Genomic DNA, 144,179 nt, shown 5'->3' with positions numbered 1-144,179 from the left:
TGCAGGCCCTGAACATGCTGCCACAGTCTCTAAGAGTTTGTGTGTGTGTGTGTGTGTGTGTGTGTGTGTGTGTGTGTGAAGGGGGGAGAGAGTGAGTCATGCTGCTTTCTTGTTGTCATCTCTGGCTCTTACAATCTTTTTGCCTCCTTTTCCCCCAGCTCCCTGAGCCCCCAAGAGAAGAGGTTTTATGAAGATACCCTATCATCTAGGACTGAGTGTTCCAAAAATCTCTCTCTCTTCACATAGTCCAGTTGGGAGTATGTGTGTTAGTTCCCCTCTACTGCAGGAGCAAGCGTCTCTGACACTCGCTGAGTGGAGCACTGACCTATGGCATAGCAGAGTGTCCTTAGCAGTTATTTCGTTGTTACATTTCTTCAGCAGAATCATAGCATTTGGTTTCCACTAGACCCATGGCCTAGCTGGCCTCGGGTTCTTGGCCACCTGAGCAGCGTCAGCTATGAGTTCCATCTCTCAGAGTGGGTTTTAAATCCAATCAGAGTGGTTGGTTACTCCCACGTTTGTGTCACTATTGCACCAGCATATCATGCAGGCAGGTCACCATGGTAAAAGCACAGGGTTTGTAGCTGGTTGATCGGTACTTTTCTCCTCTGGCAGCAGCAGAGTACCTTCCAGAACCAGGAACACTAGTTGTAGGAGTGAAAGCTCTGGTTAGGCACCAATTTGATGTCTCTGTGTTCAGTGAGGAATGTTAACACTGTCTTCAGCAATAGGGCCTTTCCATCAGTTTGTGTGGAGCAACTAACAGCCTCAGCAACAGCCTGAGATGTTTGGGGGTTCCAATGGAGCCTCTTTGGCCAATGACTCAACTAGATGTAGCCCATCCCTGACACTGGAGGTTTCACTTGGTGGCAAAAGACATTCAGTTGAGGCATTGTCAACCCAGTTTCTGGTGACTTCATTTAGATTTCTTTCATATATGTATACATTTTTTAAATGAATGCATAGAATCCCATACATAAGTAGAATTTTTGAAAAGATCTATTTCTTTATTTATGCAGTGTTCTGCCTGCACACAGAAAAGGGCACCAGATCTCATTATAGATAGTTGTGAGCCACTATGCCGTTGCTGGACATTGAACTCAGGACCCCTGGAAGAGCAGCCAGTGTTCTTAACCTCTGAGCCCCAAATTTCTGTTTTTATATATCTGTTGAAATAAATTAAAAAATTTAAAAAACATGTGTAAAAGTCCTTTAGCATGCATATTTCAAAATGCACACAACAAATGGACAACTGCAAAACTAAAACAAAAAAATCATTCGTTTCTAATGAAAACTACTGTTGATACTATCAGTCTGTACCATTAAAAAAAACTATTGTTGCTTTTTTTTCTATGGGTGATCTTACAGAAACCTATATAGACACACGTAGATGTATTTTTATATAGTTAAATGTTCATATAAGCCAGTTTTAACATAAAGTGGGGTGATACTATAAAACAGAAAACACATGATACAATGAGAACAAACATATTTGCGATGTATACAGTTGACGAAAGATTGGTATAAATAATATATGTGTCAAGTTTTAAATATGGGATGAAGAACTATGAATGAAAAAACAGTATTTATAAAAGTTCAACCTTATCAGTAATTAGGGAATGCATATTAAAATAATGTGATAGTTACTTATTTTTGGTAGGTTATCAAAAAGAACGTGAGAGTAATAGAGACTGGTGCAACCATTTTGGAAATATTGCAGAACTGTCTTGTGAAAGTGAGCACCTCCCAGCCCGGGCAATAGTTCATAAATCTGACCCCTGAGTTTGACGTGCAGAAGGCATTTTAAAAACTGTGTATAGCACTCATCGGTAATCCTAGGATTCCTACAGCGAGATGGAGACATTGAGACGCAGGAGACCTGCCTAGCTCACTGGCCAGCTAGCCCAGACCGCCCAGTGTGGCAGAAACAGGAGACACCGCCTCCCCAAGGTGGAGAAGCTGTCCTCTGACCTCCATCTACAAGTAACAAATACAATTTTAAAAATTAAAAATTGAAAGTCGAACACCTCTAAATCCTCCAACCCTACAATGTACCTCGAAGGGCAAATGGGCTTCTCTGTTGGAGGTAAACAACAGTATTTTGGGGCGCCTTGTTTATGATTTCCAGGACAAAGCTTGGCTTTGTGGGGCAAGAAGAGTTTATATGATTGGAGAAGGAGGAAGCTTTTAAAGACAAAGACACAAGCTGGCAACAGTGGCACAAGGCAGTAAGCCTAGCACTTGGAAGGTGTAGGCAGGAAGATCATGTCTGACGTCAGACATGAGATTCTGTCTTAAAAGACCAAAGTAAGGGGAAAAAATGAAATTATGAACAAACATTAACTTCAAAAGTGATTATTTGTAATGGGAAAAGGCAAATTACAAGTCACCTAACTCAAGTAAGAGTTACTGTAAGTTTGTAACCCTCAAACGCAGAAAAACACATACATTTAGTGTGTTCTTATAGACAAAGGATGTAAAGTGTTTTCATATTCACATCTGCTATGGAACAGAATACATTCCTGACAGGAATGATATCCCATTTGTCTGGTCAGTAAAGTGAATTGTTACTAGCACACTAGCAACTTCAGCGAATCATAGAAAAAAGTTAATAAAAGCAAATATTGAAAGGCTATATACATATATATGGTATATATTATTTTTAGATATCTCTAAATGGAAACAAAACATTGTCAGCCAAAATATATCTAAAGAAAAAGGCAAGCTGAATACACACACATACAAACACACAAACACACAAAATCAGGCCAAAGCAAGCAGCAGATTCCCAGAGATACAGAAACAAATGCTTTAGCATTTAATTTACTAATGGCAATGTAAAGTAGGATTTTTGTTTTGTTAGTATGTTCACACTTAACTGCTAAATTTAGTTTCTGTATGCATCAAATATTAGATCAAAATATATTCTTAAAAACAAAGAAGACCTGACTTGACACCCATTACCTCAATTTCCCTGCTTCCCTCTCCTATTTCCTCCCCACCCCAACAGAAGCGCAAGCGTCCTGGGACTTGTCCGGCTGTTCCAGAAGTTGGCAGCGTTGGCAGCGCAAAGGCCACCACCCGCTGGAACTAGGAACAGACTTTGAGGGTTTTTATTTTTTTTCTTCCTTTTTGGTTTAGTTTTGCACAGGGCGGGGCGGAGTGCTGTGGCGGTGAATATTTGGCATATCAACTACGCCATATCACGTTGCTCGGATTCTGGAGTTATTTTCAGCCGCTGGCGGGAGAAGAGGGTTTTTCTGGCCCACTCAAACTTCCCACTTTCTGAGCGTGGCGGCCCCCGCCCTTCCTGGCAGTTCTGCTTTCCCACCAGCCTACTCCCCGGCGGCGTTCACTCTTCCAAAAGGATTCCCCCGCCCTCCCCTCCGCCCGCCAGCAGTCGCATCACCGCGAGGGCGTGGCCCTCCGAAGCCCCGCCTCCTACCGCGCGCACGCGTCGGGCCCTTAGACCCCCCCCCTTCCCCGGCCGGGGACGCGGAGCTGCGGGGGCCAGTCCGCCGGAAGTTCGGTTCAGCGCCTGGAAAAAAGCGGCCCGAGCGAGAACGGACGCGGCCCGGTCCGCGCGGGTGAGCGTGCGCCGCCCTGGCAGCTCGGGCCTCCGGCTCCCGCTTCTGTGTTCCTTAACCCCGGCGCGAGGCGGCAGCCGGCAGAACCGCGCCGCCCGCCGGGGTTCTCGTACGTGCGCGTGCCCGGAGCGCGGGCCCACGGGCAGATGGGGAGGGCGGGAACGCGCCGGGTGCGGGCGTTGTCGAGAGCGGGAGGAGGGGGTTGCCGGCTCTGGGCGGCCCCACCCCTTCCTGATGGCCCTGGCGGAGTCTCTAGTCTAAGCGGCTTGGGTGCCATGTTTTTTGTTTTTTAATAGAAAATGGGATCTAGCGATATCTTAAGGTTTTTTATTTTGAGAAAATTATCAGCATATTTCTTAGTCCCAAAATAAGGCTAAACATTTTTTCCCCACTGAATAATTTGTAAAAACATTTTTAATGTTCTCCAGAGTAAGAATACTTGGTTTCTAACACTTAGAAATCTTTTTTTTTTTTAATATAAATATACTTAATCCTTAGGTGCCTGAGAATCTTCACGTGTGTGTGTGTGTGTGTGTGTGAATATTAGTGTTTTCTTTGGAATGTGAAGCTCAGGCCCTCGTGTGCTAGCAGAGCTCCCTACCACTAAAGCACATCTCCAATCATATATGTGTGTGTATACATGTATTTGTTATGCTGATATATGTAATATAAAACATTACATGTATGTATATATATGTGTGTATGAATTTAAGGTTGCATTAGCTTACTTTCTCTGGTTGTGAAGATTAGAAAAAGCAGCAATACACAGAATGAGCACTCTGTCACTTAGATAAACATAATACACAGAATGAGCACTCTGTTACTTAGATAAACATAATAGCCTTTTTTCCTGTTTGGTCCTTAATTTTGATTTTTAAGATTCTAATCTAATTTAAGATTCTAATTTTCTTTTGCGAAAATGCTGTTGAAGGGATTGGTTGTAGAATGTCTATGATGTCCCACAATTCTTGAAAGCACAATTGATCAGTAAACAGAAATAGGTGTTCTGCACAGCAGGGTCGTGTGTGTGTGTGGGGTGGGGGGGGGGGGGGGAGAAGGACTATATCCCCGACCCCAGAGGAAATTGGTAAGTGGAAGAAAAGTCTGGCATAAGTAGTGACATGATATCTTCACTATTGCTTTGAGTAAAACTCGCCAACACATCACGAGGTACTAACTAACATGTGAACACTTAACTGAGGGTAAAATATATCTCTTTGTGCAATTTCCTCAACAGACTATTGAAGAATGTTTGTTCCAAGATCGTTGAAAATCAAGAGGAATTCTAATGATGATCTCAAAGGCTGTGTAGGTAAAAAAAGTAAGCCAGAAGCGGAAGACCTTCAGCTGGACAGCGCCGGAGCCATTCCAGTTCACGCTTCAGTTACCAAAGAAGCTGTCGCTGCCGACAAGCCCGGCAGTGCCTCAAGCTCCTCACCAAGGCCCTCTGGCCAGTTGGCCGAGGCTTGTCTGGTAGGACCTGAACAGGGTGCGAAGGACAGCGTTCCTTCCGAAGAGCCTGTGAAGTCATTTTCCAAAAGCCAGCGCTGGCCGGAGCCTGGGGAGCCGGTGTGCGTTGTCTGTGGTCGCTACGGGGAGTACATCTGCGATAAGACTGACGAGGATGTGTGCAGCTTGGAGTGCAAAGCGAAACATCTGCTGCAGGTTAAGGGAGAGGAGCAGTCGCCAAAGGCCAGCAGCCCGCAGAGAGCTGCCTCCGAGCCTGAGTCCCCACTGGGTGCCTTTTATGTCTATAGAGAGCACCCATTTATTGGGACCCTGAGAGAGGACCAGATTGAAACACTCAAACAGCAGCTAGGAATCTCGGTTCAAGGACAAGAAGTTGCCAGACCCATTATTGACTTTGAGCACTGTGGCTTCCCTGAGACCTTAAATCAGAACTTGAAAAAGTCGGGCTACGAGGTGCCAACTCCCATCCAGATGCAGATGATCCCTATGGGGCTTCTAGGTAGAGACATTCTGGCCAGCGCAGACACCGGCTCAGGAAAAACAGCTGCTTTCCTCCTTCCTGTTATCATCCGAACTTTGTTCGAGGTAATGTACAGACCTGACATGTATTCTCACAAACAGACGTGGTGTTTACCAAGTTTCTTCATAATTAATAAATTTGCAAGCTGCATCTCAGTCTCTATATAAGTCACTGACGTGCCTGGTGGTTTTGCTTCTGTTTCACACGTGAGGCATAATTTCAAAGAATATTCTTTTTATTGTGTTGAACCAAAACTCTCTTCCTGGAAGGCCTAAAAGTTAATTTCCTTACAAAACATTTTTATTTTTAGCAGGTTTTCTATAAAAGAACAAAGTTCTGATCTGGAGGAAAAACCCTGCTTACCAGATGGATGAGCTGCGGTTTATGGCAGCTAAGCCGCTTGGGTTAGAGAAACTGGCATGGCCTGTTAAAGTTATAGTGCTGGTGCACTCTTAGTTGTGACCGTGGTTCATCTTTAACTGCTGGGCCTGGTGGCACAAGCCTGTATGCTAGCGCTGAGGCAGGAGAACTGGGTTCCTGACAGCCTAGGCTTTGTAGTAAGACCATGTCTCAAGCGAAACAGAACAAGAAATACTAGCTTCTCTGGTAGTTTGTAGTGCATAAAGCGTTCTCACGCACAGTTTCACCAGCTCCGCAGATTTGTTTTCCTCGTCCTTGCCAAGCGTCATCTGAAATGGTTTGGAACCAGCTTTAGAATATTTGCGTAGACTTTACTAGTTGAGCATCCCTAGTTCAGAAATTCAAAATACAAAGTGCTCCAGAATCTGAAACATTTTTAAAAAAATTATAATTTTATTTAAGTGTCTGGGTGTTTTCCCCTCTGTGTCAGTGGACCACGTCTGGGCCCTTGCCAGAAGAGGACGTTGGTGCTGCCGTAACTGGAGCTGCCCTGGGAGTGCTGGGCACCAAGCCTGGGTCCTCTGCCGTGTCAGCCAGTGCTCTTAACCACTGAGCCATCCCCACCGCTCCCAGGATCTGAAACTTTGGGCCGTGTCGATGCTCCAAAGTCTTGGTATTTAAAGTGCGTTTTGGTTTTAGACTTTTGGGCTGAGGATGCTCAGCCTGTCCTGGGGGCTTGTGGGCTGTGCATGGGACAAAAAGAGCGAGAAGGGTAGGCGGAGAGGAAAGAGAAGAAAGAAGTAGAGGATGGCGTGAGGCCTAAAGTGCAGCTCAGACATGGCTGATGAAGAGAGCTAAGGGAGAGGAGAGGATGTGGATGCCCCTCACGCGCCCAGATATAGACTCAAGGTCTTTGGCAAAGGAAAGGAAAAGAAAAAAGATGTAAGGATGTAAATGCACGAGAGTGGAGAATCAAAATACAGTGCCAAGTTTGGGTGGGTCTTCATGTGACCGTGGGATTCCTCCTCGAAAGAGAAGACCTTTCCTGCCTTGCCCACTTTTGAGCTTTGGTTGTTTATCTCAGTCATGTAAGAAATGGGTTTAATTTCTGATCAATTTTGGAGGAAAACTGCATGGCGTGAGCAGAAGGCTCATATCCAGGGCTGGTGGTGTCACTGTGAAGGGCATAGTTCACATCAGCAGGGATTCTCGTCGGGCTTTCCAAGTTGTTTTTCTCCTCTTTCAGGACAAAACTCCATCGGCACTCATTCTTACACCAACGAGAGAACTGGCCATCCAGATAGAGAGGCAAGCCAAGGAGCTGATGAGTGGTCTGCCACACATGAAGACAGTGCTTCTCGTGGGGGGCTTGCCTTTACCCCCACAGCTCCATCGCTTGCGCCAGCAGGTGAAGGTAAGCACCTGCTTGTAAGCAATCGAGGAACGTGTGTGTGTGTGTGTGTGTGTGTGTGTGTCTGTGCGTGCGCGTAGGTGTGTGCGCATGATTCTCCTTGAGGATGTGATTTTAGGTAGCTTTTAGGTTTTTGCCAACTAGGTCATTTTTCCCTCAAGTTAATTTTATAGCCAGCTGTAGTGATTAATCTGTAATACCTGCCCTGGAGGTTGAAGCAGGTGTATTGCTGAGAGTTTGTAGTCAGCCTGAGCAACATAGTGAGTTCTAGGCCAGCACACAGCTGCACAGTGAGGCTTTATATCAAAAAAAAATTTAAATAAAAAGGTTCGTTTCATGTAGGAAGAAAATGAACCGCAGCTTCCCGAGTGCTCGCATACTAAGCTCTGTTGTGTATATACTTCATCTCGTGTAACCACATTTGCTCTGAAGATAAGTCTGTTTATCCCATCTTACATGATTGGGAAGGCAGATCTCAGAAGTTGGGATTTAATTAAATATTCCTAGCTAATAAATAATAATTTCCCAAACTGGAACCTTAGTTTAGCTGACTCTGCTACCCTCTTCACCGTGCTGCTGTGTGGGGGCTGTTTTCTGATACGGGAAGTAATGTGATCTAGCAGGTGGGAACTTGCTGACGGTGTCACAGAGAGCTGGCTTTGGTGAGCTCTGGTTTCCTTAAGTTAGAATGGCTGTACATCCTTGTTGATTCAGCTTAAGGCAAGGTTGGCAAAGAGTGGACTGTAGCCTAGGTGCAGACATTGTTCCGGGGTCGCCTATTCTTCTGGACATTCCAAGGGAGAAACAGTTGTCAGAGAGCCCTGTGTGGAGAAGGGACAATGGGTACTTACCAACAGGTATAAAAATACTGCAATATTAAAAAACCTCTGTATTAATACCTGTCATGCTTTTCAGACATCTCATCAGATATGTCTGAGAGATTTAATGCATGTCAAATACACCTGTAAGACGTTTTTGATTGGCAGTTAGTGGGGAATTGGATCATAATTTTCTTCGTAAACCTCCACTATATATACAGAGAAAGGTGATATTTTGCTAGTGAAAAATCATAAGTTCAGCAGCAGTATTTGTTTATAAGGCAAACCATTACCATATGAACACTGCATTGGGTTAGTAGAACTTGCTAGAGTCTCATATAAGCATCCAATCTATTTTATTGCACAGCTTTGAAACATTATGATGCATATAAACGTGTGCAATTTGAGACACACACATAATATATACATACATATACATACACACATACATATATATATGTGTGTGTGTGTCTATAGCTTTGGAGCCTGTCCTGGAACTCGCTCTGTAGACCAGGCTAGCCTCGAACTTGCTGAGATCCGCCTGCCTCTGTCTCTTGAGTGCTGGGACTAAAGGCATGCACCATCACCACCTGGCCTTCTTTTGGCTTTCCAAGACAAGTTGTTGTATGCTTGCTGGCCTCCAGCTTAAGTTCATCCACCCCAGCCTTCTGAGTGTTGAGCTTGCTCTATCATGCTGCCTGCAGTTCATTCTCAGAAAGAAAAATAGTTAATATATTGGGGGTAAACTACGGTTCACAATATTCAGTCATTTAGATGACTGGATGCAGTGTTTTCACACATTTTTTATTTATTTTTTTTTTTTTGTTTTTGTTTTTGTTTTTGTTTTTCGAGACAGGGTTTTTCACACATTTTTTAAAAAACCAACTTGAACAAAAGAAACCAGTACAATATAAGAAAGTTCTTTCTCCCAGGATTCTTGGAAGTACATTTCTGACTTGGTGTTCTGTCAGTTTTATATATTTCAGAATGTGATTCTTCTAACCAAGGACATTACTCTGCATATCCATAATGCAATTACAGATTCAGGAAGTTAACAATGACATATTAGAATAGATCAGAAATTAACATGTCATCTACACTTTGGAGCCCACTCACATTTTTAGAATTCTGCCACCTACGCACACACACACACACACACACACACACACACATATGTGCACATACACACATGTGTGCACGCGTGCTCACACACACACACACACACACACACACACACACACAGACATTCACACCATACCCTATACCTGGTCCCCTAGCATAAGAATCCAGCTCAAGCTGATGTAATGGCAGCACCTCTAATTTTAGCACCATGGCTTTGGAGGCAAGAAGATTGAACGTTCAAGGCTAGCCTGGGCTACAGAATAAAAGCCTGTCTCAAAAAATAAGCATTAAAAAATAATAGGTACAGGATCATATGATATATTTGGATGGTGTGTATCATGGTTAATGTTGTCAACTTGACAGGATCTTGGGTCACCTGAGAGATGGGTGTTTGGGCATGCCCCTGGGGGACTATGTCGATTACAGTGACCAGTGTGGGAAGACCCATTTTAATTGTAGTTCAGCATTTCCTGGTAGGGGCTCCTGGACTGTGTAAGACTGAAAAGTGAAGCTGAGCACTAGCATGCAGTTATTGTTCTCTGTTCTCTGATTGTGAGTGTCCTTACCACAAGTGGATTGCACCTTTGCACTGTGACCCAGAACAAACCCTCTACCCTTAAGCTGCTTTGTTAGAGTATTTTATTATAGCAATGGGAAAGAAACTAAGCATATATCAGTCCTCTTGAGTTTGCTGTGGTCTTAACATTTTTTTTTTAATGATTTTGACACTTCTAAGATTTACAAGTCACTTCTTTTTGTTTTTGTTGCTCTGAATTTTAGTTTTTTATGTATATGCATGTTTTACCTCCTTGTATGTATATGCACCATGTGAGTACCTAGTGTAGAGGAGCTGGAGTCACAGATGGTTGTGAGCCACCAGGTGGGTGCTGGGAACAGCTAGTGCTTCTAGCCATTGAGCCATCCTTTCAGTTTGTTCTTTTTACATTTTTCTTTATGTATGGTGTGTATTGTGATGTATGTGCATGCGTGCGTGTGTGTGTGCGTGCGTGTGTGTGTGCGTGCGTGTGTGTGTGTGTGTGCAGGTATGTACGCCTGTGCACTTGTAGGGGCCAGAGGAGGACACTGGTTGTTGTGCTTTTTCACTTCCTGAGTCATTCCCTTGAGATAGGCTCTCTCACTGAAGCTGAAATTCCGCAGTGCTGGGCTCACAGGCACACGCGCAACCTGTCCAACTCTGTGGGTGCTGAGGCCTTGCACTCAGGTCCTCGTGCTGTACAGCAGGTGCTCTTGCCTGCTGAGCCAGCCCCGCCCCCATCTGTCTCCTGGTCTCAGACTTACAGCAGTCCTCCTGCATCTGAAGGGCTGAGGTTACAGGTGTGCTCCACCATGCCCAGCTGACAAACCACTTCAGAGAGAAATATATGTTGTTCTTTTCATTGCGCCTTTTTGGGCAGCTTTTACTTTCTTTTTTCTTCCTTGAGGAACTGGGGTGGAACTCCAGGTCTCATGCATGGCAGCTCTTATGTAAGGAAAGCCTTTAATGGGGTGGCTTGCATTTTCAGACATTCAGTCCATTATCATCAAGGTGGGACATGGCAGCATGCAGGCAGACATGGTTCTGGAGAAGGAGCTGAGAGTCCTACAACTTGCAGGCAACAGGAAGTAAACTGAGACACTGGACGATATCTCAAGCATATATGAGACCTCAAACCCTGCCTCCACAGTGACACACTTTCACCAACGAGACCATACCTGAGCCAACAAGGCCTTGCCATTTTCTTTCAGATCACCTCACCAGGGAAACACTCCACGTGCTACTACCTTGCAGATTAACTTGTCTATAAACTGTAAAGTTTGTTTTTTCCTTTTGTATTTAGTAAATATTTTGGGAGAAGTGCTTTGAGATGCATGATGTCTAGTATTCATTGATATAGTATCAGGATTCCTGTTTTGTCTAAAGGTGTAATCTCATATTGTGATTTGGTTTGGCCCTAATTTGAATGGTAGAAGTACCTGGAGCTGGTTTTGTGGCTTTAGGTCATCTCTCCATTATCTCTGAGTACTGCTGTCTACTTAAGGAGGTCCCTGGCTGCCTTATTTTTTTCCCTGGCCAGTGCTGGAATCTTGCCTTTCTCCAAGAAGCCCTTTGTAGACACCCACTTCAGGAACTACATAGGTGTACTTTGGTTGTTGTTTTTGAAGTACTCACCTTCCTCCCATTGGTCCTTTAGACTCATCTTCATGTTTTATGACCTGGACAGACTTCTCCGTTTATTGTCTATGTATCACAATAGCATTTTTATTTGTTTCTTCCTGTAGATGACTATTTTCTGAGAGCAGAAACAGTGTATGACTTATTCATTGTGGTACTTTACACGGTGTCTTGTATATACTAGCTACCCAGTAAAAAATAGAATGAAAGGCCAGGTGTGGTAGTGTGTACCTGTAAGCCCCACTACTCAGAAGGTGGAGGCAAGCCGGGAGTACATAGTGAGACCCTAGCCCAAAAGAAAGCAACAAAGATTGAGTGAATGAATGAATATTATCTAATTTTAAATTTGCCTTTGCTCTTTTATTCAGGTTATCATAGCAACCCCCGGACGACTTCTGGATATAATAAAACAGAACTCCGTATCACTTGGTGCCATAAAAATTGTGGTAGTAGATGAAGTAAGTAGTAATGTTTAAAACCTATTGATGAGGTTGGAGCAATGGCTCCGTGGTTAGTGTGTGCTGTGTCAGCGTGAGGACCTAGTTCAAGTCCTCAGCACTCACGTGAAGTCTGGGCATGGAGATGCTTCTGTGAAACAGCAGCGTGGGAAGAGCAGACAGGTCCTGGAGCTCACTGGCCAGCTAGTCTAGCCAGTCCTGACCTCGGGCTCAGTGAGGGACTGTCTCCAAGACTAAGGTGAGGGTCTGGGAAGATGGCCCCGGGGGTAAGGGCATTTGCCAGTCAAGCCTGATGACATGAGTTCAGATCTCTAGAAGCCCTTTAAGAGCCGTGTGCACAAGCAGTAATAAATAGTAAGAGAGACCTTGGCTCAAGCAAGGTGGAAGGTGAGGACCTAGCACCAAGGCTGTTCTCTGACCTCCAGACATGCACTTTGTCACATAATCATGCAAATACACATACATAGAAAAATAAATTGTGTGTGTGTGTGTGTGTGTGTGTGTGTGTGTGTGTGTAAGATGAGGTGGAAAGTGATTGAGAAAGACAGTGACTGTTGATCTCTAAACCTTCACATGCATATATGGACATGCCTGTGTGTGCACCTGCAAGCATACATACACTACACATACATGTTTAAAAACAATCATTTGATTTCATATAATTTATTTTAAAAGTATATTGTAGCTATGTAATGTCATTGTATATTTAGAGCATTCTCTGAATGAAAAAAAAGTTAGGTACTTGTAAAAATTTATTCCACTGGGTCTTATGCTGACTCTTAGGTACACTGCAACTAAACTAAGGCATGACTCGGTTAAAACCAAAGCTACCTTTTCCTAGTGTTGGACACTCAAACTCAGTGGGTACTATAATCTCCATGATAAGGTTTTGGGCTTTCTTGTATTTTGTTTTATTTTGCTATACTGGAAATTGACCCTAGAACCTTCTGCATGCTTTGCAACTACTCAGCCACTCAACCACTGAATTACCTGTCCAGTCTCACAATGACAGGTTTTTAAAATCATTTTATGCTTCCTGACATTTAAAAAAAATCATGGACAATAATTATTTACAAGAACTGTAGAAGTAGCTGATAGTGGCTATTTTATGGTATTTGAATAGTGGTTCTTTTTCTATATTGGCATTGGTATAGTGATGTTGTTAGCATACCATTTTATACTTCTAAAGTATAAAATGAAGTAGGGGCATTATTATATATATATGTGTGTGTGTATAGTGTGTATGTGTACTTATGTGTATGTGTATATATATATATATGTTGCATATACATATCCTCATGTTTGTGTATATATATTGTGTATATAAGTACTTGTATGTGTATATATATTGTGTATATGTACTCGTGTGTGTATATATGTATTGTGTATATGTACTCATGTGTGTATATAATTGTGTATTTATACTCGTGCGTGTATATAATTGTGTATATGTACTCGTGTGTGCATATATAGTGTATATGTACTCATGTGTGTGTATATATGTTGTGTATATGTACTCGTGTGTGTATATATAGTGTATATGTACTCATGTGTGTATATATATGTTGTGTATATGTACTCGTGTGTGTGTATAATTGTGTATATGTACCCATGTGTGTATGTAGTGTGTATATATGTTGTGTATATGTACTCATGTGTGTATATGTACTCATGCACTTGCCATAATGTGAGTGTGAAGATTAGAGACAACTTGTGAAAGTTGTTCTCTCTTCCACCTATGGGTGCCAAAGATTAAATCAGGCTTAGAGGGTTTACAGCAAGCACCTTTGCCACTGAGTCATCTTGTCAGCCCTATATTTTTGTATTTAATTGTATTTATTATTATTATATTATTATTATTGTGTGTGTGCATGACTATGCTCATAGGAGCATGCATGTCTTGACACCTGTGTGGAAGTCAGGGGACAGCTTTTGGAAGTTGGTTCCTTCCTTCCATTATGAGTTTTTAGGGGTTGAACTTAGGTCATCACTTGTGGTACAAGTGCCTTTGCCCACTGAATCATCCTGCCATACCTCTATTATTATTATTACCATTATCATTCCAATGATTAGATCATGTAACACCATGCAGACAAGCATGAGAACTGGGCATATGCCATCCCTGCATCCAGGACACGTTTTTCATGGTCTCCCTCCGCAGTGACAGCAGAGGGTGGGTCTTATGCAGCAGTGATAAAGTGCAGTGCCAGCCTCTGACCGTGAACACATCCTGGTGCGCCCTTGTCCCTCAGGCGTGTAAAGATGATGTAGCCAAGACCCTCAAGACCAGAGTTTGAACTTTTTTTTTACCACTTCCTATGAGAACTTGGGTAGTCGTAGTCGTAGAGTAGCAGTGAAGACGAGCAATGCTGTAATGTCTCATAGACTAAGATGTCTAAAAGAAATGAAAAACATGTAGTTGGATCCTTTGAAAGGTCTGCTAAGTCAGCGTTTTCCTGGGCGGCCTTTGGGTGGAGTTAGGTGGTGCTTGTTCTCTTATTTTTCTTGGTCTTAACATAGTGAAGGGAACCCTGATGGCTCTTTGACCTGGAGAGGGAGGGAGTCGGGGTATGGGTAGAAGGGAGGGGAGGGAAGGGGAAGGACGAGGGGAGGAGATGGAAATCTTTAATTAAAAAAAATGAGAAAAAAAAAAAGAAATCATGGCACATCATGGTGCAGAAAAAGTGTCCACTTAGCAATCATGTATGGAGTGTCTGTAATGTGAGGCTCCTGCCCACGTGCCCTAGCATTGAAGAGGTGTGGTTTCTTTGTAGCTCAGAAGGAAAATGAGATGGTAAACCATACAGGTTGTTTTGGCAGAAGTCAGTACAGAAGTACTGTGTAGGTACAACTCTGGATATGTACATGGGATTGCAGAAACATTTTCACTATGTTTCAAACCTACATGATACTGAAATTTTGAGAAAAAAGACATTCACTTGAAATAAAGGTCAAAACATTATCCTGTCTGTTGCGATAAAGAAATACTCAAATAGGGGCTGGCAAGATGGCTCAGCAGGTGGAGGTGCTTACTGCCAAGCCAGGCAATCTGAATTCAGTTCCAGAACCTACATGACAGAAGGAGAGAACAAACTCCAGCAAGTTGTTCTGTAACCTACAGACAAAGCATACCCACATATACATGCATACACACACACACACACACACACACACACACCCCAAATAACATTTTTACTTTTAAAAAAGTATGTAAACAGTATAGGCCAATGATTGGCAAATACTTTCTTTAAAATAGTAGGTGGAGAGATGGTTCAGTGGTTAAGACCACTGACCATTATCCTAGAGGACCCAAGTTTAATTCCCAGTACCCACGTGGCTGTTCACAACAGTCTGTAATTCCAGTTCCAAGGGATATGATGACCTCTTCTGGCCTCTGTGGGTATCAGACATTCACATGATACACAGACATACTTGCAGGCAAAACATTCATACACATAAAGTAAAAAGTTTTAAGTTTAAATAAAGTAGATGGTCACCATTGTAGGCTTTGGGGTCCAATCTGATCTTTTGAAACTAACCTGTACAACCATAGCAACATGAAAATAACCAGCATGGTATGCTGGCACACACCTATAATCCACTACTGTAGTGCCAAAGGCAGGAGGATCATAAAACGAAGGCCAATCTAGGCTACATAGCTAGACTGTGCTTCAAGAAAACCAAAACAATCAAGCAGAAATAAACAGAAACCCAGATGTGGAGCTAAGGAGATTTTCAGTCAGTGAGGACCTGAGTTTGCTACTCTAGAACCCACATAAATAAAAGCTGAGTGTGGCGGTACACTCATGTGTAGGCGCCAGTTTGTAGGAGGAGGGCCCGTTTGTTTGTCCCGCCCTCCCAGAACTGGCTTTCTTTGCTTTATATTTAAAAACCACCTATGAGTGAGTACATATGATAATTGTCTTTCTGTGTCTGGGTTACCTCACTCATCCATTTTCCTGCAAAATTCAAGCTGTCATTTTTTTTTTCTGCTGTGTAGTACTCCATTGTGTAAATGTACCACATTTTTTCTTATCCATTCTTCAGTCAAGGGGCATAGGTTGTGTCCAGGTTCTGGCTATGAAAAACAAAGCTGCTATGAACATAGTTGAGCACATGTCCTTGTGGCATGATTGAGCATCCTTTGGATATATACCCAAAAGTGGTATTGCTGGGTCTCGAGGAAGGTTGTTTCCTAATTTTCTGAGAAATCGCCACACTGACATCCAAAGGGGTTGTAACAGCTTGCATTCTCACCAGCAATGCAGAAGTGTTCCCTTTTCTCCACAACCTCTCAGCATAAGTTGTCATCAGTGTTTTTGATCTTGGCCATTCTTACAGGTGTAGGATGGAATCTCAGAGTTGTTTTAATTTGCATTTCTCTGATGACTAAAGATGTTGAGCATTTCCTTAAGTGTCTTTCAGCCATTTTAGATTCCTCTGTTGAGAGTTCTCTGTTTAGACCTGTACTCCATTTTTTTAATTGGATTATATGATCTTTTGGTTCTTTGAGTTCTTTGTATATTTTGGAGATCTTACCTCTGTCTGAAGTGGGGTTCATGAAGATCTTTTCCCATTCTGTAGGCTTTCATTTTGTCTTGTTGACCGTGTCCTTTGCTTTACAGAAGCTTTTCAGTTTCAGGAGGTCCCATTTATTAATTGTTTCTCTCAGTGTCTGTGCTGCTGGGGTTCTATTTAGGAAGTGGTTCCCTGTGCCAATGCGTTCAAGTGTACTTCCCACTTTTTCTTCTATAAGGTTCAGTGTGGCTGGCTTTATGTTGAGGTCTTTGATCCATTTGGACTTGAGTTTTGTGCATGGTGATAGAAATGGGTCTATTTTAATTCTTCTACATGTTGATATCCAGTTATGCCAGCAACGCTTGTTAAATATGCTTTCTTTTTTCCATTTGATATGTTTTGCTTCTTTATCAAAGATCAGGTGTTCGAAGGTGCGTGGTTTGATATCTGGGTTTTCTATTTGGTTCCATTGGTCCTTCTGTTTGTTCTTATGCCAATACCAGGCTGTTTTCAGTATTGTAGTAGAGTTTGAGGTCAGGGATTATGATGCCTCCAAAAGTTCTTTTATTGTACAGGATTGTTTTGGCTATCCTGAGTTTTTTGCTTTTTCAAATGAAGTTGAGTACCATTCTTTCGAGGTCTTTGAAGAATTTTGCTGGGCATTGCATTGAATCTGTAGATTTTGGTAAGATTGCCATTTTTACTATGTTAATTCTGCCTACCCAAGAGCATGGGAGATCCTTCTACTTTCTGGTGTCTTCTTCAATTTCTTTCTTCAAAGATTTAAAGTTCTTGTCATACAGGTCTTCTACTTGTTTAGTTACTCTGAGATATTTTATGCTATTTGTGGCTATTGTGAAGGGTGTTGTTTCTCTGATTTCTTCCCCAGCCCTTTTGTCATCTGTGGACAGGAGGGCTACTGATTTTTTTTTTTTTTTGAGTTAATCTTGTATCCTCCAAAGCAACACATAGACAGAAGGACCTCCTACGCCACTCATGCAATCCTAGAACTGGGGAGGTGGAGACAGGCAGAGCCCTGTCTCAGGGGCCAGCCACTCTACCCTGCTTGACAAGCTTCAGGCCACTGGGAGACCCTGGCTCAACAAACAAGGTGAAGGGCACCTAAAGAATGGCAGCAAGGTTAACCCCTGGCCTTCATGCAGGCACGAGTGTCTGTACATATACAGGTACACCTACATGAACACCACACACACATACACAAATGAAAAAAGAAAAAAGGAAAGAAAGAAAAGGAATAAAAAAGTCACGCAGGCATAGGAGCACATGCCTGTTAACACAGCACTCACCTAGAGAAGGAGAGACAGGAGGATCTCAAATATAAGACTAGCCTGAGTTATCTAGAGATACTCCAATCCAAAGCACCAAGGACTGGGGAAGGATCTATGGCCCCATGATTAAGAGGACCAGCTGCTCTTATGAGGATTTGGATTTGATTCCCAGCACCTACACCATAGCTCTCAGCTGTCTGTAACTGTGTTCCATGGGACCTGACACTTTCTAGTTTTTGTGAGCACCAGGCCCAAGCATGTACATATTCATACATACACAATACACATAAACTAAAAATCTTTAAAAAAAAAAAAAAGGACTGTAAGTATAATTGAATTGTAAAGTACTTGCCTAGCATTTGCAAGGTATTGGATTCTATCTGTTCCACCATTGAAAAAAAATGTATTATAAGAAGAAAATGATTGGATATGATGGGTTTCCACAGAACAGGTAAAGGTTAGAATTTGTCTTGAATACCATGAACTAGTGGGGAAAACTACAATAAAATAAATACTGTATTATGTAAATGATGTGCTAATTGTCTAGGGCAATAAGGTCAGGAGTAGAATTAAGAGAGTAAATGCTTTGGCACTATTAATAGTAATAGAGCCAGGTGGTGGGTGTGCACACCTTTAATCCCAGCACTCAGAAGGCAGAGGCAGGCGGATCTCTGTGAGTTCAAGACCAGCCTGGTCTACAAAATGAGTTCCAGGACAGGCTCTAAAGCTACAGAGAAATTCTGCCTCAAAAATCTAATGTGTGTGTGTGTGTGTGTGTGCGCGCGCACACACACACACACTCACACATGCATACACACACACTCACATATTAATGGTCTGCCTTCTCTGAGGAGTGGAAGGGGGTGGGGTGGGGAGAAGGTGGAGGGAATGGGTGGATGGAAGGGAGAGGGAACTGGGATTGGTATGTAAAATAAAAAAAAGGTTGTTTAAAAAAAATTTTAAAAAATAGTAATGAGATTTGACTGCTCCTCAGAAGATTTAAAAACCAGAGGACAGATCAGATATTCCCATGAAGAGATAAGCAGCACCGTCAGAAAGCCCAAGTGTCTTGTGGAGGGAGGAAGGAGACCAACCAGCTTGAAGAACCCTTCCTGAGAAATAATAGGAAATGGAGTGGGGCAGCTCGGGTGGAGTCAAATTATAGAGGGCCCTGAAAGGGAGGCAGAAGCTTCTGGATTTGATGTGGGAGACAATGAGGCTCTCTAAATTACGAGTTGGGTGTAGCTTGGTAAAAGTGGTGGTTTAGGGAAGCCATTCCCCTGCTCAGTACAAGAGAAGTTAAAGAAGAAGGACTCAGAGACCAAGCTGTCAACAAACAAGCCAAAGAGCGAAGGGGTCAAGGGCAGGGTGGAGGCCCTGGGACTGAAGGGTTAAGTCTGAGAGTCGCGTAAAGTCATCATTTATGAGCCTTCTGAAGACTGCATGTGGGGAAGGAAGAAGGCAGCTGGAGAGGTGACTCCATAAATTATAGTGTGCTTTTAATTTTAGCAAAGGGTAAGCGAGTAAATGCTGGGTCCTGGCTACGCTGTCTGAATTCGCCCTTCCTCTGAACAGCAGACGAAGGGAAACATTTCTCTCCACGCAGGAAGCGTGCATTGGAGTCTGTGTGCTGTCTGGTTACTCCAAGAGAAGGCTGGAGGGAAGTAGTGAGCAGAGAGAATGGAGGGCCTGGCATTGGCGTTGGCAGCTGAGTCAGCACAGTAGCTTGGGACAGGAGCTGAGAGCAAGCAATGGCTCTCAAGGAGGGAGGGCCAGGGCTCAGGCCATTTCCTGCAGTCTGAAACTTCTGCTCAGTGTCAACATCTTGTCTCTTGTCAGATCTTCCCTTTGGCCTAGAATTCTCCCCCACCCCCATCCTGCTCCTTCCTCACTACTTCAGAATGAGAGACTCTGAAACTGTCCTGTCCCTCATGAGGAGGGTTGAGGCCTTCTTCCTTCGCTCTGTCGGACTATGCACAGACTGTACTGTCTCACTTACATGGTGTTGCAGTGGATAAGCATTGGTCTGTCCAACTTGGCCTAGTGATCAAAATCACCTGAGGTCCAGATAGTATGTGCTGTCCTGTGACCCCAGCACTTAGTAAGCAGACGCTAGAGGGTGGGTTCAAAGCCAGTCTGAGGGCACTGGACAGATGGCTCAGTAATTAAGAGCACTTAATTACTCTTACAGAGTAACTGGAGTTCAGTTCCCAGAACTCACCTGGTGGCTCTAGTCCTAGTTCCAGGGGATCCAACACCCTTTTCTGACCTCTGCAAGTACCAGGCACATGCATGGAGAACAGACTGGCCTGCCAGAAAAATGCTCAAACACATAAAATTAGTGAATCCAAAGCCAGCCTGGGCTACCAGGAAGCCAGGGGTTAACCTTGCTGCCATTCTTTAGGTGCCCTTCACCTTGTTTGTTGAGCCAGGGTCTCCCAGTGGCCTGAAGCTTGTCAAGCAGGGTAGAATGGCTGGCCCCTGAGACAGGGCTCTGCCTGTCTCCACCTCCCCAGTTCTAGGATAAAAGGAAGTGACAAACATTCAAAAACAGAACTGCCTGGTGTGCCAGTGACTGCAGTCTAGACTGGCTTTCTCACCGGACAGTGATTCAGCAGCCCAGAGATCCTGAAAAACTCACCCCAGGTAATTTCTGGATTTTAAGAGGTTTGGGACACTGACATGTGGCCTTTTACAAAATTAGGTCTTATTTAGTACTTAGAATTAAGGATGTCCCTATATCTACTAAAGGTATTCTTTGGGGGCTTTCATTGTGCCAGATACTGTTGGTTAGTGGATGTATGGAAAGGAATGCTGATCAGCTGTGCCTGTGGAGCTGTGGCTAGTGTACCTGTCCATGGCAACATGGCAGGGACATATTTTCTTAGATTGGTAACCAGAGGCTTTCTGGGAAGGTGATGTATAATATATACTGAGATTTGATGGAGACACTTCTGGAGGGAAGACAGAAGACAGCCAGTGCACATCAGTGGACAGCCAGTGCACATCAGTGGACAGCCAGTGCACTTCAGTGCACATCAGTGGACAGCCAGTGCACATCAGTGGACAGCCAGTGCACTTCAGTGGACGGCCAGTGCACTTCAGTGGACAGCCAGTGCACATCAGTGGACAGCCAGTGCACATCAGTGGATAGCCAGTGCACATCAGTGGACAGCCAGTGCACTTCAGTGGACAGCCAGTGCACATCCGTGGACAACCAGTGGTAGGGGAGGCTTCAGTGTGTATTGGGGAGAAATACTAACATTAGGACCATAGTCAACATTTAAGCCATAGCTATCTCAACATTAATTTTCTTAATAAAATAATTTTATTTATAGGACATATCCATGGCTAGAAGGATATAAAATTTTGAAAAGCAAAAAGTGAACCCTGATAGGCATGGTGGCTCATGCTTATAAACCCAACACTTGGGAAGCTATCTCAGAAAGATCATGAATTCAGAGCCAGCCCAGCCTACCTACCAAGACTCCGTTTCCAAAGTCCAAGGCTGACAGATGCACTTCAGTAGTGGGACACTAGCACGCACAGACCTGAGTTAGATTCTCACCACAGGAAGACAAAGTGCAGTGAGCAGCCCCTCCCTTTACACACAGCAGCTCTCTTGGCTTCTCCACGGTAGCAGTTTAGTTTTCAGGGTTTTGCTCTGTAGTTCAGTCTGACCTTGAACTCAGTCCTGAGTGGTTGGATTACAGTGTAAACCATTCCCCCAGCCTAATTAATTTCTTGACTATATATACTTCCATTCTGTTCTGTGATATAAACAGTATTGTGTTATACAGTGTTCATGTCTTTTCTCCATGCAATCGTTCATTACCCAGTAAAGAGCTTTCTGTTTGTTTTTCATGATGACACAGTGTTATATGTTACCATAATTTAACAAGTGCCTTATGGATAAGTATACAGAATGTCTCTTTTGTAGCTATTAATAATAATAACCATATCGTTAAGTTATATAGTTTATAATTTTGCATAAACATTTCCCTGTTGGCCTTTTGACACTGTGCTTTTGTATTTTTCTGTGTTTTTTATTTTTTTCTGTTCTTAATTATTCAGTCTTATCCTGAGTGGTTCTGGGTTGTGGTGCTGACAAGCCTGAGCTTAGAATGTCTTCCTTTTAGGCCGATACCATGTTAAAGATGGGCTTTCAACAGCAAGTGCTTGACGTTTTGGAAACCACTCCTGCTGAGTGTCAGACCATCTTGGTTTCTGCTACGATCCCAGGCAGCATAGAGCAGCTTGCGGAGCAGCTTCTGCACAACCCTGTGAGGATTATCACTGGGGACAAGAACCTGCCCTGCCCCAGCGTGCGGCAGATCATCCTATGGGTAGAAGACCCAGGCAAAAAGAAGAAGTTATTTGAAATCTTAAATGTGAGTATTTAAGCAGGCAGCCATGTTTGTGGCCTGTGTTTGTATTTCCTCAGCTCCACAGTGATATTTAAGGGTAGCTTTGGAGGAATTTTGGTGCATATATTTAATAGTAAATCCTTTTATGTGCATCAGAATTCTGTAAGGATCAAATTGAATTTTGTTTCTGATGTTTGTTTGAGGCAGACTTTTTCTATGTTTCCCTGACTTGACTGATACCATGTAGCGCAGGCTCACAACACTCCCACCGCCCTCTCCTTAGTATTGGGGTTAAAGGCATTTGCTGCCATGCCCAATTCAAAGTTTTGATTCTGGAAATATGTAGTGTAGATGCCTAGTTGCCGCTTTGTTAGGTACACATTTTATTTTGTTTTTGAGGTTTCACTTTATAGGCCAAGCTGGCTTGGAACTTATAATCCTCCTTCACACGTGGAGTTTGTAGTTTGCAGTGTTTGTGCCCTCCCTTTTGACTCAGAATCTGTTTTCTTTTCCTTATTATAAAAAGTATTTTATTTTGAAGATTATTCCTCACGAGTTGGGCATAGTGATTCATGCCTATAATCTCAGTATTTGGAAGGACCAAGGCAGAATAGCCTTGTATTTGAAACTAGCTAGTGTAACAGGAGGAGCCGGCTGCTTGTCGTTCCAGCCACCCGGCTAGCTTACACCCGAAATAATCACACAGAAACTGTATTCATTTAAACACCGCTTGGCCCATTAGCTCTAACTTCTTATTGGCTAATTCTTAGATCTTAATTTAACCCACTTTTGTTAATCTGTGTATTGCCACGTGACTGTGGCTTACCAGCATGATTCTAACCAGCGTCTGTCTCAGGCAGGAGATCCATGGCATCTGCCCCTCTGCCCTTCTTCCCAGCATTCAGTTCTGTCTACTCCACCTACCTAAGTTCTGTCCTATCAAACTAGGCCAAGGCAGTTTCTTTGTTCATTACCCAATGAAAGCAACACACAAACAGAAGGAACTCCTACACCAAACTAGGGCTACAAATTGAGCTCCAGTGAGCCTAGACTACAGAATATGATCCTTTCTCAAATATACATATGTGCGCGCGTGCGCGCGCGCACACACACACACACACACACACACACACTTCTTCAATATTTTAACTTTCAAAGTGTTAAATATTTAACTTTCAAAGTGAAAAATATATATTTTTCCAAGTGTTTCTTGTCTATTCTGTCCTTGAGAATCTTTGAACTAATTTAAGCAGACTTGGTAGAGTGGCTGATATATGAAAGAAATACAACTATGGTATTAAGTTAAAAACAACTTGCATTGACTAGTGAGCAGGATTTAGAACTATGTAATGGGCCTTAAATTTTTAAAATATATTTGTAATATTAATGTTGAAAAAGTGAAATGATGAGTTTGTGCATCCTTAAATGAGAACATTAGTTTTAGAAGATATGCTTTTATTTTATATTATAAAATAATAATTTCTTTTTAGCACTATTTGTAAACCTTTCAATAGCTCAATGCTAATGATTTCAGAGTTTTCCACATAAATTATGCTCTATGAAGAATTTAATTTCTTGTCTTGTTTCCTCAGGATAAGAAGCTCTTTAAACCTCCAGTGTTAGTATTTGTGGACTGCAAACTAGGTGCAGATCTGTTGAGTGAAGCAGTTCAGAAAATCACAGGTCTAAACAGCACGTCCATGCACTCAGAGAAGTCTCAGATGGAAAGGAGAGACATACTGAAGGTTGGCCCATAGCGCTCTGTATTCTCTGTCTTCAGAATCTATTTTGCTGCATTTTCAAGAGATGACCTACTGCCAACTGGTATAAGGCAGACCTGCTCGGTGACAGGAGCATGAGGAAGCAGTGACTGAAGTTCACTGTTCCTCTTGCTCAGGCCTCTGCGTGTGGGGAGCAATAAGCCAGCTCTCTGGAGGGTGTGTGCTAAATGGATAGCTAATTCACAATCCACTCTTTCAGAAATCAGGTCAGTTTGGTCTGGGACAGAGCAGAAGCTCACCTTAGGAAGAGATTTGCTTGAGTAAATTAGTAAAATAAATTCCACAGAGGCTAGGGAGAGTTTAAGGTAAATCAGTTTTCAAGTGTAAGACTTCTATTTATTGAAAAGCTGTTACAGCAAAATACTGAGGTGAGCATTTAAAAACGTCAGAATTACACAAAGCAATATAAAATAAGTTCTAGATAATGATTTATTTGTTTACTGTTTATTTTTTTTTGCACAGGATTTTATTATGTACCACTAGCTGGCCTAGAACTCTATCTAGACCATGCTGGCCTTGAACTCAGAGATCTACTGACCTCTGTCTCCTGAGGGCTGAAATTATAGATATGCCTTACCACTCCTGGCCTGAATAATGAACTTTTTTGGTTTATTGGAAAGGGATTACTGGACGGAGACTATGAGGTGGTGGTGAGCACAGGAGTCCTGGGCCGAGGACTGGACTTGGTCAACGTCAAGCTGGTTGTGAATTTTGATATGCCTTCAAGCATGGATGAGTATGTTCATCAGGTAAGGGGCTTCCTGTCCTGCTAGTTTGTTGATGAGTTTGATTGGATAAGGCATTGTCAGATCGAGCAAACACTTTTTAAAAAGCAGGACATGAAACTTTGCATAATTTTAGTCTTCAAAAAATATATATACTTAGGACTGGAGAGTTAACTCTCGGCCAGTTCTCAGAGCCTACATGGTGGCCAACAGCCATCTGTAACTGTGGTCCCAGGGGAGCTGACACCCTCTTCTGACCTCCTTGGGTACCATGCACATAGTGCACATACGTACATACAGACAAAACGTTCATTCATACACATAAAATTATTTTAAAATTTTTTTAAATTAAAAAAATGTTTGTGTATGTGTGTGTGTGTGTGCATGTGCACATACATGTGTGAGTATGTGCACTTACAAACAAAATTTTGGTTCTAAAAACTTTATACCTAAACTATGTTAAAAACTAGAAGTGAGAAACCTAAAATTCTGTTTATTTGTTTTAATGTTAAGGGTAGGAGAGATAGCTCAGTGGCTAAGGGTACTTGTGGCTCTTGCAGGAGACCTGGTTCACTTCCCAGCACCCCCAGAGCAGCTCACAAGCATCTGTAGCTCCAGTTCTGGGGTCCAGGCACCCTCTTCCGGCTCTGTTGGCACTGGGTCTGCACATGATACACAGCCATAAGAGGCAAAACACACACATGCATAAATTAAATCTTTAGAAAACATTTTAGGCACCAAATTATTGCTTCATTTTTAATGCTTTTTTTCCATTCATCAAGTCCACTGGTAGATTTTATATTGAAAAGAAATCTGTTTAAAAGATTGCTTTAAGTTGCTGTGCTGGCCAGAGTAAACGTGATCCTCTAAAATGCTTGTTTTAGGAATCTTGTCTTCTCTTCATATCCTTACTTGTCCTAGTCTTTCGCCTGTTAAAGTTTAATTTGTTTCCTTTGCTGCCAGAAGTAACAATGGCCCCTCTTTCTGGCAGAAACAGAGCCTTCGCTTAGTGCTGTTATCTCGCTGACTGCCCTGTCTTCCTTCTGCGGCATCACTTACAGTCCCTCCAGCGCAGCCTCCCCATGGCCTCCCCATGGCCGCACTGACGCTGCAGTGTCTGCGCTGCAGCGCAGCTTGAGTTTTACTTTGGCTTCATCGGGAATCAAATATCCTCCAGGAGGTAGTGTCAGAACAAATGAATGTTTCCTTCCAAATATTTCATAATTTTAGATAGAAACATTTCTAAAATGTTACAATATTGAGATCTTCTTTGCCTTTTAGAATATGCTAATTATAGTCATTTAACCTTCAGGACATCCCAAGGCTGACTCTGGCCGTCCGTATCCCCCACTACAATACAGTGGTGGCCTCTGGGCTTGGTGAATATGTGAGCTTTCTTGACTCTGTTTAGATGACTCTAGAGCTGGCTGCTTTTCCAGCTCTGTCTGTGTCTTAGATCATCTCAATTCTTACAGCATATATTCATGGTAACAAGTACCACACATAACAAAAGGCATACAATAAGAAGACAGGATCTCTACATAGCCCTGCCTGCCGCAGACCTCACAGAGATCTGCCTGCTGCTGCCTCCTGAACGCTGGTATTAAAAGTGTGCACCATCACACCTGGCAACAGGTCTTCTTTACCATTTCCTTCTATCTTTGAGTTTTGGCAGGTAATAGTTTAAAAATTATAAACATACATACATATAAGGTACACATATTTATTACATACATGTGAATGGGACCACATCATAACTATTGTTCCATGCCTTGCTTTATTAAATATATCTCAGATGTCTTTTCTCATCAGCATACATAATAGGTACCATTTAGATGTTAATAGGTATATCCAGGCTCTTTAAATGTTTTCACTAACTTACTTGGCTTGTCCCATTTTGACTGCTACAGATGATACACTGTGTGAATGTACTATGAGTTAACAAACCCTTTATTGATTGCTATGCTTTAAAGAATGCTGCAGTAGCACTCAGGTACTTGTCTTTTTATGAGAGCTAGTATACAGCGAGTTCCTCTGGCCATGGGCACGGTAGTCAAACCAGTATTGGCAGCTATGGGAGAGGCTGGATCAGAAGGGTTGTTTGAGCCCAGAAGTTTGTAGATAACCTGAGCAGTATAGCAAGACCCTATCTAGATTTAAAAAAAAAAAAAAAAAAAAAATTTTTTTTTTTTTTTTTTGAGTAGAACTGCTAAGCCGAAGATAAGTATAATAAGAATTCCCATGTGTCTGGTTTTTATTTTTAATGGTAGAAAGTTTCTGAGAAAAGTAATTTGATATTAGATAGCATCAGCTACCTTAGAGTTTAGAAAGTATTGGAGGTTGTTTTTGTTTTATGTGGGTTTTAGACCCAGGGCTACGTGCATGCTGGGCAAACACTCAACTATTAAGCCACATTCCCCATCCCCGCCCTGTCCCCTTTTAATTTTGAGATTGTGTTTTTCCAAGTTGATCAAACTAACTTCAAACTTAGGGTTCTCTTGCCTCAGCTTCCCAAGTAGCTGGGATTACAGGGGTATGCTCCCACTTCCTGCTACACTCAGTATCTCATTGTAATCATCAGTAGATACAGTTCGAAACTGTACAACCCACTCATTTAAAAAGAATCCAAACAGTTAAGTGTATAAATGTATGTGTACAGTTGTACAAACATAACTGCAGTCAGGTCTAGAAAATGTTTACCACCTTAGAACAGATGCCCCCACACCTGAGCAACCACTCACCTGAGCAACCACTCACCCTCCTCTTCTGCCTCTGTAGATTTGACTCTTGTGATCATTTCCTGTAAAAGGAATCATGTCATGTGTGGTCTTCTCTAACTTTTTTTCTTACTGTCTTCAACATTTACCCATTTTATAGCATGTATATTTAAATTTTGTTTTATCTTTTATTGCCAGAAATATTCCATTTATGCTACACCACCTTTCTGAGCCCATTCGCTAATTGTACTTTATATTTTTGGCTACTGTTAATATCAACTTCCCTGCTGTGAATACTCATATACAGGTTTTTCTGTCCACGCATTTTTATTCCTCTTGGCTAGAACCTAGGATCAGAGTTGTCCAATGCAATGGTGAATTTGTGTTTAACATTTTCAGGATCTACCAGACTGTTTTCCAAAGTAACTTTTACATATTCTTCAACAACATGTGAGTTCCAGTTTCTCTACATCTGCCAAGTCTTGTTATTCCTTGATTGATGATTGGGTGAGTGAGTGAGTGATTTTAAAGTCAAGGTTTCATGAATTCTCATATTCCATGCTGACCTTAAATCTCAAAGTAACTGAGGATAACCTTTTGCTAGAATTACAGACACACATTAGTGCACCCTGTTTATGCCCTGCTGGGGATCTAACCCAAGGCTCCTCCTTGCCAGGCGAGCACTCTGTCAGCTGAGCTACATTCTAACCCGCTTTCTTGATTATAGCCACCCTTAGCAAGGATGAAATGGTGTTTTGTTATGGCTCTGGGTTGCATTTCCTCAATGGTGAATGTAGCTGTAGGAATATCTTTCAATACTTGTATTTTCAATACAAATATATTTGTATATCTTCTTTGGTAAGGTTCACATCCTTTGTTCAGTCTTTAAATTAGGTTATCATTATTATTAAGCCTTAAATATTTTTTGCATATTCTAGAAAACTTGAATCAAATACATGATTGTTAATATTTTCTCCTCTTTTGTGGGTTGTAGCTATTTCTACATCAGTTTGTATTTTATTTGAACAACCCATATAAAAAAAGCAATCCAATATAATTCATCAGATCAGCTAAAGCGGGAAGCTGACACACACCTCGGCGTCTGCTTCCTCACTTTGCCAGTCTCCTTCCCTAGAGGCCGTCAGCCCTTTTCACTTTTTCAGAGCTTTTTTGTCTTTAGTAACTTTAAAACTACCTTACATAGGAACCATCAGTTCTCTTCAATATTTGTTTTTTAGTTTTTTATGACAGGGTGTCTCTATCCCTGGCTGTCCTAGAACTGCTCTATAGACCAGGCTGGCCTCAAGCTCACAGAGATATGCCTGCCTCTGCCTCTTGAGTGCTGGGATCCAAAGCATGTGCCACCACACCTGGCTCACTTAAATATTTTTTTTTAAAGATTTGTTTATTTATTATGTATACAGTGTTCTGCCTGCACATCTGAGGAGGGCACCAGATCTCATTATAGATGGTTGTGAGCCACCATGTGGTTGCTGGGAATTGAACTCAGGACCTTTGGAAGAGCAGTCAGTGCTCTTAACCTCTAAGCCATCTCTCCAGCCCTCACTTAAATATTTTTAAGTATAGACTTTAGATTTTACATTTCAGTTGATGAACAGAAGTTGACAATGACTTTGTTTCCCCTCTTCTGAAAACTTTCTCAGGATATTTTCATTTTGTATTTAGAAACAAGTAGATTTTGTGCTAGCTATAGATTTCAGTATTTGAATCACAAACTTGTGTCCATTCTGTCAAACTGAGAACTCTGTAAAAATGAAATAGCTTAAATCTAACATTTCAAGGCACAAAAACTAGACCAAACAGTCTTGTGCTGTTTCATTAAAATTAAAATAGCAAAAAAAAATACGTATGTTGCCATCAACCATCTATCTTGATTTCATAAATACATTAAGACGTACAGTCCAGAGAACACCATTAGGATTGTAGCTCAGGGGTACTGCTCAATGCTTGACCCACCTGAGGCTGGGTTCAGTACCCAGCATACACTTGTGCACACATGTGTGCACGCACACACACACACACACACACACGTATGCATGCACTCCCACAGAAGAAAACATGCATCTGAATGAATGGTAAGCTGTGTAAACACCTTTAATGATAGTCTTCATTTCTCTGGAAATAAAAGCGACGCCTGAAAGTGTCTTTTTGCTTTGTTTCAGGTCGGCAGGGTGGGGAGACTCGGTCAAGATGGAACCGCGATTACTTTCATCAATAACAACTCTAAACGGCTCTTCTGGGATGTTGCCAAAAGAGTGAAGCCCACGGGATCCATTCTCCCCCCACAACTGCTAAATTCCCCTTACCTTCATGAGCAGAAGAGAAAGGAGCAACAGAAAGACAAACAGACACAGAGCAACCTGGTCACGGGGGCTAACCTCATGGACATTATCAGGAAACATGAAAGGAGCAGTTCACAAAAATGACCTGGTATGCCACTCCCAGCAGGTTTTGCAGTTATCATCAGTAAAATTTCTAATAGCTGCTATGTGATTGAGTAAATAAAAATGTACAAGGAACACGCCGGCTGGTAGTGGCGCAAGCCTTCAATCGCAGCACTTGGGAGGCAGAGGCAGGCGGATCTCTGAGTTCGAGGCCAACCTGGTCTACAAGAGCTAGTTCCAGGACAGGCTCCAAAGCTACAGTGAAACCCTGTCTTGAAAAACAACAACAACAACAAAAAAAAATGTACAAGGAACTGGGCAGTGGTCGCACACGACTTTAATCCTAATACTCAGAGGTGGAGGCAAGCAGATTTCTATGATTTCAAGGCCATCCTGGTCTATTGCGTGAGTTCCAGGACAGCCAGGATTGTTAGTTTTTCTTGGGGATAAAAGGTTTAAAAAATAAAAAAAACTACAAGGAACAGAAGAATCTTTAAGATCTTTTTTTAAATTTAATAAAATTTGTACAGCAATAGTGTATTTATTTCAATTCACAACTTTGTTATTAAAAATAAAATCAGAAGATAAATTTCTAAAAAACAATGCAGTTTGTGTCCCCTGACCAGCGTTCTCTGTTGTTGAAATAGGTCGTTCCCAGAGCTGTTGCTGTCAGGGCAGGACCCTCCCTCCCCAGCTCGGGCTTCTGCCCTTGCCTCAGCAGCACCAGAAGCGCACTGAGGCTTGAGTCCTTGTTGGAAGGTTAGGAAGAAAGTGATGATTACAATGTGAAACTCCGAAGTGCTTTGAAAAGAAGTACAAATGTCTAGTTTTGTTCCCAGTTGCTTTCCCTTTAGCTTGGTTAGCAACTTTTAAAACTTCCTCCCCAAATGGTTCTACCAACGGAAGATCAAGCAGTTGACTGTATGAACCGCTGGGGCCATTGGCTTTCTTTTCACTAAAAGCCAGTAGCATTTGTTGGGGAAATTTAGGAGCAGTCATACAGGTGTTGAGGTGGAACTTCTGAGCTAAAGCATCTTCCTTGAGCTGTCACAAACGAGTGCCTGATCAGTGTGCATCCCTTGGACTTCGTGTCTGTATGCATATGTATATACGCATGACTTCAAGGGAGCCAGGGAAGCCAGGATTCAGAGTCCCAAGTGCTACCTACAGCAAGGATGCTGCAAGAGTGAGCTAAGTGTCGATAATTCCTGGGTAGCAGGACAGCTGAGTCGTGTTTGCTTGCTTGTTTGTTTGTTTGTTTTAAACTAGATTCAAAGTTGTTTTAAGGAAAATTGGGGTAGCCAAAAACCCTTCTGGGAGAGTCAGGTGTAGTAAATAGCTCATTCATGCCTGTCGTCCTGGGAATTAGCAGTCTGAGGCAGGAGGATCACTGCCAGTTTAAGGCCAGCTTGGCCTACAAAGTGAGACCCTCTTTTAAAAATCAGACAAAGCAACAGCAAATGATGAAAATATATTTGAACAAACGATACCACAAGTAGTAACGTGACTTCCCTGGTAATTTGAACTCAGTTTCTTCTGTCCCACTGCTGTGTTCCAGCAGCCTTTCAGCTGGCTGTTGCTCTCCTTAGGACCCCGCTGTAAGCTTAATACTTTGTTGTGTGGAGGTAGCTGAGAGGTGCAGTGGAGGAGGAAAAGAGCTCACATCCCAGATGAGAACTGAATTCAGGGCCTGAGTTCCTGGAGGGGGAGTCCATTGTTGGTGCATGCCTGTCCTGAGTCCCTGCGGGGGGGGGGGCCCACTGTTGGTGCATCCCTGTCCTGAGTCCCCGAAGGGGGGAGCCCACTGTTGTGCAGTTCCCCTGCTGGTCCTTCTCACAGTGAGACTTTGAAGCTCTTCCTGCTCCAAATCTCAAATCTTGGCTTCTGCTTTCCATTTTTCCATAGCTTCTACTCCGTTTTTACTCCTTTGTCTTTAGGCGCAGCAGTGCTGTGGTTCTTTTTATATATACCAGAACATTAAACTTTAAAAAGGAAGCTGGTCAGCACATTGCTGGTGTTTATTTTAGTTAGGTTGTTCTGTGACAGCGTCCCACATCCACACATACAGTGCTTTCTGGTTACTCTTACCTTCACTCCCCTCCCCACCCGTCTCCTTTCCACAGTCTCAACTTTAGGTTCGTTTTGTGGCCCACTGAGTTTACCCAGGCCATCTGTGGGGTTGTGGGTTTGCAACTACCCGTCGGAGCTTGGTGAGCTCAGCATTGGGACACAGCTGAAGGCGATGACACCCCCTTCCAGAATCCATCAGTAGCCAGGGCAGGGTAGGGCAGGTATTTTTAGCTACCATCTACTGTCATTATTCCGTGCAAGAAAGAACATGCTAAGCAAAACAAGAAGGAAGAGGAGTGTACAGGGACGGATCTTGCTCAGAAATGGCAAGAAGGAACTACACTATAAATATTCCAATAGTTTTGTAAAAATTATTGTACGGTTCAAAATATGAATTAGCTGAAATAACTAACATGTATGCAGCAATTTCTTTTCCAGTAATTATGCAACAAAGGTGCAGAACCCATTCCTTGGTTGTTTTATTGCAGAGTTGAAGCAAACAGTTTTTCCATTGTAAACAGCATAGCTGTTTTAGACTGAATTACTCGGGAGCCACTTTATCAGATGCTGTAGATCATTCTTCTACTGTTCCTGAAGCCAAGCGCACTCCCCAAATCAGAAAGATGAAGGGCCTTTCTAAGGTGTGGCTTCAGAACACCTTATAGAAAACATCGCCACATCTTTCACCTACAGCCCACACTATCCACGGAATGTAATAAACTAAGCTAAACTTACTAACTTCCAAAGTGTTGCAAAGAGGCCTCACTGTTTCTGGTAGGGGGCAAACACTGCCTGGGGCCTCTGCTCTGGGTTTCTATTAGTACATTTTATCCCTCCACTTTCTGTTTTCCACAGACTACACGAAATTTCCTCCTTTAGCATAGGTGTGGTGCCAGAGGTGACAAGTCACACGAGGTGACTTTCCTGGCAACCTGAAGTAAACCGACTCCACACAGATAGCCCTCTTTTGTTGTCTCCCGGCCCTACTTACAGTGACCCCAGAGGCCCAAGGTCACAGTGTGAAAACCAGCCAATGATAATTAAGTAAACACACTTCTCTAATTCAGTTGTTGGTGCCAGGAGGTATTTTATAAAATGCAGTATTTGTGGTACTTTTGGACCAGATCACAAATACGATGCGAGACAAGAAGCAGCCTTTAAGATGAATTTGAGTTTCTGACGATTTCACCCTGCCTTTATTTTTCTCTTTCCACCTTAGAGAAAGAAACTTAGTAAAACTGCTTGTGAATAATTAGCTTCCAATTATAGAACTTCACCAATTTTTTTCAACTAGCATAAATTAATTACTATCCCAATTCTTAGCTTTCCTCGCCTGGAAAATGAGGTTTGCTTTATGATTCTCAGAAGTCTTTTCAAATCTCCTTTTTCTGTGGTTCATGCTTCCCTTCCTATTTCCATATCTCAAACTTGCTTCAGAATTCTTGGAGTATAAAATATAGATGAAGCACATTGGTCAAGAAGGGCTCCTCACTAGTGCTAGGTGATGGGTGTAGAGAAGGCCGTTGGATTTGGGGTGCATTCAACCGTGTTTGAAACCTTTATACTGCTGGGGTTCAGATTGTTTAATTTTGAATATTTACACATACACAATGCTCTCTTGAGGATGGAACTCAGGTTGAGATACCAATTAATTTATGTTTCATGCATGCCTTACCCGACTTGATCTTGTATATCTTTAGAGTACTTGTGTTTTGACGGAGATTCATCACAGGAGGTCAAGTATAGAATTTTCCATTTGTGGCATCATGTCAACTTAAAGTTCCGAAGTGTTTCAGATGAGGATGCTCATGTTGTGTACACTGTTTCCAACCCCATCCTTCTACTTGTGCCCTGACTAAATCTTCAACTTACCACCTTAACCTTGGGGCATGTCTGAAGCCACATATACCATCTTTCCATGAGTCTGATTCTCTTCCTGACTTCCATGCTGCTGGGGGTGCTACCACTCCCTGGGACATGCTCAAACCATGACGTCATCAGGGACTCACCTTCCCTCTGATATCCACGTCAGTTTAGTCACCAAGTCCTGTCTGGTTTGCTTTCAGAATGGCCACACTGTCACATTGCCACTGAAGCCCTGGACCCCACTGCCTCCCAACTAAATGATTCTAGTAGTGTTTGAATTGACCACTCTGCTTCTCCATGTCTTTCCAACCAGAGCAGGACAGTGTGTTCACAGGGTGACTCTAACGCCTCCTCCTTGCTCAGAAGGCTTCAGCCGCTCCCTGCTGACAGGAGTCTGAGCGCCTCTGGCTGCTGTCCGAGTCCACCCTCCAACTTTCTGCCCACTGTTCCCCAGCTCTGCCAACCATCTGTCATGGCTGACGGCATGCTCCAACAGTCCCGAGCACCACTGCTCGGGGTCCGGGCAATTCATCAGAACTTCCGAGAACACAATAGGAATAATTAACTGCTGGCAGTGAGAACTGATGTGTCATTGAGGAGCCCTCGCCCAGCTAAGGGAAGTGAAGAATCTGCTCACGGAAGGCCTGTTATAGTTACAGAGGCAACGCTGCACACCCTTCTCCCATTCTGGATCGGGGGATATTTACCTTGGGGTTAGAGATGCTCCTAAGTGCTGATGGGAATCGGGAACTGGTGGCAGAGCAAGTTCTGAAGCTGGAGAAGCGTGGTACAGCTGATAGCGCCACCATGATGGATGAGTTAGGCCATAGGGAGCACTCACGGTGTGTTTGCTTAAAGCACTCTGGGAAAAGGAAGCTAGGCGATGGATAAAGGTTACAACTTTTAAGACCTTTTACATAATTGGAGTCATTTATCACTTTCATTAACGCACACGCATATTGTATGCAGAAAATTTCTAAGTGGAAATAATGTCTTATGTAAAGTGTGCTTGACTAGGCTCTGACCTGTGAGGCCAGCACTCAGAAGACTGAGGCAGCGTGTTCAAGTTCAAGGTCAGCATGGTTGTCACGTCACTTGTAGGCCTGTCAAGTCAGGACTACATAGCCACACCCTGTCTCAACAACCTTTTTCTTCCCCCAAAGAGAGTATTCTTAGGAGGATAGTAAGAAAGGCGAGCTTAAGGGAGGAGGGAGCTGAGAGGCTTTCAGAACGCCGTCTTAAAACACTGGACAGATTTCTTATTGGCTAACTGATAAATGGTTATTCAGTCTTCTTTATCTCCATTTAGAGAAGCTGTTTCACTTTGGTGTGCAGATGTCCAGTGGGTGATTTAAAGCAGTAGAGAGCTTGGTGGTTTCCCTGCCTTCATTTTATGCCTCCTGTCCTACCTTAAAACTGGGTCAGACTGTTCCTCAGCTCCAAATGTAAGCACGCCAATCACGCCAGTCATTTAAGGAGTGTTCTTCTGAAGCTGGTAATCTTCACCTTCAGGGATGAAGACACCAAGATAAGAACAACTGGGGCACTTTCAAGACTTGTAGGGACGTCATAATTGTGGTACTGTCTTTTACAACATCCTATTCTAGGCCATCAAATGGCACCATTCCTGCAGTCAATTTGGGTTCCAGGAATAGTGGAGCCTTGCAGGCAGATTAACCCATGATAAGACTGGCCCCTTAAGCTCACGAAGGAGACAAGGTACCTGCCCAACGAAGGGAGAAATCATCTCATCTCATGCTGGGGACCAAACGGGCTGTTTAAGTGATAAGGGTTCCCCGGAGCCTTGCAGAAGCAGAAGCAGCCTGAGATAGGACTGAGGCACCACACTGGCCAAGACAAGTGCCCTTTGCGCCCGGCTCCAGGTCTTCCCTACCTCACTTGAAGGCCATGGCAGTACTTCCTAGAGACAGAGTTCCACACGTTGACCCCTTGGCTTCCACATAGGACCATAATGAATCAATTTCCCCGTTTCTTCACGGTCTCTCTTGCCATTTGCTTTATGGAGTCCGTGGCCAGGCTTGGCTTGTTAGTGTCCCTGAAGTCAGACCTCCCTCACCTGAGACTCCCTGTAAGCAGATGTGTACGACTGTTTCTGAACAATGCTGACAAAGGAACATTCTAACCACGGTTGGGAAATTCTATTTCATCATAATTTTGTCTCAAATCATCAAATGTAAAATGGAAATTATGAAAACAGAACTGTGGGTTTAATAAAATTCTTTTTTTGAAGAAAAAAAAACCCCAAATTTTATTGTATAGAAATACATACATATATATGGATATAACCAAAGATGCTATTCTCAGGTTTCCCCGTCTTCCTCTTCTTCAACACCTCTGATATAAAGGACATCACTGCACCTCATTAGAACTTCACCCGGATGTCCAGACAATGCACCGTCTATGTATTCTGTGTTTGCAAGCTGCACGTTCACGTGGCCGTCTACAGCGACCAGGTAGCCCTTATCTTCCATTCCCCACTTGAGTTTCACCACCACTGACTTTCCTGTTAGCCCACTGAGAAAAGGCTTGGGATTGAGGGGTAAATTCATCACGAACACCCGCAAGCGCTGCACCCCATTTGCCACCGACCCGCCCCTGCAAGACACTCGTGACTGGAACAGCCGCTGCTGACCCAAACCCAATAAAAATTCTTAACAGTAGCAAATACCCCCCAGTTGCGTTAGACGGTCACTCTCTAAGCTTTTAATGAAACGGAAGCAGTGACGTAAGAATTTGAAAGTGTGGCAGTCGGTGAGAGCGGTGACGAGATGGTCACGGAGGATGTGAGCGTGAGGACCCTTTGGGTCGACTGTCCCTAGTGCCAGCAGGGAGGGGAGAACAAGAAAGCAACCCGAGCAGGGCGGCAGTGGCCCTAAGAGACCGGAGTAATTGCCTTTTCTTAAATAGACTGGTTATTAGCTGCACAATTTAAAGTCTGCTGCAAAGCTAATGATTAAATTCTAAGATAATAGATTTGGGGTTCCTTTCTGACTAGATAACAGGCACTGGTTCTCCAATAAGTGAAAAGAGCCTATAGAAATTAAAGTTTATTTAGCAAGTTAATACAACTTCATTTTTATCTTCTATGTATGAGGGCTTTGACTGCATGCATGAATGCCTGTACATATGTGCACATGGTACAGTACCCATGTAATCCAGAAGAGGACATTGGATCTCTGGAACTGGGGTTACAGGCAGTCGTGAGCCACCATCTGGGTCCTTGGAACCGAACCCAGATCCTCTGCAAGAGCAGCAAGTGCTCCTAACTGTTGAGCCATCTCTCCAGCACCTCTAGTGATTTTTTTTTCTTTCTCATGGTTTATTTTTTTTTTTATATTTAAAAATTCCATCTCCTTCCCTCCTCCTCCCCCTCCCTCCGCTCCTCCTCCCCCTTCCCGCCCCTCCTTCTCCCCTTCCCTCCCCTTCCCTCCACCCATACCTCCCCTCCCTCCCTCTCAAGGCCAAGGAGCCATCAGGGTTCCCCACTCCATGCCAAGGCGCTGGGCTCTGATTCTTCTGCATGGACGGGCTCTGTAGGAGCCTTCTCGGCTTGGTCGATCGCCTTCCTGGACCTGGGGGGAGTTGGGAGGATCTAGTGATTTTTTTTTTAAAAAGAAACAAAAGCAATAAACAGACTTCTGAACTTTAGCAGAAGCAGTGAAAAACCCATTGCTAACTTTCCCTGCCTATCGGAAGCATCCTAATTACTTCTCACACCGGACTCATTTTGTCCTTGCAGGAGTGCTTTGAGCAGGTATTCATGACCCAGACTTCAGAGGCCCCCTCAGTGTCCAAGGTCAAAGACAGTTCCAGGTGCCTACAACATTCTTCTTTCTTCTCCAAGACAAGAGCATTTACATTTGAGAGGCCAGACCTGTAGACTGCGGGTTTCTTCCTCCACTTTCACCTCCCCCAAAGAAAGCTGGGAGAGTCCAGGGCCTGTGGAGGACCAGGACCAGAGCCCAAACTCTTGGACTCTGTGACTCGTTGTGCCTGCTTCATTTCTGTGCTGGCTCCCAGTGAACACTTCAGGGGTATTTACAAAAACATGGTGTGGGATAAAATAAGAGCACAAAATTATGCATTAGAAAGACAGATGAAGCCAGGCTGTAGTGGTTCACACCTTTAATCCCAGCACTCGGGAAACAGAGGTGGGTGGATCTAAGTGAGTTCAAGGCCAGCCTGGTCTGGAGAGCAAGTTCCAAAACAGGCTCCAAAGCTATGTGCTGATGTTTCCTAACACCTACTATGCGCTCCTTCCAACAACCCCATGGTGGAAACTACTATCCTGTTTACAAATGAGGAAATGGAAGCAGAGTGGAGGTCAGTGTCTTCCCCAAGATCAAAAGCATGAATTGAAACTCAAGTCTGGCAGGTACGTGGCTGGAGAGACGGCTCAGTGACTGGGAGTAAGACTGGAGTGGGTTCCTAGCATTCTTGTCACGGGGCTCACAACCTCCTGTGGGCCTCTTCTGACCTCTGTGGGCCCCCACATGCACCCGAGCACACAAACAGATCAAGTTTTTTTTTGTTGTTGTTGTTTTGTTTTTTTAGTTTTTTGAGACAGGGTTTCCCTGCAGTTTCTAGAGCCTATCCTGGAACTAGCTCTTGTAGACCAGGCTGGCCTCGAACCACATCAAGCTTTTAAAATGCTGTTAAAGAAAAGAAACCTTCAGCCACAAGTGGTGAGACACACCTTTAATTCCAGCACTCAGGACGCAGAGGCAGGCAGATCTCTGTGAGTTCAAGGCCAGCCTGGTCTACAGAGCGAATTCCAGGGCAGCCAGGGCTACATAGTGAGATCCTGTCCAAAAAGCAATCAAACAAAAATCCAAGTCTTTTTTTCACTCCTGCATCATATATTATCGTAAAATCGTTAAACACTAAGTATTCCAGCAGCTTTGTTGTTGGAATAATAAAGCTTCTTATTTTTTAAAACTATCATTTCACTTATTGTTATTATTGTACATGATGTATGTGTGGGAGTGCATGCTGTAGTCTGTGTGTACATGAGTGTAGGTTAAAGTACACGTCTATGGAGTCAGATCTCTCCTTCCACCTTCATATGAGTGTGTGTGTGTGTGTGTGTGTGTGTGTAAGACAATGTGAGCTAAGAGACGTTTGATTTTACATATTTAAATATTAATATTATTAATTGATACTGAGCATTAGCTGTGAGAGCACACTCAATGACATTGACACTCAGTGACATTTGAGGAGATGGATTCTGTCTTTGTAGGTGCTAGTAAAACAGACAAACCTACCTAGAAGAACCAGTTTAGAGTTTTTAGAGTCTCTAGGAACAAGAGCAAAGGGAGCAGTAGATCCTGTAACTGTGACAAATTGGAAATGCTAATGCTCTTTCCCTCGCCCACAGGGGCTGGGGTTAGCACTTCTCTGACCCCAGAAAACCCCTTCTGGACGGACAACAGCCTCGTCCTCAGAAGTTCTTTGGGAAGCTGAGCAATGGGCTGGGGGGCTAGTGGTTGCTCTTCTGCCCCTGTTCTCTTTTGGCGGAGTGAGATTGGCAGGAGGCCGACCGCCCAAACTACCAGAGATGCATCCTACAATGGTTCTTTCCTCTGCCCTTCAGTGGCCACTGGTGCTCTCTCTCACTCCCTTATGGCCAGTGAGAACAGGAGTGGTTGGGCTCCTACTGCCTGGTCCCGTGTGTGTGTGTGTGTGTGTGTGTGTACGGGGAGGGGATGCACGGGTGCTCTGGCTTCCCCAGAAATGCGGCATTTCAGCACTCTGGGCATGTGGGCCAGTGCTGCAGAGCTAGGGAGCTGCAGTACCTTCTTCATTCTGTGCTCCTCCATCCTAGAGTGCTGCCCACTCCTCTGGGCTCCTGTCGTTGTCCCATTGTCCAAACCCAGGTCCTTTTTGCTCTGTCCATTTCTGCTCATCAGTCCTGGGGCCCATGCCCATCATTCCAGCCGCTGTGGATCAAGCTTTGCTACAGGCCAGTGAGAATGACTGACGAACCAGTTCATCCTCAGCAATGAGCTCTTGGGATAGACTGTAAAGGTAGGCTACAAGGAATCAAGAACTAGTTTATGTGCATTGCTAGATACTGTGTGTCAGGTACATGTGTTGTCTCATTTAATCCTCCTAAGAACTCGGTGAGCAGGGCACTATTATTATCTGCGTTGGTAAGTGAGGAAACTGAGTCAGAGTACTTAAGCTGTTCAAGATCATACAACTAAATGCCGCAGCACGAATCCAAACACAGGCAATGCCCTTTAGGGTCTCCCTTTTCTTTTTCAGCAGGAGCTTTGTAGACCAGGCTGACCTTGAACCCTCCGCCCTCCTGCCAATACTGGAAAGAGCTTCACCCACAGCCAGGGGCACAGAGGCTACCACCGAGGCCAGAAGAGAGAGCAAGATTCCCTGGAGCTGGTGTTACAGTGATTGTGAGCCACCTGGGAGCTGGGAACTGAACGCCAGTCCTCTGGAAAAGCAGTATGTTCCTGTAACCTCTGAACCGTGAGCTGTCTCCTAATTGCTGAGCTCTGTGTTCGACTCCTTGGTCAGAGTGCCAGCCAAGCTATCATCTTCCTCTTCTTCAGCCTCAGCCTACATGTCGTGGCATCTGCCTCATTCCTACCTCTAATGCCAATCAAGTTACTCATCACCCTGACTTCAGTACCTCATCTGGTCTCCCTGCCCTGGGGGCTCCACCCACACCTCTCTCTCTATATATATATATTACTTATGATTCCACACAATTGTCTGCTGAGTTTCCCCAAAGCCTGGCTTTATTTGGAATTCCAGTTTGCCATTCTGTCATTGCGCAGACTCCGCCACGGGGGCTAAACATAGACACACAGGTGGCTGAGGCTGAGCATGGCTTAAAGGCTCAGCTTGTGACCCCAAGGACAGAAACATCAGCCCACAGCAGCAGGTTACTTCCAGCTCCATCACCAGGGTAAAATCAGCTGTGACGAAAGCCAGGAGGCTTCTGTTTGAAGAAGGGAGGGGAGAAAAGGGAGGGGTACGTGGGGGGATAGGAAGGCAGGTGAAGGGAGACAATCCCTGCGTCACTGCCCATTTTGCTCTCCAGTGAAAACCTCCCCAGAAATGGAAACAGAAACGAAACTTCAGTCAGGGCCGATCCCATATAGAGCAGGGTAGAAGGCTGGACTTGGAGGAACCTGTCTGTGAATGTGAAAACTGTCTCCATCTCCACAGAGTAGCAAGAGCCAGGAAGAGCTGGGAGGGGGCCGGACCCTACCCTTGGGTCATAGCGACCCATCAGAGAAGCCCTGTGTCCTCTCTGTTCTTTGATACCATCCCATATTAACACCTTTCACACACACAGAGAATCGGTCCATTGTGTCCTGGGGAGGAAGCTGAGCTTCCAGATGGGTCTCTGATGAGAGGATCGGTTGCTACATTCCAGGAACAGGCCAGATCACTGAAGATTTCAACAGTTTAGGGAAACGGGCAGAGAGGAGGCTAATGAAATTCAGTCTCCCAAAGAGTACGGTTAAGCATTAAGGTAGAATTCAAATGGTGCTTTAATAGGTAGAATTGTGGCAAATAATGAGAAAGGAGCCCTCGGCCTGGATGTTGACATCTTCGGAGTCTAGCTGCCGACAGGGACCTTCCACGTGGAACGAGGGAGTGATGGCTTCCCTGTAAATGGTCACATGTCATTTAGCACCTTCGTGCATCCCCAGGGTTGCTACCCAGAAATAGCATCCAGCTAAGGAGAAAAAAAGAGAGAAAAGGAGGGGTTGCCCTGGGGCACAGAAACGCAATGTGATCACTTGTTTACTTGTCTGGTTTTTTTGAGACTAGGTCTCACTCTGTGGCCCAGACATGCCTCTAATTTCAAATCCTTCTGCCTCTGCCTGTCCAGCTGGGACTAGAGGTATGTGGCCCATGGCGGTCACAGGATTTTCAGGAGGCATTTCCCACCATCCTCCTGGTTGCAGTACAGAGACTCACTCTTTGGGCTGAGTACTGGATAGATATCCTATACTTATGCTTTCGCTCCACTCTTGCACAAATGTGTCCCTTGTCGCTGCTATGTTTTGGTATAAGGCTTTTGGATTAATCACAGGGAAAGCACGCAGGATTTAAGCTGAGAATAAAAGGAAATGGGCAGTCTCAGAACCCTGGACTGGCTTCAGCCCTGAGCTCTGATCTTCTGCCTCGGTGTCCCAACTCTGCACTCACAGGCGGGTGCAGGTGTCACCATGCCTGGTTTGGGCATTGAGTAATTCTGAACTAACACTGACTTGAGTCCAGCCAGATATCTGGTTACTGCAGAATCAAGGTGGGCTCTGACTTCACGGTATCTGAAGCAGCTTTAAATCACACACAGACCTTCAATAGCCAAGGCCAGTAAAAGCCTGGACAGAGTACGAGTAGAAAGGCCAAGAAGTGTGAGTCAGGGGGGAACTGGAAGCTGGAATTCTGACCCTTGCCTTGCTGTTGGACTCTGGTTGTCTTATGGTTGGCAAATACATCGTGAACCCGTGTCCTAAGATCCGGCTTTTATTTCACATGCAGCAAGAGCAGGGGAGGAGGAGGAAGAAATGCATTGAGATGTTAGTTCTGATCTATTGGGTTAAATTATGTTTTAGAGTGGATATCTCTCTCTCTCTCTCTCTCTCTCTCTGTCTGTCTGTCTGACTCTCTTAATACAGATGCTATGAGCTTATGTTTTTATGGACAGCCTGGTCAAAGAATGGAATCAACTTCCAGGGAACTAGCGTGCTCTCCTTTCATGAAAGCTATGGGAGAACAACACCTGATATGCTGTGTGCTTGCCTCATTTTCATTTCTCAGGAATGTGACCCCAACTCCTCAGGCCAGCTGTTTCTCAGAGTGGCAGCTTGAGCTCAGTGACTGCTTGTGCCACTTAATTAAAGCTCCCAAGAAACACAGCTGGGAGGACTTAGAGGCCCAGGGAACAGACTGACTCCTTGTCTGTAATATGTGAATTGAGAGAAATGCACACACAGTTCATCTAAACCTACACCATGGCTTCTGATGGCACTGTTCACGCCCAGGACAGAAGTGACATCCCGTATTCATCTTTGTGCGCTGGAGGAAACTGAGGGAACGGGAGCGCAGAGAGAACACTGAGCTCTTTGTCGTTCCTCAGACTGTTCCATGGGGACTTCTTGTCTGGGCGAGTCAGAGAACTGACTATGATCTGGATTTAAAAAAACAAAACAAAACCAACCTTCTGTAAATGGGTAAAGGCTTATAGATGGCTGTGGTGTTATTCACAAAACAGGAAGATTGAAGAAGCCCCCAGTTTCCCCCTCTGCAAGAGCTGACATGATGCCCAATTCTTGCAATGCAGGTGGCTTCTTCCTTGGCAGCTGTCCTTTTATAACTACGAGTAGGAGGAGAAATTACCGGACAGAGCCCCTTTCACGCTATTTCTTAAATGAGAAAGTAGACATATGAACATACAATTCAAACCGTGATTCTAACAGCAATACAATGTGCGCCACTGCAAGGACTTTCAGACATTCTAGACAAGGGTTGAATTTTACAAAGAAAGAAATTAAATGACAAGCTAGTTAAGGGACAGTGGAATGGTTTACACACATTTTGTGTCCTTATTGGAATCATCTGAGGCTTCTCCTACACCTGTTGTCCAGGAAAGCGACTGAAGGCGTTTCCTTTGCCACCCGGAGCGAGCGATGGCACTTCTAACCGGAGGAGTCAGCGATATCATCTTCAGTAGGATGTCAGACAGGGTCCTGGGTGTGTTAGGACAGCACAGCAGAAAGAAGGTGCTAGAAGGTCACAGAGGGTCCTCAGACACACTTGCAGCTCAGGTGAGGCACACTGACCCGGATCCAGGTGCAAGGAAAGAACTGGTCCCAAACGGTTGTCCTTTGAACTCCACACATTGATGGAGGCACGTGCCCCACCGCCATGCACACATACATGTGAATACACATGCACAAAGAACAAAGCTTTCAAGACCCAATTGTTCTTCCTACAGGAACTCATGGGAGACTTAGCGTCTCCTTTATGTAAAAAGGATGTTGCCTACCAAGCTGACCACACTTTTTAAATCTTACTAATTGGCCAGGTGGTGGTGGCCCATGTCTTTAATCTCAGCACTCCAACTTCAAAGCTGTCTTCCTCTCTGGTCCCCGAGTCCTCCAGTTCATTTGAGGAGAGCAATGCCATGAGCCCTGGGCGGAGGTCCTGGGTCAGGACCTGGGCGACGAACTTCAGAAACTACAGAGGAAAGCACTGTGTGTGTGTGTGTGAGAGGGGGGGGGGGGGGGGGCGGGAGAGGGAGAGGGGGAGAGGGAGGGGGAGGGAGAGAAATATCATGGCTCAAAGAGCAAAAGAGCGTTCTGTAACATCTCCTGATCCCTGGGATCTTTTATTTATGCATTTAAAAGGATTACTGCTTGACACAGTTGATCCTTTTAAAGTGACAGGCAGTCCTGCTAAATGACTTAGATTGCTTGATTAAGAGCTCACAAAGATCTCATTAAAGTGGGGGTGGTGGTGCACACTTGTTTTTCCAACAGTTGGGAAGCTGAGACAGGAGAATTGCCACAAGTTCTGACCAGCTTAGGCTACAGGGTGAGGCCCAGTCTCAGAAAATAAAAACAAAACAAAGCCTTTATTCAGCAGACCAGATCAAAAAGGACAAACATGTAACAGCAAACAATTAGAAGCTGCCACACCATCAAAAATTATGAAATCTAACAGTTTTGAACACATCTTCACCTATATAGATTCGGCTCTTTTAGTCACAGGAAACTGAGATCCAGAAAGTCTATGAAAACATCCGTTCCAGGAAGGATGAGGAGCACAGACAGTGACCCTGGCTATAATAGGCATAATGTACAAGGTGAGCTATTTGTGTGGAAACCCAGCCTCTTGCATCAGTAGAATAATTATTTATAGTCTCTAGTCTCAAAAAACTATTAATGAAGGTGAATTAATCTTGGCTTGTGTACTGCTTCACAGCTAGTCTCTATGTGGTTTCTTTCAGTTTGGCGCCATCTAGTGAAGTTTTTAAAAATTACTTCCTTTTATTTGGGAGTTGGTGGGTTACTGTGCAAATCATTTGTTTTGTCCACTTGCTGAGCCAGGGTAGACCTCGACCAGGCTGGCCTTAAGCTTTACAGCAACCTCCTGCATCTCTTTCTGGAGTTCTGGGATTATAGGAGTGCTCAACCATGCCTGTCTTTGGATAGGTTTTGCTCAGGTTAAGAGCTCATTTGTTGTCAGCCCAGTTCATGTAACAGCTTCTCGAAAGCCTGTTTGAGAAATTGCCTGAATGGGAGTCTTGACAGGGAGGGCAGAAGTAGGGCGAGTACATCTGCTTCCTGTCAGCTACCCGAGCACCGAGAAGCACATACAGACGATGCACTCGGAATGATGGGCCACTTCCAAATGGCTGAAAACAAAGTGCAAGCTGAGCGGTGAGGGCGGAGGCAGGGGAGGGATGGAGGGGGAATCATGGACCTGTCGAGTTATATTCATTTTGTAAATAGTGGAATTTGTATTAGTTAGTTTGGGAAGCATACATATACGTGTGTGCATGCAAAGAAAACTTGCATAAAAGTCTTTTAAAATCAGACGCCCGCTTTATGTTTTTCAAAGGTCAGGGAACAGGTTGTTCAGGATTTGATACAGATTTTCCTGTCGTGAAAGATCTAGGCTCCTCCACTACCCTTTCATCCCTAGGCTGTGGCCTTTCTCCAGCCATTCTATCCTCAAATCCAAATGGACAGCTACACAGTTTCTACTTAATTCTTCTAGAAAATAAAGGAACCAACTTCAAAGCTGTCTTCTTCTCTGGTCCCCGAGTCCTCCAGTTCATTTGAGGAGAGCGACACCATGAGTCCTCGGTGGAGGTGTAGGGGTCGGACCCGATGAGTATGCTTCAGGAACTCTGAACAGAGGAAAGCACTAAATGTCACAGGGGTCAAGTCACAGAGGGCAGCTTTGACGGAGCTGGCAGTCCAGCTGCCAGAGATGCTGGCGAAGGTGCACCTTCAATTGAGAAGCCCGCGCGGGAGAACCGCAGCCTTCTTCCCTCCCACAACAGAATCAGGGCGGAGTAGACTGGGCAGAAGTTAGCTGGCCCTGAACTGATGGAACATGACCAGAGAAGGTTTTCCAGAAACTTGTAGAGAGCAGTGTCCTGTGCTTGCCCCTAGCATGTCCTTTAGCTGAATACATACCTCAAGGTCAGCACCCAGAACGACAGCTGTGCATAGCATCTTGGTGTTCCTGCATAGTGTCCCAGATTTGTACCCATTTACACCTCAGTTCTTCTCCATTAGCTCGGTGCTTTTGTTTACTGGGATCCTAACTGCTTGGGGCCCGGTGTCCTCTGCTTGCCTCTTCGGTCTTAACAGGCTTCATTTCTCAGTGTTCTCTTTAGAACCTTGGCTTGTGTTCTCTCGTCTGGATTGAACCCCTTTCATTTGCCTAGTTTAAGCGTCCTGGCCAAGCCTCCCCCACAAGTATCCAAAGTGCCCCCAAACCTCTAGATGTGGGTACCCCTCCCTAAGGAAAGCCTGGGCATTAGGTGATAAAGTAAGACACAGCTGGAGCAGCTGAATATCTTTTTATGTTTTTTTTTTTTTTTTTGTTTTTTTTTTTTTTTTTTTTTTTTTTTGGTTTTTCGAGACAGGGTTTCTCTGCAGCTTTTTTAGAGCCTGGCCTGGAACTAGCTCTTGTAGACCAGGCTGGCCTCGAACTCACAGAGATCCGCCTGCCTCTGCCTCCCGAGTGCTGGGATTAAAGGCGTGCGCCACCACGGCCCGGCAGCATCTTACGTTTTTCAGAGGAAAAAAGATGTCAGAGATGGAGAAAAGATGGGGAAACTGATGTGGGAGGTCCTTGGGGAGACGGAGAAGACAAGGTGTAGGTGCAGGATGGCCCGAAGTAGCAGGGTACCTGTTTCTCTGCGGGGAGATGGAGAAGACAAGGTGTAGGTGCAGGATGGCCCAAGTAGCAGGGTACCTGCTTCTCTGTGGAGAGATGGAGAAGACAAGGTGCAGGATGGCTCGAAGTAGCAGGGTACCTGTTTCTCTGCGGGGAGAACTAGATAAGGACTTAAATGAAGGCTGCTTTGCCTCTGGGAGAGGAAGCTAAGGAAAACACATTAGAGCTATCTTGGTTCCTGAATATGTATGTGAGTGTTGATTTAGTTGTCATTGATAGCATTCTTATACTCCGTGCAATGTGCTAAAGTTTACATACATTATTCTCTTTCATATATATTCTAATTTAATTCTCATACATACCTGAGAATTAATTGTATACAGCCAAAATATAACTAATTATATTTATATTTGTGAAAGCATCATATTTTTTAAAAAACACTTCATGCATGTCTTATAATTTGATTTTTTTCTAGCAATCATTGATTTTTCACTGATGTATTTATTATCTACTAATTTGAGGTCTAATGATGCATGTCTGGAATCTTGGAACTCAAGAGACTGAGATAGAAGAAGCATGCGTTCCAAGGAATATCATAAATATATCATTTGATACATGTAATATTTGAGGTAGATATGTGCATATATAAAGACTATGAACATAAAAAGAATTATCTTTATATATGCCACTACTGTCTGAAGGTGCCTGCTTCCTACTGTTTGCACACCGGCCCACTTAGATCTCAGACACTGACTGCTGACAGCAACTCTTGAGCCGTGTGCAGACTAGGTACCAAAAATAACAGAAACTCCCGTGGTGAGTGCTGATGAGAAATAACTCGGTTATAAATGTTCCCTTTTCACGGGATCATCCCAGGCTTCGTGTGCAAGGGTGGTGGCTCTGTGGGCCACGGAAGCACTGGCAGCAAATCCTGGAGCACACAGGTCCTTGCATCTTGTCCAGCACAAATGCTGAACTGAACACTTTCAGCCCCCAGCTTTCAGACGGCAAGCATGCCTGTGGTAGAGGGGAAGATGAGAAGGGCGCGAACATATGGCCACGTGGCAATTTAGACCTAAGAGGAAGACCCCTCTGGCAATGGTGGCTCTAATACATCTACTTTGTGTTTTCCTTGGCTGCCAGACAATTCCTCATAGAAGTACCTCAGGGGGCACCCTCACCATCCGCTTGCTGTACCCTAACCGTTGCTCTCTTCCGGTGGCTCTTTGGGTTCCCTGTTTTCCTTATTCCCCTCCCAGTCTAGCTGGGCTTCTGAATTAAATAGCAACAGAAGCAGCGGCAGCTGCCGCCCTGCCACTCCCAAGGGTAAGAGAAGGTAAATCGATGACAGTGGACCACCGCCCTTCTGTCTCTGTCTCCCAAAGCAGCTACTATTGAATGAGTCAAACTTGAAAATATAGTACTGTGTATGTTGCAGGGGGCTCCTCGTTTGTCCCGGCTGCCCAGAACCGAAACAATCACACAGAAACTGTATGAATTAAAACACTGCTTAGCCCATTAGCTCTAACTTCTTATTGGCTAACTCTTACATCTTAATTTAACCCATTTCTAGTGCATCACCACGAGGCCGTGGCTTACCAGCAAAGTTTCAGCACTCTGTCTCCGCAGCGGCTCCATGGCGTCTCCCTGACTCCACCTCCTTTCTAAGCATTCAGTTTAGTCTTCCCTGCCTACCTAAGTCCTGTGCTATCACCAGGCCCAGCTTCTTTATTAACCAATGGTATTCACAGCATACAGAGGGGAATCCCACATCAGTGTAAACAGTTGCTCTGCCGGTAACAACAAAGTCTTCCTAACCTGCCAGAGGATCTCAAATGTTGGAAAAGGTGCCATACCCCCGAGTCAGGAGGGAGGCCAACCACTGCTCTAGGGAATGAGGCTTGAAATGAGTTGGGAAGTTTCAGCTGGTTTACCCTACCTATCTTGAACCTGCCAACTCTTCTTCAGTGAGATTTCTTTTTGTCCCTCTTCAAAGAAAAGTGCACATGGCCTGTGCTTCTTAACAATTTAATTACATATGAGCAAAATGGGTGAGGAGCACCCAGCCCCAGCAGCATTTTCTTGTTCTCTTTTAACAGACCACCATGGGCCCATTATAAAAGCACTTACACTTTTCTCATTGTTTATTTCTAGGGCTTAAAATCATAATCCTCATCTTTCATAAAATATGTCATTATTCCTAGAAAGCTCCAAAATGCACACTGGCCTTGAATATGGCTGTCCAGCACTGTCGAGAGTTACATTAACACTGTACAATTCTAGAGCTAACATTTGAGGGCGTTAATCCTACACAGGGCTCTATGCTAAGCATACATTAACTAACTTAATCCTCGTTCTGCCTCTTCAGGATGGGCAGCTTTCTCATCTGCAGCTTTCAGATGAAGAGCCAGAGTCACCTAGAGGCCGAGTGACGTTCCCTGCCAGTCCACTTTGGACAGGTTTGCACGGGAAAGTGCTGGCTCGGTGAAGTGACCACAAGTTCCGAATCTGCCTTGCCTAATCAAGAGGTGACTCCAGCTGACCCTGGATTCTGTGGAACATCATCCCGTGGGATGAGACCGTGAATTCTGAACAGAAAGAGAGAACAATGGACATGTGACTGGTGTTCTGTGACAGTCTTAGGAACGTTTCCTGGACCACAAGGCCCCTTCTTCATTTCGTGCTTGCAGTCTGGTGGAGCACACACATTATGGCTTGCTCTAATTATTGCCTGCCCCTATTTAATTTTTAAACACTGTGTAACTTTGTAAGATTTTTTTTTCTTTTATGAGACAATGTCTTATTATAGCTCAAACTGCCCCGAAATTCACTATGTAGCCCACGCAGGCCTCAAAATTGCAGCAGTTCTCCTGCCTCTGTCTTCTAAGTCCTGGGGTTATAGGCAGGAACCACCATACCCAACTCAGTTACTAGTGATCTTAAATGGACACAATAACTATAATTCAATTTATTATTTTTCAAGTGTTCAAAGTGTTCTACTATGACTGGGCATTTAGACTTTCTCAAGTTTGGATCTAACAGAAACAGGTAATATTCATGTGAACTTTTCCTCAGAATAGATTTCTTGCATACCGTTACTAGGTCTGGATGTATCTGTAGTGCGTTTATAGGTCTAGAAGGGTTTGTTATTTAACAAATATTTACTGAACACATTATCTATCAGGCCCCAGAGAAACACTGAATAGACATGGCCTCTGACCTCAAGAAACATGCCGATGTATATGACCAGAAATTTAGACTATGAATTTTTGTACAAAATTACCAGCCCTAAAATCTAAGAATTTTTTATACATACCTATTTTAATGTCTGCAGTGCTTGCATTTTGTTTTATGTAAATTATTCTGTATGTATATTAATTTTTTTTGTATGGAGCATCTTTACCCAGGCTATAGTCTATTTTAAAGTTATTATCATCATATGTTGAAAGCTATTTTTACATATCTGTCATATTTTCCTAGTTATCTTTCACTTATTTCCTGCTTTGAGTCATAGTTGATTTAAATTCTAGGTATTGAGTTTATTAGTCTTTCCCCTTGTTGCATTCTCCTGATACTAACTAAATAAACATTTTCTCACTAGAGCTGATAAACACCGTGTTTTGCTAGGCGAGTTTCCCTGTAAGTAGACTTTAAGACTTTTAGGAATTTAAGAATGAAGGCTGGAGTGGACTTGGTGATTAAGAGCACTTGTTGCTTGTTCTTCTAGAGGACTTGAGTTCAATTCCCAGCACCCATGCACTAGCTCACAACTGTCTGTGACTCCAGTTCCAGGGGATTCAAAGCTCTGGTTTCTGTGGACACCAGGTGCACAGACTTAAATACAGGCGGGACACCCATATACTTAAAATAGAAATTGTCAAGGAACAAGTAAAAATATTAGAAAAAATGACTACTTTATCATGCAATTTTTCATATAGTTGAAGCTACCTCTGGCTTCCTTTTCTGTCTTATTGGCTACATTTCCATTATCCCCATACTGTTATTTTGGAATACATATTTGGCTAGAATCATTCTATTGAGCTGGCTATTTTAGAAATCACCTTTTTTTTTTTCAGATTTAAAAATGTTATTGTAAACCGGGCTGTGGTGGCACATGCCTTTAATCCCGGCACCCGAGAGGCAGACGGGCGAATCTCTGTGAGTTTGAGGGCAGTCTACAGATGGAGTTCCAGGAGAGGCTCCAAAGCTACAGAGAAACCCTGTCTCGAGAAAAACAAAACAAAACAAAAACAAACAAACAAAAAAGTTACTGCAACAGTTTGGGACTTTCAGCCACGCCACGAGCTAGTGGTCAGATCACTCACAAGTTTATAAACACCAAACCTCGTTTCCTTATCTACAGACTGGGATACTGTTATTACTTCATACGATTTTCAGGATTAAATATTTTAAACTCATCTAAGACACTTAGTCCATGTCATCATTCAGCGACTTGCGAATGAAATACCAGAAGTGCTATTATAATAAACGGGGGTGGGGGGGCTGGAGAGATGGCTCAGTGGTTAAGAGCATTGCCTGCTCTTCCAAAGGTCCTGAGTTCAATTCCCAGCAACTACATGGTGGCTCACAAGACCTCTGTAATGAGGTCTGGTGCCCTCTTCTGGTCTGCAGACAGAATATTGTATATAATAGGTAAATAAATAAATATTTTAAAAAATTAACGAGGGGGTACATGGTCATTCACAGTAAGTTTTCTAGGTAAGACCATGGCTTCTTTTTTAAACCCTCAGGTCCCAGCTCTAAACTCTAAGCACCACAGTAGGGTTGAGTCCGGGGGAGGTGCGGGCCGTCGCCTAGGAGACGAGGGCGGGGCCTGTCTCCCGGTAGAAGCTGCGCTTCCGGGGGGTGGGGAGGAGCGAAGGCGCGGCCCTTGACGCGCGTTCAGCAGCCAATCAGGAGGCGAGGCGCGCATTCAAATCGCTGCGGCCGCGGGAGCCTGCTTCGGGAATTTGTGAGTGCTGAGGGTCTGGGGAAAGAAGGGAGACTGCGGGCTGAGAGCCCTGCGGTTGCTCGCCCAGCGGGACAGTGGGCTCAGAGCGCTGCGGCTGCTCGCCCAGCAGGCGGGGGTGCGCGGTGGGCGAGGCTCGGTCCCGGGCGAGGGGCGCGGGGCGCGGGGCGCTCCGCTGTCCGTCCGGAAGCCGAGGGCAGCGCCACAGAACGTGCAGCGGCGGACTCGGTGGTGGCCAGGTACACTGTCACAGCCTGGCGTGACTGCCGCAGTCGCCCGGAGCCTCGGCCTGTGGTAGTGTCTGACTTTTCTTATCTTCCTTCCAGTCCTCTTCGAAATCTGATGGCGAAACCCCGCAAACTGAAACCATGTTGATTTGTGCAAAGAGCAAATGGCTTTTAGCTGGAGTGGGATTTCTAAGACCCAAGGATCTATTGTCCTTAATTTCCCCTCATAATGGGCGGGTTCTGTATGTTCCGTTCAAAGTTTAGCACTAGATTCTTAATAGTCAGACTCTTTCCATTTTTGTTGCTAATGATGTCTCTTCTGTCAAACCTTAAAAGACGTTTTAAAACGAGCTTCTAGTAATTTGTTCCTTGATTTGTAATAATGTCTGAAATAGCTTGAATCGGTGTCATTTTATGAGGTAGACTCTGGAATTCAGTTTTTAAGACTTTGTTTACATCCATTTAAGAAGCATGTTGAAGAGCCAGCTAGCAGACGGCTGTGTGCTTGCCCGCTGTTCTGTTTTAAATAGTGCCTGATAGTTATCGTTGGCCTATCTTTACCTATATTGATGCACATGTCTGTCTAGTTTTTGCATAAAAAAAACAGTCCATGTATCTAATCTGAGGGGGAGTGGCACCAATGACAGGGTCATTTGCATGGTGGGCATGTAAATGATGACGTGGGCATTTACGTGGTCAAGCTGGCCTCCCTGAGGCTGGAATGACAGGCCCAGGCCATCACACCTGGCTACACATGCTTTTATATTCTGTAATGCCTATGGCACTTCTTTGAGACGCCTGCCTCGTGACATCATATTTTTCTCCTTTGTTGGCATTCCTGTGTTTAACATACATTAACAAGTTTTCAGAATCCTTCTTTGCTGCAGACTCTGATTCGAAGCTGGGGATACTCGAAGCATGCTTCCATACACATTGGGTGTTTCTTAAACCACTTGACTCTTTTGCCTTGAGATAAGTCACCTGTGAGCACTTACTAGCTGATGGGATAAGGCTGGAAGATCTTATCTTTGAAGTTTGCAGCCTCCGTGGGTGCCTGGCAGAGAATGGAACCGTCAGTAAATATTTGTTGAGTCATGAGTGGAAGCCTTTTGAGGGCGGAGATAGTCCGACGCTGTGTGGAGGGGAAACGGGAGGTAGAGGCTATGATTTAGTCCAGGGCTTACCTCTTGAGAATTCACTTCTATAGTGGGAGAACCTATTTGTAAAGTTTGTCGTAACCATTTTTTTTTTTGTAGTTGATCAGATATTTTGGAAACTGAAAACTACAATATGCCCAGTGATCAAACAAGCGTCTAAAGAACTTAGATTCTTCACTTCCTTTTTAGAATAACTTGCTGCCAAGATGTCAGTAAGAACTTGGAATAACAGACACAACAGCGGTAGCCTGGAAGGCTGTCAGAAGACCTCATCGCCAATTGGCCTCACCCATAGCAGCCGACTTAAAGTGCACTTGAAGTCAAACACGTCAGAGTGTGAAAATCGTGACCCATTATTGAGTGCTGGAAGCAAACCCAGAGACATAAATAGCACTTACGTTATCTCCGCCTGTAAAAAATCAAGTGAGGTGCCCGTTACCCCTGACTCCAGTAGACTGACCCTTCAGAGAAGGGCTACTTGGAACAAAGAATCGTCTTTACTTGGTAGTGAGTTGGGAGACACTACTACTAGAAAAACAACAGATACAAGTCTTAGGCTACAACGTCGTCACGCGAACACAGGTTTTGTGGGAAAGATGGAAACGACATACACGGTGGGAGGTGACACGGAAAACAGCCGCGCTCCACAGGCCACTAGGACAAAAGCAGAACTTGTAAGTAACAACACGCGTGCCGTGTCTGTAGTTTCCGGGGAAGGCTCAAATGACATTGGAGTGACGGTTGGTGAAAAACGCACAGACGCATTTCCTGCCCTCAGTTCCGTAAATGAAAGGGGGGCAGTTAAGAACTCAAACAGCAGAGCGCCTGGGGGTTCCCAGTGTCAAGCTGGTGCTGTGAGATCAGGTCACCCAGCAGTGAAACCGGTGGCCGTGGCCAGCAAGCTGGATGTCCAAGTGTCAGGAGCAGGAGACTCACACCATGGCAATACTGCTAAGGACATTGCAAAAAATGTCAATAAATTTGGAAGCTTAGAAACAAGGACCCCAGGGAAATGTGTTCCAGAACACAGACTGGCGCCAAGGCATGACCTGCCTCCACCGAAAAGCCCGGCTGTATCATCCCTGAAAAACAGGATGGCAAGCCCTCAGGTTAAACCCAGGCCCAAAAGTTCTCTTCTGGCAAATAAAAGGGAACGATCCCAAGAAAGCACACTCCCTCCAGAAGAAAAATCCGCAGTTCAGAATACCTTCGCAGAAGCAGACTCCTTCAGAGTAGAAAACAGCCAAGTGACGGTGGCGGTGCGGGTGAGGCCTTTCAGCAAACGGTACGTAAGTCAGTCCTACGCTGTGATGTGTCCTTAATTCTGCTCTGCTGTAGAAAGCCAGGGTAGTAGTCATGTGTCTTTAAAGTTGTTGGCATTTCCCAGCGGTGCTGGGAGTTGAACCCAAGGCCTCATGTACACTAGGTGGGTGCTCTACCACTGAGCCATATCTGTAGCCCACCAATGTTTAGGCTTAATTGTAGTATATTGATTATTTTTAAGGTAGGTACAAAAATTAAAATCTATTTTGTATCCGTGCTCCTAGATGTATTGCTTTCAGAAACGGAGCCAGACGTAATTGTGTACACCCTTAATCCCAGCATTTGGAAGGTGGAGGCAGGTAGATCTTGGAATTCAAAGTCTGCCTGGTTTACAGGACAAGTTCCAGGCTAGCCAAGGTAACAGAGTGAGGCCTGCTCCTAAGGGGTTGTTGCTGAGTGAGTCATTGAATTCTCTAATACAGTCTCCTTTCAAATTCATCATTTTTGGTGCTTGGGAATGTCTACCTTTCCTTTAAAAAGAGCCATGCCAGCTCATAGCTTCCCCAGAGAGAACTTCTCCAGAAGGTCCAGAATGGCGATGTCAGCAGCGTCACCTGCGTTTGGTACGTAGTGGTGGAAACCGCAGAGGCTTATCACACTTGATTCTAATGGCATGGAGTATTTCCCTGAAGGTGATTGTGGTTACAATAGTCACAGATTAATGATATGATTTTTAAAAAGTCAGCTGAGTCTGGTGGCCATGCCTTTAATCCCAGCACTCACAGATGGAGCCTTAAATTCAAGGCATTTTAAATATCCTAAGGGAAGCCAGTAAACTTGTCCCAGGATCAGTAGTTAGTGTGATGTGTATACAAGTGACCGAGGAGGGGATATGGTGATGCTGTTTCAGTGAAGGAACTCAGAGTTTGAACTGAAAGACTCAGTAGGTAGAGGTAAGGTCATAAGTTCTGTAAAGGACTTTTTAGCAAAAATGGGGTGGCGATAAGGGGAAGGGAGTGCTGGTGAGTTGATCTGAGAAAGTCAAGAAGCTAACGAAAGCTTCAGAGCCATGAAAGGAAGAGAGGCAACAGAAAGAGAGCTGGGGACCAACCTCACGAGGGATGACTACAACTGGAAGAGCCTGGGAATAATGGACCAAGTGCCTGGCTCCAGGCTCATCAGAGAAGCTCTGAGAGCTGGGGGTGGGAGGGCGTGGCTATCGTCAGATCGATGAGACAGATGGTTTGGAGGATAAACGAGATGTTTAAGCGGATTCTTGGGGAAAGGAGTGGGAAGGGGGAAGAGGCTGACATTTGGACCAGTGATGGTGTTTCTCTACTGAGGAGTGGAATAAAGGAGAGTGAATGAGGGAATCTCACGCGAGGAAGGACCATTGTATGGAAACAGTGACAGCCAGAAGACTCTTCATATTTAAATTTGTCTTACTCCAGGTTCATTGAAATTGTATTCAGATTTTATACCAGCTCTATCTAGCTTTTTCTCCCATCCTTTTTTGTAGTATAAAAACACATTTCTTGACTTGAACTGAAACATATACATAGGATAGGAACTTTTTATAATGTTTCCATAGGAAGCTTTAAAAATTGGTTTTCTGACCAAGGAATTTGAAATTCCGTTTCCCCTCAAGTAGCTGCACAGCATACATTTTGGAAACCCACTGACCTTGACTTCCTGATGTTCTATGTAAAGCTGAAGAATTGTCTCACCCTGAAGGAGTGATGACCTTAAGCTTCGAGGGGCCTTTCTTGTGTTCTGTGGAGATGTTATTCATATTAACGACAGGTACTTTGCTCTGCATGCTTCTTTTCAAAGAGAGAAGATGGAGAAAGCATCCCAGGTTGTCTTCAGGAATGGGGAAGAAATAACCGTGGAGCATCCCGAGATGAAACAAGTTTATAGTTTTGTCTACGATGTTTCGTTTTGGTCTTTTGATGAGGGTCACCCTGACTATGCTAGCCAGACGACTGTGTACGAGACGCTGGCAGCACCGCTCCTCCAGAGAGCTTTCGAAGGCTATAACACCTGTCTCTTTGCTTATGGCCAGACTGGCTCTGGGAAGTCCTATACGTAAGTGATATTGATCATGCAACTATTGAAAACGGCTTACATTTTCTTTTGTTAGAAGCATCATGGTTGTAAAAAGAATACAGTTTTTTTAATTAAATTTTTTAGAATTTATAGTATGTATGCATATAATGTTTGTGCATGGGTGCATGTGCCGTGGTGTATTTGTGGAGGTCAGAGGCCAGCTTTGTGCGGTTGGTTCTTCTGCCTTTATATAGGTTCTGGGAATTGACCTCAGGTCACCAGGCTTGTCTGCCAAGTGCCTTTTTGCCTGTTGAGCCATCTTGCCTGCTGAAGATTATAGTTTTGACATTGTACGATTTGGGCTCAAGTCTCATCTGTTATTCTAGACTAGATGTGTATACTTAGGCTGACACCTGACTCTCTAGGCTTTACTTTACACGTGAGGTCATTTACCTTGTCAGTATAATTGTCTCTGTTTTGCTATAACTTAGATGATTTTTTTTAATTTTCTTTTTTATGTGTATGGGTGTTTTGCCTGCATTCATGTCTGTATACCACATGCATACCAGGTACCTGAGGAGGCCAGAAGAGGGTGTCAGATTACCTGGAACTGAAGTTATTAATGGTTGTGAGCCACCGTGTTTGTTCTGGGAATTGAACTCAGGACCTTTGGAAGAACAGCTAGGGCTCTTAACCACTGAGCCGTCTTTCCAGCCCTAATTTACATTTCTTTTTTTTTAAAAATATTTATTTATTTATTTATTTATTATGAATTACATTTCTTTTATAAACTGAAATTCAAAGAGGATTGTGTGTGTGTGTGTGTGTGTGTGTGTGTGTGTGTGTGAGTGAGTGTGAGTGTGTACTATGAGATCTGATAGTAAGGCATCTTAGTCTCTCATGTTTGGGAGATCAAAAACTTCAATCTTTCTTGTATTAACCTGTATAAGCAACTGTGAAGTTACTAGATAAAAACTGGACTAGAAATTTTGGCCATACACAAGTACCTGGTTTTATTAAAAATATTTTAATATAGACTTTAAGCAGGAGAGTTAGAAGACAGATGCTCAGAAGGAAGGACAAGACACGCAGGGGCACAGGTGTGGACATAAGACATGGTGCTGTAGGGTAACTATGGTAATTGGAGTTGCTGACAATAAATTGTATATCTCAAAAAAATGCTCAGAAATTTTGGTTAGTTTCAGTATAATAAAATGATAAATACTGAAGTTTTATGCCTTACCATATGCCCTTCCCATTTTACATTTTATTTAGGTATTTAAATATACCACTGTATCCCATTAATGTATACAATTACTCTGTCAACTCAAAATCTTAAAACAGTATTAAAAGTAGAGCATCCTGTGAATGGTAGCTATGACAATATTTCCTGTCCTGAAGGAAACAGTCAGGATTTTAATTGACATCAATGACAGTAACCCTTTCCATTCCTGACATTCCCATTTTAAAGGAATTGATGTTTAACGGGGTTGTGTATCTTATGTGAGGTTGTGGGGCTAACCCAGCAGTATATAAACTGGGTCTGCTGGCTCACACCTGTAATCTGAGAATGTGGGAGGTGGAGGCAGGAGAGTCAGAAATTCAAAACCTGCCTGGGACTGTAGCTTAGGTAGAGCCTTTGCCTAGAATCTAGGTTCAATTCCCGGTCCACCCCCACTCCTCCCAACAAAAGAAATTCAAGGCTACGTAGTGATTTTGAGGCCAGCTGGGATACATGAGACCCTGACGTGAAGAGAATATTTAGATGGGGCTGATTTGGCTCCAGAGCCTAGATTCTTAGGTGTCAGCAATGGAATTGTGTGTTCTCTGTTCCCTTTCCATACCATTTCTCCTAAAAGAATTTTTTTGGGGATTTCCAAAACTAATCAGTGTCCCTTCCTTCTTGTTCATAATGTATTTTCAGGATGATGGGACTTAATGAAGAACCAGGAATAATTCCGAGATTTTGTGAAGATCTTTTTGCCCAAGTAGCCAAAAAACAAACCTCGGAGGTACGTACAAATTCAAATCACAATCGTAACGACTGAGACCCATTGCACGGTCTAAAAGATGGTGCTCTTGGCTCCAGATCACCCTTGTTTGGTGTAGTATGGAGAGGGAGGGGAAAGGAGGTCCCAAATTCAGAAAAAGTTCTTCCTGGTGGGCAGTGGTAGAGGATTAATCTCTGGTCTCTCTCTTCTCCGCCTTTTGCTCTTGTGCTTTGTATTGTAGCTCGTGCTGCCTTTGAATTCTCAGTTCTTCTGCCCTCGCCTCCTGGGTGCTGGGACTCCCGGTGTGCACACCATGCCTGGCTCCTTCCCTTGCTTCTCTCCTTTTGTGCTGTGTAGCGGCTTACAGGGTGGCAGTTACGTGCCCATATATGTATCTCTGTAGTCAGGTAGGTGCACAGACTTAGCCGACAACTTGAAACAAAGGTAGTGAAGCCAGCTAGGAACCAGATTCAGTCTTAAAAGCCAGGCCTTGCTAGCCACACTACAACTAAATAGTCTGCTGGCTTCTTGTTTCACTGACTCATTTTTGCCTTAGGAAGTATCTGCTAAGCACCTGCCATTGCTTGCTAATCTAGTGGACTAGCTTTGTGTCAAAGTCAGTTGATCGTGAGACTCATCAGGGATCTGATGGGAGCTGGCATATGTGTCTTATAAATCTCTCTTGGAGATTCCATATCGGTTTCTCTGGAGTGCAGCCTGAGAATTTCTAGTTTCTATACCTGCATAAGGGAAACGGTTATACTAGATTTGGGGATATAGGATCTCTATAATCAGGAGAAAGAGAAGAGGTGAACCAGTGAACAGCAAAGTGTAATCAATTGCATGCTAAATCTATTAAACAAGCACTGTGTTGTTACATTGCATTAGTCCTTTTCTGTTATGTTATAACACAATAGCAAAGGTAAATTTGTAAAAATAAAGTTTCTCACAGTGCTGGAATCTGGAAGCCCAATATCAAGACACTGTCATGGTGTGGACTTTCTTACATCATAACGTGACAGGGTGTGTAGGCTTGGGTCTTAAAGCCATCAGTCCTATTATAGTGTCTTACCCTGAGGACCGTACCCATCCCTAATTGCCTCCAAATAGCGTGCACATGAGAATTTGGGTTATTTGGTTGTCCCACAAAGTATGAACTTTTGGGGGATACATTCAAAGCACAGCAAACAGGAATGTGAGTGAACTGGAGACAAGTTTTCTTAGCAGGAGGAGCAACTGTTCTCGCTGTTGAAGGACATATACTGGTTATTGGCTTGGGGAAGAAAAGTGGGAAAGGCATTCCAAGCAGAGGAAGAGCAGGCACAAAGATGAGAATGAGGAGAAAATAGGGAGCCTTTGAGAATTTGTAAATTGTTTACTCCGGTTTGAGTGGAATTTGAGGGTGGGGGTGGCAAGAGATGGAGGAAACCAGAGGGGCATAAGTAGACTTCATAAACTCGTGCACCTATAGACTGTGCTCCATATATTCCCTGAGTCTAGGGAGGGATGGTGATGTACCCGTCCCATCCCATCCGGGGCCAAGCACTCCACCATCTCTTACTCTCAGTGTTCTGCTTAGTTATGAGTTTCTGTAGTGATTGTTGCCCACTGCAGTAAGGAGCTTCTCTGGTGAAGTCTGGGCTCAGCACTAATCCGTGGGTATAAACATGAGTATTTAGAAGGTAGTTTGACAACATGACTAGGAAGCATCAGTAGAAGGTTCACCCCTAGGACCTATGACCTCCCCAGGCATACCCTTGACTAAGTTTATGGACCCAGGCATGAGTTCTCTGCTGGGGAGCAGACATCAAATCCAACCCTGATACCAGTCTTGCCATTATTGTACCAGAGGGTGCAGCTTATCTGGGAGGTCATCACTTAGCTCACCAGATTCGCGCTGAGAAAGACTTGGTGAGTTTCCTTCATCAGCAGTCTACATAACACCGTCTGGCACTGCAGGTGCTAGCCATAGGGGGAGTTTCCCACTCAGGTCCTACCTTGGCTTCTCCGTGTAGCTAGCTGTGCGGGATCCTCAGCAGTAAGGGTTTGCCGTCTAGTTCTGGTGGGAAGTGAAGAGCAATGGCCAGGGCCTGTATACTTTGGGGGCCTTTGATACTTTCCCATCCAATAGCTTGTAGGAGGCCTCTCACACCTGGCCTCAAGACTTTTGTTTAATAGCCCATGGCTTCTGGGAGGAAGATTATTCATCCATGGAATATACCCCCATTCACTTTTTTAATTATAATTTTAATAAGCTCATAAAACAGAATTTCCATATGGCCTTTACATATAGCCCTAGTTTAATTGCCCCTCCCTCTTCTCCTTTTTCCTCTCCTCTCATGCTTAGACCTGATCATGTTCATAACCGTTTTCTCTACCCCCATTTCTCATGTCCAGTGTCCTACTGTCCTCCCCTCATTCATTATAACATTTCCTGTAAATTTCATATTTCATGTTTATAGCTGAATTAAATTCCATTGTGCTTATTTACCACATTTTCATTATCCATTCATGTATTGATGGACACCTACCTAATCTGATTCTATTTCCTTGTCTTGTAAGTAGAGCCACAGGGAACATGGCGTGCAGCTATCTGTAGAGTACAATCTTTTGGACATATGCCCAGGCGTGGTACTGCTGGGTCATGTGGCAGTTTCATGTTTAGCTTCTATTTTTGAGACAGGCTCTCAGTATATAGCCTTTTGCTATCCTGGAACTTTCTCTGTTGATCTGGCTGCCTCAAAGTCACTGAGATCCACTTGCCTCTGCCTTCCGAGTGTTGTACTGCCACACCCAGCTGTCCTGGAACTCACCAGACGGAGTGCTGGGATTAAAGGCGGGCACTACCACCGTCTACTCTGCTACACTTTAAGTTTTCTGAGAAACCTTCACATAGTGGCTCTAATCCCTTGCCAACAGCAATGGGTCCTGTCTCTCCACATCCTTGCCATCCATCATTTGCTATTCTTTTTTGAATAGTAGCCGTTCTAACTGGAGTAAGATGGAGTCTCAGGTGAGTGTTTTTCATTTCCTTGATGTCTAATGCTGTTGAGCACCTAAGAGAAAGAGCATTTGTATTCTTTCTCTTGAGAGCGTCTATTCAGCTCTATAACTTTTTTTTTTTTTTTTTTTTTTTTTTTTTTTTTTTTTTTTTTTTTTTTTTTGGTTTTTCGAGACAGGGTTTCTCTGCAGCTTTAGAGCCTGTCCTGGAGCTAGCTCTTGTAGACCAGGCTGGTCTCGAACTCACAGAGATCCGCCTGCCTCTGCCTCCCGAGTGCTGGGATTAAAGGCGTGCGCCACCACCGCCCGGCCAGCTCTATAACTTTTTTAAAAAAAAATCAGATTGTTTACTTTCTTGGCTTAGTTTTTTTGTTTTTGTTTTTGTTTTTTCGAGACAGGGTTTCCCTGTAGTTTCTAGAGCCTGTCCTGGAACTCACTCTGTAGACCAGGCTGGCCTCGAACTCAGAGATCCGCCTGCCTCTGCCTCCTGAGTGCTGGGATTAAAGGTGTGCGCCACCACCGCCTGGCCCTTGGCTTAGTTTTTTAAACTCCATATATATTTTATACATGGATTCTCTGTCAGATTTTCTCCCATTACTTTGACTGTTAATTTTCTATTGGACAGTATCTTGATTTCTCTGCAGTGGGACCTTTCTGGGGAAGGCCTTGTACTTCATTTCTTACCATCCTTAGCAACAAGCTAACACCGTACACATGGTAAGTGGGTACTTAAATGCTTATAGGCTTAAATTGAACATTATCTAGACATTAACTAGAAGAAATACAGAACTTTTTTTTTTCTTATTTATTATTCATCTGTGTGTATGTCTGAAGGCCAGAAGAGGGCAGCAGACCTCATTTACAGATGGTTGTGAGCCACCATGTGGTTGCCGGTAATTGAACTCAGGACCTTTGGAAGAGCAGGCAATGCTCTTAACCACTGAGCCATCTCTCCAGCCCCCCAGAACTTTTTTTAGGAAGATAAAATTCACAATACATTTTTAAACCACTTTTGTGTACAGTTTAATGGTGCATTTTTTTAAAAAAATATTCATTTATTTATTTATTGTGGGAGCAGATGTGTCACAGGGTGTTCGTGGAGGTCAGAAGGCAGCTTGTAGGGAGTCTGTTTTCTCTTCTACTGTGTGGGGCCCAAAGATCAAACTCAGATCGTCAGGCGAGGCGGCAAACATCCTTTCCCAGTGCTCCACCTCACAGGTCCCCATGCTAAATTCTTAACACAGTCTCTATGCAGTTCCCAAAGCTTCCCACTGCTCCTAAAGAAGACTTTGACCATATTAAATTGTCATGTCCATTTATTACTTCCAAACTCTGGCAGTTACTAATCTGCTTATGTCTCTCTGAATTTGCCTGCTTTGAAAATTTCATATAAATGGAATGGTATATTGTATAGCCTGTCTGTCTGGTTTCTTTCACTTAGCATTATTTGTTGGAGGTTATCCATGCTATAGCAAGTATCAATCAGTACTTCACTCCTTTTGATGGCTGAATAATATTACAAAAGGCTGTTTCTATCTGTTGTGTTGCTATAAAACTGGTATACAAAATTTTGTTTGAATCCTCTGTATTCTTTTGTATGTGTAAGAGCATAAATGTGAGCAGTGAGCTAAATTTGTGCCTAACCTTTGAGGAACTTTTTATCCACAGTGGGTTTATCATCTTATATTTCCACCAGCAATTGAAGAGGATTTCAGTCTCTTTACAGCCTCATCAATATTTGTCGTTCCATATATTTATGTGTATGAGTGTTTGCCTGCATTTGCGGCTCTCCTTAGAGGCCAGGGAGGGCACTGGGTCCACCATAGCCAGAGTCATGGGTGGCTGTAAGATGTCGTGTTGGCACTGGGAACGGAATCTAGGTTCTCTGCAAGAGCAGCCAATGCTCTTCACACTGAGCCGTTACTCCAGCCCCGTTTATTATTGCTGTTGTTTATGGCCACCCTTATGGTTATGCAGTGCTTTCCCATTGTGGTTTTGATTGTCGTTTCCCGCTGACAGTGATGTTAATCCTCTTTTGTGTGCTCGTTTGCCGTTTGTGTATGGTTTTTAGAGCAATGTTTGTTCAAGTTCTTTGCCTGATTTTTAATTATATCTTTTATGTTGGTGATAAAAGTCCTTCATGTATCCTGCATCTGTATCCATATCAGGCGTATGATTTGCAAAAATGCAAGGGATTTTAGAGTAAATTGGATGCTTTGTTTCTTTCCGTCTAGGTCAGCTACCATCTTGAAATGAGCTTTTTTGAAGTTTATAATGAGAAGATTCATGACCTTCTGGTTTGTAAAGGTGAAAATGGGCAGAGAAAACAACCAGTAAGAGCTCAATCACTTTTACTGTATTTATTTACTTATTTATGGGGGAGAGTGGCACCTGTGTCTACTACTGTATGCATGAGGAAGTCTGGACAGCTTGCTGGAATCCATTCTCTCCTTCTGCCATGTGGGTTCCAGCAATTGAACTCAGGTCATCGGGCTTGGTGGTGAGTGCCCTTACCCACTGAGCCATCTCTCAAATGATCTTTTTAATGTGTGTGTATGTGTGTGTGTGTATGTGGTGGTGTGGGTATGTGGAGATAAGAGGACAGTCTTATGGAGTCCATTTCTCCTTCCACTGTGGATTCTGGAGATCAGACTCTTTGTCAGGCTTGGGGACATTCATTTTACCTGCTGAGCCATCTCACCTGACCTAACTAATTTATCATTTCTTTTTATTTCCATCTGTATAACTGCGTATTTTTGTGGGTCCTCTGGAGAACATGGCTTTGATTTTTTACAAAAATGCTTCCATGTGACAAATGCTTGGGGTCTCCAGTTTAACTGCACTGGTATCCAGCAGTATCTGAACATTAGCACAAGTGGGAATTTAATTAGCTGAGCTTAACTTATTTTTAAATTTTAATCAAGTAGCCAGGCATGGAGGAGTGAGCATGATAGATCTCTGAGATCAAGGTTAGCCTGGTCTACAGAGTGGGTTCCAGGACAGCCAGGGCTATGCCCTAAACCATAACACCCTGTCTCAAAAAACAAGTAAATAAATCTTAATAAAATAATATCTAAGCTGGGCGGTGGTGGCGCACGCCTTTAATCCCAGCACTCGGGAGGCAGAGGCAGGTGGATCTCTGAGTTCGAGGCCAGCCTGGTCTACAAGAGCTAGTTCCAGGACAGGCTCTAGAAACTACAGGGAAACCCTGTCTCAAAAAAACCAAAAAAAAAAAAAAAAAAAAAAAAAAAATCTAAAGGTTAAAAATAAAATATCTGTTCTAGGATTTATTAAGACTGTGTGTCAAATATGAAATTTCTAATAGTTTGTAAGCCAAAAGAATCTAAAAGCTTTAAAAATTGTATTCTTCTAGAACAGCTGTTCTCAACATGTGGGTCACAACCCCCTTGTGGGTCAAATAACCCTTTTACAGGGTCACATATCAGATATCATGCATATCAGATATGATTTATAACAGTGAAATCACAGTTATGAAGTAGCAATGAAATCATTTTATGGGTGGGTGTCACCACGACATGATGAAAATGCATGTGTGTGTGTATGCGTGTCTGTGTGTGGAAGTGCATGTGTGTCTGCCTGCATGTGGAGGCCAGAGAAAGCCTCAAATATTATCCTCAGAATATTGTCTACCTTCTTTGAGACAGGCTGTTCATTGGTCTAGAGCTCACCAGTTAGGCCAGATTGGCTGTTTAGTGAGCCTCCTGCCTCCGCTTCCCCGATGCTGGGATTATAAGCGTGTGTGCCATTGTGACAGACATTTTTTCTTTTTTATTGATTTTTATTGAGCTCTACATTTTTTTTTTCTGTTCCCCTCCCAAGGTCCCCATGCTCCCAATTTACTCAGAGATCTGTGACAGCCATTTTCATCTGGGTCACTGGGATTGAACCCCGTCTTTTCAATTGTGAGGCAAACAAATTATTGAGTTAGTGCCTCAGCCTCTGTTTATTGATTTTTGTTGGTTTGTTTTGTTTTTAAGACAGGGTTTCTCTGTGTAGCTTTGGAGGCTGTCTTAGAATTCTCTCTGTAGACCAGGTTGGCCTCGAACTCACAGAGATCCTCCTGCCTCTGCTGTGGGAACCTTATTCCTCCTACCTAACATTTCTAATACACACGCTCCTACCCTGAAACATATGAGTCTGTCGTGGCCGGACCATGACAGATGTTTTCACCCCAACATGTGGCTTACTACAGGTGGCTCCCCACAAAATGTTAGGTAGGAGGAACAGAGACATAAAAGAAACACAGAGACATAGGATAATACCAGGGGGGCAACTCAGTGAATACTGAATCCACCCCCGTTTATTTTCCATATGCTTATATACTCCAATACAAAAAGGAGGGAAGAAGGCAAAAGACTTCTTTTTAAAAAATGACACAGTGGATGTTCAGAACAGTTGCTTCCTTTAATTCTTGAGACATCAAGCCACATTTCCTGAGTTAAGCATTCTGATGTTTTGGGCAGGATAAGCAGCAAACACACCCTAGACCAAGTATCCTATAGGCAGCCACTCCCTATGTCAAACCTCCTATTTTAAAATGAAGGAGCAGGAATAGGCTTGAATTCTCTTAACATTTAGTCAGGGCAGAGCAGATCCACCTCTATAGGCTGTCCAAAACACCAAGTAATGACACCCTAGGTCAGGATATCTTGTTTGTGACCACATCTGCTGTCAACAGCTTTGAAAGAGAGCTCAAACTCACTGATCTTTAGTCAAGGTGGAGCAGGACTCATATCTGTGGGTCCCCACACTCTGCCTCCTGAGGGCTGGGACTAAAGGCGTTTGCCACCTCCTGGCTTATTTGATGCTTTGTAGATCATCTGTGAAACGGATTTCAGCTAAAATAACAAAACAAAACTGTAGTTAGAATTGGAGTTTAATTTTACGAAGGCCCTCTCAACACAAGAAATGAAAATCTAAAATCACTTTCTTTGCTCAATGTTATAATGTTTCCATTGATAACATTGAGAAACTTAAAATGGCATTTTCTTCAATGATTTCTATGCATTTTTAAATTTCTGAATAAAGTTTAAAATATAAGTGAAAATTTTAATATCTGAAGTTTATAATGAATTTGTTTTGGAGACTTAAAAGCATATATAATAGCTACTGCAGAATTTAACTTAAGAATAAAAAGTAAGACACGAACAGGCTGTATATTATGCGACTTACAAGTATTTCTGGTGATGATATTTCTTAGTGTCTTAGAGATTTTGTCAGAAACTTTGTATTTCTTTCTGAATAAAGATAAATCTCTATCTCAAACTTGATATAAAAAAAGATTCAGCAAAAAATAGTTTCCATGAATTTGAAAAAGAGCAAGGGGTGTAAATAGAAGGTTTGGAGGGAAGAAAGGGTCAGGGAAATGGTTTAATTATAATCTTAAATAATAAAAGAAATATTTTTAAAAGAAGAAAACATAAATTTCAAAAATAGTTAATATCTTTCCACTGGAACAAATAGTAACTTCATAGATTAAAAATAACACAACAGTAGTTAATATTTGTTAATTTTTCAAAAATGTAGATTCAAATTAAAGAGTAAATAAAAAAGTTTCAGAATTGTATTTCCTACTCAATATTTGTTCCATCCTTAAAGATGTGATGCTTCTTTCTCCAGCTGAGAGTGAGGGAACATCCTGTTTCTGGACCGTACGTTGAAGCCCTGTCGATGTAAGTGTCTGCTCAGGCAGTGTGAGGGGAGGGGAAGCAGATGACTGGAGAGAGCGAGCTTGCCCATGGGCCTTACCACACTGCGGTTGCCATCCCAGCTTTCAAACCTGCTGTCCAATTGCTTTTCTCCCCTCGTACTCCCAGTATCTTTCAAAATATCTGTAGGTGTCTGATACCAGGTATTGCTATAATCTGAGTATTAAATGTAGATTTCCTTCTTGTTCTCATCTTTCCCCCATCAGCTTAGGATCTTTGTATTCCAATTTAGGCTGAGTGAAGAGTTTTACACCTGCCAACAGTAATTCCCTCTCTTCCGCTTGCTAGTTCTTTTCATTAAGGAAAGGAAAGGTGGTTCAATATACATTCAGCTCTGTTGAGTAACTGGATTGTGTTGGATGTGTGGACCCACATCCATACATGTGTACTGTGCATGCCCACATGCAGAGGAATATTATAATGTTAAGATTCCAACGTGCTTTACTGGGGAAAAAAATCATAATTCCTGGTAAAATTTAAGGCATTACCATATCTGTCTTTTAAGAAATGATTTAAGAGAAAAATTAGTATAACAACATTTGTGAATTAGTTCATTGTGACTGTTAAAGAGTCATTAATCAAAGATTGTTAATTTATCAGAACATGAGTAAAATCAGTAAAATTGCTTTTGTCTTTTCTTAAAAAATAGGAATGTTGTCAGTTCTTACTCTGATATTCAGGTAAGATTGATTCTATTTTATCTTATTTTAACTAAATAGAACATGACCATAAACATTTATGAGACAGTTTCTCCTAAATTGCTGTCATGAGTGAAAGGAAAACTTGTGAACTGAATCTGCTTGTTAAGCTTTAACCAAACTCGATGATTTTCTCAGTTAGAATACTGAACATCAGCGTCACTTTAGAGGATGAGGAAAGGCTTCCTAAGGGCGTTATTTCCCGGTGCAGATTTCTGTGAAAGAAACAGAACAACAACAGAAAAGAGGCAATGGCCTTGCAAATTGTTAAAAGATAAACAGTAATTTCTTTTTATAAATTAATTAAGCATTTGTGGAAGTTACAAATGTACATAAGAATCAATTGTACTTTCTTTTTTTTTGTTACTTAATTTTTTCCAATAAATCACGGTAGTCTCGCCTGGCCTGCATCTTTCTTCTCAGAGTTGGCTGGAACTGGGAAATAAGCAAAGAGCAACGGCGGCTACCGGCATGAACGATAAAAGCTCCCGGTCCCACTCAGTTTTCACCCTGGTGATGACCCAGACCAAGGTACTTTTAATGTAATCTAATGCATTCTTTCACTAAAATATAAATGCATTGTTTACCCCCTTCCCTTTTGTTCCTTCAGTCTCTCCCATGTTATCCCCATCTTGCTCTTTCTCAGATTCATGACCTCTTTTTCTTTCTTATTACATGCCTACACACACACACACACCCACATACACACACTCACACACACACACACTCAATTTGTCTGTAAGCATATGATTTCAGAGCTGACCAATTGGTACTGGATAACCTCTTATGGGTCTTATCCCTGAAGAAGACTAATTCTCCCCTTCTCAGCCTTCCTTAGTTGCCTAGAGTTCTTTGTTTAAGGGTAGAGTTTTATGAGGTTTCTCCTTTCCACCTTAGTGTGTCTCTTGGTATTGTCCCTGCTCAGGTCTTATTTAGGCAACTACATTATTGAGATATCATGGGTGAAGAGTTCCTGTCATTTTTAGGAGACAAAAATCTCATGACAGGTCTCCTTGTTCCCTGACTTACACTCCCCCTGTCCCCTTTTCCACACTGTCCCCTCAGCCTTAAGTGCACGAGTGTTGTGCACGTACCTGCTGGGGCTGAAGACCCTGTGACCTGTTGTTCTCTGCAGTTTGACCAGTTGTAGTTTTCTGTAAGGGTCTCTCACAAAGAGAAGCTTCTCTGATGAAAAGTGAGAGCCACACTTACCTGTGCATCTCAGGCTAAGTGTTTAGAATGTCCTTAGGAACTATGCTAGCTTAGTGAAGTGGCCGTAGTGGAGTCTCCTCTAAGATCCATGACCTCATTGTCCCTGGGTCACTGGCTGGCTTTCTAGGCATGGTTTCCCCCTGTCGAGTGGGCCTTCTTAGACAGCTTTGGCTACCACCAAAATATGAGTGCCACTATCGATCACACCTTTAGGGATATCTTGCGTCTGGTTGTGGTTGTGGTTCATAGATGTCATACCTGGATAGGACTCTGTTGCTTCCCTCCCTTGGCAGCTCGCTCATCATCTTTCAAGACTGTGAGAGTCCTCGGGAGGAGGCTTTGAGGTCACTTCAAGTATTTTGCTGCAGATAGCAATTTTCATAAATAAGAGTGAATGCATTTGTTCTGTGTTTTTCTTATTTACTTCTGTAAGTCTAAAAATAGAAGTATAGTATAAGTGTAAAGAGATTTTAGGGAATTTCACAATAACTTTGCATGACTTGTTATATATAGCAGTATAGTATTTACTAATCAAAAGCACATTAATAATTTATGATTATCAGTAATCTATATCAGTAATAGATGACTAACAATTTATGATATCATTGATAAAAGCTTAGCAATGTATGACAATATATACTAATTTTAGAATACTTGGGAACACATTAGAAAATAAAAGGTGATTTTAAGGCTAGGCAGGTAAGTCAGTGTGCAAAGGGCTTGAGGCACAAGGATGTTAAAACGTTGGGCACAATAGCACAGACTTACAGTCCCAGCCCTGGAGAGGCACAGACAGGCAGACCCCTAGCTCGTTGCCCAGACAGGCTGAACTGCGTGGTAGACTTCAGGGCAAGGAGGGATGGACAGTTCTAAAGAGAAACACCTGAGGTTAACCTCCAGCTCCATGTGCATGTGTACACACATTCATGAACATTCACACACATGTACTCACACACATATACACATACACACACAAACATAGAAAAAAATTAAAAATAACCCATAGATTCCACTCCTCAAGTGTCTGTAAGCATTTTGCGATATGATCTTTCAGTTAGCTATAATCACAATCAAATTTCACAAAACTGTTTAACACTCACATGCCATAGAAAGTCTTTGTAGAGATAATGTTTAAATTTTACAATATTCCACTAGCTATTATAATTGATTTTTCTCTGCCGTTAGCCATTTATATTGATTTAAAATGTTTTCCTATTATTCTGTTGAGATAAGCAACAAATGAAATAAGCAATATTTTTCTTTTTCTTTTTTAACCCCCAAGGCAGTGTTTCTCTGTGTAGCCCTGGCTGTCTTGGAACTTGCTCTGTAGACCAGGCTGGCCTCAAACTCTCATAGCTCTACCTGCCTCCCAAGTGCTGGGATTAAAGGTGTGTGCCACCACCACCTGGCTAAGCAACATTTTTCTATTCCTAGTGTAAAGTTTTTACGGCCCAACAAACTTCTTCGCCAACACAATAATCCAAATCAGACCAAATCAAACCAAATTAGAAAAAGCCCAGGCTTAATGGATGCCAGCGCTCCCAGGTGGCCTTCCAGTTGGAGAGGAGGAAGGAGAATCAGAAAGACCATGTGCTCGGTCTCTGAGGAGCAGTTTAAATAGCCTGAAAAAAAAAATAGCCTGTGGGGGTGGTCTCAAGACTCTCTAGGGAGGGGTCACCACCGTTTGGTGGGCTTTCTGGGAGTTGGAGTCTGGACTGAGGCAATTGTAGCTACTACTATGTGTACTCTTATAGTGCCTGTACTATGTGTACTACAGTACTATGCCTGTAGCTCATTGCCTGCAACACACAACAGTTTGTGAATTGGGCAAGGGGCTGGAGACTGAAACACACACACAGACAGAGACACAGGTCATCCTTGAAACAAGCACGCCAAGAATGCCAACTTTATTGTGTTCCAGGGCAGCCTATATAGTGCCTTCCCTGACCAATGGCCATGTTCTATCTCAGGATCTTTCAGCTGCAAGCCATCGGAAACCACTCCCCTGCCATCAGGGTCTCAGAGCAGCTGCAAGCACAGGAAAACAAGCTGTTTACTCCGGCAGGCAGGGGGCCACTGGAAATTCAGGGTCTGGGGGTCCACAGTCCCCAACAGCAACTCCCAGGGCAGGAACCTGGGATGGAAAGTTTCCACCCAAACATTCCAGAATGGATGCCATAGGCTGGGGTGAAGCCTGAACCCAAGCACCTAGTTGTTTGCTTAAGATACTTAAGTAGTTAAGACTTTTGCTCTTTTTAAAGTAAGTTCTTTTATATATTTGTTGCATTCTAAGCTCTACTCAACATTTTCTTTTTAGTAGACTTCATGGCTATGCATGCATTGTTACATAGTAAGAGATGGGTTTGTTTCTTGTTTTTTAATTTATTTATGTTTTATGTCTGTGTGCTCTGCTTGCATACCCACATGTCAGAAGAGGGCATCAGATCCTGTTATACATGGTTGTGAGCCACCGTGTGCTTACTGGGAATTGAACTTCTGGATCTCTGCTGAATCTCTGGAAGAGCAGCCAGTTCTCTTAGCTGCTGAGCCATCTCTCCAGCCCAGAGATGGTTTTAAAAATAAATAATTTATAACTTGAATAACTTTACCCTTTAAAGACTTACATTGATGACAAGCCATTAAAAGAATCTTGCTTTGTTTTCTTTGGATGATATTGTAGACAGAATTCGTGGAAGGGGAAGAGCATGACCACAGAATCACAAGCCGCATAAACCTCATAGATTTGGCTGGCAGCGAGCGCTGCTCTGCAGCCCACACGAGTGGGGAGCGACTGAAGGTAAGAAGGACGCTGGTCACTTGTTCTCCCTGCCTCTCGTTGTACGGTGGGGTTTGTGTTGCTGAGGCTGACCATCAACTCCTTTGTACAGTGACCCTCCAACCTCAGGCTCCATCGTAGCTGGGACCACAGGTGGGCCCTAGCTTGTCCCTTAGTCTTGCCATGATGGTGAAACTTATTTTGAGGGCATTACTTTTAGGAGAGTGTAACTTGAATATACTTAACAACAAAAAGCAAAGTATCTTTATCATTATTTTTTAGATTGCTATGGGTCGCATACTTCATTGTGATTACTTTTCAAAGAAAATTAATAATTTGGGTCGTAAAAATGTTGATAGTTTATAGAAGAAAGTATTTACTCAGTAATTGTATGAGAGTGAGGTATTTTATGGTATAGATCTGTTGCTGAAATCTTAAGAAAAATAACTGTTTTTAACCGTACTACAGGAAGGTGTAAGCATTAACAAGTCCTTGCTGACTCTGGGGAAGGTCATATCTGCACTCTCTGAGCAAGCAAATGGAAAAAGGATTTTTATTCCATATCGTGAATCCGTTCTTACGTGGCAAGTATCTTTCAAAACATAAGTAATGGGGTTTGTTTTGTTTTTGGTGTATGTCTGTGGTGTATGCATGTTTGCACACTTACATGGTAGGAGTGTTTACCTGTGTGTGTGCATGTGGAGGCCAGAGGTCGAATTCAGAGTCTTCCTCTGTCCTCTCTCTGCCTGATTCTTTAGACAGGATCTTTCACCGAATCTGGAACTTGGTGTTCTGGTCTGAACGGCTGGCTAGTCTCTGGAGTCCACTGCTTCTCCAGGACTGGGGGTATGGGTGCGTGTCTTAGTCACTGTTCTGCTGCTGTGACAAAAACACCATGGCCAAGGCAGCTCATAAAGACACATCTAATTGCAGACCCGCCTGTAGTTTCAGAGAGTGAGTCCATGTCCATGGCGAGGAGAAAGGCAGCAGAGGCAGACTCGGAGCTGGAGCCATGGCTGAGAGCTTGCTTCTGCGTCACAGCCATGCAGGAGGGGTGGCAGAAGGCCGGAGAGGAGGGGGGGAGGGGGAGTACGAGCCACCAAAGTGTGCCCAATCTTCTTCTTCTTCTTCTTCTTCTTCTTCTTCTTCTTCTTCTTCTTCTTCTTCTTCTTCTTCTTCTTCTTCTTCTTCTTCTTCTTCTTCTTCTTCTTCTTCTTCTTCTTCTTCTTCTTCTTCTTCTTCTTCTCCTCCTCCTCCTCCTCCTCCTCCTCCTCCTCCTCCTCCTCCTCCTCCTCCTCTTCTTCTTTTGGCTATTTTGAGATAGGGTTTGTCTGTGCAACAGTCCTAGCTGTCCTGAAACTTGCTCTGTACAGCAGACTGGCCTCAAACTCGCAGAGATAGATGCCTGACTCTGCCTCCCTACTGCTGGGATTAAAGATGTGTGCCACCACCTCCCATCCCTGCCCAGCTTCTCTGTGGGTTCTAGGGACCTGAGCTCGGATCCTCATGCTCACACAGCAAGTACTTTACCCACTGACCCATCTCCTCAGCTCCTGACAAATAAATAATCGTATAAGATGTAGTGGGCTGGGATGGTAGAGTGCTTGCTGGTGTGCACACAGTCTTACAGGACTGCTGCAGGGGGTTGCTTGTTATTTCCTGACTGCCCAGCGCCAAGACCCGAAATAACCACTCAGAAACTGTATTAATTAAATCACTGCTTGGCCCATTAGTTCTAGCTTCTTATTGGCTAACTCTTACATCTTAATTTAACCCATTTCTGGTAATCTGTATATCTCCACATGGCTGTGGCTTACCAGGTAAAGTTCCGGCGTCTATCTCTGGTGGGGCCACATGGCTTCTCAGTGACTCCTCCTCCTTTCTCCCAGCATTCAGTTTAGTTTTCTCCACCTACCTCTCTCTATTCTGCTCTGTGCTGGCTCAAGACAGTTTCTATATTAACCAATGGTAGTCACAGCATACAGAGGGGAATCCCACATCACAGGAAGTCTTTGGTTCAGACCCCAGCAATGCCAAACACACACGCACACACACACACACACACACACACACACACACACACACACATACACACAGTAGGTAGACTTTTCTTTTGGGCTGCCAGCTCACAAGAAAATGACCAGAGGCTTATTATTAATTTTGAAAGCTTGGCCTTAGCTTAGGCTTGTTTCTAGCTCTTATAACTTAAATCAACCCATATTTTTTTAATCTTAATATTTTTTAATCTTCCATATACTCATTACCTCATCTTCATTTTACCCATCCTGTTTCCTCAGTGTCTGGCTGGCAGCTCTGCCTTTCTTCCCTGATCTCTCTGTGCAGAAGTCCCTGCTAGTCCTCCTGCCTAGCTATTGCCCATTTAGCTTTTTATTAAACCAGTTACTGTGACACATTTTCACATAGTGTAAAGAAACTTTCTACACATTTCTCCCTTTGTGTCTAAATAAGGAAAGGTTTTTAACTCTAACAATGAGAGAGAGAGAGAGAAAAGGATGGTGGACTGATTTCATGTTTTAGCTTAGAGGAGAATTATGAATTCTAGAAACAGTCTACCTGGAGTGTCTTAAGAGATGAATGTAAAGCTCTCTGCTTATGCTTGTTAGTACTTCACATGTATTACAGAACATTTGCTCTGTGTGTAAAGTGAAATTGAATAATTTTGTTTGCCTAGCACTTAACAGCTAGCACATAGCTCTTCTGTGTTTTTATGAGTGTTTATTTTACTTCTGATACATCATTGTCTCAGTATGAGTTTAATGTTCAACTTCTAATAAACATTAATATAGATAAGATAGCCTGTAGCATATAATGATTTTTCTTGAAAATTTTCTACTTTATGATGGTGTGAAAAATGATAAATATTCAGGAGAAATGACTTCTTGTTTTGGGAGGGATTCTTTTTTTTGAATCCGATTTTGTGTGTGTGCATGTTGCAGTATGCATGTGGAGGCCTTACATAGAAGGTTACTCACTCAGGATGATTCCTCTAGCTCCACCCACTTACATGTATATTTCATAATTTCATTTTTCTCACCAGCTGACTAATATTCCATTGTGTAAATGCATCACATTTTCATTGTCCATGCATCTAGTCTGCTTCCAATTTCTTACTATTAAGAACAAAGCAGCAGTGAGCATGGGTGAGCAAGCACCTATGGTAGGGTGGGGCATCCTTTGGGTGTATGTCCAAGAGTGGTACAGTGGGATCTTGAGGTAGATCTATTCCAGCTTCCTGAGGAACCACCATGTGTAGAAACTCCTTCAGCCAATAGTCTTTAAGATACCAGCCCACTTGGGTGTGGTCTCCTATACTATAAATGCAGCTGTAAAACTTGTACAAGGTGTGTGTGTGCTCCCTCCCTCTCCCTATCCCCCACTCCCCCGTGCTGCTGGATTCAGTTCCTGTTCCCCTCCTATGCAGAGGACTGTGACCTGTGAGTCTAGCTCTAAATAAAGGACCCTTTATTATACTCAGTTCTGAGCTAGTGTGGGACTACTTTATCCTTATAGCATCCGTCTTCACCACCACGGTAATTTTCATAGTGACTGTACAAGTTTGCACTCCCACCAGCAGGGAATAAATGTTTCTCTTTCCTTGCACTCTTCACAGTGTGTACTTTCGTTTGTTTTGTTGGTCCTGGCCATTTTGACTGAAGTAATACAAAATCTCAAAGTAATTTTCATTTGCATTTATTTCCCCGATGTCTAAGGATGTTGAATATTTAAGTCTTTCTCAGCCACTTGTGCTTCATCTTGTAAGAACTCTGCTTAGTTCTGTACCCCATTTTTAAATTGGGTTATTTGTTTTCTCGATGCTCGGTTTTTTGAGTTCTTTACATTTTTGGATATTAGCCCTCTGTTGGGTATAGGCTGCCACTTTGTCTGAATGAGTGTCCTTTGCAGTACAGAAGCTTCTCACCTTTGTGAGATCCCATTTATGCATTGTTGTTCTTAGTGCCTGTGCTAATGGTGTCCTGTTCAGAAGGTCCTTTCTGGGCCTGTGAGTTCTAATGGTGTCCTATTCAGAACGTCCTTTCTGGGCCTGTGAGTTCTAATGATATTCTGTTCAGAAGGTTCTTTCCTGGGCTCGTGAGTTCTAATGGTGTCCTGTTCAGAAGGTCCTTTCCTGGGCCCGGGAGTTCTAATGGTGTCCTGTTCAGAAGGTCCTTTCCTGGGCCCGTGAGTTCTAATGGTGTCCTGTTCAGAAGGTCCTTTTCTGGGCCCGTGAGTTCTAATGATATTCTGTTCAGAAGGTTCTTTCCTGGGCCCGTGAGTTCTAATGGTGTTCTGTTCAGAAGGTCCTTTCCTGGGCCTGTGAGTTTGAGCCTATTTCCCACTTCATCTTCTGTCACAATCAGGGTATCTGGTTTTGTATTGAGGTCCTTGAACCATTTGGACTTGAGTTTTGTGCAGGGTGATAGATATGGATCTATTTGCATTCTTCTGCACACAGATATCCATTTGATCAGCAACATTTGTTGAAGGTGCTGTCTTTTCTTCAGTGTGAATATTTGATTCTTTGTCAAAAACCAGGTGTATAGAATTATGTCTGGATCTTCAATTCTATTCTGTTGATCTATGTGTTAATACCTAATACCATGTTGTTTTTATTACTATAGCTTATAATACAACTTAAATCTGGGATGGTAGTACTTCCAGAAATTCTTGTGTTATTCAGGATTGTTTTAGTTATTCTGTTTTTTTTTTTATTTGTTGTGTTTTTTGTTGTTTTGGGGTTGAGTTTGTGTGTGAGTGTGTGCGTGTTTCCATATGAAGTAGAAGATTGTTTTCTTAGTTTCTGTTAAGAAGTGTGTTGAAATTTTGATGGGGGTTACATTGAATCTATAAGTTGCTCTTGGTAGGATGGCCATTTCACAATATTAATCCTACTAATCCATGTACATTAGAGATCTTTCCATCTTCTTCAGTCTTCTTCAATTTATTTCTTTAATGTCTTAAAGTTTTTATTATGCAAGTCTTTCACTTGCTTTATTAAATACATGATATTTTCAGTTTGCTAATGGATGTTTTGGTATGTAATCCTAACTCAAGTGGAGAAACATTGGTGTTAACTGGGCAAGAGCCCCATCTACAATAGCAGTATGTCTTTATAATTGGTATATTGTTGCTGTTCTATGTTTATTTAGGTTTTCTTCTCATTAGACAGGCTCTCTCTTTGTTCTAGAATATACTATGTAGCCCAGGATGGCCTTGAACCCATGGCAGTCCTTCTACATCAGCCTTCCAAGCGGCTCACACCATGACCAGCTTTTCACTGCTAAATTATAATGTTATTTCTGTCTTGAAACTTAAAAGGGAGAATAGGGTTGTTTTTTTTTTTTAAATGACTTGAGAAGCTAGGAATAGTGAAATTCATTCTGTGATAATAAAGACATATTTGAGTCTTATAGTCTCTTTTACACACAGTACAGTACAGGATGTTTATATGTTAATTCATCATTTTCAGCATGTATTGGGAACTGTACAGCCTGCAGGTTATGATGGCACTGGGAGTACAGAGATGATGAAGACACACAGTCTCCTTGCTGTAGGAAATCACATCTAAAGGGAAACATCTTACTAAATAATGTTGGATCATGCATAAAGCCTATAAACAGTTTATTGCTTTATAAAGCAGTATAGAAGAAATAAGAGAAGCCAGAGGCATGGGTCAGGCGTGGTAGTGGTTCATGCCTTTAATCCCAGGACTTGGTGGGCCGAGGCAGGCAGATCTCTGGCAGATCTCTGAATTGGAGGCCAACCTGGAATAGCAAGTTTCAGCCTAGCCAAGGCTGTATAGTGAGATCCTGCCTCAAAAAAAAAAAAAAAAAAAAAAAAAAAAAAAAAAAAAAAAAAAAAAAAAAACAACAATTAAAAAAGAAATGAGAAGAAACTGTAAGAGAAAACAATGTATTTGTGAGATGTAAGTGGCTTTAATGGTGTGTGACTGGAGAGTCAGTATTGTGTTGCGTCCTCTTCGTCATTGGTTTGGGTTTTCTATACAGTTTCTGCTCTAGGTGGTTATAGAAGAAAAGTCTAATTGTGGCTGTTTTCCTTTCTCCTTAAAGGCTCTTAAAAGAAAGCCTGGGTGGGAATTCCAAAACAGCAATGATTGCTACCATCAGTCCTGCTGCCAGCAACATCGAGGAAACACTAAGCACACTTAGATACGCCACCCAAGCCCGCCTGATAGTCAATATCGCCAAAGTCAATGAAGATATGAATGCAAAGTTAATTAGAGGTGAGTATTAACTGAAATATTATTCACGATTTGCACAGACATGTTTGTGCACACTGTATATGTGTCTGTGCATGGATGCACATGTGTTTGCATGCTGTGTTATGGAAGCCCCGGGCTAATGTTGGGAGTCTCCCTAGATTGCTCGCCATATTTTTTATTGAGATAGTGTCTCCCAGTTGACCCCAAGCTCCCCAGTTTGTCTAAGCTAACTAGCCAGCTTGCTTTGGGGAGTCCGCTGTCACTGCCTTGCAAGTAGAGTGGATTACAGGCAGGCTTCTACACCCACCCAGCATGTACATGGGTGCTATCCCTATTCTCAGGAATGCACAAGAAGCATTTTACCAAGTGAGCCATCTCCGCAGTCCCGTTTTCTCAATTACAAAAGATAATCATTCTGCAATTTAGATTTATTAAATTTCTAATTCCAATCTTAATGTATATGGTTTTTAAGAAAACTATTTTTTCCACACCTATTTGCTCATACATCCCAGTTGTAAACCCGACAGTGATGGAGGAAGGTGGCATAGAGTGAGAAAGAGAGGAGGCCGAGAGGGAAGTCAGAGCAAAGGCTAAGGAAGAGGGGGCAGCAAGCGGAAGCAGCCTTTCCCAGAGGTGGACGTTCTTCACATGTCTCTTTGTCAATCTTCAGAACTGAAAGCAGAAATTGAGAAGTTAAAAGCTGCTCAGAGAAACAACCGGAATATTGACCCTGAACGGTATAGACTCTGCCGACAAGAGATAACATCCTTGCGGATGAAGCTGCATCAGCAGGAGAGAGACATGGCAGAGCTGCAAAGGTGAGGGCCCCTGGAACCAGAGCCATGGAATGGGTTCCTGCAGACTAGACTGGGAGGGGGGCCAGAGAGCACTGGATCTTTCTCCACCTCCTTTAGAAGAGAGCAGCTTGTTCTCTTCTAAAAAAAAAAAAAGTGATCCTTTCTTGTTTGTTTGTTTTCCTTTTCTGTTTTTTGAGATAGGATTTCTCTGTGTAACAACCCTAACTGTCCTGGCACTCACTGTGTAGACCAGGCTGGCCTCGAACTCACAGAGATCTGCCAGCTTCTGCCTCCCAACTGCTGGGAGGAAGGGCGTGCACCACTGCTGCCTGGCCAGTTGTCCTTTTGAAATGCTAGTATTCCGCAAGCTTTGCAGATGTTCTTTTGATTTTGGTTTTACATAAATGAATGTTTTAACTTCAGTATTTTCTTCTTTTGGAAAGAGTATGGAAGGAAAAGTTCGAACAAGCTGAGAAAAGAAAACTTCAAGAGACAAAGGAATTACAGGTATCATTTCAATTTCCTAAACTAATTTGAAGTAGAAAAAGTACACCTGTAAATTTCAGTTTTTATCTTTATCATATAACTCTGTACAGAGAAATACGTAAAGATAGTTAGCATAAAGGATTGTTGGAGATCAGGGCTAAAGCTGGGAGGTTTAAGGATGCCGACCACAAAGGCACTGTTGCTTTCTCCAGTTGGGATCCACCCCTGTTCCAGGAATTAGGCCTGTGTCTGCCCCACCTGAGCAGCTTTCCCGCACGCACAGGCTCTGTCCGGGTGGCCAGACCAGTGCTGGCTCCTGGGACACTGATAGGCAGCCAAGTTCACGGTGCTGGGGCTGCCACAGTTGGTGTGGCTGGTGTGTCAGGAGCCAGTCCGCCAGGCAGCAGCTCTTCTCCTACTCCGTTCTGGGTTGTGCCCTGTCTGAGGCATAGGGCTCTTCTCTTTGACGGTTGCCTGCCTTATCCACCATGGAGGCTCTAAGGGATCACCAGCTGTCCCTGCTGCTGCCGGAGCTGGTACGTGCTGAGCTTTACCACTAAAACAAAAGAATCAGGAGCGGGGGGGGGGGGGGGGCATTTAGATCTTAGTTGTGATTGTGTGGAGCCTCCAAGTGCAGGGGCTGTAGTCATGTGCCACTACACCCAAGTGAACATTTCCTTCTCCCGTGGGTTTTTCTAGTAACAGCATGAAAGGTGGATTGGAAGAAGGAAGGGCCAGTGTTTGGAAGGACAGGCATTAGGAGCTGCTGGTGTGGTTAAGGCAAGAGATAGGGAGAGCTTGGAGCGAGGGCAGTGGTGGTAGTGGAGGAGGTGTTCAGGAGACATAGTGTGGGGAAAAGGTTTGTTGCCTTTATTTTCATTTCTTAAGTATGTGTATATATATTTTAAATAGGTGCAATATATATCATAGGGCGTGCATGTCATAGCAATCATTTGGAGGTCCGAGGACAATGCATAGAGTTGATTCTCTCCTTCCAACCTGGCTTGGGTTCTGGAGAGTCTGAGCTGGGGTCAGGCTTGTGCAGCAGCACCTTTACGGAGCCGTGTCACCAGGCCTGGGATAACTGACTTCAGATGTTGGGATAGTAGAAGTGGAAGTCAAGAGCATTCCCATGTTTTAGAAATGTAGGTACTGTAGGCCACTGAAGTGTGGGGTGGGGGGAGCAGAAGACAGTTGATTGGACAATAACTAGAAGAAGAATAGAGCCACACATAGGACTCTGAAAATGAGAATTGTCTGAGGTCAGTGAGAGAATTTGTCTAAAAATAAATAAGGTGGAGAGTGAACGAGGAAGACACCCAATGTTGATTCCTACCTACACACCCCCCCACATACATGCATTCATACATTCTCTCTCTCTCTCTCTCTCTCTCTCTCTCTCTCTCTCTCTCTCTCTCTCTCTCTCTCTCTCTCTCTCTCTCTGAGAGAGAGAAGGAAAAGTTCTTTGGGAAAGGTCAGGACATCCTAACAGAAGAGATAAGATTTTCCGGGTGTGGTGGTCCATGCCTCTAACTCCAACATTTTGAGACTGGGCAGGAGGATCCTGAGTTTGAAACCAGCTTGGAGTACATAGTTACAGGTCAGCCTGAATTACACAAGAAAAAAAAAGCAACAAAAGCAGGGAGATTTGAGGTTGGGTAAGATTTTGTCAGGTGAGACCAAAGTGTTGTAGAAGGCAAAGCATATGAGAGGAGAAGAGGCCAAGGGGTTTGGATGGCGTCATAAGTAAATAAGGAAAGGAGAGACACTGGTTTTCTGTGGTCTTGATTTCCAGGCTAAGCAATTTAGTCTTTACTCTTTAGGAAGTGAAAAGCTCTTGGGAAGTGTTTGACATGGGGTTGAGGATGGAACAAGGGAAATAACCAACAGGGCACTCCAGAGGCTGCTGCAGGGATTCTGGTGTGAGTCTATTTAAGGTGGAGCTGATGAAATTGAGCAGAGCTGGTCCCCTCTAAGGAGGATCAAGCTGGTATTGATGGGTTGGTGTGACCGTGAAGAAAGAGCTGCAGAGTTTAGGAGTGTGATGGTGACAGGCACAGAGAAACCACAAAGGAGGGCTTCCAACAGTGAGCAGTATGTGCGTTCACATGCTTGTACACACACTCATGTACAAGTACATGTATGTGTATGCTTGGGACTAAAAGCAGGGCACTTCACATGCATGTACTCTACCACTGGACTTCAATCTCAGTGAACCTGTTATGCACTAAAACTCCATCAAAAGTGACCCTAATATTTAACATAGACCCTTCTTTCACGAGAGTTTAATAATTTCATGCCATAGTTAAGATTTTCTTTTCACTTCTACCAGAAAGCAGGAGTTACGTTTCAAATGGACAACCATCTGCCAAACCTTGTTAATCTCAATGAAGACCCACAGTTGTCAGAGATGCTACTCTACATGATAAAAGAAGGCATCACTACAGTTGGGAAGTATAAGCCAGACTCAAGCCACGACATCCAGTTATCCGGAGTGCTGATTGCTGATGACCACTGGTATGTCAGTCACCTGCAAGCCACTGCCTGATCGTTGTCAATGGGGTCTTGTTCACGGGGCATTGTCTATATAAGGCATTCGTTCCTACTGATTGTTCTCAATACTTCTCCAACCCCTCCCCACCCCCTACACTTTGGCTTTTTTGAGACAAAGTTTCTCTGTGTAGCCTGGCTGTCATGGAACTTACTCTGTAGACCAGGCTGGCCTTAAGCTCAGAGATCCCTTGCATCTGCCTTCTGAGTGCTGGAATTAAAGGCATGCACCACCATGCCTCTCAACCTCTCTTTAAGAGAGGAAAGACTTAGTGAATGTGTTTAAAGACAACGGATGAGTTACTTTCACTGTAAGGTTCAGCGTAATGCACTGTGGTACTTGATCTGCTGATTAAAGGGTACTTTCTGTTCTTAGAATTAAAATGGGATGCATGAAGTAAACTGTCTTATATGGATGACTTTTTGGTTGGATTGATAAATTAAATTTTTTGTTTTATGTGAGTTTATTATATATAATGTATATATATATTGCTGGGATAATTGTGTTTGTGAATATTTTTGACTTTATGTTGTATTTTTAAGTTTTATCCATTTCAAGATTCTTATTTTCACTGGTGTGAAGTATTCCATTATCTGAATTTATCTTGGATCATTGCAGTTTATTTTGTTGACAGACACTTGAGCTTTTATCATTTTGCTCTCACAATATTCCCTTAAGTGTTGCCAGTCAAATGGGTGGGTCCTTTTGCGCTGCTGGAAGAGAAATCGTAGGCATGGAAAAGATTTTCTTGTGCAGGCCTTGGCGGCAGTGAGCACAGCAGTAGGCTGTGGGGTGGTGGGGTGGCAACAAGTGGGACCCATAGTCTTAGGGGTCCCATTTAGAATTCAGATGGTGGGACCCTTACCTCTACGAGTGTTACAGGTCTATGTAGTCCTAGCCCTTGGCCACAGCTGTCATTGCAGCTTCTGGGCAGGCCTAGGTATTGGGATTTCCTAGCCCTTGACAGTGGCCACCGTTAATGACTCCCATGCCTGGGGTGTCTGAACCTCCTGATTCTCTTCCAGCCACCAGGCTCTGCAGCATCACTGGCTCTTTACAGTCTGGTTTCCTTCTCCAGCCTTAGAACTCCAGAGTCCCCTGTCTCTATCCCTTTTTAGACAGTTGTGGATGGGTGTTTGCACCCATCACAGAGACGCTTCTGTAGCACCATTCAGCTCCGCGGGTCAGCAGGAGAAGGGCTCCCTACCTGGCCTAGACGGAAATGATTGCTAAAGTTCACCAAGGTTTTCCGTAACAAAAGTCTTAAACAAATTGTTGGACCCAGTTCTGGCTAAGGCTGCAGTTTCAAGAGTGTCTCCGTCACAGTTCTGTTGTTGTGATGAAACACCTTGACCAAGGCAGCTTATAAAAGGAAGCACTTGAGGTCCTGCCTACAGTTACAGAGTATCGGGCATTGTGGCCGGGGGGCATGGCGCCTGCCTGCTGTAGCTTAGAGCTTTCTTCTTGATTCACAGGCAGCAGGCTAAGAGAGGGGGCCAGACTGAGCCTTGTGTGGTCTTTCAGAAGCTCAAAGCCCACTCCCAGTGACACACCTCCCCCTAATTCTTCCTAAGCAGTCCACCAACAGGGAACTGAACATTCAAATACATGAGCCTATAAGGCATCCTTCTCATTCAGACACCACAGGAGCGATAGCAGTCAGCTGTAATCAGCAAGTAGTTTTATCAGTGTCTGTGGCGTGTCACAATGGCTGGTGCTAACATAGGATACGGTCTGGCTGGTTTAGACTGATGGTCCTTTTGCTTAAGGCAGCCAGGGTGACAAAGGGGACTCCAGTAGCTGCTAATGAATCATACTGCCCTGTCCCCTAGCATCTTTGCTTATTACAGGAGGATGAACATCAGGAATGCTAGGATAAGGCGTTAAAGAACTCATCATTAACACCAGCAGTGATCCTATCTGTGCTTTTACATGCTTAACACTGTCCTAGGCCCCCAGGGAATGGGGCTTGCCCTTGGTGCTCTCCCAGGTATGCTTGTACTTGTCTCCTGACTCAGCAGTAGTTTGTTCACAACAGGTCCCTTAATGGTAAACCCCACTGACCCAAAAGGTCTGCAGGGAAATTGGTAGGAACTAGGAAGTTCTGAGCTATAGAACATATGTGCTATTTAAATAAGATGGCATTTTCATTATGCTATGGTAAACATTTTAAAATTTAAAAAGCATGTATAAAGATATTAGGTTCTGAGAAATGTGTATGTTCAATCCTAGCAAGTGCTTTCAAATTGTTTTCCAAAATTATACATTTTTATTACCCTGAAAATATTTGTTACTCCACATCGTCAGCACTTAGTGCTGTCAGATTTTTAGTCTGTAAATTTAGTGAACATAAAGTAGTGTCTCACTGATTCACTTTGCATGTTTTTGGTTAATGGTGTTGTGCCTCTTTTACTTGCCTGTCTATGTATGTCCTCTCAGTTTTTCTTAATAATTTTCAGGCATTCTTTACATATTCTGGGTTCTAGTATTTTGTAGTTTTATGTATTGCAAGCATCTTTTTTCCCCTAGTGTATGAGTCATCTTTATTGTTATGTTATATTGATTAAAGTTCTTTGTTTTAGTGCCTGGCATTAATTTTTTACTTTATATGATTGCCAGTTTCATATTTTGTTTAAAAAAGAATGATTCATCTAGACCCAGTGGCACATACCACCTGTACTTTCTTTGAAGACTGAGGCAGGAGAATTACAAATTCAAGGCCAGTCTGGGCTTCAAAATGAGTTCAAGGACAACCTGGGGCCTTAGTGAGACCCTATCTCCAAAGAAAAAGTGAAAAAGAGGGAGGGCTGAGGGTGTAACTCAGCGGTAGAATTCTTCATGAGATCCTGGGTTCTATCCCAAGTAACACACACACACAGTGACATCATACAGATGTTTTCCTTTCTTTTCCCCTAGATTTTTGAAGTTCTGTGTGAGCTAGAGATCAAAACTAATTTCCGTATGAGTAATCATAGAGAATCCAGTTCTTCTGAACCTTATACTAATTATTTTATTGTTTCTCTTGTGACTGTTTATAAAAACATGGGAATCTGTTATAACACTGTATGGCTCTGATTACTCGAGTTTCATAATGAGTCCTTTAATTTGGTAGGGCATGTAAGTTTTTCAGGATCTTTTGCTATACTGGTAATTATTTTATATAACAAATAATAAGTACGACATCATTTCATCAGCGGCAAAGATACAGAACTAAGCCAAAGAATAAAGAGCCCAGTGGGGCCCAGGAAGTCTGTTGCTCGCCTTGAGCTCTCTCCTGCCCATTTAGTAGACTAGTCAGCGTGTGTCTCACTCACTAGACCGTGATGCTCAGGAGGAGAACTGTGTTCACATCTGTCTTCACTGTGGGCACGTATCTGGCTCACTGGGTCAGTGAGTGAAGACTTCAGTGCTCATTCAGTCTCATGTCAAGGACCAGATGAGCGCTGCATGCTTGGTGGGAGGAATTCGCTTCGAACCTCAGGGAAAAGCTTCCTAGAGGATTGGCATGCAGGATGAGGTGTGTGGGGTGGTGTTGATAAGGAAGAGGAGGCCCCGCCCTGATGAAGGACTCAGGGAAAGGAAGATGCCAATCTGGTTGTCTACAGAAACAGGTTCATGTGGAGGACAGTGGCCTGTGAAGGAGACTGGTGGTTGACAGTGGGCTGTCTGGGACTCTGACTGCTGACTGCTGACCTCTGCTGGCAGAGTAGATGGAAGTAAGAGAGGGAAGACAGACTGCTTAAAATTAGCTGGTTTAAACAGTCTCCTGACCGGAGAGGCACACCCCCAGCAGTGAGCTGTTTTGCTCAGATGTGTTTTGGGGGATGTTATAATTCAACATTATTCCCTAATTTCAAATAGGGGAGCCTAATCAATACTAAAGGTCTTGAGAGAGGACTAGGCTTTTGCTGTAGTTTTTTTTTTTTTAATAATGTATTGATTTTTATTTTATGTGCATTGCTATTTGGCCTACATGCATGTCTATGTGAGACTGTCATATCTTAGAGTTACAGACAGGTGTGAGCTGCCATGTGGGTGCTGGGAATTGAACCCTTGTCCTCTGGTAGGACAGTCAGTCTTAACCTCTGAGCCACCCTCTTGCTGTGGTTTTCTATTTCTGTCTAGACAGCCTGTGAAATTTCCTATTTTCTGACTAAGCACATCTCCCCAATGTGTGTGACATTTGTACCTGCTCCCTCCCATCTCCCCATCAAGGTCTGTTTAGTTAGATGGCTAAGAATGTGCTTTTGTCTCCCTGCTTCCCCCCTGTGCAGTACAGCACTCCTCCATTAGGAAGGTCCATTTATAGCATAAGTGATGTACTCAGTTGCAAGACCAGAAGCTCAGAAAAATAAGAACACATAAACATGCTCTCTCGGAGTAACCCGTTATCAATATTTGATTGTTTTTTTTTTCCCTTTGAACTTTTTTCTGTGTATGTTTTTCATTTTAAGGGAAGGTTTGTTTTAGTGTTTTTTCCCCACCAGAAATTAATCAAAATATAATGAAACGTCCTCCTACACTGGCAGATACAATTACTAAAGGTGCTGTTGTTTTGTTTTGGTTTTTCACCAACTTCATAGTATATCTGAGGAAAAATAAAATAATTAAAAATTAATATTGCCTGAGCTCCCAAGGTCCTAATGAGGAGCAGAAGGAGGGAGAACATGAGCAAGGAAGTCAGGACCGCGAGGGGTGCTTTCACCCACTGAGACAGTGGGACAGATCTAACGGGAGATCACCAAGGCCACTTGGAATGGGATTGATGGAGCATGTGATCAAACCAGACTCTTTGAATGTGGCTGACGGTGGAGGCCGACTGAGAAGCCAAGGACAATGGCACTGGGCTTTGATTCTACTGCATGGACAAGCTCTGTGGGAGCCTTGTCAGTTTGGATGCTCACCTTCCTGGACCTGGGGGGAGTTGGGAGGACCTTGGACTTCCCATAGTGTAGGGAACCCTGACTGCTCTTTGGCCTGGAGAGGGAGGGAGTGGGGGTGTGGGTGGAGGGGAGGGGAGGGAAATGGGAGGAGGGGAGGAGATGGAAATTTTTAATAAAAATAATAATAATAACATTAATATTGCTATAAATTAGTATGAATTTATTACCAAAGAAATAATCTAAGCAGATTTATTCTCTTTTCTTTTTAGCATATCCTGTAATTATGATGATACACTTTTTATTTTAACAGTACCATCAGAAATTTTGGAGGAACAGTGAGTATTGTCCCAGCTGGAGAAGCAAAGACATATGTAAACGGGATGCACATTTCAGAGCCCACAGTATTACATCATGTAAGTCGACGGGGGGCTACAGTTGGTGTCCATGTTCTCCCCCTAAGTCACGACCCTCATCCACACCCGTGTTTTCTCCGAGTCACGACCCTCATCTACACCCGTGTTTTCTCTGAGTCACGACACTCATCCACACCCGTGTTTTCTCCGAGTCACTAATCTGAACTGAGAACTTTCCCATTTCAAGAGTTCTGTTGATTGATTCATTAGTAGCCTTCCTGTGTACAAAGAGAAGTTCCAGTGCTGTGAACCAGGATTCACCGCTGACACCATCATCATGTGTCCTGTGAAGACCTGGGCTTAGGAATCAAGTCACGGGGGGTGGGGGCTGAAATCCTCACTCTGTCTGTCCCCGGGCTGTGACCTTTGTCAAGTTATCAAACTAGATGATTGAATAATACCGCCTAGTTAGGATACTTTTGGAGTGCTATTAACAGCTATCTCAGGAGACCTGGCTTAAACTGCTATCGGCAAACCCACAAATATGGTCATTTTCTATGAATTCTACTTTTCAGGGATAGTGGAGAACTAAATTAAAAATAATTCATGTATAGTTTTACACCATTGCTTGCAAAAAGTAGGTACTTAGTGTCAGCGGTTATTAGAAAAGTCTGGGTGTTTAGTTCCCTCTTTCCAACATTGGAATGATATGTGGCTCAGGAGTTGTTATGGGATGTGAATGAGACGTTTATTATATATACACACCATGCTTGCAATTGTAAATTACTTAACAATATTTGACATATGAAAAATATTTAACAAATGTGATGGTTGCTATGATTTTAATGTCTATCATCAATAATACTGTGTCATCTTGAATTGTGCAGTTAAAGGAATAAAGGAAAAAAACCACTAAAAGTATATCTCACATAGAAAACCATTGTCAATATTTTATTGTTTTCTCAAATTTTAATTTTTTTATTTTTAGGAAAAGTTTAATTTTTTCATTTAGACTCACTTTAAATCGTACATTTTTCCTGTGTTTCAGGGTGATCGGGTGATTCTTGGTGGAGATCACTATTTTAGATTTAATCACCCAGTGGAAGTCCAGAAAGGGCTAAGACCGTCAAGTAGACAAACTATCACAAGCGAAGGTCCAAAAGATTTTGAGTTTGCCAAAAATGAGTTACTTATGGCACAGAGATCACAGTAAGTGTCATCGCTAATGCAAAGTGTGTGTGTGTGTGTGTGTGTCTGTGTGTGTGCACGCGAGGAAAGTGTGCATCAGAGTTAAATGCTCACAGGACACAGGCTAGTTCAGAGACCCTGACATACTGTACAGAATAAAGTGGAAAAACAGACATGTCCTAAGTCAGTGGATTGTCAAGTACAGAGCCATCCTGGGATCTGTCTCGGAAAGAGTCTATCATGAGTTATGGAATCAGGGCATTGTTAACCTAAAATACCTTAGTTTGGTTCACTGTGTTAACTACAGTATTTGCTAAGATGTTTGCTATAATATTTTGTATGATATATTTTCTTTACTGACTGGAAAATGTATTAATTTAAATATCAGGCATCTGCAATAATAACTAAACTGGGAATAATGATATTTTCATCTTGTTCTATTTTTTGTATGGACACAATTCAAAAACCAATGAAAAAAATCTGAAAACACTATAGAGAGAATACCAAAAATTAAGTATTCACATTTAAGTGTTATTTTAATATGAAACATTTTAATATAACTGAAGACTGCTTAGGTATATAAAATATTCGCTGTTCTAGAAAATATCTTGCTATTTTATAGGCTTGAAGCAGAAATAAAAGATGCCCAGCTGAAGGCAAAGGAAGAAATGATGCAAGGAATTCAAATTGCCAAAGAAATGGCTCAGCAAGAGCTTTCTTCCCAAAAAGCTGCTTATGAAAGCAGAATCCGAGCCCTGGAAGCAGAACTGGTAACGAGCAACATTTGCCTTTTCTCTGATAGTTCCCTCGAGTGCTGTGGGGCTAAAATCCATTGCCTCCGGGATGGCGCTTAACGGATTAATGCATTCAGCCCTATGCTGGTGGGCAGGGGTCTCTTTTCCTCTCCCAGCAGCCAAGTTCACCCACACAGCCTTGAACCTGCGGTGTGTGTGGTACACATCCCAGCACTGGAGTGGTGGAGGCAAGAGGATCAGGAGTTCAAGGACATCTTCAGTTACACAGCAAGTTCAAGGCTAGCCTGGGATACGCGAAGTGAGACACTCTCCAGCGGAGTGTCTGACACTAGGGCTAGAGCTACTTGTTTCCAGGGATCAAGTTAACGGTAGATCATGGCTGCTGGGGAAGGAATTGACCCCTGTGCACCAGCCCAGGAGGTGTGGCTCCTCGGGCTGACTTAGTGCCAACCTTTCTGCCCCAATAACCCAGTTTAGAGGGCGTGCCCCCAGAGGTTGGACTGGTGACATTCGTGTTTGGTTAGAGTACTTGACCTGAGTGAAGTAGAAGGCTCCAGGACAACTTTGCTGTGCTTGAATCCTTGCTCAGTTGTTACAAGGGGGACTTTTATACCCTAGGACCACTGCTTTTTAAAACTTGCTTTGCATTTTGCATGAGGTAATTCTCGTTAATGTTGTTTAAAGAGGGAAGAGTCTCAAAGGAAGAAAATGGAGGAAATAAATACCCAAAAGGCTAATGACAAAATTGAGGAGCTGGAAAAGGCAAAGCAGCATCTTGAGCAGGAAGTGTATGTGAACAGAAGGCGGCTGGAGATGGAGACTTTGGCTACAAAGCAGGTGACTTCATGTCTGAGCCGACACTGCTGGTCTGAGGGGAGCTACCTTTGATGAAAGAGCCACAGGGTCTGGATGGGAATGGTTCCCACTGACTGCACGCCTCTGCCCTGGTTCTGCTCATACACCATCCCAAACACTTTGGAAGGCATACTACCTTTTTTTTTTTTTAAGTTCAATTCTTATTTTTTCTTTTCTTGTGTCTACAACTGCCTGTCATCAGTTATGCTAAATAATATATATAAGGAAATGATAGTAGGGCCTAAAATGTAATAGGAAGAAAAGGAAGGTCTTTTATGTTGGATCACATCCTAATAGAGCTTTGATTCCTAGGAGAACTGAGAAGTGGAGCATTTGATACATACTTCTATCTCAAGGGGGACAAAGGCAGTCTCCTGGGGCCCTTGTGAAACAGCCAAGTCCACAAAACAAAGATAAAACCGGAGCATTCATGTGTTAATGTCTTCAGCCACTTTGCTAACATTTTTCGCATTTCCTTCTCTCTAGATTGGTAGCTTTTTAAAGATTTATTTATTTTATGTATATGAGTTTTTGTCTGCATGTATGTCTCTGTGTGCTTGTATCACAAGTATGCTTGGTGCCCAAAGAAGATATAAGAGGGTGTCAGATCCCCTAGAACTGGAGTTACAGATGGTTGTCCGCCACCATGTGGGTGCTGGGAACCAAGCCCAAGTTTTCTGAAAGAGCAGCCAGTGCTCTTAACTGCTGAGATGTCTCTCCAGCTCCACACTGGTTCTTGGAGTGTGTTCCCTGGATGAGAAGCATCAGTTTCTTTAGGATCCTCTTAGAAATGCAAACTGTGGTCTGGAGAGAGAGCCTGGAATTCACGTGCAGACCAGGCTGGTCTCAGACTCACGGAGATTTGTCTGCCTCTGCCTCCCAAGTGCTAAGTTTAGAGGTGGGCACCACACTGCCCATCAGCTCCTCGTTTCTTGATCTTAAGGTTTCTCTCAAGTAGCAGCCTTATTTTCTCTTTTTTCCAAGTTTGTGGGATGAGGAAGAGCAGAGCTGAGGTCTGAGGTGGAAGAAAACGCTCCTAGTCACCCAAGCACTAACCGTATAATGTGCTGGGCGCACACTGCCTGATAACTTGGGTGGAGACATCAGAAGAGAAATAGCCATTTGCATCCTGGGAAATACTATTTAGTTCATGCCTTTTAACTTTAGCCAACAAATGCTATTAGTTATTGTCCATTTGGAACAGTTACCCCCACCCCACCCACTTCAGGAGTAAAAAACTCCTGAAGATTCTTTACTTACTAGCAATAGGAAGAAAAAAATATTAATCTATGTCATCAAAAATTCCTTATAATGGGCCAGCGAAATGGCTCAGCAGGTGAAGAGCTTGCCACACAAGGCTGGTGACCCGAGTTTGATCCTGGAACCACATAAGGTAGAAGGGGAGAACTGACTTTATGCAATTGTCCTCCAGCCTCCACCTTTACACTTGGCCTATGTACTCCCCACAATCATATAGACTTGATAAATGAATTCTTAGAATCCAAGGGATTTTATGAGGAAAATCATTAAGAAAGTTTATAAATTGATTTTTAAAAATGTTAACCATGTATTTCTAATGAAATGAGTACAGTAGGATGACATTTCATCATAGTGTTACAATGAACAACACATGGTATGCATGTGTGTGTGCTCCTGTGCACTCATGGTGTGCATGTGTGTGTGCTCCTCTGCACTCATGGTGTGCCTGTATATGTGCTCACGTGCACTCGTGGTGTGCATATGTATGTGCTCACATGCACTCAGAATATGTATGTGTATGTGCTCCTGTGCACTCAGTATGTATGTGTATGTGCTCCTGTGCACTCAGTATGTATGTGTATGTGCTCCTGTGCTCTCGTGCCTACCCATGTGGGCATATGTAGAGGCCAGAGGTTGACATCAGATGTCTCGGTCTCTTCTCTCCCTTATTTATGGAGACAGGGTCGTTCACTGGACTTGGAACATGATGATTTTGGCAGGACTGGCTAGCCAGTGAGCTCCAGATATCAACTGTCTGCTTCACACGGTGCCAGGGTTACATCTGCTATGACCCTGAATCCCAAATTTTATGTGGCTGCTTCATACTGTGCCACAAGTACTTTGTCTGCTGAGACAGTTCCCCAGCCCCTATTAATCCTTTTAAAAAAAAAAAAAAAAAACACTTATTTTATTTCTGTGTATATGTCATGGTGTATATGTAGGGACCAGAGGACAGCTTTTGGGATTGATTCTCTCTTTCTACCATGTCATCCCAGGGAAAGAACTCAGGTCATCAAATGTTGGTGGCAAGTGCCATTTTGCTGGCTCGATTAATCTGCTTTTTCAAAATGTTTTCTTGCATATTTGTAAGATAAATAACATGATGTTATAAGGTGTATATAAACACAAAATGGCTAGAATGGTGAAGCAAATGACCATATCCAATGTCTCTGATTTTATAAATTCTCTCTTTGCATATCCTCATCTGTGGTACTATATGAATGCTTGTCATTTAGGCTTTAGAAGACCATAGCATCCGCCATGCAAGAATCCTAGAAGCTTTAGAGACTGAAAAGCAGAAAATTGCTAAAGAAGTACAAATTCTTCAGGAGAATCAGGGAAATAGGGATAAAACGTTTATAAGTGAGTATATACTGGTGTTAACATATACTTTTTAAAAGTTCTATATTATCTTCTTATAATATAATTACTAAAATGTTAGCTGCCTTTACGTATTTAAAACGCTTGACCACAGAGGTAATTTAGTGATTCAGTATTTGTCCAGCATGTGGGAAGCCCCAGGTTTAATCCATAGTACCAAACAGATAGAGGATAGATAGATGATAGATAGATAGATGATAGATAGATAGATAGATAGATAGATAGATAGATGATAGATAGATAGATAGATGATAGATAGATAGATGATAGATGATAGATAGATAGATAGATAGATAGATAGATAGATAGATAGATAGATAGATAGATAGGGTTTTGTTCTAGGTGCTAGTTTTTTAATGTAAATATATTTGTATGAATGGTTTTAGATACCTTTTTAATTCTTGTCTAGAAAATGTAAAAGGGGTGTAGTTCTTTACAAACTAATCTATGGTATATCTTACTTGATGATTTAGAAAAATTATATATTAAAGATATGAGGAAATGTTAGAAATATAATTTGGGGCTGGTGAGATCACTTGCTGCCATTTTTTACCTTAGTTGGATCCCAGGACCCACATGGTGAACAGAACTGACTCCCACAATTGTCCTCTGACCTGCACTTGGACATCATGGTGTTTTATGCTCCCCCAATAAATAAAGCATAAAAAACCCATTAAATATAAGAGAAAAGGACAATAGGGTATTTTCTCTCCCAGTGTCCCTTTTCTCTGTTTATACCTCTCCACATACACGACCACTCACTTCATGTAAAGACTAGCTTGACTTTTAAGAATTGAAGAAAAGTTGTGTGTTGGTGGCACACACCTTTAATCCCAGGACTCAGGAGGCAGAGGCAGATGGATCTGTGAGTCTGAGGCCAGCCTGGTCTCAAGGTGAGACAGCCAAGGACAAGGACTCAAGTTCTAGGACAGCCAAGGCTGTTATACAAAGAAACCCTGTCTCGAATAAAAAACAAAAAGCAAACAAAAATCTTGTGATACAGGGTTAATCATTCATTTAATATCATTTTAAGTATTATTTTATATGTATGGGTGTTTTGCTTACATGTATATCTGTGCACCTTGTTCATGCTTGTTGCTCATAGAGGCCAGAAGAGGGCGTCAGATCCCCTAGAACCAGAGCTACAGATGGTTGTGAGCAGCCATGTGGGAACTGAACCGGGTCCTCTGCAAGAGCAGCCAGTGCTCTTAACCACTGGGCCATCTCTCCAACTCCTAATGTCAATATTTTTATGAAATTATTCTAACTAGTGATGTACGTTAGTGACCAGACATGCGTTTTGGTTCTAATTTGTCTTCTTTGTCTTAGTTCAGCCAAACTGGAGCTCCATGAAACTCTCCATGATGATCCAGGAAGCCAATGCCATCAGTGACAAACTTAAAAAATACTATGTTTTTGGCAGGTGAGTAGTTTTTACACTCGTTGACCTGTTCCTACTTGATTTTTTTTGATGGAAGTTTCTCTGACGTTTAGATAGTAATCTCTCTAGGAAAGAGCAGATGTCAGACTCCCTGAAGCGGTGGCTTTAGAAATTCATCTTAAAGAATTTATTCATTTTTCTTTTAGGTTGAGATTTCATTCCTCTGCATACCATTTTTATTTTGGTTTTGTAGTTCCAGCGGTTGAGTCCATGGCCTCGTGTCTGCTGTGAGTGTGCTTTGTCGCTAAGCCACACAACCCTGTCTCACATTCCAGTTTTTTTTAAAGCTCTATCTATTTATAATGTATGTGTGTGCACCTGAATGAACTTGTGTGTACCATGTGCACACAGCAGCTGTTGGAGACCAGAAGGGGGTGTCAGGGCCCCTGGACCTGGAGTTACATGTGAATGTGAACCAGTCAGTGTGGATGCCCTAGACCAGTCTTGGCCCTCTGGAAGAGCCGTTTGTGTTCTTCTCTGCTCAGCCGTGTTTCAGGCTAAGCATTTTCTCTGACTTTTTTTTCAGACATGATACATCAGGCAGAGGTCACTCTGATACCTCTGTTCGCGTTCGTAACCTGCAGCTTGGAATCTCAACTTTCTGGAGTCTGGAAAAGTTTGAATCTAAACTTGCAGCAATGAAAGAGCTTTATGAGGTTTGTAATATTAAAATCTCTGTAAACTTAAAAACGTTTTAATTTATTTACGTGTGTGCGTGTTTTGCCTGCATGAATGTCTGTGTGCATAACATGTGTGCCTAGTACCCGAGAGGCCAGGAAGGGGTGTTGGGTCCCCTGGGATTGGAGTTACAACTTATTATGAACCACTATGTGGGTTCTGGAAATTGAATCCATGTCCTTTTGAAAAGCAGCCAGTGGTTTTTTTTTCTTTTTCTTTTTTTCTAAGAAAGGACTAGATAATAAATTTATTTTAAAATTGTAACAAATGTACCTCTTAACAGTTTTTAAAATATTTTTCTTAATTTGTGGGTCATGTCGGGGCCAGTGTTTTCTAAGTACCTTTTGAAATTATTTTCAGGACTCTTTCCCTTACAGATTTCTGTGCTCCACCTTAATATTCCAAATCCACAAGACAGTGGAAGTGAGCCCTGCTCATCACTGGGAGTGTGAACGGCCATAGTGCTCATACCCTTCACCAGGTGCTTAGCTTTTACAACTCCCGGGATTCCCACGATCATAAATATTAGTTATAAAACTTTAAAAAATTGGAATTTTAAAGAAAATACTGAAAACTCTTAATGACAGTAATTTCAGTGTTGTTAATAACACAATCCTTTTTGGTTGCGTAACTGTGAATAACCCAAGCAGTAAAATATAAAGAAAAATATTTAAGATTTTTGTTGATAAAGTTCCATTTGAATAATTTACTGCCATCTTTGACTAAAATTTGTTAGTGCTCACATTATGGTGAGATTAAATCTTTCTCTAAAAAGCAGTCAGGGTTCTTAACTGCTGAACCATCTCTTCAGCTCCTCTATAATCTTTAAAATGCAGCTGGGTGTGGTAATGCATGCCTATGATCCCAGCACTTGAGAGGCAGGGGCAGAAAGATCAGGAGTTCGGGGCCTACCTCAATCACATAATGAGTTCAAGGCGGGCTGGTTTCTGTGAGACCCTGTCAGACTCTCTGCTCCTCCCAAAATAAAACAAAATATAGGAGTGACACCTTCTTGTTAAATAGAGGAACTCCAGTCACTGAAATCCCCTGCTAGAATGGCTCCAAGCGTCTGCTCTCCTCGTGGGTGCCAGTGGAGCTTTCCTGGTTTGCCTCAACATAGTTTAAGTGTGACAGCGATTCAATGCTGGATCTGACTTTAAAACTCTGCTTACAAGCTTTGCATTCCGGCTGCAGCAAGTCATGTGGTCTGAAATCATCTCCCTGTGACTGACAATGAATGAGTATACATATTTTCTCATTTTTGTCTTATGGGTGTTTCCAATTGTTGCTTTCATTGGTCACAATTAAAACCATCTTTTTGTTATTTTTAACATCCGTTTGCCTTTTGTTTTCCAAAATGGTAACAAAATATGGAATTTTTTTGTTTGCTGTACTTTGTTGCTGTTCATCATTGCTTGCTACAAGTGTTGCCATAAACTAATGCTAGGAATTTGCTTTGCTTTGTAGCTTAGTAACTAGAAGTTGAGGTTTAACTTTGTTTCTTTATGGTAAAGTATCCTTTGACGTCTTTCAGTTTTCCCAGACATGGTCTCATTTGCGCAACCCCACCCCACCCGACTGGCCTGGAATTTTCTGTGTAGACTGATCTAGCTTCAGACTCCAGACAAATAGGCTTCTGCCTCTAGAAAGCTGGGGTTGAAGGCATATGCCACCAGGCCTGACCGAATTTTTTGTTAAGTGCTCTGTGTATTTTCTTAATTGGTGTTTTTTTCTTTTTTCTTTTGGTTTTGTTTTTCTTCTAATCATTTAATTTTTTTGTCCTGATTATATATTTTTCCTGATGTGCCGCACACACATGTGTGCACGCATGTTTGTATGCGTGAGTATGTATGTCCGTTGTGCGTGCACGTGGGTGAGTGGAGAGCAGACGTGGCTGTCGGGTGTCTTCTTTGATTGCTCTGCTCCTTATTTTTGGGAGCAGGGTCTCTCGCTGACCCTGGAGCTCATCCGTTCAGCTAAGGTGGCTGATGTTGAGCTCCAGGAATCTGCCTGTCTGCGTCTCCAGACCGGAGATTAGAGTGTACACCGATGCACCCAGTATTGAGTATGCAAGTTCTGTTTGGTTAGCAAGCATTTACCTGAGCCATTTCCCCACCTCTGTGTTACTTCTATTGGTTTTATTTTGTTATACAGGCCTTTTCTTTTCTGCTTATTTTATTTTGTTTTGAGACAGAACCTCATATAGCACAGATTGGGCTTGAATATGCTGTGTAGCTAAAAATGATCTTAAGCTTTTAATCCTCCTGCCTTTTGAGATTAGAAGGGTCCATTGCCACATCTGACTCTGTAAGCCATTTTACATTTGTGCATGAATGTATTTTAATTCAGAGAGTTTACTGAGCCATTGCCAGCCTGCTACATTTTTATTTTAAGGTTTATTTCTTTGATAAAATTTGGGGCTGGAGAAATGGCTTAGGGTTAAGAGCTCATCCTACTCTTGCAGAGGACCCAAATTCTCTCCCACTCACATCAGGCAGCTTATAGCCACCTGTCACTCCAGCTCCAGAGGGATCAACAACTCTGGCCTCCACAGGTTGCTGCACTGCCCACACACAAGCACATGCATATGTAATTGAAAGTTGTTTTGGTTTTTTGAGACAAAGTCTCTCTAGGTAGCTGGCTGCCTTAAAATGCACAGAGATCCTTCTAGGATTACACGCATAAGCCATTACAAAGGCCTTTTTTTTTTAATAGAAAAATTATTATGGTGTTTTGATGTATGAACTTGAAGTTGTTTTCTTCTATATTGTTATTTATTATCCCTAAAGTAATTATAACATATTAAATTATAGTACTAATATTTGTTAAATATCCCATGTTTAAATTATATGACTACTGGAATTACGTTCTATAGTGCATAGATAATGCTCAAAACATCAATGAAAATATTATATAGTAAAGCCTAGAGGGAGTTGTAATAGCTTTAATTTGTGAATTACTTAATCAAAAGTGAAGATAATTAACTCAGTCAGGAAGATAATGAGACAAAGGAAAGCAAATAAATGAATCATTGTGAGAAAAAAAAGCGGCAACTAATGAATTAGATCTTTGGAGACTTGAAGAGACGTGTCATTTCAAGAAAGATGACATTTACTATAATCTTAGCACTCAGGAATCCAAGGGATCAAGGTTTCCTTGGCCACATAGGAAGTACAAAGCTACATCTTCATGTATGAGACCCTGTCTCAAATAATAAAAGCAAAAATGGTATTTAAATTAAGATAACAAGCTCAGTTAAAAATTATATCACCAATAAAGTTTTGCTATTTTTAGATTTATTTACTTTTATTATATTTATTTGTGTGTATGTAAGAGAGACAGTGGGTGTAAAGGTCAGAGGGCAGCTTGGGAGAGCTGATTCTCCCTCTTCACCGTTTGGGTTCTGGGGCTTAGACTTACATCAGTGGGCTTCTCAGCAAATGCCTAACGTCTGAGCCACCCCACTGTCCCTGTTTATTTATTTATCCATCTGTTTATATTTTTATGTTAGCTTATGAAGTGTGTTTCATTGGTGTTTTCACACACGCCACTGCTGTGCTTTGTTCTTACTCATCTCTGCCCTTCTGTCCCGCACGGCTCCCAGGGCTGCCCCTTCCTGTCCCGCAGGGCTGCCCCTTCCTGTCCCGCAGGGCTCCCAGGGCTGCCCCTTCCTCTAACTCTCTCTTGCTTTTATGTCACATGTGTGCCATCACCTTTTCTTTTCCTCCCTTCAATTAGATGTCTTCTTCCTCCCTTCTCACCATCCCCTATTACACACATCCGCACGCGTGCACGCGCGCGCACACACACACATGCACACACATGCACGCACACATACTTATATACTTTTAAATCTAAGTTCCACATATAAGAGAAAACAAATAAATACCATTGTCTTTCTGAATCTGGTTTATTTTGCTTAGCATAATGATTTCCAGTTCCATTCATTGTTCTGCAAATGTTATGACTTCAGTGTTCTTGGCAGTAGTATAAAATTCCATTGTGTATATATATTGCATTTTCCTTATACATTCATCTTTTGATGGACATCTAGGCTGGTTTCCATTTCCTGGTTATTGTAATATTGTAAATATCCTAGCAATATGCATGGATTTGAAGGATCTCTGTGGTATGTTGCCTTAGAGCCCTTCCTATGTATTAAATTTGAGTCTTTCTTAAAAAGATTTATTTATTGATTATGTATGCCGTGTTCTGTCTGCATGTATGCCTGCTGCCAGAAGAGGGCACCAGATCTCATTGTAGATGGTTGTGAGCCACCACGTCGTTGCTGGGAATTGAACTCAGGACTTCTCTTCTGGAAGAGTAACCAGTGTTCTTAACCTCTGAGCCATCTCTCCATCCCCCTAAATTTGAGTCTTCTAGAAAGGAAAAACATTCTAGGAAAAGATAAATTATGAAAGCTGGCTTAATGGAAGGACAGCCAAATAATGTTTTTAAAAGTTTGTCAATCAAGTAGATTCAAAAAACAATGATTAAAAAAAAATAAGTGGGAGCCGGGTATGGTAGCTCATACCTGTAATCCCAGCACTCAGGAAGCTGAGGCTATCCATCAGTGGTTCAGGGCTAGCCTGTACTAAATAGAGAACAGTCTGAAATACATGAGAATGTGGCTCAAAAAAACTAAAAAAAAGAGAAAGACGGGGGGGGGGTGGAAGGAAGGGGAACTAGAGAGGGCTAAAAAGGTGCCAACTCCAGCCAACTTTATGATCACACACTTTCAGGGCACCGGGGAGAGATAAGCCCCGCTCTGTGTGAAGGACTGCAGAACCTGTCGCAGTTCATTCCATGACCTTAGAGTAGCTAAAACAAAGCATGAGAACTGTGTGTGGTGGCGCATGCATCCCAGCACGGAAGGCTAATATGAACACAGCTACCAAACTAAACCTGACCTGAATGGCCTTTATTTTTTAAAAAAAAAAAAACTTCTACCATGAGCAAGGAGTGTTTATTCCAGGAAAGCAAAGTGTATATTCTTCTTGTTTTTAATGTGTGTGTGTGTTTTGCCTGTACGCATATTTGTGTACTATATGCATGCCTGGTGCCCTCCAGATTCAGAAGTGAGCATCAGATCTCCTGGAACTGGAACTGTAGATGGTTGTAAGCTACCATGTAGGTGCAGGGAGCCAAGCCCTGGTCCTCTGCAAGAGGAGCAAGTGCTCTTAACCGCTGAGCCAACCTTCCAGCCCCAGCGAAGCCTGGAAGACATTATGCCACAGCAGGGACTGCCTCTCTCTCCATGGTGGGCCTGTGGGTGGTCCTACTTTCTATCCGTGTTTCTGTTTATTAATAATTTATGATTTTACAATAATGAGTGTTTTTAAAACAGCATCGAAGGCATTTGATCGCTCACACTAAACCCTTGCATGTAGCTCAGTGTTGGGCTGACTCCCTGCTTTCACATATCCTTTGAAGTTCTTAGGTTTTTTTTTTTTTTTTTTTGGTTTTTCGAGACAGGGTTTCCCTGTAGTTTCTAGAGCCTGTCCTGGAACTAGCTCTTGTAGACCAGGCTGGCCTCGAACTCAGAGATCCTCCTGCCTCTGCCTCCCGAGTGCTGGGATTAAAGGCGTGCACCACCACCGCCCGGCTTTAACTTAGTTTTTACACGTTCTGCATCCTCTGTACAAGCTCTATAGTATGTATCTAGGTAGATTTTAATTGACATTGCTTAAATATCTAATGTATAGATCATTATTAGTATATCCAACCAAGAAGTGATTTTTGTGTGTGTACATGTGTGTATGTGTGTGCATGCATGCGTGCGGTGTGTGTTTAGGGGATGGAATACAGAATCTCACACAAATTAAACAAGGAATTTATCACCGGGACATTTCCCCAGTCCAGGATTGCACCTTTACATTGCCAGATTATTTTATCTCTCCCTCTGGGTTTTACTGTTAACTGTCTCTTCTAAACTCTATTTATATTTATATATCTGTGTGCTTTTATGTTAAATGTGCACACATGTCTGGCCTGGAGCTGGAGTTAACAGCACCATCATGGGTGCTAGGAACAGAACCCAGGTCTTCTGAAAAAGTAGGGGACTGCTTAAACCTCTGATCTATCTCTCTAGCTCCCTAAAGTTAAATTTATTATTTCTCTTGGTGTGTGTGTGTGTGTGTGTGTGTGTGTGTGTGTGTGGTTGTGTGTGTGTGTGTGTGTGTGTGTGAGAGAGAGAGAGAGAGAGAGAGAGAGAGAGAGAGAGAGAGAGAGAGAGAGAGAGAGAGAGAGAACAAGCCAGAGGACAGCCTCAGGCACCATCCCCTTTCCCCTTTTAGATATGACCCCTCATTGTCCTAGCGCTCACTGTTACAGACTAGGCTGGCCAGCGGTGGACCCCAGAAACCCACCAGGCTAGCTCCCCAGCACTGGGTTACATGTGCACACCCTGCACTTTTTACATGGGTTCTAGGAATCAGTTCGGGTCCTGTGCGTACAAGGTAATGATTCTACTGCCTGAGCCATCTCCCCAGTCCAGGTTACTATTTTTGAAGTATTTAATAATTTTGGTTGTTTCTGTAAGGCTTATTTTAATTCTAGCATCTCATCATTGGGGTTTTTGTTGTTATAGTTAGTTTTTTTAGGTTAGCCTTTCAAAATAATGGTTTTTAGGTCAACATATGAAATAATGAATTTTATAATGGCATCTACATACTTGTTTTTATTTTAATTTGTTATTTAATCAGTAATTTATTTGATCAGTAATGATATTTTTAAGACTAATCAGATAACCCATAATTTGTTAGTTTTATGTTTTAAAATAATAAAATGATTTAAGCTTTTTGCTGAATTGTAAACATCACAATTAATGGAAAGACTGTATTTTATTTTTCTTAGAATGATGGTGGTAACAGGGCTGAGGATGTCTATTGTGATCCTGAAGATGAGTGGGAACCTGACATTACGAGCACGCCAGTTTCTTCCCTTTCTAGAAGGAGGTAAAGCTGCTTTATTATTTCTTTTCTTGTTCTGTGTATATGTATATGGACAAGTATATAAGTTGAAATTTATGTAATACACACACACACACACACACATATATATATAGTTAAGAGACCTGCTGTTATGATACATCTGTAGTGGGGAACCAGAAATAGAAGTGACTTGTTAGAGATCAAATTACAGTGCATATAGCTTTACATTGTTTATTAGTTTGCTATATGAGCAAAAATGTTCAGTATTTTATACTAGTTTTTAAAAGCAGCTAGAATGGCATAAATCTGATTTCCTGCATAAAAAAGGAATAGCATTATGGGGCTGCAGAGATGGCTCAGTGGTTAAGAGTATTGTCTGTTCCTCTGTTGTATCCATAGGACCTGGGTTCAACTCCTTGCCCCCACATGGTAGCTCACAACTGTCTATAACTCCAGCTCCAGAGACCCAACATCCTCACACAGACATACATGCAGGAAACACACAAACTCAAAAAAAAGTGGAAATAAAGAAATCACTTAAAAAAGAGAAAGGAATAGCATTACTTTTAACATCTCAAGAATTTGACATATTCTGATATTTTATTGTAAGTTACATGTTTACACACAATCACGTTAGTATGAACACCACAAAAGAATAGATCAGCGTGCTACAGAACATCGTACACGACAAGCGTTGTCTATCAAAGCAGAGCATAAAACACCCATGGTGGGCAGAAACTGTTCATGGAAAACCTAGTTCTGCTTAGACTCCGATGCCCAGAGTGTGGAGGCAGAGAGTATGGAAAGGCCTTGGCCTGGAACGTTCAGCCTTTTAATTTTGTTTGTTGTTGTTGCTTATTTAAAACAAGTATTTCTATGATGTCTACTGCGTCCCGAGGAGTTTTAGGTAAGTAAAATCCTCCCTGTCCTCTTGCACCAGGCATTGGAGAGAGGAGAGGCACTAGGTAGACAGAACTGGAGAGAAGAGTGCATTTTACACAAAGCTGAGACGCAGATTCCGGTGCATCATGGGATTGGTGACTGATTGTGTGGTTAAGGCAATGTAAAGTTCAGGGTTGCTCCTGGTTTTAAGCTGGGGAAGCGGTGTTTGAGGTGGATGGTAACTTTCCTGTTGGCTGTGACGAGTGAGGTTTTCGCAGGACAGGAAGTGTGTGTTTAGTCTGGAGTGCTGGGTGTGTTGGAGTTCCCAGGGTGTGCACATCAGTAGCACTGCCCCAACCACAGCATTGTCAGCATCAAGAATACTTATGGAGTCTGGCGATGTGGGGCCTCCCTGGGATCTCAGTATTGGGGGGAATTGAGTCAAGAGGAGCATGAGTTTGAGGCTACTCTGGGCAAAATAGTAAAATCCTGTCTCTTTTTTTTTTTGGAGAGGTAGGGGAGTGGTTATCAAGACAGGGTTTCTCTGTATAGACCAAGCTGGCTTCAAACTCAGAGTTTCCCTGTCTCTGCCTCCCAATTGCTGGGACTGAAGGTGTGTGCCATCACCGCCCAGCAAGATCCTGTCTTAAATACCAGCCAACAAGTTCAGCATGGTAGCAGCACTCATGCATGAGGCAGAGGCAGGAGGATCTCTGTGAGTTAAAGGCCAGTCTCATCTAGCAAGTTCCAGGATAGCCAGCGCTATATAAAGAGACCCTGTCTCAAAACAAACAAACAAAAACCATCAACAAACAGAACATTTATTGAATACTTGATAAGATGTTCTCGTGCAGTACCCACCACAGGCCTCTGAAGTGTGTGACCACCCGTTATGTCAGTGAAGAAACTGAGCCCTCACCAGAATTGTTCTGAGTGAAATATGCAGTACAGCTTCTCCACACAGACCTTGAATGCAGAGAGCGTATCTGCATCCTTCAACAGCAATGTAGTGAAGACCCTAATATCAGAGAGCTGGGCAACATCTCCAGGCATTGGTTCCTCGAAGAGCAGCTGCCGTCCTGGCTGCCTCTGTGATCTCTGATTTCAGCTTGGGAATGATGCTGCAGAGTGTTACGAGGGTAGATGATGTGTGTTCAGTAATGGTTGCCTAGACTGTCGCTGAGGTTGACCATATCTGTAAATTAAATCTTAAGTCTGTGGTATATCTCAGAGATAAAGTTCTCATCTAGCATCGTGAGAGATGCCATTCAGTCTTCAGTGCTGAGAAAAGACTTTCTTACTGTTACGATATAGAGAAGATAGAGCTTCTGATTTGTTGCTGATAAGCAGGCCGTGATGGCTACAGGTGATTTGACCTAAGGGTGAAAGATGCTGCTGGGCTGGGCCACTAAGTCACCTAAGGGTGGTCCTGGATGGGACTGGATGTATAGAGTAACAATGACCTCCTCCAGATTACAACCAGGCCAACGCACTGGAGACGTCTTGGGTTTAGGATGACTAGCTTCTTAACCGTAAAAAGTGGTTCATTATGAACAAGTATAAGTTTTATGAAAACGGTCATTAGTCGGAGACCACTAATGTTTAGCGTACTGAATGTTGGTGATTCTTATATCTGCTGAAGTTGGGGGTTAATGAGAAACAAACAAGTTTTAAAATGTGACCCCCCCCCAAACCAAAATTCCTTTTTATATTTTTCAAGATTTTGAAATTAGGTGTTTTCATTTGGCAAATACTTTTGAGAACTTCTGTAATTTAATGGCGTCATATTTTTAAAAATGAGTTGCTCTTAGTCTGAGACCTTGTGCATGAAGAATGTTTATGACAGAATCCAGACTCTGAGAACGCCTGCAGGTAATGGAAACGCTGATAGATTGCATACAGCTGCTCTTGCCTCTGCTGTGCCACAGCTGCTCTGTAATAAAACAGCCCGCCCCAGCCACTTGTAAATCACACAGATGGTTGACAGTTAAAAGTCAATTTTTCTATCAGGTTGGATGAAAACCCTTTGAAAGGAATGTGACAAGCATTTTCTTAGTTTAAACATTGTTTAACATGACAATGTCGCAAGAATGATACTTTTTCTAGCTTAACTTACTTTTTCTTTTTACCTCTAGGAAAACAGATACTTGGGAACTGCTAGATTAAATATAATCTCCGATTATATTTTTGTGTTTTCATTTATTTTTGTAAGAATTCACAGGGGGGCTTATATTTGAAACATTTAAGCTTTTATGGACAGAATACTTTGATTTAATAATCTTTTGGTGAGTCAGCAGTGTGCAAGTGTGACGAGGAAGACAGCACAGGGTCACCTGTGTTTAGATGTAGGTCACTGCTCGGGGACTTTCGTTCTCATACTGAGCTAGACATGGAGTTTAGAAAGGTAAAGGGTGAGCCTGTGGTTTCCATGCTGAGGGGACGGCTGTGCAGGAGCAGTGGAGGGCTCACTTCCTCCTGAGGGGGATGCTCTCACAGGCATGCCTTGCACAGCATCCGCTTAAATGCTTTTTTTTCTACCTAGATCATTTCCCTATTTAAATTCCTCCCCTGGAAAATTCCGGCTGATCACGGCACATCGCCCAGCCATATTCCTTGCTTTCGCCCCACACGTCCCAGACAGCAGTCTTTCAGTACATCCCTGGGTCTTTGCCTCCTTTACCACCAAGTCTTCCTGTGTCCCAAGCTGTGTCTCAGATACTACCCCTGCTTCCCAAGTCTGCTCTTTTGCTTGGCTAGCCCATGCTTATCTTTCAAGGCTCCAAGGCCCAGACTACTAAAACACTCTTCTGCCCTCACAGCACCCACCGAACTATGTGCCAGGCTTCCCTCAGTGGCCAGATGCCAGGTTTCATAGCCACGTTCAGAGCTCAAGTAACTGTGCACACGGAATAGCCCATTTTGTGGACTATGTTAGGGCAATGCCTGGACATAGGGAAATTCTTGCTCAGAAATGGAAATGAGTTAGTCTCTGCTGGAAAGAACACATGTCAGAATATTCCCCACCTCCCCTGAGACAGGTTCTCACATAGGCCACACTGACCTCAAAGTCCCCATCTTATGTCGGCCTTCCGAGTGCTGGGATCATGTTCCCACAAAGCTGACCGCATTCTTAATTCTCCTGCGGTGTGTAGAAACTAATTGTAGGATTGTCTTGGTTCAGGAGCAGAAGTTTGATGAAGAACGGGAGGATTTCTGGTTGTTTCCATGACATACAGGTCCATCCGATTCAGAACCTGCATGCTTCACACTCGTCAGGTACCGCTTTCCTCAAATCGTCCTCGGGAAATCATTTCATTTCTTAGCAGCCGTGTCCTTTATGCAGTGAAGATGTGAGCTGGATGGCTGTTCTGTTTCGCAAGTTCTGTTCTCTGATTTATTGTAGAGCCCTTTGGTTGAGTGGCTAATTCAGATAAGGGAACGTATTTTTAGAATGTTGTTTCCTTCTGAGCAAAACACCAGAGTGCATATCATACACTGCGCTGCATGTGAAGAGGGTGTGTGTGTGTGTGTGTGTGTGTGTGTGTGTGTGTGTGTGTGTGTTTGAGGGCGAGGAGTTGGGGTTGAACTCAGGGCCTCAAGCACACTGGACAAACACTGCACCACTGAGCACCTTACTGCATATAAAACCTTATCACAGGTTCCAAGTGATTGGGCTGGAGAGCAGCTCAGCAGTTAAGATCACTTGCTAGCTGTGTGGTGGTGGTGCACGCCTTTAATCCCAGCATTTGGGAGGCAGAGGCAGCCCAACCTGGTCTGCAAGAGCTAGTTCCAGGACAGGCTCCAAAGCTACAGAGAAACCCGGGCTCGAAATAAAGAAAGAAAGGAAAGAAGGAGGGAGGGAGGGAGGGAGGGAGGGAGGGAGGGAGGGAGGGAGAGAGGGAGGGAGAGAGAGAGGGAGGGAAGGAGGGAGGGAACGAAGGAGGAAAGGAAGGAGGGAGGGAAGGAAGAAAGGAAGGAGGGAGGGAAGGAAGGAAGGAAGGAGGGAAGGAAAGAAGGAAGATCATTTGCTGCTCTAACAAAGAATTCAGATTCAATTCCCAGCACCCATTGGCTCACAACCATACTCCATTTCCGGGGGATTTAATGCTGTCTTCCAGATATGCACTTGGTACACAGGCATACATGTAGGTAATGCACTTATACACATAAAATAATAAATAATCTAATTTTTTTTTACGTTGGAAAGTTACTATTTAATATATTAGTCTATTTGGTAAAGGTCCTAATAGAATACGAGGAAGAATAAAAGGAACTGTAACTTACCTTCTCCAAAGAAATCAGGTTTGGGTTTTGTTATTTTCTCAAAATTAGCTTGGAGGGATATAATTGTTGTCCTTAGGACTTGTTGATGTTGTTAACCACTGACTACATTTGTGTTGGTATGAGTGCGCGCACGTGTGTGCATACACACACACACACACACACACACACACACGATAGGTACGAGCATGTACATGCACAAATACAGTGACAACTTATTTATTCAGTAGTAAAAGTCGGGTGTTTTATTAAAGTGTTTTTAAGGGAAAGTCAGATACGAGATCCTTGCTTATTTGAAGTCTTCCAAAGAGATGGAGCTGGGTATGGTGGTAGATAGTGTCATCCTGGCGAGCACTCAGAAGGCTGCAGCAGAAAGGTGACGAGTTCAGTGCCCGCCTGGGCTATTCAGTGAAGCAGTGGGGAACAGGAGAGGGAGGAGACGCTCCTTGTACACTCTGTAGGAGCCTAATGGAGGCTTTGCTCTACCTGGGGCCTGACATTTTCTAGCTTTGGGAATCTAAGGAGCGTCTAACTTCTCAACTCAAGGACCATAATATATTTTAACTAGATTTTTACAGGTCTAAGATATTCACATTGAATTGTAGACTACATCAGTCTTAGAAAACATCTATAGTTAGCTGTCTTGGGCAACTACCTCTAGTATCGTGCCATAGAGGCGCATTCACTGTAGCTATAGCTTCAGGTTGGGCTTCTGAGCCTTCCTTTCCAAGTCAAGCCCCCATCTTTGTTCTGGGCATTTAATATTCCCTATCCTCTGCCTTTATTTTAGAATTTCACTTCTAGTTCTCTGTGACTAGACCAGAAAACACTGCGTTTTAAATGAGAATCATGATGTGCTATGTTATGGGCTCCACTATAAGGTTCCTTGCTGAAGGCCCGAAGGGGCTCTTTCAGCTTTCCGTTTACTTCTGCTCTGTCACTACTTAGAAAGCGGTATTTTTTTGCAAGCCCATCTCCCAGAAATGTGCTCTGTGAGCTGCAGATGGTCCGTCAGCTTTGGCCTGTCCCGACTGTGGTGTACCCTGGGAAGAGCTCTTCTAAACCGCAGGCTCCAAGCATTTCTTTTCATCCAGTTTATTGTTGCTCAGTCTTCTAGTTTACAAGTTAATTTCCTTAGGTGTTAGGAAAATTAATTGCTACCAAGTATAGAAAAGTTAAGTGAGGAGCTGGAGAGATGGCTCAGCCAATTAAAGACACTGCTGCTCTTCCAGAGGACTAGGGTTCAGTTCTCGGCACCTACATGGCAGCTCACACCTGTCTGGAGCATCAGTTCTGGGGGATCTGGTGATCTCTTCTGTCTCCCATGAGTACTGGATATGAACACGGTACACAGACATACATGCAGGCAAAACACTCAGACTCATAAAAATAAAAAGAGAAAGGTTTAAGTGAGCAGGTACATGGGATAGTTTGATTCTCTAGTTACTTATATTGAGGGTGAGAGCTACAGATCCTGTGGCTCACACTAGTGAGAGGTTAATTGGTTCCTACCTGGACCTGCGTTTTCACCTTGGTTTATAGAAATTAGAATGCACTGAAATAAGAATAGCTGCTTGAACTACTGACCAACGATTCTTCAGTAGGCCTGCATTCATGCGTTTGTCTGAAAGTATCGTGCTTGAAAACTGGGCTTACACTGACTGTTTTCTGTTGATGCAGGTTTAATAGAAAAATCAAGCGCCATTTACTCAAATTCATCAGAACCCTTTCTTCCTGGAATTTGCAAAGAATTGATCGGTTCGTCAATAGACTTTCTTGGACGGAATTATGATGAAGAAAAAACTATAGCAGACAGCCTGATGAACAATCTTCTTAAACTTTATGACGGGCTGCGTGCCATTTCCAAAGCCCATGAAGAACAGGATGAAGAAAGTCAGAATAACTGTAAGCAGTTCCACTGGCTCTACCAACTCCCCCGATGGTGATTCTCTGCCCGTTACTCTTGTGTGGGGATGCTTATTTGGTGTATCTGGCCGACATCTCTCGACCCTGTTTAGATGCTTTAATGGTGACTGTATGTGAGGTCTTTTATCTGGAGACATTCCTTGCAGTAATTCTCCTTCTTCTTTCCAAGTGTTCTCTTCTGACCGGGCAGCTCAGGCCCTCACCGTCCAGATGGCTTGTGCCTTTGAGCAGCTTGTGGTTTTGTTCAAACACTGGCTGGATGATTCTCTACCTGGTACCCGCTCAGCAAGGCTTGAAGATGAATTGAGACAAGATATTAAAAAGCTGGGAGGCTATTTACAATTGTTTTTGCAGGTACCTTGATTTTTTTTATTTTTGAATAATTCATGTGTTCTAAAAGTATTTATTGAACTTTCTACCACTGTATCTTCCCTAAAATTACACCTGAGGATTTCTGGGTGCTTCCTGTTTTGGGGTCCTAAGACTGTGGGTTCATTTGGTTTATTGGGCAAGGATTTGGTGTCCTCTGTATCCTAAGTGGTTTGCAGATGTAAAACTCCACCGGTTCAGTTCCACTCCACTCGCAACATGCTATGGGAACCAGGCTGAAAATTTAAAACACACAAACACAGACAGACAGACAGATAGATGGGACCACCAGGACATCCTTGAGACAAGAATGCCAAGAATGCCCACTTTACTGTGCTCAGGGGCAGCTTATATAGGGCTCTGGCCAGGCCCCAGCTCTCAAGATCTTTCAGCTGCATCCCCACCAGCCTGCCATCAGGGTCTCGTGCTCAGAGCAGCTGCGGGCTGCTCAGAGCAGAGGAAAACAAGTTGTTTACAAGAAATTCAGGGTCTGGTGGTCCACAGTCCCCAACATGCATGACAACCCCAATTGGTGCCACCATTACAATTTTATAGATGAAGAAGTAGAGGCTTGAGAAATGACTGGCTCAACCAGTGTTATGTCACTACTGGGTCATGGGGGTGGATTTGAATGCACGATGTCAATGTCTTCGTGGGTTATACTCTGCTAGCCTCCAGTTAAGGTCACTGGGTAGAGAGAAAGAGTCTTGCTCTGGCTGTGGGCTGGCTTTCTGAATTAGTTAACAAACCTGTTGATATCTTAGTGAGAAAAGTAATTTCCTTTCCTGCTTACTTTGTATCAAGTAACGTTGGGTTTGGCCACCAGGAAGAAGCAAGATAAAAGCTTGCTTTTTATCTGCTAGTAGGCATGGAGGTTCTTTTGCACAAAGAGGCAGGATCCCAACTCCTTTCTGTTCTTCCCTTTGCTGTGTCTGAAGTGTGGACCATAACAAGAGTACCATCTGAGTTGAGTGTGTGTGCAGCTAGGAGGCCAGTAGGGACAAGGACTTGCTTGATTTTGCCATGCTCCATCGTGATAGAGCACCATCTGAGTTGTATGTGTGTGCAGCTGGGGGCGGTGGGGACAAGGAAAGGACCTTCCTTTAAAGGGAATCTCTGAGGCATCGTATGGTACTTATGTATGTTTGGTCAGAGCTTCACCTGACCACATCTAACTTTATCTATAATCAAGAAATGGATTTTTTTTATTCTAGGCACCCATGAATCAAGTTAAAAATCAAGAAGTAGGGAACTAATGTTGAAAAGTATCTCACTGTTGCCATACCAGAGATCTTTATAAGAATTTCTCAAATAGATGGGTGGGGAGGGGTGAGAAAATACCAAGAGAGGCAAGTTTTACTTTTTAAAATAAATATTTAAATGCTCTAGATTATTTGGTCAAGTTTTATGCAGTGATACCCATCATATTTTTGTAGTGATCCACACTGAAGTCTTTTACATTTGGGAGTGTGAGGTTCTACACATCATGGTGTAGTGTGGAGTCCAGAGCAGCGTGCTGTGTGATGGCAGCCTCCACATTTTGTGGTGGAGTTTTTATTGTGACAAGTGTTTCCTGAGTGGGATGAGTTAGGGAAGTACTATCCATTGTGTTTTTCCCCCAGGAGAACTTTCTTGGTCTCCCCAGCTTGGTTGGGTACCTTTCTTGTTTGTTTTTTGTTAACCCGAGTAAAGCTACTCATTACGTCTTTCAGTATGTTATTCTGTTGATAAGCACGTGCATTTGAGTGACGGAAGGCTCTCCGTAGGCGTAGGACCCGGAGTGTCTTCACAGGACCTCATGATGTGATGGCTAGCTGGATGGATATGGTTGTTGAATGAGTCCTATACTCATATCAAATGAAGGGTCATTTTGGATATGGACAACAGGGGAGAGAAGAAAGTAACACAGAGGTGGACTAAAGACAGATGTGGGCAAACTTCAGGTGAAGAAGATATGACAGCATAGAGCCATGAACACGGAAGCCTGGAGCGGTCAGAGACCAAGGCTTTCGGTCAGGAAGAAGGGTGTGACTTAGGTTCAACCTTAACGAAGGAATACAGCTTAGGAGGGTCTGTGGTTGAAATAAAAGAGAGGTAGTTTAAGGGGTGTGTGTGTGTGTGTGTGTGTGTGTGTGTGTGTTAGGTTCAACCCTAATGAAGGAATGTAACTCAGGACAGTCTGTGGTAGACATGAAAGAGAGGCAACTTTAGAATAGTTGGGTGGGGGAGTGGAATATACCCACAAACCAGAAACTCACTGTTGATATTTGAAATCCTGTGTTTTAGTCTATGCTATATTAATTGTGTATTTAGGCAAACTGCTTAGCTTCTTGAGTCTCTCCATTTTCTTACCTGGAAAATAAGCACAGTAATGTCTGCCTGGTAGGTTTATTGTGATTATCAAGATTAAATCATGGTATTCTTATAAGAGAGTACCTGAGAGGCGGATCTTTGTGAGTTAGAGGCCAACCTGGTCTACAGAGTGAGTTCAGGACAGCCAGGAATACACAGAAAACCCTTTCTCAAAACACCAAAAGAGAAAGGAAGGAAGGAAGGAAGGAAGGAAGGAAGGAAGGAAGGAAGGAAGGAAGGAAGGAAGACAAAGAAAAGAAAAATTGATGAGAGAGAGAGAGAGAGAGAGAGAGAGAGAGAGAGAGAGAGAGAGAGAGATTGATTAAATACCTGGTAGAGTTTCTGCTGTGAAATTTCTCTTCATTTTCTGGGAAGAAGGCTTTGAGCTTTACTTGAGAGTTTCAACATATAGACTTATGGGACGTATTCTATACAAGGAATGAAGGCTTGAGACCCAGTGACTGGGAAGTTAGGTTTGGCTCCAGAGACTCGTGTGAAGCCAGTGCTAGCCAGAACACTTTTGTGGTGAAGCATGGTTTGGCAGTCCTTACTTGTAATGATGTAATGAGCCACAGCGCCACAGTGGGGAGGACCAGAAAGAACCATTCGAGAGGAGGCTCCTGTGCCTCCAGGACTTGTGCACTGAGTGCATAGGGGAAGGCTGTCGTTTAAGAGCTGGGGTGTTTTTTTTTCTTCCTCTTCCTCTCCTTTGCTGTCTCCCCTAAGAAAAGAACATAGTTTAGTACCTGTCTGTTGGTGTGCTAACAGGACAGTTAAAGTTGAGAAGCCAAAGGCACGCACCATTTTGTTCCTCATTTTGCTGTTTCCTTATCAGTCCTGCCTTAGGTTTAACTTCACACTTATTTATGTCTCCCTTCACTGTGTCGTCTTTGAGGGAGGAAGAAGCCGGCTCTTGCTCCTGATACAGCTGCATAGCTTCAGGGCTGCCTGCTTTCAGTCTCTCTCCAGCATTTCAGTGGTCTTTATATTATGAGTTTTATTTTGATGTGTATGAGTATTTTGCCTGCATGTATACCTATGTTCCACATATGGGCCCGATGCCCTCAGAGATCAGAAGTTCCAGGTGATTGTGAGTCACCTAATGTGGGTGCTGGGACCGAGGACTTAAGTCCAGCCCCTCATGCTTGCTAATCTCCCACTGTCCCTTTTTTTCTCCATTTTATCACCTCTTAAAAATTTCATATGTGGGGTCTAGAGGGATGCTTCAGCAGTTAAAGAGCACTGGCTGCTCTTCTAGAGGTCTTGAGTTCTATTCCCAGCACCCACATGGTGGCTCACAACCATCTATAGTGGGATCTGATGCCCTCTTCTGACATAAAGTTGTACATGCAGATAGAGCACTCAAATAAATAAATACATACGTACATAAATCTTTTTTAAAAATCTCATATGTGATATACTGACTGATCCATTTTTATTTCATAGGGGTGCTGTTCGGATATTTCATCAATGGTACAAGAGGCTCAAAACAAAGTCATCCAGGTGATACTGCAGGCTGTTCAGTGTGTGGCTCAGCTGGCCATTCTGAAAGGGAGCAGGCTCTGTCTTCTGGAAAACAGCAAGAGTTCCAGTGCCCGGGTAATGTATACTGTTAGCTCTGAAAGGCTTCCCTGGGAACATTAGAGACTTCCGTTAGCAGGATCACTGCACAAAATAAGTCCATATCTTTTTTTAAAAAAAAAGATTTATTTATTTATTATGTATACAACATTCTGCCTCGATGTATGCCCGCACGCCAGAGGAGAGCGCCAGATCTCAGTACAGATGGTTGGGAGCCACCATGTGGTTGCTGGGAATAGAACTCAGGACCTCCGGAAGAGCAAGCAGCCAGTGCTCTTAACCTCTGAGCCATCTCTCCAGCCCCAGTTCATATCTTTTTTCAAAATAACTTGTACTTTTAATAGTTTGGCAATGTCTTTAAATTCTTCAGTCAAGTTTGGATGAAATAAGACTGGGATATATTCCGTTGGTAGTTTGCATGCATGCACGGGTTTGAGCCCTGGCACTGTAATAGGTGTGGTAGTGCAGTCTGTAGTCCAGCCTCGGGAGGCAGATAGGAGGATAAGAAGGGCAAGATCACTTGAGGCCAGCCTGGGCTACACGAGTACCTTTCTCAAACAAACAAACAAATGGTTAAACTATGATTGAATGATTATATCTCTTTACAGTCCTTTTGGAGCTGGGCATGATGGAGCACACCTTTAGTCCCAGCATTCAGGAGGCAGAGGCAGGTGGAGCTTTGTGAGTTCAAGGCTATCCTGAACTACACACTGAGTTCCAGGACAGTGAGATCTTGTCACAGAAAATCCTTCTGGGCCTAGGAATAGGGTCCTCATCTACCACTTAGGGGTTGAGGATCATAAGAACAGGGACAACTTGGGCTACATAGTGAGACCAACCTCAAAAACTAATGAAGGAAAGATGTTCCTTTTGCTTTCTGGTTTGATGACTGCTATCAACTGTGGAATATTTCATCCAGTAATTATAGAATATTTTTATTTGCCCACTTTATGCTATGAACAATACTATATTGCAATGTATTATAGCCTAGCAAATAAAGTCCTACCTAAAATGAGCATTCTTTGCATAGCACATGAAATACTAATTATTGTAGCACAAATTCTAGTTGTTCTTACAATGTGGGATTTTCCTCTGTATGCTGTGACTATGTTTTATTACCATTGGTTAATAAAAAAAAAAAAAGCTGCTTTGGACTCAAAATAAAGCAAGGTGGAAATTCCAAACAGAGATAGAGGGAGAAAAGTAGGCACAGTCAAGGAGATGCCATGTAGCCACTGAAGGAAAAAGATGCCTGCCGGAACTTTACCGGTAAACCATGAGCCTCGTGGTAAAATATAAAATAATAAAAATGGGCTAATTTAAGATATAATAGTTAATAAAAAAAGCCCAAGCTAATAGACCAAACAGTGTTTTAATTAATGTAGTTTCTGGATGATTATTTTGGGTCTGGGCGGCTGGAAATGAACAAACAACCTCCAACTACAGTCTTAGTAATAAAAACCCAGAGTCAGATTTAGTGGGTGAAAACTGAAGGATCAGAGAAGCAGAGTTGCCACTACTAGAGAGACCTTTTACCCTGCCAGTGCGAAGGGACAATCCTGTCCTCAGACTGCACTGAGCTCCTGTCTCCTCCCACCTTATAGTCCTCTCTCTGCCCAGCCACATCGCTCCTGTCTCCACCTCCCTAGTGCTGGGATTAAAGGCATAGAATCCCAAATGCTAGGATCACCTTTGTGTGGGCTCTGTTTTTCTTTTAGACAGATTTAATTTTGTGTGGCCCAGGGTGGCCTTGAACTAACAGAGATCCCTCTGTCTCCTGAGTCCTGGGATTAAAGGTGTATGCCACCACTCCCTGGCCTCTAGTGGCTTACCAGTCTGCCTCTGGTCTTCAGGCAAGCTTTATTTGTTAAAACACAAACAAAATACCACTACAAATTATAATTTTATTCATTTTATTTCCCAATAGATTGTTCTCATACTAACTTTAGCTGAATTTAATGAACTGGGAATGAATTATGGCTTCATTACCTTATACTTTTGGAGAGTATGTAAAACCAGGCACATGCGATGGCGCAGTGGTGATGGCGTTTGCCATCAAGCCCAGTTTCCTCAGCTCCAGCCCTTAGAGCCATGCGGTGGAGAGAACCAACGCCTGAAGTTTCCTATGACCCCCATGTGCTCTCTGTCTCTCTCTGTGTGTGTCTCTGTCTCTCTCGTCTCTGTCTCTCTGTCTCTCTCACACACATACATACATACAAATGTAATAAAATTTTAACATATAAAACCTGAGCTTTCCAGCTAAATGCCTAAAACTTTTCCTAATAGGAATTCACAACTGCTCTCCAGGAAGGCATAGCCTTGGGGCTGAAGAGTCTCTTAGATTCTGGGCTGGAAAAAGCACAGGAACTCGAGCGAGACCTCTCCAGGCAGAGTGCACATGAGGAGGTAAGCTGGGTGGCATGCTTGATCTTAAAAATGGTTTGATTTCTGGATGTATATTGTCCAAAATACTTAAAATGTGCAAATAATAGTATAATGTGGTGAATTCTATTTTTGCATATTATGTATTTATGAATTTTAGTTGTGCTGAATATTTTGTAAGGGTGAGGCAGAGACCGTGTCCCTGTGAAGCTCCTGAGCCATGTGGAGGGTGGCAGTGACAGCTGCTGTTGACACTCTGCACATCCTTCTCCACCTTCCTTTGGGTCTCTACTCTTCCACTGAAACAAAGAAGCCAGCACTACTGAGCCAGTCATCTGGAGCTAAGGATTTTTCCAGGAACATTGGCATCAGTGACTTCATACCAAGATAGAGACCTAGTGGAGATGTCGGTGATGCCCTCGAGTGCTTCCGCCTCCTCCCAGAGCAGGGCCAGGAGTAGAGGCTGCAGAGATGCCCCAAGTGTTCTCGCAGAGGACCAAGGTTCAGTTCCCAGCGCCCACACGGTGGCTCACAACAGTTGGCAACTCCAGTTTCAGGGATGCCCTATCTGCCCTCCGGGGGCATCTGCCACATATGTGGTACACAGATATATATACAGGCAAAATATTCATAGACATAAAATAAAATGTTTTAAAATTACAAAATTAATACTAGTAATAATGGCTGGCAAATGCTAAATTGCTCGCCTTGCTTGTACGTGTTGCATTCTCTGAATATGTCTGCCTCTCTCGCTTGGGTGCTTTTGTTCATTTATTTTAAAAGATGGGCAAAGCCAAAGGAGCTCTTATTGTCACTAAATCAAGATCTGTGGGCCCCGTGCAATGTTGGTAGACATGAGGCTGAGGCAGGTTCTGCTGTGGTACTTTGAGGAGGGATGGTTGGACTTTAGGTTGTAGTCAGCCACTGCTGACAGCTGAGACTGGCTTCGCCTCAGGGGCAGCCTAGCCCCCTTCACCACTAATGCGCTCTGTGCGGGAGTTCTGTCAGCAACACTTCCGCCAGCAGGAAGTGCAGAGAGTGGAATAGTGACGAGTGGAGACAAAATGAGACATGAGGCGTGTTAAACTGTTAAACAGGGGTGGGTATTCGCTTTGACAGTGCTGGCGGAAACAAGAGGCTTCTTCATGCAAAATTCTGTTCTCCTTTCTCTTGTTCTTCAGTCTGCCATGTAGTTTGTTACATGGCAGAATCTCTTTTCCTCTCTCGCTCCTGTGTGTGTGTGCAGGCACATCTATGAATGTTTTTAAGTTGGAAGTTGTATTCTTCCAACTTAAAAGTGGTAAGAGCCTGTGGCAGGGGCTGGAGCAGTGGCCCAGCAGGTGGCTCCTCCAAAGGACTGGGGTGCAAATCTCTGCACCCATGTCAGGCAGCTCACACCTGCCTGTAACTCCAGCTCCAGGAAGTCTCACACCCTCTTCTGGCCTGTGGGCCAGAAATCATTTTGTGTGTGTTCATACACACACACACGCAAATACAATAATTATTAGGATTACATTATATTTTTTTAAAATGATACATAGCAGAAAAATAGAATCCCCAAGAAGTAGAAAAATCATAAGTAGAGAAATAGACAGTAGGCTCATAGAAGGCATTGGAATTATGATTTCAAAACTGTGTTAATGAAGTCAAGAATTTAGTGCCTAAGTTCTTTTCTCCTTTGGGGAGAGTTTTACCATGTGGCTCTGGTTGGCCTGGAACTGGCTTTGTTGTCCAGGCTGGCTTGAACCTTATAGTAATCCTCCTGCCTCCCGCTCCTGAGTGCTGGGATTATAGGTATGCCACCATGGCCTACTTCTCTTCTTACTCTAATGGCAAGTTTGCGCTGACCTAGACAGGAGCTTAGTGAAAGCCAATTAAACACAACACAGAATCCCCTTGAGCAGTGGAAAGCAACTTTTTGATTTAGTCTAAGACACGCGCTGCTTCTGAGAGCTAGGAGTTACCATCTGGGACCTGACTCTCAGTCTGTAAGATAGGAAATGCCATATGCAGCATAAGACTGTCGCTGAGAGCCGGGCAGTGGTGGCGCACACCTTTAATCCCAGCACTCGGGAGGCAGAGGCAGGCGGATCTCTGAGTTCGAGGCCAGCCTGGTCTACAAGAGCTAGTTCCAGGACAGGCTCTAGAAACTACAGGGAAACCCTGTCTCGAAAAAACAAACAAACAAAAAAAACAAAACAACAACAACAAAAAAAAGACTGTCGCTGAGAATCAGATAAAACTGCTATGTTCTCAGAGCAGCTCATGTTTACTTGTTAGCTCAAACCCTCACTTTCTTCTGAGGGAAATTTTGGAAATTTCATCCCTATAAATATTTAAATAAAATGCAAGTGTCACTTTGATAGCAGACATCAGAGTATATTCCTTTTTATGTTTATATTTTATTATTGTATGTGTCACACGGGGACCTGTGTATCACGTCACATATGTGGAAGTCAGAAGACAACTTTGGGAAGTCAGTTCGCTCTTCCCACCTTTAGTTTCCAGGTCGACTGTAGATCCACAGGCTTGCCTAGCAAGTGACTGCGCCTGCTGAGCCCAAGTGTGGGCTTTGTTGGTATGGAAATCAGTGTGTCATTTATTTCTAAAGAAATTCCATTAGTATGACTTACGTGTTCTCAAGCTGTTTTCTGCTTACCTCAGAGACAGAACTTCGATCTCTTCTGGATTCTATATTAGAACTTCTCCATCTGGTCTCATATAGGTCTAAAAATGATAGTTTGGAGATGATTATTTGCATAACAAAGTATTTTAACATTTTCTATAGGTCGCCAAGCGGATGAAGGCTAATGCCGTGGAACTGGTCAAGTCTCTTGGGAACACCTTTGCTGAATGGAGACTAGTAAGAGGGGCTTCGGTTGTTTATGTTTAGCATCGCAGTAGGCTCGGCTGTAGATCTTGATTTCCTCTGCATCTTTAGCTGGAGACGGCTATGCTGTGCAGGCTAACTAAGCATGCTTGTTTTCTAGTTTCCCTCCCGGCAGCCTTAATGCACTGGTGTTGGTAGTAGGTACATGACGGCACAGGAGCTCACTAATGCATCAGCTGTTTCGTAGTTACTGCATAGGGGCTGCCAGCTTTTGCTTGAGTGTGGTCATTATAGGCTAAGAACCACATTTAATAATTAATGTGCTCCCATGGTGTCAGATGGAGTTGAATTCAAGTAGGCTTATGTCACAGGTCTCACTTTATAGACAAAGGTAGATGGAGTGTAGAATCACTGTACTGAAAAGAGAGTAATGCCCATGGCCAAAGTGTTTAAGTAAAGCAAATATTTCAAGTAAATACTGTAGAATTGGATTCTTTGAAGTTAGCTATCAGCCTTTTATGTGCTGGGCCCCATGGCACTGTTGCTTCATTCTGTCCCTACACACCAGGATTAGGGCTGTAATTTAAATTGAGTGAAAATTAAATTCTTATTGCTTTTGAAAGTAGTCGTTGTTCATTTTGTATTTTGATCTTGCTTGTAAAAAAAATGTTTATGCACTGGGGAGGAAATTAAACATTTTCAGAGTAATTTGTTATTGATGTAATTTCATTGTACATAGCATAATCTAATGATAAATTTCTGGGCAATTAAAATCATTTTACTAAATTTACTGCCATGCACTTTATTATATCTATATTTTAAATATTGATTTTGTTTATGCAGAAAAGCCTCAGAACTCAAGTACAAGAAGGTTCTAGGCAACAAGGTTCCAGGATGGTAACTCTCGCATCAGAGTTCTTGAAGTTAAAATGTTGTCTGGAGAAAACTGTTGAGATTATTACGTCTGCACTGAGAGGTATGCACCCCAAGTGGGATCTGGACTGGGACTGCGTGATCCAGGGACCCCAATATGTCTCCCCTCTCTCGCAGCCTGAGCTGACTAAAGCTCACTGCACACTGCTCCAGTGAGATTAGTTACCAGTGCAGGAGCTGGGCTGTTTAGCTCCACCCAAGTCCACACTTCCCCCTACACAGTCAGGGAAGCCTGTCCAAGGGCACTTCAGCGGGATAACCCTCAGTGGTTTGGGCTGCCATGTAGGTCCTTTTGCTAAGAGGTCCCTAGAGTCATGTGATAGCACCTGCTGGCACCTGGAATGGGTAGCCCACTTTTCCCTCTCTCTTGCACAGGGTGCCCTAGTGACCTGCACTGTCTCAGAAACTGTACTGAAACGCTCTGCACCCTGGCTCCCAAGCTCCACAGTGATGTCGTTGGGCCCTCTGCCTCTGCTGGCAGCGGTGGGAAACTAGAAACTCTAGCCAAATCTCTCCTCTTCTGTTTTGAACGTGGAGAAAGACCTGGTTTGTTGAAACCCCAGGAATCTCATAATCAGCAAAGCGCGGGAGAGCAGTGTGAGTCAGGCGGGGCTGACTGCAGCGGAGGCGTGCCAGCGTGTGCTGGTGAACCCCACAGAGACACGTCCCCAGCAGTGTCCTCACAGGCCTGCGCCCCCAAAAAGATTCAGTGGGTGTGAAACCACTGCACAGGTACCTGGTGACCGTCCACGACCAAAAAGGACACTTGGTGACGCTTTTCCTCACACGGGAGAACATGTGTATAATTGTTTAGAGTGTGTGTCTATGCAGAGCCTCATATCGGGTGGTGTTATCACAGATGGAGTCCTGGTTTCAAAGTGCCTCAGTGTGCGCTTGGAATTTCCTAGGCAGACGATTTTCAGACAAGGTGTTTACCATGTTGAAACATTGGCAGCCAAATGAAATTAGGGTCTCAGAGCCACATGAGTGACTGTCTCCAGTTCCTCCTTGCCTTGAATTCTGAATGTTTACCTTGAACGCTGCTGTACTCTCTCTCTCTACCTGGTGCATCAGCCTGTTTGTAGATGGGTATTTTCTCATGCATGGACATCTGAGCAGGTGGTTACTTTGGGCCTGTGCATTCTCTCCCCCAAATGCAGCAGAGAGGATTAGGATGGTGGTGAAATTCTCAGCACAAGTTTAGCTACAACTCTGCCGAGTGCTTACCTGTTTGCCGTCAGTAGTCAATGTGTAATTTGTTTCTTTTCAAACTGTAATACCTAAAGGTCACCCAGATCATAATTTACTGTGTTAGCTGTGTTCTGTAATGGGAACTATATTCATAGAATTTTGAGGTAGCGTCAGTTGGGGAATCAGAGGCTGGCCCTTTTTTATAGTGCTTGTTTTGCTAAAGGGTAGCTAGTTTACGTGTTGTTTGATAAAAATGGAAGATCCTTATTATATTTCATAACTTTAAAAAACGTTTCATCTACAATCAAGTAATAAAGATAATATCCTACTTTAGGGTTTAACTTAAGAAAATAGTTTAACATTTTTGGCCTCAAGGATATGTGTAACTTGAGAAGGTACATAGTATCTTTGCCTGGGTGACCTAAGCAGGTTCTGGGGGGAAATTCTCTGGAGTAGTAGCCTGACCCTTTCTCTGGTTTCATTCGGGGTCGCTGGGTGAAGCTGGCTTGAGTTCACCCCTCATTTTCTCTAGGGGAGAGACTGTAGAGCAGCCTGGGGTGGTTGGCTGAGAAGTGACACCCATGCTTCTGGGGCTTTGAAGCGGTGTGGTGCAGTCACCAGGCCACCCTGAGCAGACTGCTCCTGTCTCAAGTGTGGCAACACCGAGGCTTTGTTTCCATTTTCCTTTTGTTATTTTTGCCGCTTGTGTTTTCTTTCTGAGGTTCACTGCGGATCAGTCTGTGTTCTGGCAAGCAGCGCTTCTGTTCCTGCTCGATAAGCTGAAGTGCCCAGAAGCGTCTGTCCCGAAGGTTGTGCTTCTGAGCTCACTGGATTAGGTGGGGATTTTACCTTGCTGCGCAGCAGCTAATCTTCAGTTTCTCTGTCCCTTCTCCCTCAGTTTTTTCTGTCTTTGAGACATGGTCCTTCTGGGTAACCCAGTGTGGCCTAGCCCTGTTATCTTGCTGCCTTCACCTCCTGAGTGCTGGGGTCACGGTGCACACCCCAAACCCAGCTAGTGTCTATTTTCTAAACTCATGTCTATCTTCAGAAATGTTTTGGGTATGCTTGTAAGCTTATTTATATTTATGCTGAATAATTTGTGATACTGTATTTAAGTGGATGCTGTTAGAATCATGTGCACTGAAAGTGTTATAAAGACAGTGCCTTTAATAAATCTTGGGAGCTTCAGAATCGCCTCCTTGTCCAAGATTTCTTTTATTGAATTATTTTCAGCCACTTTACTCCTGATTCAAAAATGTCACAATAGCTCTGCCTGGCTAATACCTATTCTATTTTACAAATCAAATAAGTAGGAAACAGTCAACAAATGCTAAAATTCTCGTGGTCACTGTGCCCCGTTTCTCACTTCACTTCTGAAGCCCAAGACTGGACCCAGGTGTCTGTCACTGAGCTACAACCTCTAGCCCGTTCCTGTCATCTCCTTCAACACTGTTCCACCCCCTTGAGTTGGTTGAGGATGGAACAGCTTTACTTCCCTGTTGAGCAAGTGCTTTGAAGTTGTGCAAGCTTTTTGCACACTTGGAAGCTGTCTTGCCAGCTGCTCAGTAATTACACAACCTTTAGGAGCTAGCTGCCCCATCCCCGGTTCCTCATCTGCAGAAGGAGAGGCCCACTGCTTCATAGACTTTGTCTATGGTCACTTTGTGGGAGGACGGAGGGATGGCTCTTGGCCAGTAGTGGATGATAAGCAAATGTTAGCTGCTCTTCCATATGAGCTGCAAAACCTTATTATATAAACATGATGATCATGGTGGGCGTAGTAGTGCGTGCCTTTAGCCCAGCACTTCGGAGGCAGAGGCAGGCAGATCTCTGAGATCAAGGCCAGTCTGGTCTAGAGAGTGAATTCCAAGACAGACAAGAGAGACCCGTCTCAAAAAAAAAAAAAAAAGCAAATAAGCAAGACTATACTTGGTACAGGCAGATGCTAGTGTACAAGTATCACGGTCTTTGAAGCATGGCATGTTTAAAAGTCTATCTACCAACACTGGGTTCCACAAAAGCTGATATAAAGACATGAATTCCGTAGTGTTTACAATATCTTCACATATCTTTTGGTGTGTGTACTAGGGCTGCCCAGTCTGCTCGGTGTTGTAATGGGATGGTTAGTTTAATTATCAAGATGACACATCCAGAATCACCTGGGAAGGGAGTCTCGCTAAGGCACTGTCTGTGTGGGGTTGTTCTGAGGTAGCACTAGTCCCTGGCCGAGGATTCTGAACCGTGTAAAATGGAAAAAGTGAACTGAGCACTAACGTGTGTGTTAACTCATTGTCCCCTGCTCTTGACTGGGAATGAACAGCTGCTTCCCATCCCTGCCGCCTGGCTGATCCACACTGATGGACCATAGCCTAATGGTCGCCCAACAAGCTGTCTCCTTTAAGTTGCTTTGGTCAGGGAGTCTCATCACAGAAAAGAAACTAGAGACAGTTATCATTTTCCAAAATGACATCCTTGTGCAATTCCCTTTAGTACGTTTATTATAACAAGTATCACATGTCCATAAAGGAAAAGCATCCATGTGCCTGCTTTGATTTAAGCTCCAGGGCATTTAAAGGAGTCATGAACAATCATGCCTCAGACAGGGGTGTCTGAGTGCAGCTGCCTTCTTGCCTGTAAACACGGGGCTTGGTGGGTCCTGCTGGGACCCAGGTTGTGTCTCTTTGTCTCTACAAGTGAAACTGAACCCACTTTGAACTAGTTCTTGCCCAGCTGGTGCCCTATGGGCCATACATCACCAGCATGCTTTCCTGAGAGGACCATGGCCGCTATCCATCATCCAGGTGAGTGGGGGCCTTCCTAACGTGTTGCTCTTATACATCAGTGTGGTGGGCAGCAGCTCAGGTAATCTATTAGTGGAATATCCCATTGGGTGAGGCATATTGATAGCGCAAAGCTGGTCGATCTGTGAATTGTGGATATCTAGGCGTCCGGGTCTAGAGAGCAATGCAGATCCAGGCTGGATTGATGTGGCTGTGGATGGTATTTTATGGTGTAAAGTTTAACTCTGATTTAGAAAGTAATTTAACGTCGGTGGCAGCTTGGGTTCAGGCTAGGAAAGGTCAGCGTGGCCGACATCTGGAGCTCTTGGAAGACGTATTCCAGGAATAAAGTACCGTTGTTGATACTTCTATTTCATTTTGTAATATGTCATTTGGGGGCACCAGAAAATTGGCCTGAGAGTAAAGTTTTGCACATAAAGCAAAACAGGCTCCTTCTGCTGCCTGCCAGGTCAGTAAATATGCAGGAGTCTGGCCTCTGGAGGCCTGTGGCCATCAACTTCTGCTGCGTCCTCAGGCTCTCATTCTTGACCCTAATGTTACTGAAACAAAGCAATGGTCAGTGCATGGCTCACGGAAGGCTGGGGAGCAACGAGAAGCAGTGCCTGGGCAGAAGACACAAAGATAGACCTTATAAATGTCCAGTGGGGACCCAAAGAGACTCACATGGTGACTTTTTTAATATGTATGGATGATTCGCTTGCATGTGTGTCTGTACTACATGCTTGCCTGGTGTCTTTGCAGACCAGAAGAGGGCATCTGACTGTAGAGCTGGACTCTCATGTGGGTGCTAAGAATCAAATCCGGGTCCTCTGGAAGAGCAGCCAGTGCTTTTAACCACTGAGCCATCTCTCCAGCCTTCTGATCTCTTTTTCCCCTCTGAGAGAGAAGAATGAAGCATGGTGAGATTACTTGGCAGCGTCTGACCAGCAGAGGGAGGATGTCCTGGTGACCCTCGAGTGGCTCACGGCTTCATTACATGTTAAGTCTCCCACTGCAGTTCCAGGTACAGGTAGCCAACCTCTCTCCGGCAGGGTTGGTATTTGTCTTGACTCTCTTGTACAGTATACTAACATTGTCACATTTTACTATTAGTTACTGCTATTAATCTCTTAATGTACCTAAGTTATAAGTTACTTTAGCACAGGTATGTGTGCTAATGAAAATACATTTATTCTGTATGTAATGTCTGCATATGGACAGGATTTGATATTATCCATGATTTCGGGCCTCCAGGAGGGATCTTGGGGAAAAACCCTCCATGGACTACAGCATAAAACAATGACAGCAATGTCTCGTTAAACATCACTTATTCGTTTATATCACTAGTAAGTGACAGCCTACGTTAACCCAGTTAATCTACGACAGCCATGTCAGTTAGGTACTGCCTTAGTGAGAAGAGACACCATGACCAAGGCAGTCTTACAAAAGAAAGCATTTAATTGGGGTTCACTTACAGTTAGAGAGTTAGTCTACTGTTGTCATGGCAGGAATAGACAGGCGTGGATAGGAGCAGTGGTTGAAAGCCCTACATCCTGATCTGCAGGTGGAGAGGGAGAGACACTGGCCTTTGAAACATCAAAGCCCACCCCCAATGGCACACATCCTCCAACAAGGCCACACCTCCTCATCTCCCTCAAACAGGTCCACTCCTTGGAGACTAAGCCATCCAATTGTATGAGCCTATGGGGCATTCCCATTCAAAACACGCAGGTGCTGTTACTGTCTCTGCCTTAAAATTGAGAAAAATGATTCATTAAGGGGGTGAGTGATTTGCCCAGTATCACACACCGATGACTAAAGGAGCCCAGGTGCTATGGATGGGACATCTATTTATGGTCCTCAAGGTAAAATCCAAAAGCTGGCTGCACATTTGACTGCCAACACCTGAATCCTGACTGACGCAGAGATTCTGAGCTGATTAGTCTAACCAGTCCCCATCACCCACAATTATCTCTAGCTCCACTTCCAGGGGATCTGACCACATCTTCTGTCTTCCACAGGCACTGCATACATGTGGTGCACATACATGCATTGCAGGTAAAATACTCGTCTACATGAAGCTCAGAAAAGAAAGGAAGTGTACTCAAAGCCATTCTTGGCTATATTGTGAACATAGTAAGTTGAAGGCCAGTGTAGGCTACATGACACCTCATCTCAAATAAAGAAGAAGGAGGAGCTGGAGAGATGACTCAGTGGTTAAGAGCAGTGGCTGATCTTCCAGAGGACCCAGGTTCAATTCCCGGGACCCACATGGCAGCTCACAAGTGTCTGTAACTCCAGTTCCAGGGGATCTGACACCTTCACACCAATGCACATATAATAAAGTTAAAGAAATAATTTTAGAAAAAAGAAAAGGGAGACCTGCTGTTTTCTGGGACCTGAGATCACAGAGACCTGCCTGCCTTTGCCTCCTGAATGTTGGGATTAAAGACATGTGTCACTGACCTGGCTGATTGCCTTCCAACTTGAGCCCAGCCAGATTCCACTGCATATGGAAAACAATTTCTTTATCTTCCGACTCATTGTGGTGTCTCGACTAGTGCACATACTAATTCATTTCTTACAAACGCGCTCTGTGGTGGGACTGCTGGATCCTGTGATCCCCTTCCTGCCAGTCGGCCTAGAGTCATCCAAGCAGCAGAAACAGGGTTTGTCTGAACTTAGCCAGGTCATCTTCTTTCTTCATTTCTTTCCAATGGTTCTTTTTGCTTGCCAGCTTTATTTATTTTTTATTTTTTGAGACAAGATCTCTCTGCATGGCCCAGGCTGACCTCAAATACATGACCCTCCAGTCTCGGCCTTTCAAGTGCTGGGCTACATGTGTTGTCTGCACGGTTCTATATGCAGAGTCAAAGCCAGTCATTATAGTCAGACCCTACATACCCTGCTCTTCCCCTTCCTCACCAACTCTGGTGTTGCTTCCTGCTCATGTGACTTGAGTGCCACAGGAATCCCCCTGTCTGCCTTAGGGTCTTGAACTTACTGGTCCCTCTGTCTCCCATGTACTTTCCAGGAACTGTGTGCTTGGCTTCTTCATTTCCTATAGTTCTGCTCTTATATTTCACCATGTCAGCCAAGGCTTCCTTGCCCACTGTAATAGACTAAGTGCTGTGTGTCCCACTGGCCTGGTTCATAAGCGGAAACCTTAGGCCTGTGTGACGGTATTAGGGAGAAACTCTCTGCAGACGATTAGATCGTGAGATGGGACGGGGTAGCCCTTGGAAGTGAGCCTTGGCTTCTTGTTAGAGTGCTGAGAGTGGGCTCTCTCCCTGCTGTGTGCTGTTGTAGCTGCTCTGTGAAGCCGAGCATCTCTTACCTGGCACCAAGCAACAGCACCTTGATCCTGGATGTCAGCCTCCTGAACTCTATGAAATAGACATGGGCCATGTGGCTCAGGTGATGGTATTTTGCAACTGCCTGACACACTACTTCAACTTTCTGTTCTCTCACTGTTTTTCTCGGTGTTGGGGATCAAACCCAGGGTCGGCACTCTACCACTGAGCCGATGCCCCAAGCCCTGCTAACAGGGACAACCCAAAGCTGTGGGGGTAAAATGGAGATTGTTCAGAAAGAGCTGTACCCTGTGAGCACTGTTGAGGTTAGTGGTCAGTTTCAAGTAATTTAATATGTTTATGTGGCCTAAGAAACAACACCTGATCCTGTACAAAAGAGATTGCGATGTTAGGATACTTGTTTTGTCTTTTTGTTGTTTTTGTTTTGTTTTGTTTTTTCAAGAGAGGGTTTCTCTGTAGCGTTGGCACCTGCCTGGAACTTGCTCTGTATCTGTAGACCAGACTGGCCTTAAATTCACAGACATCTGGCTACCTCCACCTCCCAAGTGCCAAGATTAAAGGTGTCCGTCATCACCACCAGACTATTTTTGGGTTTGTTTTTTATTATGATGTATGCAGTGTTCTGCCTGCATGTATGATTGCAGGCCAGAAGAGGGCACCAGATCTCCTTACAGATGGTTGTGAGCCACCATAGGTGGGAATTGAACTCAGGACCTTTAGAAGAGCAGCCAGTGGTCTTAACCACTGAGCCATTTCTCTAGCCCCTAGGATACTTGTTTTAATATGTGTTCTGTCCCTATCAAATAGAAAACCTTTGTATGTTGGTCACTTTTCTACTGCTGTGATGAAATGCCATGGTCAAAGATAACTTTAAAAATGAAGAGTTTATTTGGGCTTAATGGTTTCAGAGGGAGAGTTTGTAATGGGGAGGTATGGCAGGCAGCCAGGGCAGGAAGTGAGGCAAGGCTATACTCTCAAAGTCAGCCCCCAGGGATATACTTCCTCCAGCAAGGCCCCAGTTTCCAAAGGCTCCTTAATTTCCCCCAAAGTACTACCATGGGGGACTGGGTATTCAAATGTTTGAGCTAAAGGGGCATTTCTCATTTACACCACAAGTCTTTGAAAGAATGATCGTGTTTCCCCATGCTTGCTGTATGTGCCAAAAGGATGTCTGAATGAGCTGGTTTGGGACCATTTTCCATTCATCCTGATGTCCAGATTTATGTGCTAAGTGGCAAAAACTAGAACAAAGGTGGCATTAAGGCTGTCTTCTTAGGGCAGCTTGTGAGAAAAGAGGCGTTCACACAGACGTACCAGCTCTGGTTCTGCTCAGCTGCAGAGGACAGGACATAGCCCTGTTTGTCCCAACCTCATAGACTACAAAAGGCTTGTCTGTTGGGACAAAATACTACCTTAGTTGTCTGGGTCCAGGCATACAGGGTTCACACATTCCAGGGTAAGGGCAGAAAGATTAGAAATATTAGATAGGAGGAACAGAGATACGAAAGAAAATGAACAGAGATGCAGAATAGAACTGGAAGGACAATCCAGTGAATACTGAATTCACCCGCATTAATTTTCCATGTGTTTATATACCTCGATCCAAAAGGGGGCAGGGGAGAAGGCAAAGGCTGCTCTAACATGATACAGAGGACAAACAGAGCAATCATCTGCTCCAATACCTGAAACATCAAGCAGCTGTATCCTGAGTTAAGCATTCTGATGTATAGGCAGGACATGCAGCCACCACACCTTAGACCAAGCATTCTGTAGGCAGCCACACTCCCTGGGTCAAACCTCCTGTCATATCCTTGGAGGAGCAGGAATAGGCTTGAACCCTCTGACCTTTAGTCAAGGTGAAACAGACTCACTCATGTGGGCCCCCACATATTCCTCCCTTTTTAATTTATTTAATAAAGCCTGTGCTTCTGCTGCAGCATGGGCTTAGGTGGTCTTCTTCCACTTTCCAGGCTTATCCATTATCAGTACATACATTCCGTCATGTATGTCCTGTCGCAGGCTGCCTGGAGGAAAAGATCTTACCCATCATTGACTATCAGACTCCGTTAATAAAGGGTTAAAGGAAAGGTGCACAGCTAGGTGCCATGTACCTCTGAGCCAACTTTCCATCGAGAGAGTTCACAGACAACTAGATAATCATATACAAACAGATAATACTTTTCAGATATACTTGCTTCTATGACCACAATATCTCCTAATAAAGGAAACAAGGATGACCAAGATTGGATGGACTTTTAAAATTACTCCAGGGTGTCTTTGACAGTTTTTAGCTGCATCAAAATCCAAATTTGTCTTATTAAACATATCAAATCTAAGGACTTATTGGCATCATGTCAAATTTTTTGCAGACAAGCTCTAACCTTTTCCTAATCAGTAACATCTTCATAGTGAACTAAAGCAGCTACAAACATTAACAGATCAATATCATAATTCTAGTATGGAAATTAACTGTAAATACACAATTTGTCAAATCACAATTGTCTTAAATCTGTTCCAATCAAGAAGAGGTTTCTGTGATGGGTAGGTGAGCTATGAGTCTTTTTCCTCTCTTATAGCCCAATTGCGTTGCTGCTTCTAACTCTCAAAGACAAATTTGAATTGTCCTGGTCTCTGAGTAGCAGCAAAACTTTTATGCCACTCCTCTTCATCTCTGAAGAGGGGCTTCAGTCACACATTGCTTCTATAATAGTGCTCCATCGCTTTAACAAATCTCTTTCCCCCAGAGGGGAAATTTCCAAAGCTTCAGTTCTCAGGTCCTTTATCTCAACAACAGACTGAACACCATAGTAGCAAAAATGAGTTCTGTGTCCCAAGATATAGTACAGATAAACTGCCAAATAGTCAACGCTCTTGGGCTGGCTCCAAAGTAAAAAGGACTCGCTGAGATCTGGAAGCTTGAGCAGTAGGTCCACCAAGAGGCTGGGAATCACTGCCATTCACCACGAGCTTCCTTCCCTTCTCAGACTGGAGCATGATGACATAAGAGGGTCAGGAATGCGGGTTCACAATCTCACGCCTACTCTTCTGTGAGGGGACCAACAGCTACAGTGTCATCAGGGCTGGCATCCTGCTGCTGCACAAGAGGATCAGATGTTCCAGAAGTCATTGAGTCTCATTCTCCTTCTGTGAAAACACACAGACATGCCCTTGACCCTTGTTGTCGGAAGATTGTTCGTGCATTGCTGACCGCTCAGACCCAAAATAATTACACAGAAACTATATTATTTAAAACATTGCTTGGCCAATGCTTAAGCATATTGCTAACTAGCTCTTGTATCTTAAATTAACCCATTTCTATTATTTTATATTTTACCATGAGGCTTATTGTTTTCTGGCAAGGTTCTGGTGTGTCTGTCTCCTGCAGTGGCTACATGGTGTCTCATTGATTCTGCCTTCTTTCTCCCAGCATTCAGTTTAGTTTTCCCACCTAGCTCTGCTCTGCTAAGCCACTGGCCAAAACAGCTTTATTCATTAACCAATAAAAGCAACATGCATACAGAAGGATTTTCCACACCATTTCCCCTTTTCTGTCTAAATGAAAAGGAAGGATTTAACTTTAACATAGTAAAATTACATATAATGAAACAGGTATCAAACAAGAATTACAGTTACAATATTTATATCTACTTTATTTTTTATCATAACTAAGAAAATCTATAACTATTCTTCAACTCCATCAAAGACTCCAGAAAGATATAATATTACCTAAGTAAACAAAAAGTGCATTGTAAGCAACTTCCAAAGTTCTAGAATTGACAGAGACCTCTCACTGCCTGAACAGCCACCCAAAGTTCTTCTGTATCATTGGAGCACCCATTATCAGTCTACAGGCCCATAGTATCTGACAGACTTTTCTATAAAGCAGGAAATTTCAAAGATAGTTCCCTTCTATATTGGCAGTTTGTCAGTCACTTTCTTGTGTCCTGCAGAATGCCTGGAAGATTATTTCATGAAGCAGGAACCCCAAAGGACTGTCTCACCTTCTTTAGACAACTTTAGCAATCATTATTTCTGTGGGTCCTGCAAGTCCAGTCAAGCAGTTCAGGCAAGAGCAGTTTCTTGCCCAAATGGCTAACAAACTCCATAAGGAACCTCATCAATGCCCATCATCCTCTTGAAGTAGATTGGTGCTGCCAGGCGTAGATGTGTCTCACTGTCATAAAAAGTCCTAAGTTCTTTAATATTTATTTATTTATTATGTATACAGTATTCTATCTGTGTGTATGCCTTCAGGCCAGAAGAGGGCACCAGACCTCATTAGAGATGGTTGTGAGCCACCATGTGGTTGCTGGGAATTGAACTCAGGACCTTTGGAAGAGCAGGCAATGCTCTTAACCATTGAGCCATCTCTCCAGCCCAGTCCTAAGTTCTTAAAACATTTTAAATGCCATATTCTGTAGTCTTTGAAAGATCTGTAGAATATCCATCTGAAATACATCTCTGTACATCTAGAAAACATAACTAACATGACTACAAGCTTGACTATTATAGATGACTCTCTATTTAACCTATATCTCTTAATTATACATTACATTTTAATTTAGCTGCACAAACACAATACCTAATCAAGAGCAGAAATATATATATATATATATATATATATATATATATATATATATAAAACAAAATTGATCTTAAATTTGTATCAATAAACCAAGATGGAAACCAATGTAAATCTCTATAGCATATCCCCTTTTAAATGTAAACAAATATTTATAAACAATATTTTGGAATTTGGGCGTAGTTCTATCCAAACTGCTTCCTGCTCTTTGTTGGGCAAAGTAACTTTTGGAGTGTTCATGGTGACCTTTTGGAGGGTCTTGATCTATCAAATCACATTAGTCTGGAAGCAATCCACAGGTTCTCATCCTTTATGGAAACAAAAATAGAACCTTTTTTTCCAAAGCAACATATCCTAGACCCAAATTTTGAAGTTAAGATACCTTTAAAATATATATGTTGGTTTTGCTTAGCAGCCCATACAATGAAATGTCTCTCTGTACTTAGCTCATTCACACTCAAAAAATTCAAAGAAAACACAATAATATACATAATCCAGACTCTCTGTGTATATTCCATTTTTACATGGCTTATTTTTCTTACTCTGTTACTTTTTCTACAAGTTTAATATTTATTTTGTTATCTTTACTCCTTTAACATATGACTGTCTATACTCTCTTATATTATAATTCTCTATACTCTTTTTCCTCTTTCTCTTTCAAGTTTACATATATTTATCCAACACTGTTACCTGTTTAAAGGTCTTTTTTATCTGAATCTGTCTTTATTGCATAGTTGTAATTATTTTCTGATCATAAGCATCTTTTTAAATGTTAATTGGGCATTGCTAGGACCAACTCTGCAGCACTGCCTGTTAGTTCCACCCAGCCTTGAAGGCATAAGTCTCAAAACAATCCCGTACCAGTTTGGAATTATGATTAATAAAAGGGGTATTTATTTAAAGGGAGAAAAACTTACAGATCACCATCCCAGACAACAGCCCTCTGCATAATCAGGAATGAAGTCTAACAACCGGAAACAGAGCCAGAAGCAAGAGAGCAAGCACACAGCTACCATTGCTTTTTAAAATAAAAGAGACCATGCCCAAGTGGGCTGGTATCCTAAAGGCTATTGGCTGAAGGAGCGGAAGTAGCTCTTGCAGCACAGCCTAACACAGGGAGGCATATTCACTATCTCTGAGAGCCAATCTCTCTGCCCCAGATCCAGGGTCAGGTTTGCAGCAGGTCTGTGTTGCCATTCAGCAAGTTGTATCACTCTGCTGACAAACCCCATTTAAATGCTCCATGGCAGAACCTCCAGAGTCACAGCTGTTCATGCTGGTGAACCAGGAAGCCATCATCTTTATAAAGAAGCCACAATTTTTACTGCTAAAACTGAGTCAGGAAACCTCTTAAAGGAGCCACATCTCCGCTTGCCACCAGCAAACAGAGCAAGAAGCTGTGTTAAACTCTGTGTGTGTGTGTGTGTGTGTGTGTGTGTGTGTGTGTGTGTCTGGAATTCCTTCTCAAAGTCTCTCAGGTTTTAGGTGGATTTAATTGGCCATGTTGGTGCCAATTTGTAGTCAGAGGCTACTTGTTCATTCCCAACCGCCCAGACTAGAAATAATGACACAGAAACTGTATTAATTAAATTACCGCTTGGCCCATTAGCTTATGCATATTTCTAGCTAGCTCTTACATCTTAAATTAACCCATTTTTATTATTTTATATTTTACTACAAGGATTGTGGCCTACTGGCAAGGTTCCAAATGGCAGCTAACATCTTTCTCTTCTGGCGGCTACATGGCGGCTCACTGACTCTGCCTTCTTTCTCCCAGCATTCAGTTTGGTTTTTACACCTAGTTCTACTCTGCCCTATACAGGCCAAAGCAGTTTCTTTATTCATTAACAAAAGTACTGTAACACATAGCACACTGACCAATACATTTCAGTGATATCACCTTTCTAGGTCCTGTGGCAAAGACTCCTGCCAGGCAGGACTAGCTAGCAAACCACAGAGATGTAAAGGGCTTGAGTGTCATGCAGACTGTGGAGCTGTAAAGGTCAAGTGACATGCATGTCACATCTCTTTGACTTACCTTGATGGTCCAACCTGACATGGTGGAATTCTTATGTGACAGGCTACCACTGTATCTCCAAAAGCCAGCATGGAAACAACACAAGAATGCCTTGGAGGCATGAATGTCATACAAAGCAATTGATCCATAGAAGGGTGGGTTCATAAATGATGGCTAGCAGCCTGCCAATGTCTTTGGGGTCCTAAGGAAGTAAATGGTAAATGTCAGTTCCAATGACCCCGATTCTGCATAGTACTACATTTCCCCCTTGAGACTGGGAATGTGTGGAGGGTGGTTGTGAGAGGAGAATCCCCCACCAGAAGTATTTTCTAACTCTTCTTTTTTTTTACCTTAAGGTTTATTTATTTATTATATGTATGTAAGTACCCTACTTGCATGTATACCTTTCTGCCAGAAGAGGGCATTAGATCCCACTCTACATGGTTATGAGCCACCATGTAGTTGCTGGGAATTGAACTCAGGACCTCTGGAAGAGCAGCCAATGCTCTTAAAAGCTGAGCCATCTCTCCGGCCCCTCTAACTCTTCTTTTAAAGCTCAAGTTCTATATTTAATATCTTTTCCTTTTCTGCCCCTCCCCCCTCTTCTTGGTCTGTCTACTTTCTTCCTTATCCTCGGTGACGTAAGTCTGCTGTGGTGGCCTATTCCAGATCTGCATCCTGAACTGTAACATGTGACCGAGAAGAGACGGGGAAAGCCCAGGGGCCCATAGACTTTAGTTCTGTTTCTGGGTCCAGCTGTGTCTGCAGTGAGGGTTTGCTGAGCTGGGCTTTTTCAGTTACATGAAGCAATAACTTCCATGACTAATAACCAAATTCACTAGCATTTGGGCCTGCGTGCGTGGGCTGCCGACGGCGGTTGCCTAAGTGATGTGTGTGATGAGCAGATTAGGCAAAAGACGAGCAGTTAGGAAAGAGAGTCCACGCGACCCCAGTCCCATGTGGTAGGACACTGCTACCCACAACTGGGCCCAGAATCCCCCTTGCAGGGACCTGGCAAGTAGGGAAGCTGTTCTCTGACCTATGCCTGAGCCAGACACCTGAGGAAGCAGAAGGAAACTGCCAGGAAGAGGCTGAGGGGAAAGCCTGGCCTAACTCTGCCGGCTGCTGGCCCGAGAAAAGGAGCGAGACAGAGAGAATACAGAATCTCTCTGGGGGGAAATACAGGCTACTTATTATCTCTGCAGGTTTCTGAATTCTATAGGGAGCCCAGGAAAATGTGTCGCCTCCATTCCTCTAGTTTTGCTTACAGATTAGAGTTGGGGCGTGCATTAGGCTGAGATGTAAGGCCCAGGTAGACTGCCAGCCAGTTCACACATGTGTTTCTGCCAGTTTCCAGTACGATGGTATGAACCCAGCCAGCCTTGCCAGGCTCTTGGATGGGAAAGAGAAATGTTTCCACTGTCCTGTTCGTTGCAGAATGCACAGGCTGCCAACTGTTCCCTTCGAATCTTCTGCAGATGTGAGCGTGCTCTACAACGCCCCCACTCCTCACCCCCACCCTAGCCCCGCCCCCCACCCCACCCCCACTGTCCCGCAGTGGAATTGGGTACTCTGTGACCCACTGTCAGGAGGAACGGCTTTTTCTCTTATTTGCTTGGGGTCATTGTAAGGATGATCTGGCCTTTATAAAAAAGGAACTCCATCCAAGTCTCAGGTCTCACACTTTGATTAGATGACGTCTGACAATACGTTGCTGCGGTGGCATTGAAAGTTATTGAGGTTCCAAAGGCTTCGTGCCTCTGGTCCACGACTCAGAAAACACTACTTGGAAACTCATATGAAGTGTTACATTCAATTGAAGTTCATGCTGATGTTTCCAAGAAGCACCCTAGTAAGCGAAGCTACTATGTTTCTGGCAATTCCTAGGTAAGCACAGCCCTTGTCGGTCACCTGATGCATCTGCAGGGACAGTCATAAGTCCATAAACTTTCCCAAAAGTTCACGGCCTGTTCCATATGCTTAGGATTTTACCGTTTACCCTCATTGCCTCTGAAGTAGACAGGCAATTACCAGAAAGTTCATGGGCTCCCGGCACTTTGCCCCGAGGGCCTTTTATTTGATTTGGAGCTTTGCGCTGAGCCTCGGCAGGACTTAGAACACGTGCAATGATGTGGACAGAGTTGACTCAGCAGCAAGGAAGCCGACTCCTCCGTGACAGGTCTCCTTGCTTTATTCTGCTGAAGTTGAAGTATTGAGGGAGACACTTCGTAATCTAGCCGTTCCCCAAACCTAATCCTGCCTGGAACTGTTGGAAAATGCACAGATGTGACATCATAGACTCTTTACTCCCTGGGTATTTTCTAAATCCTCAGAGCAGGACCGGGGCCTCCTTTAGAGCGCATGGTGATTTATGCAAAGAGACTTGGTTCCTGGAAGTCCCTAGCGTGCATATCACAAAGCATTAAACAAGCATTTGGGGAGAAGTCTGGGGAAGCCATCATTGCAGGGGCTTTTGGCAAGGCCGAGAAGGGCTTTTCTTAAAAGAGCACATGGGGACTGGAAGGCTCCCAAGGCTTGCCTTTTCCTTTTTTGTCTGTGAAGTTAACTTCAGAGTAGATTTGTGAAGAGAAAAGGCAGGGCCCTGGTTAGGAGGCACCCGTCAGAGGTAGGGCATCTGTTCTCAGCCAAGCCTGGGGCGCTCACTCTCTGTAGTTATTCCCTGCTCCTGAAGGGGCTCTTCAAACATCGCTGCCTCTGCTTCAAAGCCGATGGCTTCTTGGCCAGTGTAGCCTGTGACCCTTGCATGCTTATAAAGTGAGATTTCCCGTGAGGACAACCCTACTCCCCAAATATCTAAGTGACCTCCCCTAGTGGTAGGGTTCATACTATTGATTGTGATTTGGGGTCAAAGTTTAGGGCCCTAGTAAAGATTGTGGCCAGGTGAAGTTTTATGATATTTTAATTTTATTTGGGGGGGACCAAAGATTTTTCTAAATTGTGGGGTTTTGTACAACGTTAATAGGTGTAAAGTAGATGCCAGGTCTAGAGAAAAGTCACCTATTCCTTCCCCATGCCCTACCCCTTCTGAGGGTTTTTACTTCTTAGAAGCCATCCCTCTTTCCCTTGCCCCCAGAGGTCCAGCCTGACCCACACCCTGCAGCTCCCAGAAGTCCTCTATGTTTGCTGTCCTCCCTCGGGCAGGGGTGGGGGTAGGTCTGTGGACTGTGTAGAACAGTCTGGGGCAGATAAAGAGGCTGCACGGCCCTGTTTTCTCAGTCGCAGGGCTGAGATCTGGAGAGGAGGAAAGGGTCGCTGCTTCAGGACTGCCCCCCAAGTCCGTTAGCCCGAAGCAGCAAGGCGAGTGACTCTGGCTTCTTCCAAACCCTCCCAGCAGACAAGGGAGCTTGCCGCTGGGCATCCTGGGTTACCTGAGGTCTCCATCTTACTCCTATTTGCCCTCTCACTTGTGCTTCCCTGGCAGGGGCAAAGGAAATCCAGGCCAGGACAACATTAGTCTGAACTTGCATAAGATCGGGAGGAGTCCATGACCTGAGCTCTGACCCCTGCTCCTTATCTTTCTGTGTCACCTTAGGCTAACAGGCCTTCTTTGTTGCTCAAAACTCCACAGTGTGGGGTCACTGCAAGGGTCACCGAAGAGGAAGTGGCAGACATCCTTTGGGAGGATCATCTCAGATCCCCCACTCTACATAGGCTGTAGTATGGGTGCCGGTGACGGGAGAGACATTAAATTTAGATTCTTATTTGTTGTCCTCTTCTGGGCCTGACTGATATGGGGTCATGGCTCACACGAGAGGCCAGGATGGCATCAAGGTTTACCGAAGCCTAGGAACAGGGTTTGGGCTCCAGGGATGGCAGCTGCCATTAGCAATAGTCGCCGTGGCTCCACCAGGATTGCGTGCAGATGAACATCCACTGCTGCCACCGATCTTGGCATTACAGTCCTGACGAAAGCTGATGGCATGTCTTTTCCCCTGAAGTCAACTCCTTCAGGACAGCCCTTGAAAGCAGGAACTTCCATGTTTCCATTCTAAAGAGGTTTTCTGTATCCCTGGCCATTATTTCCACTCTTTGACTAAGTTAAGTCAGATGGTTTCTAGTTTTAAGTTCTAAGAGCTTGGGACAAAGCTTACACCTCATCTGAGGAGGCAAGAGTTTACAGTACTCAGCACTGTGTGTGTGCTTGCGAGTGAGTGCATGTGTGTGTTTATGTGTGTGCGCATGAATTTGTGTGTGTATGTGTGTATGTGTATGTGTGTGAAGAACGTGAAATAGGAAAAAAATGTTAATTTTCTATACCATCCTCTCCAGATTTTTACAGTGCAGCCAAGATTGTTCTAGAAGATGTGGCTTCTAGAGGCAGAAGCAGGTGAGTTCCAGGCCAGCCTGGTCAACAGAGGGAGTTCCAAGCCAGCCAAGGCAGCATAACTAGTTCCTTGCTTTAAAAAAAAGAAGAAAAAAAAGGAAAAAATAAGTGACCTCTGTTAGCACAGTAGAGTAATAAATAAATCAAGTCCAGTTCTCCAGGGAGACTCTGCCTATCTCCTTCATTTGTTTTTAACAGTTTTTGTTTTTTAAGAAAATTCAACATTTACACTGCAGGAATTTGTTACAGATAAAGCCCAGCCCACCTCTCTCAGACAATCATTGTTCCTATTTGTCTCTTCTAATCGTGCCCAGGACCCAAGTGTTTGACCGTTTGACTTTATTTTACCCACGAGGAACTGCTACCCCTGTAAACCTGGTGGCTCCTCACAATACTTGGTGCAGAGGAGCTGAGCAGGAAGACATGTTTGCTTTCATTTCTTTTTTTTCTTGTGCGCTAGAAGTGAACCGGGGGCCCTGTGCATGCCCTGCTGGTCCAGAGCCCTGCCAGTGAGCACCAAGCCCATCTCTGACGATACCTGTTTTACCACAAGTGCTCCAGAAGTAGCTGGGGAGTAGAGTGGGAATTCTGGTCTTTTCTAGAGGCTTTCTCCATTCACTCTTCTTAGATTGGTATTTTTTTTGTCTGCATTCCTCTGCTGAGTTTGACTTAAAAGGCGACCCGGGGTGCCCTGGCCATTTAGACAATGGCCATGTAACCTCTGTCCCTTTCCCCCTCAGAGGAGGCTGCATCTCTGTGGTGGAGGATGAGTCCCCAGTGCGTAATTTACCTGCTTGTTTATAGAGCACCTACAGGTCTTGGGGCGGCGGGACCTGTGTGAACGCGTTATCTGTCATTCCTCGGCCTTATCCTCTATGGTCCCTCCAACAGGTCTCAATCAATCAGGGCCATCAGGTCACAGGGGTAGTAGTGACCTCCTTCCCAGTGGGAGGTCCTCCCCCACCGCAACATTCCTCCCACCCCACCCCAACATCCCTCATACCCCAAAATTCCCTACACCCAAACATTCCCTGCACCCCCACCCCAATATTCCCCACACCAAAATATTCCCCATACTCCCAACACCCCTACATTCCCCACCCCCACCCCAACATCTCCCACACCCCCACCAGGCCCCATGCTTGCACTGGCAGGTTGCTGTCAGGTGAAGGCTGACCTAAGGTGCTGAGGAATCTCTGCAGCTGACTCTGCACATCACAGGAAAATCTCCCAAAGCAAGGAGTCCCTGGAGTCTGAGTGAGCAGGGCGGAGCAGCCAAGTGTAGCAAACTGAGTGCTTTGTTTTAATCCTGTCCAGCTTATGCAGATCTTGCTAAAATTTATTGTTTCTACTCCTTGCTTTACTGGGTGCACATAAATCCTCTGAAAATTAGAATTTGTGTTATACAAACATGAGAAAGCTTTTCCGCTTCCGTGGCTGGGTTGGTAGCATGCTTGTGTAGCAGGCTCAGAACCCTGTGTGGTTTCCAATACAGCGTAACTGAGTGTGGGGGTACCGTAGGCCCAACACCTGCTAAGCGGAGGCAGGAAGCCCTTAGCCACACAGCAAGTTCAAAGGTAGCCTGGGCACATGAGCCCTTGTCTTCAAACAAACAAACCAAAAACAAAACAAAATTTTGTTTTCTAAAAAAAAAAAAAAAGTAAAACAAAAACAACAGCAAGGCATAGAAAATGTACAGTGTTAGCCCTCCTGAGAATGGCTTTACCGACGGTTTCTGCCTGGGCTCTTGCACACTCGCCCACACGAATCCTACATTGGCGTCTGGCTGCAGCATGCTTTTCTTGTCTCACACTGCGTTAACACAAGACCTGAGGGTTTTCTTTAGGACTGAAAGGCTCTGGTGTAGGTGAACACCTCGGGTGTGTCTTGGGAAGTCTGGGTTTTGCAATGCCCTAGAGTCAGTGTTCAGAATATTAATTCTCATTGGCCGTGTGAAAGGGGGTAGGTGACCTGCTGAAAATGAAGCCTCAGCAGAACTCAGGCTTCAGGCTGACTATATTTTAATATACTGGTTAACAAACCATTTCTCATACTAATGGGGCTCTTTGTCCCCCTGTCACTGAAGACAGAGAGAAAAAAATCTTACTTAATTCACATTTTCCTTCCCTTCCTTCCCACAAGGTCTCCCTGGCCTTATGTAGCCCAGGTTAGCCCGGAGCTCATGATTCCCCTGCTTCAGACTGTCAAGGATTGCAGATGTGTGCTGGATGCCCAGCTCAGGCTCTTCTTTGGGTTGGAAAAGAGTTAAGAGCGAACTGGGCAAGAGGCACCCCCCAACAGACCCTTCTGGCTGATTTCTTGGCTGGCGGTGTCTCTCTAATGACAAGTTGTGAAGTCACAGGCCCGGGTTCTGCTGGCCACGCTCCTGCTCTCTCTGCTAGACATGGTAGCTCTCTTCGCACAAACCTATGCACTAAAGAAAGCCCAATGTGTAATGAAAGGAAAGTATTTCCAACACACAAACACCCGAGAAACCAGAGGAAAAGCAAATTGGAGTGCAGCGTTCTAGGTGGTAAAGATCAAATGTTTGAAGCCGACCCTCGGGGCGGACTTTAATAGGCTTTTCCTAATTGCGATTTAAGTCTGGTCTCTCCTCGATAAAATTCAGAGGAGTATTTATATAAATTACTTCAAACAGTACCCAATTAAAACCCACTTACAAATGTTACCTAATAAGAGGTTTCATGCCGCCAGGTGGTGGTGGTGGCGCACACCTTTAATCCCAGCTTTTGGGAGGCAGAGGCAGGCGACTCTCTGTGCATTCAAGGTCATCCTGGTCTACAGAATGGGTTCCAGGGAAGTCATGGCTACACAGAGAAACCCTGTATTGAAAAACAAAAACAAAAACAAACAAAGAAGAATATGGTCAAATCAATAGAGGATAACACCAAAAATGCCCTTCTCTGGCCTCTTTGGGTATGCCCTGCACCTGGGCACACCTGCACATACATATGCATGTACCATACACATGCATACCTGGGCACACCTGCACACACGTGCATATGCCATACACGTGTACACCTAGGCACACCTGCATACACATGCATGTACCATACACATGAACTCCTGGGCACACCTGCACACATGCATATATCATACACACCTGGGCACCTCTGCACACACATGTGCATATACCATACCCGTGCACAGCTGGGCACACCTGCACACACATGTTCATACACCATACCCGTGCACAGCTGGGCACACCTGCACACACACGTGTGTATACTATCCATGTGCACACATCCAACCCCTTTCCCATTTATGCCATAGTTAATGAACTGTCAACAGTGATTTTTCTGAAGTCATTTGAACTTTTTTCTTTCAATTTTTATTACATTTTATGTGCTTTTTTTCCCCAAATAATTTATTACATTTTAATTTACCTTGTGTGCATGGGTGTGTTTATATGTGTGTGTGTGTACATGGTACAGAGTGCAGTTGGAGATCAGAGGACAATCTGCTCACAACTGTCTTGTTATTCCAGGTCTCTGGGATCTGAGGTTCTGGCTTCCACAGGCACCCTATGCATGTAGAGCACAAACACGCAGGTGAAATACTCATACACATGAAATAAAAACAAAAGAGAAAAAGGAAAAGTTGAAGATGTGATGTGGGAGAGTCTTCTGTTTGAGTTGATTTCATTGGCTAATAAAGAAACTGCCTGGCCCATTTGATAGACCGCCCCTTAGGTGGGTGGAGTAGACAGAACAGGAAGAGGAAGTGAGGTAGAAGGATCAGTCAGATGTTACGCCTCTCCTAAGTTAGGCAGACTGCCGTGCCTCTCCTCAGAGAGAGATGCCAGACGCAATGAAGCTCCAGCCCAAGATGGATGTACGCTAGAAACTTCCTGGTAAGGCACCACTTCATGGTGCTACACAGATTATTAGAAATGGGTTAAAGCAAGATGTGAGTAAGAGGCTGAAAATAATGGGCCAGGCAGTATTTAAAAGAATACAATTTATGTGTTGTTATTTTGGGTAAAGCTAGCTGGGCAGCCGGGAGCCGGGCAGGACGAAAAGCAGCCCTGCCCGCAGCTCTCACTACAGAATGGCGCCCACGTGGATAACTGAATCCAGAGAAAGCTTGAGAAAGCTTGGGAAAGAATAGAGTAAAGCATGTTTTCTTGGTAGCAGCTATTTCTCAGGTTTGGCTTTGCTTGCTAGAGGTAAGAAAGCACTCTCATCTAAGAGAGGCTTCCTGACTCAGCTTTAGCTGCAAAATCTTGCAGCTCTTTTAAGAGGTCCTGCCACGAAACACTTAAATGGTGTTGATGAAAAGCTGAATGTTTGTTTTTCGGTTTTCAGCTGTAGCAGGAAAAAAGCTGTGCCGTTTTAAAATGCCAGCTTTCTGGGCAGTCCCACCAGGGCAAACTCTGACTCTTTCAAGCAGGCGGTCCTGACTATGGAGCTTTTGAGTGTTGTTTAACACTGCTGCAGCTTGCTTGCTGGCAGGGACCTTGAACCGCCACAGAGTTGTGGTGATAAACAAGGCTATAGCCGGTACCTCTGCCATGAGGCTGGAAAGCTAAGGAATGGGCTGGATCTAGCTGTCAAAGCCACGGCTTTAATCCTACCTATATTGCTTGGTAAATTAAAGACTTGTGTGGTCAGAAAAAGAGAGATATACAGTAAAGAGAGATTCAAAGACAAAGAAAACCTCTAAATGGTTTGCAGTGAGTTAAAAATACATGCAGGCTAAAAGTTAAAATTCTTACAGTTAAAAAAAAGAGAAAGAAAGAAAGAAAAAGGAAGTAGTTTGTTGTGGTGGTATACACCTTTAATCCCAACACTTGGGAGGCAGAGGTAGATTGACCTCTGTGACTTCAAGGTGTGGCAGGACACACCTTTAATCCGAATGCCTGGGAGGCAGAGACGGAAAGATCTCTGTGAGTTCAAGGTGTTGTAGCACACACCTTTAATCCCAGCACTGGGGAGGCAGAGACAGATGGATTTCTGAGAGTTCAAGGACAGCCTGGTCTACAGAGTTATTCCAGGACAAAGATATACAGAGAACCTGTCTCAAAAAATAAAAGTATAAAATAAACGAAATAGAGGTTAAAATAAAGCCGCACAAAGATGTAAAATACACAGAGAATCTTGATACTGTATGCTATTATGCTCTTTTTGAATTGTTTGAATGCTGAGGAAGGAGCAACAGCTGCTAAAAGATATTTGTTTACTAATGCTAATGAACTAATCCAAGAAAGATATCTTGAAAATACCTTGACTTTAGAATTTGGATCTAAGGATATGATACTTTGGAAAAGAGATTCTTCTTTTATTTTTACAGAAAATGAGACCCGTTGGATTGCTTCTATCCCAATATGGTATGATAGACCACGCCCTCCCGAAAGGTTGCTGTGAACACCTTCAGAAAATTACTTCACCCAACTGATGACTGAGATGAACCTGGCACACAGTTTACACCATAGAAGATCGGATTAACAATGCCCCCATTCAGCAGGAAGCAGTTTGGAGAGAAATAACTGCGCCCATATTCCCAAATATTGTTTATAAATGTTCTTTTACATTTAAAGGGGGAGATGATATAGATATAAATAAGTTGGATTGTTGTGAATCTTGGTTAATGATATTAAGGTCAATCTTGTTATATGTATTTCTGATCTTGATTAAGGTATTGTGATTGTGTAGTTCTTTTAAAAATGTAATGTATAATTAGGAAATATAGGTTGTTAATGGATAATTGTCGGTAATAGTAAAGCTTATAGTCATGTTAGTTAGATTTTCTAGATATATAGAGATATATTTTAGTTAGATAGGCATTCCTAATATCTTTCAAAGACTACAGAATATTCCACTTAAATGTTTTAATAACTTAAGGCTGTTCATGACAATGAGACATGTCTGCTCCTGGCAGCACCAATCTACTTCAAGAGGAAGATGGGCATCAAAGAGGCTCCTTATGGAGTTTGATAGCCATTTGGGCAAGAAACTGCTCTTGCCTGGACTGTTGCAGAAACTGGACACAAAGAACCCAATGAGAGAGGACTGCTGAACTTGCCTAAATGTGAGATGATTCTTTGGGGTTCCTAATTCAAGAAAGAGTCTGCAAGACATTCTGAAGGACACAGCAGATAGTGACTGAACTACCTTTGAAATTTCCTGATCATGGAAATGTCTGCTGGAAACTATGGGCCTGTAGGCTGAAGATGGATGCCCCAACAGTACAAAAGAACTTTGGGTGACTGTCCAGGCAGTGAGATGTCTCTGTCATTTCTAGAGTTTTGGAAGTAGCTTACTTCTTGTTCACCTAGGTAATATTGTGTCCTTCTGGAGTCTCTGATGGAGTTGAAGAATAGATAGATAGTTATAGTTGTTTTCCTTTGTTATGATAAAGTAGATATAAATATTGTAACTGTAATTCTTACTTGATAACTTGTTACATGTAATTTTGCTATGGTAAAGTTAAAGCCTTCTTTTTTTGTTTAAACAGAAAAAGGGGAAATGATGTGGGAGAGTCTTCTGTTTGAGTTGATTTCATTGGCTAATAAAGAAACTGCCTGGCCCATTTGATAGACCGCCCCTTAGGTGGGTGGAGTAGACAGAACAGGAAGAGGAAGTGAGGTAGAAGGATCAGTCAGATGTTACGCCTCTCCTAAGTTAGGCAGACTGCCGTGCCTCTCCTCAGAGAGAGATGCCAGACGCAATGAAGCTCCAGCCCAAGATGGATGTACGCTAGAAACTTCCTGGTAAGGCACCACTTCATGGTGCTACACAGATTATTAGAAATGGGTTAAAGCAAGATGTGAGTAAGAGGCTGAAAATAATGGGCCAGGCAGTATTTAAAAGAATACAATTTATGTGTTGTTATTTCGGGTTTTAAGCTAGCCGGTGGCCGAAAGCAGGGCGGTGGGAAGCCAGCCCACTGCTCCTCACTACAAAGATGGAGAAAAGTAAAAACAGAACAATCATTCACAATCCTGT

At 43.3% G+C, this 144,179-nt stretch overlaps 3 protein-coding genes across 3 annotated transcripts; 2 read left to right on the top strand and 1 right to left on the bottom strand.

Annotated features, from left to right (window-relative positions):
• The first annotated feature begins 3,482 nt into the window (after nucleotides 1–3,482).
• On the top strand, nucleotides 3,483–30,006 carry Ddx59 (DEAD-box helicase 59). Its single transcript, XM_038349167.1, has 8 exons — nucleotides 3,483–3,587; nucleotides 4,825–5,642; nucleotides 7,184–7,351; nucleotides 11,830–11,919; nucleotides 21,866–22,117; nucleotides 23,686–23,838; nucleotides 24,495–24,623; nucleotides 29,500–30,006. The coding sequence occupies exons 2-8, from the start codon at nucleotides 4,836–4,838 to the stop codon at nucleotides 29,761–29,763; spliced, it is 1,863 nt and encodes a 620-aa protein (XP_038205095.1). The 5' UTR covers nucleotides 3,483–3,587; nucleotides 4,825–4,835; the 3' UTR covers nucleotides 29,764–30,006.
• A 5,972-nt stretch (nucleotides 30,007–35,978) lies between these two features.
• LOC119827146 (small nuclear ribonucleoprotein F-like) lies at nucleotides 35,979–36,227 on the bottom strand. Its single transcript, XM_038348577.1, has one exon. The coding sequence runs from the start codon at nucleotides 36,225–36,227 to the stop codon at nucleotides 35,979–35,981; it is 249 nt and encodes an 82-aa protein (XP_038204505.1).
• Nucleotides 36,228–53,134: 16,907 nt separating this feature from the next.
• Kif14 (kinesin family member 14) lies at nucleotides 53,135–119,701 on the top strand. Its single transcript, XM_038349906.1, has 29 exons — nucleotides 53,135–54,213; nucleotides 56,025–56,279; nucleotides 58,165–58,252; nucleotides 63,466–63,564; nucleotides 66,872–66,924; nucleotides 67,610–67,640; nucleotides 68,082–68,189; nucleotides 71,551–71,667; nucleotides 72,115–72,230; nucleotides 77,736–77,908; nucleotides 78,558–78,705; nucleotides 79,128–79,191; nucleotides 81,503–81,687; nucleotides 86,915–87,017; nucleotides 88,006–88,166; nucleotides 88,768–88,915; nucleotides 89,585–89,737; nucleotides 92,251–92,377; nucleotides 93,725–93,818; nucleotides 94,363–94,492; nucleotides 101,370–101,470; nucleotides 105,510–105,604; nucleotides 108,290–108,514; nucleotides 108,705–108,889; nucleotides 112,703–112,867; nucleotides 115,124–115,243; nucleotides 118,008–118,082; nucleotides 118,893–119,025; nucleotides 119,358–119,701. Exons 1-29 carry the CDS (start codon nucleotides 53,135–53,137, stop codon nucleotides 119,699–119,701), a joined length of 4,875 nt encoding a protein of 1,624 aa, XP_038205834.1.
• The last annotated feature ends 24,478 nt before the right edge of the window (nucleotides 119,702–144,179 follow it).

This window comes from Arvicola amphibius, chromosome 12 (assembly GCF_903992535.2).
Source record: "Arvicola amphibius chromosome 12, mArvAmp1.2, whole genome shotgun sequence".
NCBI lineage: Eukaryota > Metazoa > Chordata > Mammalia > Rodentia > Cricetidae > Arvicola > Arvicola amphibius.
This window is presented reverse-complemented; position numbering and strand designations above follow the sequence as displayed.

Excerpts from the sequence above, each read along its gene's own strand:
- Ddx59 (XM_038349167.1), top strand. The coding sequence starts at position 4,836 with ATGTTTGTTCCAAGATCGTTGAAAATCAAGAGGAATTCTAATGATGAT. Across the intron at positions 5,643-7,183 it reads TCATCCGAACTTTGTTCGAG|GACAAAACTCCATCGGCACT; the intron begins GTAATGTACAGA and ends CTCCTCTTTCAG. Across the intron at positions 11,920-21,865 it reads AAATTGTGGTAGTAGATGAA|GCCGATACCATGTTAAAGAT; the intron begins GTAAGTAGTAAT and ends TCTTCCTTTTAG.
- Kif14 (XM_038349906.1), top strand. The coding sequence starts at position 53,135 with ATGTCAGTAAGAACTTGGAATAACAGACACAACAGCGGTAGCCTGGAA. Across the intron at positions 71,668-72,114 it reads CGAGTGGGGAGCGACTGAAG|GAAGGTGTAAGCATTAACAA; the intron begins GTAAGAAGGACG and ends ACCGTACTACAG. Across the intron at positions 118,083-118,892 it reads CCTTTGCTGAATGGAGACTA|AAAAGCCTCAGAACTCAAGT; the intron begins GTAAGAGGGGCT and ends TTGTTTATGCAG.
- LOC119827146 (XM_038348577.1), bottom strand. The coding sequence starts at position 36,227 with ATGAATTTACCCCTCAATCCCAAGCCTTTTCTCAGTGGGCTAACAGGA.